The sequence below is a fragment of the Eulemur rufifrons genome, chromosome 10 (assembly GCF_041146395.1).
Source record: "Eulemur rufifrons isolate Redbay chromosome 10, OSU_ERuf_1, whole genome shotgun sequence".
Lineage (NCBI taxonomy): Eukaryota > Metazoa > Chordata > Mammalia > Primates > Lemuridae > Eulemur > Eulemur rufifrons.
In genome coordinates this window covers 36699315-36829026 of record NC_090992.1, presented here as the reverse complement: position 1 = coordinate 36829026, position 129712 = coordinate 36699315, and the positions used below count along the sequence as shown (strand labels likewise).

The 129712-nt window shown below is 58.5% G+C and overlaps 1 protein-coding gene across 2 annotated transcripts; it reads right to left on the bottom strand.

The window, feature by feature from the left end:
• Positions 1 to 30734: 30734 nt before the first annotated feature.
• On the bottom strand, positions 30735 to 108997 carry FBLN2 (fibulin 2). 2 transcript variants are annotated; one of them, XM_069484438.1, is made up of 18 exons: positions 108913 to 108997; positions 84146 to 85474; positions 60015 to 60126; positions 58808 to 58937; positions 55051 to 55231; positions 51286 to 51495; positions 50582 to 50695; positions 49849 to 49950; positions 47796 to 47936; positions 43577 to 43711; positions 41787 to 41924; positions 39919 to 40062; positions 39666 to 39794; positions 39046 to 39171; positions 37876 to 37992; positions 37260 to 37388; positions 32455 to 32578; positions 30735 to 31565 (listed from the first exon to the last, which is right to left on the bottom strand). In XM_069484438.1, the coding sequence occupies exons 2-18, from the start codon at positions 85431 to 85433 to the stop codon at positions 31208 to 31210; spliced, it is 3678 nt and encodes a 1225-aa protein (XP_069340539.1). In that variant the 5' UTR covers positions 85434 to 85474; positions 108913 to 108997; the 3' UTR covers positions 30735 to 31207. The 2 variants fall into 2 exon arrangements, with proteins under 2 accessions (XP_069340539.1, XP_069340540.1); XM_069484439.1 differs by lacking the exon at positions 47796 to 47936.
• Positions 108998 to 129712: the final 20715 nt, after the last annotated feature.

Below are 129712 nucleotides of genomic sequence, written 5' to 3'. Positions count from 1 at the left end.
CCTGCACCGATCAGCCTTCTGATTCATCTGTCCTTTCTGTAAAGACAGAAGTGACTTCTCGTTCCACTGCAGGTGGCCAGGAGGACAGGAGAACTCAGGAGGTGCCCGGTGACGCAGAGGTGACATGGGAGTGCTTCCAGAGACCACCTCATCCCACAGAGGCTCAGAGAGGGTGTGAGACCTGGCCATTGTCACACAGCAAGCCTGTGCACCAAGGCTGTGGGAAGGGAGACAGAAACCAGAATCCTAGGTCCAGTACCGCCCTCCTGGAGGTCCTTGCAAAGTTCCAACTCTGCGTGGCGCCTCAGTTTTCCTCTCTGTAAAATGGCTGTGGACCGAGGCCAATGTATCACAAACTGTTTCTAGTGATTGAACTCCTATTTATTTTTCAAGCAAAATCATTGAAGGAAACTCCAAAACATAACAAAGGAAAAGAGATGTAAAGTGCAGTCATTTTCCTCCCAGTCCACCTACCATTGGTGCCAACAGACCCCAGAACTCGGGGCTCCATAAAAGATTGTCTGAACTTCAGGCATGAGCTGAACACTGAGACGCCAGCGGGGTTCTGGGTCGTCGGGAAGCCGAGCCTTTGCCTGGAGCTGAATTCTGACTGTGCCGAGTGCCCTCCCCTCCACGCCCTCCCACTGCCCCCAGAGCCCCCCTTGCAGGGATGGGGCCCTGCTGGAAGGGGGAGGAACGGGCCCACCCTGCCCTCCCCACGCAGGGGCTCCTTGCGCCTACTGGCTTAACCCTCCCAGAGCCCATCCTGTCCAGATTAAAGCTTGGAAGCCGCGGGAAGCCAAGCGCTGACTGGATGCAGGAGACTTCTGGTCAAGTCTTGTGTCTTTTACTAGCTCACAGGGTGACTTTGGCCAAGTCACTTTCCCTCTCTGGGTCTCAGTTTTCTCTACAGATACAATGACAGAGAATAGATAGGTCAGGACTATTTTAGTTGCAAAAGGGCATCCAACTCAAGCTGGCTTTAAAAAATAGAGGCATGGAATACACAGGCACCACGTAAACGAAAAACTCAGAGGTGGATTCGGATCCAGACAAGGCTGGATCCTGGCTCCAGAAGTCATCAGGGCCTGTCTCTTGCGTTCTCTCAGCTCCGCTGTCATCCCTGCCGCTTCCTGCTCAGGCAGGTTCCCCTGCGTGGCAAGATGCCCGCCGGTGGTTCCCGCCAGCTGTGTAGCTCCAGGTGCAGCAGAAGGCAAGAAGGATGCTCCCCGATGGCGCCAAGCGAAATCTCTGCATTGGCGCTAATTGGCCTGTCTTACATCACGTGACCATCCCTGGGCCCCAATCACTGTGCCCAGTCCGGGCATGTTCTTCTCCGATTGGCCAGGCCCGAGTCACATGCTTACCTCTGAAGCCTGGAGTGATAATCCACTCCCCTCCCCAAGCCACATGATCCCCAAAGGATAATAAAGAAATCTTCCCTAAGAAGGCGAAGTGGTGCTGGGCAGGCCAAATGCACAGATGGCCTAGCGAGAACCCAAGTCTTCAACTGTCTAAGCCATGGAACCCCATCCTCAAACTACAGCTCACTGAGGTCCCCAATACCTGATGGAGAAGAAAGTTCAAGTTGCTTTGGTTGAGAGAATTGGGTGGTCCCGGTCCCCATCCACACGCTGTCTTTCCTCTCTTCCACAGGAGTGATGTACCTCCCCCCGCCCTGGCCAGGCTGCAGGGGATTCCGGCGGGGACGTTGACGGCCCCGTTCACTCCCTGGATAGGATGCTCTGGACAGCCTCTGGGGCTAAGAATCAGGGTCTGTACCGCCAATGACAGCCTGAGTCAGGGACACTGCGCAGACCTGCACCTTCCTGCCAACGGAGCCCAAGGTCATCTCACCTACCCTCCCAGCCGACTGACAGCTACAGACCTCTTCAGCAAGCAGTCTCCCCACCCTCCTCCTGCCTCCGTGGGTGCAGGGCTCACTCTTCAGGCACTCACCCACTAGGTGTTATTGCTCATTTAGTCTTCACTCGAGCTCAACAGTGTGCTTTGTGAGAGCAGAAATGGTGCCTATTTTCATCACTGTCCCCAGCCTAGTACAAAAAGTCTCGATAAATATTAGACAGATGGGCAGATGGATGGGTGGGTGGATGGATGAGTGGATGGGTGGGCGGGTGGGTAGATGGATGAGTAGGTGGATGGATGGATGGGTGGGTGGTTGGGTGGATGGATGGATAGGTGGGTGGGTCAGTGGGTAGATAGATGGATGGGTGGGTGAGTGGATAGACAGATGGACAGTTGGGTAGACGGATGGATAGGTGGGTGGGTCAGTGGGTGGGTGGATGGGTGGGTGAGTGGATAGACAGATGGACAGTTGGGTAGACGGATGGATAGGTGGGTGGGTCAGTGGGTGGGTGGATGGGTGGATGGGTGAGTGGATAGACAGACAGACAGTTGGGTAGACGGATGGATAGGTGGGTGGGTCAGTGGGTGGGTGGATGGGTGGATGGGTGAGTGGATAGACAGATGGACAGTTGGGTGGATGGATGGATAGGTGGGTGGGTCAGTGGGTAGATAGATGGATGGGTGGGTGAGTGGATAGACAGATGGACAGTTGGGTGGATGGATGGATAGGTGGGTGGGTCAGTGGGTGGGTGGATGGGTGGATGGGTGGATGGATGGATAGATTGGTGGGTGAGTCATTGGGGGATGGACGGATGGATGGATGGAATATATATCTTCCAAGATAGCCCTTCTCTCCCCCCGAAACTAAGAATGGGAACAAATATTAACTCAGACAGATCTATTAACCTCCTTCCATATCAGACACATATACACAGGGGGTCCCAGCCCACAGACTTTCCCTTCTCCCCCTACCTTCAACCATTTCAGGGCAGCTCTGCACACATTGGGGGAGGTAATGACCAGGACCCGTGAGGCTGCCTCTCCAAGCTGAGTGACCCAACTCCTCCAATTGCTGCTCATGAAGTGAAGTCTCTCCTGCCTGGCTGTCCCCTCTGGGCTCACCCCAACCTACACCCGTCCTGTCCTGAGGGATCCCAGCTATAGCATTTCAGGGGTTCTGAAGAGTACAGAAGCAGAGGCGGCGATCACCTCCCTCCTTGTAGGCTCTATGCCTTAGGTAACATGGCCTGGAGACCACACAGGGACAGAGCAACTGACCACCACGAACCATAGCTTCTAATCCTGGCCATGTGCAGCTTGCATTTTGGACCCAAGTGCTGGAACTGACGTTTATCCCTAGTCAAATTCACATTGCATGAACCCCGCCAGTGTGACAAAACCATTTTGAGTCCTGAGTCCGGGCTTTGGGCCATCTGCACCTCAGCCCATTCTTGGAGCAGGTGCAGGCCAGACATGGTGGCATTTCCCCTGGGGAGGCCGTGGTGCAGGGGGACGTGGGAAAGGGGAGCGCAGCACAGTGTCATGCTGAGTGCCTGAGTCGGACCCTGACCCTTAGAAAAAAACCTGTTTTTTCTTTTTCCATCCCTTGCTTTTCCCCTCATCCTGGGTTTAGGGCTGCAGTCCCCTCCAGCCAGAAGCTCCCCCAAGACTCAGCCCAACTTGCCCCACGAGAATCACTGCCGAATGGACAGACACAAGTGTGTTGTGTGCCTCAAAGGTGACGACGCTGAGGCCCTTGGAGAAGACGGGCCTGGCCCCAGGTCTCCAGGCCATCAGGGGCCAGGTGAGTTCCAGCTCTGGTAACACATCCCACCACTTGCCAGGCTGGGCTGTGCACTGGTTAGACAAGGGGGCCAGACTTCTGGGGTGCAGTCCGCTCCATCCCCCACGAGCTGGGTGTCCTTGCACAGCGACCTCTCTGGGCTCCGCTTGCCCAGGCGTAAATGGGAACAGTCCCAGGCTCAGCCCCCACCGCACAGGTGCTACAAGGATTAAGCGAGGTGGTCCGTGTGCAGCGTAAAGAATGGCGCCCAGACCTGGAAATGGGCAACTGTGCATGTTTTCACTACCGTGCGGCGGACAGTGCCAGGCACAGCACACACGTCCGCGCCTGTCTTCCTCACGGCACGCTGGGAAGCGCCCCCACCTACAGCCGGGGAGACGGAGGCGCAGAGGGAAGCCCAGTGCGCTGCGCTCCCTGCCCCCGTGTGTTCTGCTGAACAAGACAGCAGGAGCGTCCGCCCTCGGGTCACTGCCCACCTGCTTCCAAGTTCACGGTTATTCTAGCTCTCATTTCCAGGCACCCATCTGGCCTTGGAGGAGCCCCAGGAATGGCACAGACGAGGGCCCTGCTTTTCCTGTCATGGAGAGACCAGCACTGACCTTCAGCCTCTCCCCACCGCTGCCTGGACCTTCCGCAAGCAAACAAATACGTTGAAAAGACAAATTCCCAAAGTGATCATGCCAGGGTGAAGACAAACAGGCAGTGAAGAGATGGGGACGGGGTGGGTACATTAAACTAGGGTAGGTGGCCAGGGAAAACCTCTCAGGACACACAATTTGAGTTGTGGAGAAAAAGGCAGATTGGGCTAGCCGAAGGAAGCGATCCCAGGCAGGGGAGACAGTGGTGCAAAGGCCCTGGGGCAGGCGTGTGTTTGGCATCTTTGAGGACCAGAGAGATGGCAGACGCACTAGTGCATAGAATAAACTGGACGAGGCAGAGAGCGGGAGGAGATGAGGCTGACGTTAAGGATCCCAGGAGCAAAGCCGTCTCCCCCGATGGTATCAGCTCTTCCCAAGCATGTGGGGTTATATTTGAAGGGGGAAACAAACGTAGCATGCACAGATCATTTCTGATTCCAGAACGTTTTGCATAAAAACGAACACACAGCTGCTAGGCACAGGAACTGGTATCAAGAATCAAACATTAAAAATGCACAGTTTGAACGGGCAATTTTGCTTCCAGACACTGATTGTAAGGAAGCAGCGTTGGATGGAGATGAAGATTCAGCTTCAAGGGTGGCTGGGGCATGCTGATCACGGCAGGGAAAACCTAGCAAACGCTAAGCGCCCAAGGAGGGCTGGCTGCAGGCATCCCGCCGTGGCAAGGCTCCGGGATGCTCTGTGGCCGTGTGAAATTTCGTTGCAGACCAACGCTTAACAGCTCAGGAAGGTGTGCGCCGAGCACTGTGAAAATGAAAAATAGCTGGCCCTTCTTTCTAAACATAAAGATGCACATACAGGCATAAAAAGAGATTAGAAATGCTAATGGTGCCTCTGTGCGTGGGAATTGCAGGCAGGTGTTCTTGTCCTCCTCTTGCTTATCTGGGTTTTTCCCAAAAAAGTTACTCCAAGTGCCCCGAGTTAAGTTAAAAGGAAAAGTTTAAAGAGATGCATGGCTTTGTGGTTCTGTGGCCCAGAGGGGTCCAGGACTGGTGGGTGCTGGGCAGTGGCTCTGGTCACTGGGACGGGTCAGGCTGCCACCCACATCCCTCTGGCGATGCCACACCCACACTCTTGTGGGTTTTGGGGGTGGGCCTACAGCACCCTGACGAGTGTGGAGCGGAGGAGTGGGGGCAGGACCAGGACCCCCACAGTCAGCATCCATGGGCGCAGTGTCTTCAGGTGCCAAGCCCTGTGTTGAAGATTGCCCCACACCTTCCAATCTGGGAGATATTGTTGTCCCCACTTGACATATGGGGAAACTGAGGCCCAGGGAAGGGTGCCAACCTACCCAAGGTCTCACAGCTAAGCAGCACCAAAACTGGGACCTGAACTCAAGGCAGCAGACTCCAGAAGACACGTGATTGGATGAGAGTGCCAACTTATGGCCAGGTTTCTACCTACCCACTCACCATTTCTCAGTTCCAACTCTCTGCCGGGCCCTGTGCAGGGAAGCTCTACATATGCCCTCACCACAGCTTCATGATGGGAAACTAGGCACAGAGAGGTTAAGCAATCTGCCTGAGGCCACTCAGCCTGTAAGTGGCAGAGTCTGGGGCCCTAACACCCCACTGCACACTCCAGCCTCCACAATGGGGGAAATCCACAGGGAGCTGGGAAGAGAGTCACCTTCTGCTCCTAAAGACTTGATGGGGAAACTGAGGCCCTTGTGGGTGGTTGCTGGGAGTTGATGAACTGCCACCCAGGTCATCACCCAGGCACTCTCCCTGCCTGACCCTCCCCAGAGTCTGAGGGCCTTGGGTGGGAAGCAATCGCAGGGCTGCACTGGAGGTGCCCTCAGCACCGTGGAGTTCCCCTGGAAGCCCAGAGAGTGGCAGTGACTTGTCCAAGGTCACACAGCACAACAACAGCAAGGCAGGGCCCACAGGCCTCCCCTCCCCGCCAGCACAATGGGCTGGGGTTAGGGGGTTGTCAAGGAGAAGGAAGGAGAGAGCTCGTGTCTTCCAGGCAGAGATTCCTCACGCCCGGCAATCACATCATCGGCCAGGACACCGCAGCCCCGGAGTCACCGTCCCCGTCCTTCATGACCTCATCTCTTGGCTGAGCGCCAGCACTGCGCCTGAAATCAATACCTCTTGGCAGCGCCCAAGGCCCCCTGCCTTCCTGCCTGCTCGCCGCAGGCGGCCCTGCCCAGCGCATCGACCGGCCTCCCACTGGCAGACAGCAGCGGGCTGAGCACCGGCACTTCAGGGAGCTCACGCCGTTCCCTCCCCAGTGGCTGGCCGCCGAGCTCACCAGGCAGGAGCAAGGGGCCTCGGTTCGAATCCACGTGCCTCCCCCGCTTCCCGCCCCATGGGGCAGCCCACGTGGCTCCGTGAGCCCCGGTCTCTAAGCGAGGGATGGATCCAACCTATCGGGTGGCCGTGGGGTCCCACCGTCACACACAGGGCCTGGCAGACGGCAGGAACTTGATAACCACTAAGCCCCTCCTCCCTCCAGTCCGGACGCTTAATAAAGTGCCTTCAAGGCCACTGTCACAGTAAACGGCAACCGTGCGAAGGAGGCAGGGTGGGGACGTGACTCCACTTGACAGATGGGGAGGTGGGGGTCGGGGAGGGGACTGTGGGAACGGGCTTTTCCCCGCAACTTCGGGGCTGCGCTCAGCGCCTGGGCTGCAGAGCCTCTCAGAGAACAGGTCACCCCGCCTGCGCCCCGCTCACAGGTGGGAAAACCACGGCCCGAGAGGTCACAGCAGTGCTGAAGGCCAGAGAGCGAGTTCAGGGCAGGGCTCAGGGGCCACACCCCAGGCCTGTGGGGACCGGCGGTCCTCGAGGCCTGAGACCTGGAGGAGGCTGGGACAGGCCGGTCCCTCCACTGCAGCTGCCCACGCGCTAGGCCCCTGGTCGTTGACAAGCATCTACCGCGTGCCCACCCAGTGCGAGTGCCCGCTCTCGATGCGCCCCCCGGGGCTGACTCCCCGTGTCATGCTTCGCCAGGGCGCCGTGGCTTCTCGAGGGCTTGGACGCATGTCGCTGCTTCCCAGGCCCCGCCAGCCTCCGGGCATCGGGATGGGGTGTCCTGAGAGGCGGGCGGGGGGCCCTGCCCCAGGCCCCAGGCACGTGGCAGAAGGGAAATGAGAGAGGCAGGCCATAGGCAGCGCTGGGGGCTGAGCAGGGCGGGGGCAGGCGCCCCGTCGACAGTGGGGTGAGCGGAGAGCACCGAGCCCCTGTGGGTGTAGGGGTTCCTGCGGGAATGCTGGTGTTGTGGCATTGTTTTAGGAAAAAAGCAACAAATCCAGACTTTTATATAAAATCTCCTCATTGAATCACTTAAAACACTGAATCTCAGACAAAGCCTACCTGCAGGCTGGAGAGGCCCTCCAGAGAGGGCCACGGTGAGCTGAGGGGCGCGGGTAGAGGGGGATGGGGGAACCCAGGGTGGGGTGGGGGTGTTTGGGCCTAAACCTGGAGCCTCAGTTCCCTGCTCTGTAAAATGGGCACATCAGCCTCAACCTGGCAGAGAGATCGTGCGCGTGCCTGTGGGGCTCCCCGCAGGGCCAGGCACACCGTGGGCTTTCTCAGGCCTCTGGGTGGGGAGGGTCCCCAAGTGGCCCACCCTGCCCTTAGCAGGCTGGCATCTGGGTGAGGAGGGCAGCACTCTGAGGCCGGTGACAGCCCCCGCCAGGTGCAGCCCCAGACTTGCAGCGGTGGCTGTGCGTTTGGGGCAATTCCTGGTGTCTTTGCTGACATTTTCCCTTTCTCTCCCCAACCCAGAAAGCAGGTAGGAAGGGCCAGGTGTGAAGGGACCACAGGGGGAACACGGGCGTGTTCTGGCTCAGACGGGGGAGCGAAAGGAGACCGTCCTCCCCTCGGGTCTCGTGCGTCTCACTCAGGGCACGTTCCGCACCGCGCGCCTCGCCAGCCACGCCGGGACAGCAGACAGGGCCAGCCCTTCAGGTAGCCTGGACTCAGCCGCCCACCCTGGGCCGTGTGGGGCCAGCCTGAGGCCAGGCTCGTGAGTCCCCCTGCCGGCACTGAGCAGGGTGGGGCCCCGTAGTGGGCACACACTGCACCCACACACGCCCCGCCACGCGCACACGCCCCGCCACACGCGCACGCCCCGCCACGCGCGCACGCCCCGCCACGCGCACACACCCCGCCACGCGCACACGCCCCGCCACGCAGACACGCCCCGCCACGCGCACACGCCCCGCCACGTGCGCACGCAAAGGCCGCATCCCAATCTCTGGAGTCTGGGAACATGTACCTTCCAGGGCAGAGGAGACCGTGCAGATGTGGTTAAATTAAGGATGCTGAGATGAGGAGATGACATCGGGCTACCCGGGTGGGCACGACGTCATCACGAGGGTCCTTACAAGAGGGAGGTGGGGGGTCGGACACTTGCAGAGCCCACGCGCTGGCTTTGCAGACAGAGCCAAGGATGGGGGCCGCCTCTAGACGCTGCCAAAGGTACGAAACGGATTCCAAAAAGGAACATGGTCCGGCGGACACCTTGATTTGGGCCCAGGACAACCCATTTTGGACTTCCGTTTTCCAGAACTGTTAAAATAATAAAAGTGTGTTGTTTCAACGTGCTACATTTGTGGTAATTTGTCACTGCAACAAGAGAAAAATGATACGGAAGCCATGGGAGAGGAGCAGCTGGGGCTGGGACCAGTGGGACCCCCGGCATCAGGGAGCGGTGGGCACGCTCCCAAGGACACTGCTCCACCCCCAAGGAAGGTCACAGTCCTAGCTTAGGTGCAGCTGTGGACACAGTGGTGGCCTCACCTCGCCCGTGGCGTGGTGGACATGCACACTGGCTAGGAGGAATTCCTCCCAGCCCTGGGGTTCCCTGACTCACCCAAGGTGGTCTGCAACATCCCACCTCCTCACCTCAACAACTGGTCCAGAAACCAGGACAGAGCCAGTCAGAGCTCTCCTGACCCCAGGACTGGCACAGAAATGGCCCAATCTGTATAAAGGCCAGAACCTCCGCAGACTCTGCTGGAAATCCTGTAGGTGAGGCCTGGAACCACTGCAGCCACTTTGTCATCCTGAGGGAGCTAAAAACCAGAGGAGGCAGGAGCCAGAGAATCACCAGCGAGAGCCGAGGCCTGAGCTGGAGCAGAGCCGTGGGGAAGGCAGAGGGGCCAGAACAAGGAAGACTCAGGAGAGAGGACAGGCGACCTGGAGCTCCATGGTGCCAGGGGAGGCAGGACAGCCTGTGGGGAAACTGAGCCTCCACCACCTAGCTCGTCTGCATTCTCCCCACAGCAGCCAGAGGCACCCTGTAAAGACCCAGGTCAGACCACCACGCTGCATTGCTCAGAACTTCCCGATGGGCTCCCCTGCCTCACCCCGGGTGAAAACCGAAGTCCTTACTGTGGCTTCACGGCCCTGCACCATCTGGCCCCACGGTCTCCCTGATCTCGCCTCCCACCGCCTTCCCCTTCGCCCAGTCTGTTCCTCCCTGGCCTCGCTCGGCAGTCAACACACGCCAGGCATGCGCCTGCCACGGAGCCTCCGCCCAGGCTGTGCCCTCTGCCCGCAATGCCCTCTCTCTGACGCTTGCTTGGCTCACTTCTTCCTCTTTTGCAAGTCTCTCCCCCGAACCGCCTTCCCAGTGAGCCCATGGCTGCCCAGCACCTCTAAAGCTACAACACCTGTCATCACCCCACCCCGTTTCCTGCCTGGATTTGCTCCCCGATGCTTAGCACAGACCATTATTGACCTATTTGTTTCATTAATTGGTTCTAGCTCCCCAAGGGCAGGGACTTTCTGTTCTCCCAGGGCCACAACCCAGTCTCACACAGAGCAGGCGCAAAACGCATACTCGCATCAGAACCCGAAGGAAGGTGGGAGTTGAACTCTGACCTTGATAACTCCCCTCCCCACCCACTCCCGCGCCCAGGGGCGCCCTTCACCTCCTGAGTCGCCTGCGCATGGAGCCAGACCTCTGGAGCCTGCGCAGCAACTTTGCCTTTAAAGAGCAGAAATTCCTGGGTGCCCCCTCCCGCCGCCCCAGCCCCGGCCTCCAGCGCACGCAGGCACGTGTACCAACAGGCCAGCACGCCAGATTCCGGGAGTGAGGGAGCAGCCCGCGGGCCCACCAAGGGGCACCGCCAGCCCCCACGCTGGGAGAGCCCCAAATCTGCTACCTGCTCAGGGCCCCACTCCCAGCACACACACCACAGGCACACGCACGCACACACACGTGTGCCACGCACACACACACAATGCGTTTGGAAATTCTAGAATCTTGGCACCTTAGAATTTTGAAAACTTATTTATTTCCATCTGGCCCACATTCTGTTCTTGAAAGCCTGGGACATGGCAAGTTTCCAGACCTTCAGATCTGCAAGTGTCAAAGCAGAGAGGCCCCATGGGATCACTCCACGGCAGGGTCAGCTGGTAGACCCCAGCACACCCTCCGCTCCTTCCCTGTTTCAGCTGGGCTTCCAGAATAAAGACTTCATTCCCATCCTCTCTTATATGTGGCTAAGCTCTGACCAATGGGATAAAAGCAAAAGCGGCCCGCATCAGCTTCCAGGAGGCTTTCTTAAAAGATATCTGATACCCACACTCGGCGCCTTTTTCTTCTTCCCTCTTACCTCTGTTCCACTGCTTAGAACTCAGATGTGACGGCTGGAACTCTGGCAGCCACCTTGGACCACAAGGACCAGATTTCCTCCTTGATTTGGTGGACCCAGGAGCTAGAAAGAAGCTGGTCCCCATGCCAGATCTATACCGCCTACCTCAAGGCTTAAATATGAGGCAGAAATTTCTCTCTTGTTTAAGCCATTGTTCTCTAAAGTTTTCATTTACAGTCCCACCCTCCCATTGCAAAGATGGGGCAAGTGAGGCCCAAGTCAGGCATCGACTCGTGTGAGGCTAGATGGTGAGTCAGAGCAGAGCCAGAGCAGAACCAGGCATCTGCCTTGACTTCTTGGGAGCCCCTGGGTTCGTTCCTTTGATTTCTGCTTTAATGGGTCACAAGATCCTCTTCCCGCAAGGTCACCCTGGCCAGCCCCATGCCTGGTTCCCACCCATGGTGGCCACAAGGCCCCTAGAGGCAGCCCTGGGTGAGGCATTGGGAGATCTGGGCTGTGCGTGAGCCTGGGTGAGCGCTTCCCCTGTCTGGGCCTCCTGTGTCCGTCGGCAGCCCGGCCACTTGCCTCCCCATCTCCCGCTCTTAGCTTCCCCTCAACCCAAGATCCCAGGGCTGTGATTCGCCCTTAAACCTCAGAACTAGGGGTCTCCAAGGGTCCCCCAGACCAAGCCCTGTCCCTTCCACAGCATCCCTAGCAAATGTCACCCAGGGGCTACTTGGGCATCTCAGGTGACAGGGAGAACAATTCCTCCCCGCAGTCCAGCCCAGGGCTGCTGAGTGCCAACGGGAAACCTGGGCCACCAGCCCCGGGTCCTGGCCCTACCCTCTGGGCTCACCCAGGGACAGCGAGCGGGACTCCCTGAGGCTCCTCTCCAAGCCCTCGGGCATCTGCAGCCCTGCCACTCTGAATCCTGCAGCCTGGGAAGAAGTTGGAGCAGGAGAGAGGAGGGAGGACAACGCAAACCACTGGGGTGTTTACCTCCGCGGATAGAGCAGCTACGGAGGCCCCCTCGGCTTCACTGGGCGTAGGCAGGGCCAGGAAAGGCCGGCCGCGTGCTGCAGAGCCGGCGCTATTCGCACGCCATCTGCTTTCTTTGCAGAACAGGGCTCTGCGCGTGCCCGAATATTAACTCCATCCCTACAGATAAGGAAACGGAGGTGGAGAGAAAGTAGCCCAGAGTGGCCCAGCTGAAACTTCAGATTCCACTCAGGTGTGGCCTCCTGTAGGGTCTGCGCTTTTTCTGGGCCCAACATGCCCCTTGAACCCCGACAGGCGCCAGTGTAGGGCCTGGGCACTGGCCCCCACTCCTCACCCACACCCACACTCAGGCGGGACAAGACTCCAACTCGCAGGAGAAATTCTGAATAAGGCAAAAGAAAGTTGTCCTGGCCCCTGTGCATGCCTTAAGTATTTAAATTCTTTTTCATAATTATCTCAAATAGTAATTACTGCAGGAGCAGATGCGCTTATCGCAGACAAGAAACCACCTGTCTTCCCATTTTTGTCAAAAGTGGAAGCACTGACATTATTCTTGCGATTCATTTCAATAGCTGTTTTCACTGTAAATACCACCTTAACCACAAGAAAAATACCCTGGGAGACGCTGGAGGTTTCGCAGGAATTATTCCAAGAGGGCCGAGGGTGTCTCACGAGGACACAGAGAGAAAGGAACACGAAACACTGCTTCCCCTCTAAGCCAAGGGGGAAAGTGCACCGGCTGAGAGGTTTTTGCTCCCACGGGAAGGGGTTCACGGGGTCCCCCCAAACCCCCTTCCTCCTCTCTGCATCCGACTCCCACCCCCACTGTCACCTCTACCCATTCCCCTTGGTGGCCCACCTGCCAGACACCTGGTTCACCCACAAGAACATCGAAATCAAGGGACTCCCTCCCAGGCCCCATTGGAAACGAGGGGACAGACTAAGAATTTCAGACTAGAAGGGACCAGATTTGAAGAATGCAGCTTTCCAGGCCTGTGGGGCTCTAGTGTCGCTCAGTGCAGCCCGGGGGCAGCTGGGGAAGGGAAACTCCAGGGGCTGCAGCCTGCAGAGCCGCCTGCCCTGGGAGGGGAGGCCCGTGACACGGCCGGATGAGGCAGGAGTCCCATACTCCAGTCCGGCGTCTGCCTTGGCCAGGAGGCCAACCCTCTCTGGGACTTGGCGTCCCCACCTGTCAAATGGCTGCAGTCTGGAGGGTCCCTCAGCCTCTCGTTCTTACAGAGCACATGGTGGGCTCACCCCTCCTCTTCAAAGCTTCAGACTCTCCTCCGAGCCCCCAAGTCATCATTAACTGTTATCACCGAGCACTCCCCACATGCCAGGCGCCACGCCCTTACCTGGCACCATCATGCGCTACGTCGGTTTCTTTGCACGAAACCCCCACACCACACAGAGGGGAACGGGACTGACTCAGAGAATGTGAGTGAGCTGCCCAAAGTCACACGGCTGATCAGCTGAGACTCACAGGCCCGCAAGCAGTGTCACTGAGCACTTCGTGTCCCCTAGAGATGAAACTGATTGTTCCCATTTCACAGATGTGGACACTGAGGCTCAGAGGCACACCTCGCCGGAAGCAACGGAGCCAGAATTTTAGCAGGAGCTGCTCCTGCTGGTTAGGAGTGGGGAGCTTGGGGGGAGAGAAGCAAGGGCCGGAGCGGAGCGGGGGAGGGGTCCTGTCTCCAGCCCCAGCGGCCTGAGAGCCCTTCCGCGCTCGGCCCCGCGCAACCTCGCCCTCCGGCCCAGCTGTGTTCTCTGCTGCCCCCGTGTGGTCACTGGGATTGACGCAGCCTTCCCAGCGGCGCAGCTTTGGGGGCCTGGGAGCCGGTTTGGGTGAGGAAGGGGTGCCTGCCCTGGGCGAAAGCAAGGAGCCCTGGGGCCCGGCACAGTCCTGCCCTGGAGTCTTGCTAACCCCACTCTAGACAGGCTGGTCGCCTTGTAAGCAGGCAGCTCCCTCCTCCCAGTCTCTGCCCTTGCAGGTCCCTCTGCCTGGGACACTTCCCCCAGTCTGTTCCAGCCCGACGACGCCCCGGCTGCTGCATTCTGCCCCCATCCCTGCTCTATTGTTCATCTTCATACTTGTCCCCAGCTAGCACCGCATTATCAATTTATTTATTTGTTGACCGTCCCTTTCCCCAGTAACAGAATCTCAGCTTCAGTGTCTGGCACACATTAGGTGCTCGACAAGGACTTTTGAACAAATGACGGTAGGAACATTCCCACCAAATAGCTATCCCAACTTGCTCACCACCGTTACTGGGCAGCTATGACTAAAATGAGGGGACTTCATCACGAGCTTGGGTCCTGTCTACCCAAGAGACCCAGTCCTGCCCACAGACCTGCTGGCCCCTCCCGCCCCAGGACAACGGTGGAGAGAATTAGGGGCAGCAGTTGGGAACCCCCTCCAGGCTGAGCCACTGCACCTCCTCACAGGACGGGGTCTCCAGGGGTTACTGTCCTTCTCAGGGACCATTGGAGGGTCTGGAGCTGAGCACAGGAGCCAGGGAGCTCAGAGAAGAACAAAGCAGAACTGGACATCCCCACCCTCGTTGCAAGCATAGACCTTTGGTGATGTGGTCTGACAGACACGGTCCTTCCCTCAACAAACATCTTCATGCTGTTCCACGCTGGTGCAGAGGGGTCTGCAGAAATGAACCAGCCTGGACATTGCTCACAGGAGAGACATATAGGCTTGGCCTCCTTCATCCTGCACACGTGTGTCCGATCATGTGACCTTGGGCAGCTCCCTTAGCCTCTCGGCTTCGGTCCCTCTTAGGTACAGTGTGGGTCAGCTGAGGATGGTCACAAAGCCCCCATCTCTTTGCTGTTGAGCCTGACCCCACTCTAAATGTGTGCGCTCTGAGCCTGCACCTGGCGTGCCTGCCCACCTGCCCTGGCTGCGCAGGGGGTGGCAGCCTCGGCAGGGAAGAAGAACGGATGGCTCAGGGGACAGCCAGGGGAATCGAGGCCTGCCCTCCCCCCCCCCCAGCACCCTTCAAGGATGGCCTGGCAGCGGTTGTCATCACTCTCTTCTGGCATCAGGGAGACGGCCTGACCCAGTCCCTCCCACACTGTGTGACAAAGCTGGGGAGACAGCTACTCACACTTATTGAACACCTACTGTGTGCCACACCCCATCAGCCCTTCCTGAGCGGTGTCTGTGCCCCATTTGACAGATTGGAATACTGGGGCTTGGAGAGTTCCCACCTCACCCACGCCGCCTCGCTGGTCCGTGTCTCCGAAGCCTTTGTCTTGGCCTGACACAGACTCACCTCTACCATCGCACCTGCTGGGGCCCCTCGCTTTCCTTTTCTTCCCAGAAAGAGAAAAGTCTGGGCCAAACATCTCCTGGGCGCTCCGAGTCATCTGCAGGGTATGCGCTGCTGTTTCTCAACTTCCTGCGTCTCTGCGCCTCCCACCCGAGCCTCCGCGTGTCCGGTGGGTGAGTCAAGGGGCGCACTGCAGGGAGCGGCAATTACCACCACCTCGGGTGCTGCACTGACCCAGTCGGTCCTCACCTGAACCCTGCGAGCCTGGTACTGTCATCAACCCCATCTCCCAGGTGAGGAGACCTAGGCACAGAGAAGTTAAGGGACGTACTTGCCTAGGGTCACACAGCTGGAAAGTGGCAGAGCTGGGCTTTGAAGCCAGGCCGTGTGGCTCCTCGCCGCCACGTGGTTCTAGAACTCAAGAGGGCAGGGGTCCTGACTCTGGCGCTGAGACGGGAGAGCAGCAGTGTTGCAGACACCGAGAGAGCGCGCTCTCAAGGGGACCTGCGCCCTCTGCCACCGTCTGGGCACCTGTGCCTGTCAGGGAAGTGGCCCTGGACGCCCTGAAGTCTCCAGCTCTCTCCAGGAAGCGGCTTCCCCTCGGAAGTGCGGGGGCAGGAGGCTCCCCGAGGACGGCCCCGGGGTTCGGGGTTCACCTGGCACACACCCCCCCCAGCCCAGGCCACTCCCACTGGCACTGCGGGAAGCCGAGGCGAAGCTTGGGGGGCCCCTCCCCCGCCGCAGGCCCACCGAGAGTGGGCGTGGGGGGCGTGGGGGGCCCGAGGGACGCGGCTGGGAGGCCCTCCGGGCCCGGCCGGTCACCCACATGTGGCGGGCGCGGGCCACGCGTGTCCCTACGCCGCGGCTGCGGCCCGGCCTTGGGCGCGGGCGGGTCTTTCCTGCGCGGGACGCCGGCGCGCAGGGGCGCCGGGGACAGGAAGAGGCGCCCAAGGCCCGGCGCGGGGCGGCTCAGGGACCGCCACCTGCGGGCGGGCGAGAGCGGAAGGTGGCGTCGAGGGGGACCGGCTCCCCGGCGGGCTGAGCTTCGCCCCCTGCCCGGGCCTGGGCCCTGGCGGCCGGTTCCACCCTCCGAGGGCCAGAGAGAAACCACGCCGCAGTCCCCCGGTCAGGGACGCTGCCCTGCAGCAGCTTGGTGGGCTCCTGCCTCGCCGGGCCCTGAGGGGGTCACCTGAGGCGGAGGGACGTCTCCGCCTGTCAGCACGCTGAGGGCTGAGCCCGCGTCCTGCCGGTGGGCACGGAGCAGGGAGGTGGGCTGACCGGGGAGTTTGTCAGAGCAGAGCTGTGTGTAGTGCAAAGGCCAGGCCCAGGGACGCAGAGAAGGCGGGGGTGGGGGGCGAGGACATGGCCCTGGTCCCTCTGCCCCTGACCCTCCACCCCTACCCTGGGAAGTTCTGCCCTTGCATCCTCTGCCTCACACACTAGTGAAGTAAACTGTAAGCTGGGGGCTGGGGACAGGGTGGCCAGAGCAGGGCCCCCAAGTCTTGGCCACCGGCCCCTCAACAAGCTCACACCCCTGTCCCAAAACAGGCGGGGGTGGGGAAGGTGTGGAGAGGCAGGCCCTGGATCTAACAAAGGGAGGTGGATGCTCCCTCTGCCCAAGCCGCCTGCCTCTGTTTCCATGGCAACTCCACTCCCAGGACAAAGCCAAGGCGCCGAATTACCCACATCATCTTAGCAGGCCCTGAGAAGGAAAGCCCAGGCCTCAGGGTACAAATGGGGAAACTGAGGCCTAGGGAGGAGCAGCGACTTGCTGCAAGTCCTCTGTAGACACCTAGGTTTCCCCCATCACAGCACCCATCACACCACAGAGTCTGTCTCTCAGGGACCTCCACACTGTCACCATACAGCTAAATATACAAAATGATACCCACAAGTGAACCTGCTTTGAAGAAATACATAAAACAGTAAGAAGACAGGGACTGAGAGGCGGTGGGGGACAAGGGCTATTGTGGGTGGAAGACCAGCTGCGACGGTCTCAGGGAAGATCGCTCTGAGGAGGTGACATTTGAGAAGAGGCCTGCATGCGGGGAGGGAAGGAACTTGATGAACACCTGGGAGGCAACACGTTCAGGCGAAGGAAACAGTGAGTGCAAAGGCCCTGAGGCAGGAACGTCCCGGGTGAGCTCGGACAGTAAGGAGCGCCACAGCGGGTGCGGCAGAGGAAGGGCAGGGACACGGTGGGAGAGGTGGGAGAGCAGATCCCGAGGGTCTTACAGGCCGTGGTAAGGAATTTAAATTTCTTCTGCTGTGACGGGAAACCGTGGGTGGGTGGCTTGAGAGCAGTCATTTATCCTAACCGCTCAGGCGGCTGCGAGGAGACAGGCTGTGACGACGGGGCTGTGGATCCAGGCGGAGGCAGAGGCCACCGAGGAGACAACTGCAGTGACGCGAGAGATGCTGGTGGCTGGCACCAGGCTGGCAGTAGCAGGACAGGGGAGGCGAGAGGCTCAGAGTGTTCTGAGGTTGTGTAGGACTCACCCATGGTCAGGAGGTGAGTGACAGGGAGGAGTCGGGCTATTCAGGTTTCTAACTGAGCAACTGGGTGACAAAAGGCGACATCTGCTGTGCATCCCTGATCCAACCGGGGCTCGCTCCTCCCGCCCCAGTCCTTCCTGCCCGACTCCTGGACTCAGAGTGCTGCCAGCGGACCCCCTAAGACCGCCTCTCCCCTCACTCCTGCTCACCTGAGCCCTGGCTCGCTCCTGAGCACCCCTGTTCAGGAGGAATAGCGTGCAAAGGACAGTCCAGCAAAGACCTGTGGACTGGCAAGGGGACCTCCCCAAAGGAAAGCAGGGGGCAAACTGCAGGTGGGCATATTCACGGAGGCCCTGTGGGTCCGAGGGGACTGAGACTCAGGATAATGCCCATTCACCATTGAGGAAACTGAGGCCCAGGGAGGCAGGAGTCACGTCCCAGGTGATGTCTCTCAGCAGGACAAAGTCCCCAGCAGGGTTCACTTTGGACCCGACTTGCAGGCTTGTGTCTCAGAATGCCCCTGCGCCTCCTGACCCCCCGCCCCGGTCCTCAGGCTCTGCCCGGCCCCTGCAGGCACAGCTCAGCAACCGGTGCCAGCCTGGAGACCGGCCCGGGGGTGGGAACATCAGGGCATAAATCCTGACCCACTGACAGTGCCCCAGAGCAGGCACAGAGGCCCTACTGTCCCCTTCCTGTCCCCACCCTTCCTGGCGTGTTTCACAAGGTCAGAGTAGCTGGGGCGGGGACAAGCACATAAACCTTGGCCCCAGCCAGGCCCGACCAGCCTTGAGCTTCCGACCTGATAAATGGACGGAGAGGATGGGCCCTGCCCTGCACTGACCTTTAGGGCCAGGACAGAGTGAGCCACAGAGGGCTGAGCCCCAGCGGGGGTATCCGGGGGCCTGTGTTGAATCCACAGCCAGGCCCTCTCGAGGAGCACGCAGAGGACCCTGAGAGACGCTTCAGGTGTGGGGGCCATGCCGCTCGCAGACAGGCCCGGCCAGGCCCCCAGCCCCAACTGCTGTCTCCACTGCCACCCCGCCCTGCTGCTGCTCCCCTCAGCCCTGACCCCACCTGGACAGTTGGACAAGTTCTGATTGCCACCTGAATGGCTGGAAAGGACCTGGCTTTTCTTTCAAGCAGCTCACGCACGGGTGAGGCGAGTGCACACAAATGTTTGTTTATCCATTCCACAAATATCTGTTGTTGCCTACCTCACGCTGTGTCTGGTGCTAGGTGCTGGGGACTCAGATGACGTTTATCTGCATATACTGAGAAGGGCACCCTGTAGGGGTCTGTGAAGGCACAGAGCAGGGAGGTGCTAACTCTGTGTGGGGCGGTCAGAGCTAAGCATTGCAAGATGCATAGGAGTTTGCCAGGCACTCCAAGCAAAAGGTGCAGATTGGGCAGAGGCAGGGAGGTGTGAAGGGGCTTGGAGGGAGCGAGGAAGGGCTGACAGCCAGGGTGGCCAGAGCACAGGGAGTGCACCGGGAGTGATGGGCCCTGAGGCTGGGGGGGGCAGGGGGCAGAATGCCAGACTGTGGAACTTGGACTTCATGCTGTGGGCAATAGGAGCCACGGTGGGATTTACACAAGGGAGAGACCCGAGCTGAATGCCTCCTTTGCTGGCTCAGCCCCAGGCATCTTCCTCTCACCTACTGACACAGCATACAAGGGTGCTGGGGCTCAAAAGACCAGGTGTCCTGTCCCGCCTCGATCCCCAACCCCTCATCAGCCATGGCTACATTCCCTGTGTGGCCTGGGCAAGATATTCAGCCCCTCTGGGCCTCAGTTTCTGCATCTGATCATGGAAAGGAGGATGAGTATGGTGAGGCAAGAAGGCTACACAGGTAGCCCACTTGTGTCCCTCAGAGGAGGCAAAGCAGAGCCACCCGGACCACCTGCCACCCTGGGATGGCTGGGCAAGGTCTCCTCTAAGGGCTACGATGTCCAGGCTGAGCATGGGGCTGCAGGCATCTGATAGACCCCGGGCACAGAAATCAGAACAGCACACACACGCACACACACACACACCCAGGACAGTGGCCGACCCTCCAGCTCAGATGCAGTGTACTGGGCTCCCCCCACGCTCACATCCACACGCCCCCCGAGATGCCAATACAGACACAAGCACCCGACGTCCTGCAGGCCTCAGGCACAGAGCAGCCCTGGTCCTGGTGTGTTCGGGACAGGCCCACTTTATACTCACTGCCCGGCCTAATTATTATTCATAGTAACGCCCCTGTCTCACTCAGGTGTCCAGATCCACACAATGAATTCCATGGCAGCCACCGCTGGACACTGGACACTCACTGTGGTCGCCTTTCCTCTCCAGAGGGGCTCTCGACCCTGTGTGCATGGAGCGTGCGTGCACACATGTGCATGTTCGTGTGTGCATGTGCACGTGTGTGTGACCATGTGCGTGTCTGTGTGCATGCACGTCTGTGTGTGTGCACGTTTGTGTGGGTGCGTTGCGTGTGTTTGTGCCAGAGTCGCCTTTGGCGGTCTGTAGGCTCTTACACGCCAATTAGGTTGAAATTATAGCGATCAAGACACTGAAAGAGGTCTGTGACACGGCGCCATGTGGGCTTCTTTCTTAACATCAATGTCACGGTCAGGTCTAGCACGGGCTGATCCCCGCGGCAACGTCAAAGTTCCGACGAGCGCGAACGACACTGGAGACACCTGAAATGTACAGTCCTGCGGTTCGTTGACTGCGCTCGTAATTACAGGAAACGCTGTCCTCCCGTTACAGGTTGTTGACACCCGAGATACGGCGTTTGCGCGTCCACGTCCACGCGCCCAGATCCCTTTCCAGCTCCCGGGAGCTGCCCCTTCCGGCCCTCTGGCCCCGCCGGCCCGCACTGCCCCTCGGTGGTCTGCGCCTGCGCGGCCACCCGCAGTGCCGCGTGCCACCGCCAGGTGTCGCTGCGCGCACGCCGTAGCCGGGAGGCGCCGCGGGAAGCCAGGCCTCGGTCCGCGCTGGGGCCGCACGCGCAGTCCCCTGCCGCGGCCTGCGGCTTTCCCGCGCGTGGAGCACCCCGACCCTGCGCTCGGTCCGCCTGCCGCCGCTCCGACGCCTCACTCCTCGGTGCCTTTGTGCAAGCGGGTTCCCTGCCTGGGACGTCTGCCCGCCCCGCTTCTCCACCTGGGTGATTCTCGCTGCACCCGCAAAGCCCACTGGAAGCAAACACCTCCTCCAGGAAGCCTTCCCTGATGCCGGCGTAGGAGCCCCTTTGAGTTTCCACAGCCCCCAGGAGCTCTCATCATTGCAGTGGTGCCCACACGGTGTGTCTGTTCCCGTGTCTGACTCCCCGCTGGACCTTCAGGAGACTGCCTAGGGTAGTGTGGTGACTTTTTTTGTTTTTTAAATAGACTTTTTTTTTTTTTTTTTTTTTTTTTGTTGAGACAGAGTCTCACTTTGTTGCCCAGGCTAGAGTGAGTGCCGTGGCGTCAGCTTAGCTCACAGCAACCTCAGACTCCTCGGCTTAAGCGATCCTACTGCCTCAGCCTCCCAAGTAGCTGGGACTACAGGCATGCGCCACTATGCCCGGCTAATTTTTTCTATATAGATTTTTAGTTGTCCATATAATGTCTTTCTATTTTTAGTAGAGACGGGGTCTCGCTCAGGCTGGTCTCGAACTCCTGACCTCGAGCAATCCACCCGCCTCGGCCTCCCAGAGTGCTAGGATTACAGGCGTGAGCCACCGCGCCCGGCCCTTTTTTTTTTTTTTAAGAGCAGTTTTAGTTCACAGCAAAACTGAGAGCAAAGTACAGAGTTCCCATACACCCCCTGCCCCGCACATGGACAGCCTCCCCCTCTATCAACACCCCCACAGAGTGGTACGTTTATTATCATCGATAAGCCTACATTGACACATCCTTGTCACCCAGAGTCCATAGTTTACTTTGGGGTCACTGTTGCTATTGTATATTCTACGGGTTTGGACAAATGTATAATGACATGTATCCACCATGGTAGGAGCATATAGAGTAGCGTCACTGCCCTAAAAATCCCCTGTGTTCTGCCTCCAGCCCCCAGGCCCCCAACCTCTGGCAACCACGATCTTTTTACTGTCCCCATAGTTATACTGTTTTCATAATGTCACATATTTGGAATCACACAGTATGTGGCCTTTTCAGATTGGCTTCTTTCACGTAGTAATATGCATTTAAGTTTCCTCCATGTCTTTTCATGCTTGATGACTCATTTTTTTTCTAGCACTAATATTCCGTCATCTGGATATACCACAGTTTTTCCATTCACCTACTGAAGGACATCATGCTTGCTTCCAAATTTTGACAATTATGAATAAAGCTGCTACAAATACCTGTGCACAGGTTTTTGTGTGGACATAGTTTTCAATTCATTTGGATAAATACCAAGGAGTGCAATTGCTGGTCCCAGTGTGTTTAGTTTTGTACGGAACTGCCAAGCTGTCTTCCAAAGTGGCTGCACCGTGTCACGTTCCCACCAGCAGTGAGTGAGTGTCTCTTGCCCCACACCCTCACCGTGTTCACTGTTGTCAGTGTTTTAGATTTTGGCCATAGAATGGACGTACAGTGGTATCTCGTTGTTTAGTTTGTATTTCCCTAATGATGTTGAGCATCTTTTCATACACTTATTTTCCACCTGTATATCATCTTTGGTGAGGTGTCTGCAGATATTTTGCCCCCTTTTTGATTGGGTTGTTTTCTCACTGTTGAGTTTTAAGGGTTCTTTGTATATTTTGGATAACAGTCCTTTATCAGATATATCTTTTGCAAGTATTTTCTCCCAGTCTGTGGCTTTTCTTCTCATTCTCCTGAGCAATGAGCTCAACTGAATCCCTGTGTGACCTTAGGCAAGTCACGTGCTCTCTCTGAGCCTCAGTTTCCACTTCTGTCATACAGGAAGAGAAGCCCTCGCTCCACGTTGTACTGGAATGAAACGAGATCTCAGGCACACAGAGCCCCCAAGCACAGAGCCTGAAATACAACATGTGGCAGCCAAGCCAACCAAAGCTGTTTGCCAGGAAGATTCCTGTGGGTGGGAATCCCTTTGTCCCAGGCATGGGACAGAGGTAGACACCATGGGGCCAGGGACTTACCTGCTGTCCAGGGGAGGGTTGGCCACTCTGTCAGTCAGGGCACCACCCAGGCCCAAGTTCCCTGGAGAAGCCCCCTCAGCATCCAATCCCCTCCCCACCTGGTCCCCCCAGACCTCCAGCCTCTGCTCCCCCTTTGCCCTTCTTTGCCGTGGGCAGGGCCTCTAATGCACCCTGAGAGGCCTGGCAGCCCTCCCTGCCGCTAGAAACGCCTTCCCCCATGCCCACCAAATCCACTGCCTGGGTTAGTTGCAGGCAGAGCGGCTGGGCTGGGCTGTGGCCACAAGGGGGCACTGTGGCCCCACAGATGTGCGGGAATTCCTCCACCGCGCTGGAGGCCGCCTCCCTCCCCCGGCCGGCAGAGCAGCAGGCGAGAGGAATGCCTGTCGCATAAAACCAGGGACTCTGGACCTGACAGAACTCCAGGGGCCCAGCCCATACCCAGGACCTCCTGGAGCCACTCTCACTCCTGTGACGGGCCGCTCGCTGCAGGCAGCCCGGCTGCCTGGCCCATCAGAGGACGGCTCTGCCTGGGAGAAAAGCTTTGCAATGTCCCGAATCTATTCTGCAGAAGCCACCGGGCCTATGGGGCCACCGGGACTACCAAATCTAAAGCTTTTAGGAGGATAGATTTACTTTGGGAAACCATAAGAAAGGGGAAGCTTGGGGTTTTCAGAAGAGCTCAAAACCTAAACGTTCATGTGAAATTTCTCAGTGTTCACATGTTGGCTCAAAACTTCTCTGAATATTGTGCGAGCCAAGCAGCGGACCCCTTGGGCCCGAGGCCCCCAGGACAGGGCGCTGGTTTACATGCCTCGCAGACACCCCGCCGGTGTGTTCCAGGAAGGGCGCTCATCGAGGGCGTGAGAGCCTGATAAAATGCCATCAAAACTGGGGTGCAGACACGCGGTGCGGCTGTTCACTCCCGGCTGCATGACCACGGCAGCCCTCAAACAGGCCGCCCCGGTGCAGCGGAGTCTGCAGCTCCGGTACCTGGGGCAGGCGTGGGGGCGCCCCCCGGGGGTCTGCAGCTGCACCCACAGACTAGACGTGCACGGCGACAGCAAGAAAAGCTTAAAACAGTGCTCAGTGCACAAGAATTAGGACAGCAAATAGCACCTATGGCACTATGCCACTAAAGCAATCTAAACATGTGCAATTAAAAATAATCGCAAGGATATGGGATCAGCCTAAGAGCCTATCAACCAAGGAGTAGATGAAGAAAATGTGGTATATACACACCGTGGAGTACTACTCAGCCGTGAATACTGTGTTTTGCAGCATCTTGGATGCTGGAGGCCGTTATGCTAAGTAACGTAACGTAGGAATGGAAAACAAAGCATCACGTGTTCTCACTTGCACGTGGAGCTAAGCTATGGGTGCCCAAGGACACACAGAGTGTACAGTGACACTGGAGACTGGCGGGGCGGGGCCGCGAGGGAAGCAAACCACCCGTCGGGGGCCGTGTGCGCTAGGAACCCAGACATCACTGCTATGCAATTCTCCTGTGCAGCCAAAAACCACCTGTACCCCTAAATCTACCAAGATATAAATACAAATGTAAGTGCACAGAAGAGTGCAGCGTGGCACGGGGGAAAGAGGAGTGGCCGCACGGTGGAGACCTGACCGGCACAGCCCCAGCCGGGCGGTCAAGGCCAGCGTCCCCAGCGCCACGTCGCGTCGCTAGGATGTGAGGAGGGCACTTGCTTCTGCGGTCTTCCTCCCCCGACCCGCAGTCCTGGCCTGGCCCCGAGAAAAGCGCCAGCCACACCGCAGCAGAGGGCCCTGCCACGCGCCTGGCCTGTCCTCAACACTGTCCAGTGGGCAAAGCAAGTGTGAGGAGCTGTCACAGCCCCGAGGAGCCGTGACTGACTATAATGTGGCGTCCTGGAGGAGGTCTGGGACAGAAAAGGGACCCTAGGTAAAGACTAAGGAGGGCTAAATGAAATACGGGCTCTAGTGAGTAATAGCGTATCGGTGTGGATATGGAAACCATGCCACATGCCTTCCGCCGCGGCAGGTGTGCACAGTGACGTGAGATGTTACCACGGAGGGCGCTGGCTTGGGCCTGCACAGAAACTCTCCTCACTATCTTTGCATCTTTTCTGTAAACTAAAAACTATTCTAAAATCAGAAGTTTCTTTTAAAAGACGCATATGCACCACACCACGCCGCCCGTTTCCTAAAGCTACGCTCACGACGGAGATCCACAAGGACGTCAGGACGGAGGCCTGGGGGAGCGGGGATGGGGACATTGCCACAGACCCCGGGGACCGTGGTGTGGATGGGGCCCGCCCTCGGACCCCAGTCCCCCAAACCGGCCTGACGGGAAGGCCAGCGGCCCCAGGAGCTCCCACGTGGCCTCTGCGTGCCCTGCTGGTGGAGCATCGGCACAGACCCAGGCCGCGGTGCCCAGAGAGGGCAGGTGGGCTGGCCCAGGGAGGCCCCACAGGCACCGGGAAGGCCTGGGCCGGGGAGGCCAGTGGGTGGTGACCTGCTGTCCTCCTCAGGGCCGGGACAGCAGAGTGCATGCAGAAGGGCCGATAGCGTGACAGGAACGTACATGCCACAGTCCTGGGTGAGGTGGGTCCAGCAGGCTTGTCCCTGAGATAAGGGAGAGAGGGCCCGGCATGGGATACTGCCGAGGGCCCTACCAGACGGGCCCAGCTATCCCCAGAGGGCTCTACTCCCCAGGGGCCTGCCCTCCCCCTGCAGCCAGAGGGACACAGAGCTGTCCCGTCCTCACTCCCCATCACTGAGCAGCGCCCGCTGTCCTGAGGGAGAGCCTGTCGGGGACCTGCCATGCCCCGTCTGACCTCACCCCTCCTCCTCCTCCTCCCTGAAATGACGCACTCACCCCTCGTCAACTCCCTCCAGACGCATCTGTCTCTGTCCCTGCCTCAGAAGCTCTGCACGTGCTGTTCCCTCGGCCTGGCATGCCCTTCCTGCCTCTTCCCTGCATTCTCTTGGACTTTTCCTGTTGCATTTGACAGGAAACTCTCCCTCAGGTCTTCAGCCTGCCGCTCAGCTCTGCCTGCCCGTCCTCCTCAGGGGACAGGTGCCTCTTCGTGGGCTGCCACGAGGCCCTCTGCCCCTCCCCCGTGGCCGCCGCCTGCCGGCTACAGCGCTGACCCCCGTGGTCCCTCTGCAGGTCGCTGCAACTTAGCAGCCAGCAGCCACGTCCACTGTCTTTGTTGTCATCGCTCCCTTATATTTTTCCAGTGCCTGCGTCAGCACCCCTGCCACGGCATCCCTTCCGCAGGGACATGTTCCCAGGTCACCGCTGGTGCCATCACTAGCAAGTGCACCGCCACCCCGTGCCAGGGAATATCTGCGCCCCAGCTACCGACGAGCTGCAATAAAAACGCTGGATACCAAAGGCTCAAATGACCATCCTTGGTTGGCGGTCCTCACATGTCACGTCTGGGAGGAGCTGATGCCACCCGGGACTCCGCAAGGAGAGGACACGAGGAAGCAACTCCATGTTTGGACGCCTCCTGCACTCAGCCCCGTGTGTGTCTTCCCTCGCCTGGTTCTGATTTGGATTCTTTTTCTACAATAAAATTGCAGCAGTAAGTACAGCACTTTGCTGAGTTCTGTGAGTCACTCTGGTGAATTACTGGGCTTGAATGTGGTCATGGGAACTCTGAACATGCAGCCAGCTGGTCTGCAGTGAGGGTGGGCCTGGAAGCCCCCACCCCTGTGGTGTTGCATGGCCACGCCCCGCCTGCCTCGTCTGCTGAACTCCCTGCCCTGGGCGTCAGAAGCGGGACTTGCTAGACCAGCCCTGACTCCCTGAGAGGTGGTCTGGGCAGAGCAAAGGTAAAAGGGTGGTAGATGAGGACTCTCTGATTCCTGGTGGCCAAGGAGGCGTTCACAGTGTGCAAAGGCAGCTGTGCTGCAATCAATTTTGGGAGGAAAAATTTACTGATGGCGTTTAGAAATGACGCATCCAAGTACTAAGGAGTTGGCTCACTGGAGTATCAGGAAATAAAAAGGGAAGTATCAAGTGCTTTGGTTACTGTCATCTGTAGTAGCTAAAGTGTAAGTGAAGGAGTGCTGAGGCGGATCCTGACGCCGGGCCAGCGTCTGGTCAGCGTGGACGACGGTCTCCAGCCTGGGCCCGAGCAGAGGCCTGTGCCGGGGGGACGCTGACGCTGGGCCGGGGAGGTCCTGGTTGGCCCAAGAGGGCTGCTGGCCTCAGAGCCTCCTCCAAAGGGAAAAGGTGTGCGGAGACTGACACGTGTCACAAGAGAAGACACAACAAAGGGGCAAGACCAAGAAGAAAGTCAAGGAACTCATCCAAGCAGGGGGGAAAATTTTAAGCAGTGGTTAAGAAATGTGATGAGTCTGGGCGGATGGCTCACTCCCATAGTCCCAACACTGTGGGAGGCTGAGGTGGCAGGTCATTGCTTGAGGCCAGGAGTCCGAGATCGGCCTGAGCAAGAGCGAGACCCCCGCCACTAAAAACAGGAAATATCAGCCGGGCATGACGGTGCGCGCCTGTAGTCCCAGCTACTCGGGAGGCTGAGGAAAGGGGATCGCTTGAGCATAGGAGTTTGAGGTTAGAGTGAGCTACGATGACGCCACTGCACTCTAGCCAGGGTGACAGAGCGAGACTCTGTCTCAAATAAAAGAAAAGAAAAAGAAAAAGAAACGCGCTGAATAAGGCAGACATTGACGGGCGGAGACAGGTGTTAACGCCATTAACGCAGCACTCTCGGGAGCTGCGGCCTGAAGGAGGCCCCGGCTGGCCCCAACACTGAAGGGCCCTCAACAAATCTGCTTTATTCATCCTAGTTTGCAGGATGTTCAAAAGCAGGAAGGCCTTAAATGACAATGAGAAATTTGACCTCCAATTGCCCAAGGCAAAGGTCTCACACTCTAATCAAGTGAAGGCCCAACCCCAGCGGGGGCCCAAAGCCATCTGTACCTGAGTGGGGACCGGAACGGGGCTGGGGAAGAGACTCTTGCGGGAATCCCTTCATGGCAGCCCGTGTGTGATTCCAAAACCTCTTGGTAAAGTCGCGATGGGGCCCCGGTCAGTTTGGAAGGATTTGGAAATGCAATGGCTGATGGAATTAAGGAGAGCATTTGGAGGAAAATTGGAATGTTTGAACAAACTCTTTGTGAAGTGTCTGCATCTCCTTGACCTGAGCACATTCCGGAGAGGGACGCTGCGTCCGGCTGGGGACCCAGCACGGCAAGACAGAGGCCCGTCCCTCCGCCCTCCAGGCAGCAGTGGCTGAGGCCCGGCACCGGGGGGCTTGTTTCTATTTTGGAGGGCGCGCCGTGCCCACCCAGGAACATTGCCAGCTCCTAGCCACAGAACCTGCTCAAAAGAAGGCCTGGAGTCCTCACGCACACTGGGCTTTCTGGTAAAATCCTGTCGGTGTCACCAGGAGTGAGCACTGGGATTTGGGACCAGAAAGTTTCCATGTGAGGGGCAATTGTTGGACTTTGATTGAAACCGCCCTTGTGACTGAAGGCCATAAAATAGTCCTGAAGCCTGAAACACACAGGCTGTTTGGGACGACGTCTGAGAAACACTCCAACGGGACGGCAGTGTCCACAGGCGTTTCCGGTGCGGGGGAAGGGGCTGGGGCAGGAACGGGCCACCTGGCGGATGCAGAGAGGTATTCAGTGCACACCCGGCGGGTAGGTTCCCCCAGGGCCAACTTTGGAGCCACCTGAGGAGCTGCCAGACCCTACTGTCGCTTGGGTGTGCCCTGCGGACGCTCTGATTGGCCAAGACAGGGTTGCTTGATTTACAGTGTCAGCTCCCCGCGTCTCCTGCCTGACGGGACCTGCCTCCCGGGGGCTTCGGGACATGCCGCAGCAGTTCCGACCTCTGGGAGACTAACGGTGCCAGGCTGGCAGGGTGCGATCCAGCTCCCACACACGGATGTCTGGGTGCACGGCCACACGTCCAGGCCACGAGGGCAGCGCGGCCTGAGGACAGGGGAGCTCTGCGTCTGCACCCTCCCGGGTTCTCCCGATGCCTCGTGGCCCTCGGATGATTTAGCTTCATCCTGGCAGACAATACAAGCGTGACTGGAAGTACAGTGCTTTCCGCCTCATTCAGGTGACTTAACAAATCTGACGGATGGGTTCCAGCTCAATCCGGGATAATACAAGGGGGATGGGCATAGTCACACCTAGTGGGTGCGGTGCGCACCGTCTGGGGATGGACACGCTTAAAGCTCTGACTTGGGTGGCGCAAGGGCAATATACGTAAGCTAAACATTTGTACCCCTGTAATATGCTGAAATTAAAAAAAATTTTAAAAAACTGATTATGGTCATAAGGGCCCCCAAATTTGTAGCCAGCTGGTCAGATGTGAGGGTGCTCCTGGGGATCCCCGAGCTCGAGTCTGGCCCCCAAGGTGAGGGTGGTCTTGTGGGGGCCATTCCCTCAAACTGGAGTTTGCAAGACCCCTTGCAGGCATGGAATTCCAGATCACCGAACCTTAGAGACTCTGAGGTCGGCAGGAAAACTGCTTTCCGGGAGCCTGCGTGGGAGTGTGCTGGGTGCCAGGCTGGTCATTTACAGGTGTTGCTCACTCATGGGCCCGACAGCCTGTGCAGGAAGAACTGCTGGCGTCCCTGCTCACAGGTGACACAAATGAGGCCCAGGATGGTGAAATCGCTTGCCCGAGGTCCCAGAGGGAGTAACTCACCGCTGAGGGAAGAACCTGTGACTGGGCAGGAGAGGAATGGCTGCTGCCACCCCAGTGCCACCTGTCCTGTCCCTTGTTGGTGTCCCTAAACTGCCCGTCCTTTCAAATGGAGTCCCCTGCATGCTGGCCCCTGCCAGGTAGGTGACTGCACAACAAAGTTCCTCGCTCTGGTTTTTCTGAAAACCAGAGAAACAGAAGGAACAGAGGCAGAGGGGCCAGTGACAAGGAAGTCCTGGCTCCTGCCTCACCCCCGTGGGGACAGAGGCCAGCAAGGAACAGGGGAAGGAAAGGCCCCACGCTGGCGGGCTTACTCATGGCAAGTGGCTTCCAGTGGCTCACACCTGTTCTTTAAAAAGCTTTAATTAGTCGCCACATCTTAAAATCAAAGGATTCTACATCAAAATGTAGTTTGGGAACTTTTTTGAAGCATGAGACCATCGGGCCATCCCGGACCCGCACCCAGAGGTGGCCGTTTCCGGAGCTGGGCGTGGCCGCTGCTCACACGGGACGCGAGCTCCCCACGTGCCCCAGGCCCACTCCGTCCTCGCCACCCTCGTGGTGAGAATGTGTTTTCCATCGCAGCCAGAGCTGGTGCGCCCACGTGCGTGCACACACGGACACTTGCCTGTGGCTTGGCGAGACAGTCCTCTACCGGGTGTGGAGCACCGGATACTGTCTACTCTAGTCCACGTCATTTTTAAAATGCTCGCTGTGTCGCACTACATTTAATTCAAGACCTGCAAGTCGCGGGCTGCTTGCTGAGAGAGCCCGGGGCAGTGGCAGGCGTGCACGCATGGGGTCCTCATAGCTGCGTCCAGACGCCGCTCGGGTCCTGGTGGGCCTGTCCCTTCCCCTCCCAGGGCCTCGGTTTGCCCTGTTCTCATACTCTCCTCCCCTGCCCAGCCTAAAGCCCCAGACGCCGACGCTGAACTCCCTGGAGAAGCCGAACTCTGGCATCCTTCACGTCGCCCGGGCCACTGCCTGACCTAATGTCTCCAGGCCTCAGTCACAGGGACCAGTCCTGGGGCTCCGGACACCATCCAAGTGACAAACTCGCAGCTGAGGTCCACGAGAGTGGAACAGGGAGGGAAGGAGGAGCGGGGAGGGAGGAAGAAGGCAGGAGAAGCACAAGAAAGGGTCCCAGGGCCAGCCTCTGTTTACCCTGGGACTCCCTCACCCCCAAGGGGAGCTCCGGGCGTGGGTGCTCGTCATTCGAGTGACCATCAAGAAAGGGTTGACAAAAAACTGACACGCTGGCCATGGTCAAACTCAGGACACTTTACAGAAGTACAGGGACCCAGAGGCACTTTACTTTTGTTACTTTATAACCCTTTTGTACTAGTTGATTTTTTTTTACAGTGTACATGTACTACTTTTATAATTAAAGAAAAAACTTAAAAAAATGATTCTTAAAAAAAGAATTAATCACAGTGGAACACGAAATGGAATGTCAGCTTTGGGGACAGGTCATCCAGGTGAGTCCAAAAGCCCCACCGTGGTGGCCGCCCTTGCGGTCTGCAGGCCGCCGTCCAGCCTGGGGCCCGTCCCCACGGCAGCCACAGCCCTGAGCTGCCCTCCACGCTCCCACTCAGCGCCTGTGTGCGGTCAGCCTCCCGCCACGAGGCGCCCTCCCGCAGGCGCAGGACAGGCCCCGAGCCCCAGAGGAATCAAGTCGGTAAAATTAAGTTAATTTACAAAGCTGTAGCAAGCACCACTGCCGTGACGGCCTGGCCCCGCGCGAGCCGGCTCCCAGGCACCTGCAGGGCAGCCCGCGGGCGCCTCACAGCGCGAAGGCGGTGAAGAAGATGTGCATCTTGGCCAGGAAGGTGGTGACGGAGCCCTGGCGCCAGAGCTTCATCTCCACGTCCAGGGCGAAGTCCCGGGGCTCCAGCACCGACCGCTGCAGGTAGACGACGCCCGTGTAGGCGTTGAGCCGGCGCGTGCCAAAGTAGCCCTCCTCGTTGCCCTTGACGATGGTCAGCGCGATGGTGTCCCCCGCGAAGGCGGGAGCCGGGCCGATGCGGAAGATGTGTGCGGGCACCAGGAGGCCCGTCTGGAAGTTGAGCTGGTAGTGCGTGATGCGAGCCGGGGAGTTCTGGCACTCCACGAAGTCGTGGCACGTGGTGCGCTCGCACTTCCTGCGGGGGACGGCGCTGGGTCACCCCGGCTCTCCCGCCCACCCCGGCCCGGCCTCGGTGGCAGGCTCGAGGGCCGGCTCTACCCTCCGCAGCCCGGCTGTCCCTGGGGCTGTTTCCTCACGTGGCAGGGGACGCGACTGGCGGCCGCAGGGTCTCACTGACGGGATGGGGCGCGGTTACGACACGCGGCACTCAGCACAGGCCGGGCTGGGTTTGCTGCTGCCTCCCTTCCCCCAGCGTACCTGGCGCCCTGCCTGCTGGAGGGCCACGCCTCGCCTGGTCCCCTCCCACACCCCTCCCGTGGTGCTGGACTGTGTGGCTGGTGGCAGAAGTGACGGTCTGTTGGCTGCAAGCTTAAGTGAGGTTAAGGGACTGTCACTCGCTCTCCTGGGGACCTGTGCCGGGAGATGGCACGTCACAGCAGCCTCGTGGACAGGCTCACGTGCTGAGGACCTGAGGCCTCCGGCCCAGAGCCCCGAGAGTGGGTGACAGATCCTGCAGCCCAGCCGGCAGCCTCGGGAGACCCTGAGCCAGAAACACCCAGCTCCTCGCTGCCCCCGACCCTCAGAAACCTCGTGAAATCATAACACAACACTTGCTGCGTTAAGGTGCTGAAGGCCGGGGGGTTTGTTACGTGGCACTAACAAGCGTGTGTGTGAAAGAGCGAGCGAGAGGGGCGGTACTTTCTGCGGGTCGTCTGCCCTTCCCTCTCTAGACTGAACTTTCTGCAAGGTGCTTTATCTGCTTTGGGTCAGCGGCCCCAGGGCGGTGGCCAGGGGCTGTGAGGAGAGGGCGCTGGTCAAGGCAGGGGCACCCACCACTCGGCCTCTCCCTGGGTGGCACGGGGTCGGTGCAGGGTCTCTGGCCATGGCCGGCTGGGGGCACTCACGTGTTGGAGACGCGGACGTAGTTTGCAGGACACTCCAAGCGCAGGCAGCGGAAGCCACCCTGGATGTTGTGGCAGGTCTCGGCCTCGGAACAGTTGTGGGTACCCAGTGCACACTCGTCCAGGTCTGAGGGGGACAGGAAGGGCGATGGAAGGGTCCCCCCCGCTGGGGGCCCAGCCTGCACTGGAGGCCTGGCCTCAGAGCAGCCTTCACGTCACCCCGAGCCACGCAGGCCCCACGTTGCCCGCTCTGCACCCAGCAGCTGGGCCTTGCTTTAAAACGTAGATCATCTTATGTCCTCTGATGGCTTCCCCTGCTCCCAGAAAAAAAACCCAAGCCCCTGCCCCGGACACCAAGGCCTACATTGCAGCGCCTCCCCGGCCCCTCCCGTTCCACACGGGCTGCGTCCTGCTGGACACCTCTGGGGCCCCCCAAAAACCTGACCCTTATTCTACCCCAAGGCCTTTTCACTGCTGTTGCCACTACTGGGACCTTCCCCACATCTGCCCACAGCTGGCTGCTTCTCATCTTTTAAGTTTCAGATCTCAACTCATCTCCTCCAGGATGGCCTCCCTGACCACCCCATGATCCTGCTCCTCCACTGTCCTCCATCCCCCTCCCCCCCATTTTCTCATCCTCATACTGCTTGTCACACTCTGAGACATACCTAGGCTATTTTGTATGGCCGTCCTGTCTTCCCCACCCGCTCCCCAGCCCGGGCTCCAGGAGGGCGGGGGTGCCTGTCTTTCTCACCGCCACGGGGTGCCGGCACCCAGCAGAGTGCCTCACAGAGCAGGCTCAACACATGCTGCCGGACGCAAGCGCAAGACCCATCCCTGATGCAGACTCGGGTGCACAGCTACAAATGGCCCCGTCAACAACAGGCATGCGCAGGATTCCCGCACGCACGCCAGAAACAGACATGTATGTGCAAACTCCAACAAGCACACGGGCTGAGTACACACACAAGCTCACGCACACCCGCACAGGTGCACACAAACACACAGACACACAGAGTGCCCACTGCGCAAAGAAGCCTGTGTACACACGTGGACGAGAGCTCAGAGAAGGAAGCACAGGGGTGCAAGTGTGTGTGTGTGTGAGACCCAGGCAACCTGTAGGACAAAAGATCAAATAAATGCGTTCTAGAGGCCCTTTCTTTGAGGATCTGCTGCTCAGCCCAAAGAGGGCAGCCTCGGGAGGCCAGGGGGACTGTCCTCCGGGGTGGGAAGCAGGGGGCCATTCGTGGGGGCAGCCCTGGAGGGCTTGAGTTTTGCCTGCATTCAGGGCTTGCTCCTCACTCAATCCTCACCCAGCCCTGTGCGGTGAGGGCCACTGGCCTCCGCAGACAGGGGAGGGAGCCGAGGCTCAGAGAGGGGCACAGCCTTGCTCAGGTCACACAGCGGTCAACGGGCAGCAAGTCAGGTTTGCCTGATGCCAAATCTAGGATCCAGCGATGATGCCATGCTGACTCCTAACGACATCATAATAGTCATGATGACAATGGCTGCGCTGCACCCAGAGTTTGCCCGCCCCCTATTTCCTTATGGTGCTTGAGGCACTCTGCACTCCACCAACCTCACGAGGCAGGTCCCGGTGTCCCCAGAATGCACAGATGTGCTCAGGGCCACACGGCAGCAGCAGGGCAGGGCCAGGGCTCAGCACCCCAGCCCGCCCTGGACTCTGGGCTGTTGGCCACCAGGCTCCCCTGCAGGGGTCAGCTCACCGTTCTCACCTCTCCAGGCCCCACTTTCCTCCTCTGTAAAGTGGGTAATGATCCCAGTCTCCCAGGGGGGTATCGAGGCGGGTGGGAGAAAATGCAGCGAAGGGGCTCGCAGGGCGGGCACAGGCTGGGAGCAGTCACTGTCCCGCTGATTGGCATTAACTGGATCCCGTGAAGAAGGCCTCCTGCTCCTGGGCCCACCTCCTGGGCCACCCACCATGATGCCCCCGGAGCTTGGCCATGGTGGGGCAGGAACGGGGCGGGAGCTTGCCTCTTGCTTCTGCCCTGGGCGGGCACTGATGGGGATACCCGGAGGGGAGGGGCAGGTTGTGCAGGCTCCCCGAGGACCCCGGGGCTTTGCCCACCGGGGCTGCCAGGCTCCTGGCACCTGGGGGCCCTCGACCCTGCGGCCGCTCCTAGAGGACACAGGCAGGCCCAGAGCTGCACCCGGCCGAGCCCCGTCAGAGACGGCAAGCGTCAGCCTCAACTAGACGGGCAGAAGTGGGAGCAAGGCAAAGAAATGCAGAGACAGCAAGGACGCAGGACGCAGCCCCCGAGAGCAGCCTCTGAGGCTGAGGTCGAGTCCGTGTAAAACAAGAGTCTTGCTCAAGGCCAGCACGCCCTGCTGACACGCGCGTGAGAAAGGCTCACACTGCCAAGCCGGATTCGAGATCATGTTCAGCGTGATCCACCTCAAGGGCTGTTTCACATGAGTGTGTGCGGAATACGCGTATGTTCGCACAAGGGAGCACGAGAGGGAAACCCGTGCGAACATGGACAGTAGTTGCCGCTCAGTTCCGTCACGTGGTCACATGTTCACTGGCCACCACCCACGTGCTGGGCGTCGCTCTAGGTGCCGGGGACATGGCCGCCTCCACGGAGCACACACTCCGGGGGAGACAGCTGACTACGTTCCTCCCCAGTTTTCTGTCCTTTTTCTTTCTTTACTGTTGAGGACTGGCAGGGGGCTCGTGGGGTGTCAGCCTGCACATTCTCTCCCCAGGGGGCCCCGTGTCCTGTGTGAGCCGACAGACCTCAGTATCTGGCCCGAGTCAGAACAGGACAAGGGGGCGCCAAGGGGGCCACCTCGGCATTAAGGTCGGCAGCCGCAGACGCAGGGACACAGAGTGACTTGGGAAGGGGACGAGACCAGGAGAGCCGGCAGCCCCACTGTGCCCTCATCCACCTCATGTCGGAAGACTCTTCTAGAAGGAGAGTCTGGAGAGGAAGACAGAGCACCAGGTGTGGGGGTGGGGGGCTCTGCCTCACCCGGCCTCCTGGGTGGGGCTGGCCACCCAGCAGGGCCTGGAGAGAGGGGTCTGTGCCTCAGGGTAGGCCACGGGGACAGAGGCAGCCACCCCTGGGAAGAGGGTGCAGAGGGAGGGGTGGGTGCGCGCCTGGCCGGGAGAGAGGCACCGGGGGCAGGTCCAGCCACGGGGGCCCGTGCAGAACCCAGGAAGCCGTCCCTGGTGGCCAGTGCAGGCACCTGTGGATGTCCAGGTGTCACCAGACCCCCCCCCAAGTACTTGGCGTGGCCAGAGAAGGGGACCAGGGAGAGACCATCCTGAATGTGGAAGGTTTTCACGCTCTGGAGTGCCTCCAAGAGCCCATGTCACTGCAGTGTCTGACAGGGCCTTCCCAGAAGTGGCCACACTTGTGTTCTGCCATCAGGGGGAACAGGGCCTCTGTCACACGCGAAAGCACGTTCTAGAAGCATAAAGCCATAAGTCCTGCCCAGCTGAGCATATGGCAAGTAAAATCCTCACCTTTTACAGAGGTCAGACCAATTCTTTTTTTAAATTAAGGAGCAGAGGGCTTTGCAGCCAGGGAGGCCCGGGCCGGCCTCTGTGAGCTTAACAGGCCTCCCCGCTGGTGATTTACAGGGTCTTGCTCAGGGCCTTGTCACTTCATTTATGACTATTTTCCACACCCACCTACCGTAAGGGCTCCTTTTGCACTGCAACTGAGTACACACCCAAGCAGTGGAACCTGCAGGCACAACATCTGACCCACCCCCGCCACGCCCCCACCTGCCCTGTGTGGGTTCCGTCCTGCCTGAACAAAAACCGGGGACACAGCCGCTGGCTGAGTCTACTAACTCGCTCTCAGGACCCACTTAGATCCACTGACAGGTAGCAAGCACCAGCCAGCACCATGCCGGTGTAACGCCGTGGCTCCCCTTCTGGGGCCAGCTCTGACCTCGGTCCCCCAGGAATACCAGGACCTGCCTTTGTAGTCCAAGAAGATGCCCAAGCCTCGGCCAGGCCCTGGTCACACCCCAAAGGCTGCAACCCAGCTTCGCCACCGGGGAGGATGCGGCCCCTGCAGCCAGGAGGAGCCCAGGTGGTCTGAGCTCTGCGGTGCTGCGGCTGATTCTCCCAGGGGATGCTGGTGCCCCTCCTGTGTCCTGCCCCCCAGCCTTGCCCTGGTGGCTCCAGAATTTAATGGTCGATGGTGCTGAATTTAGAAGCTGAACTCTCTAGCTTAGAAGGAAACTTAAATGTCACAGAACCTGTTCTCTATCCAGGGACACAGTCCCTGCTATTGCAAATTTTCAGGTGACTGCCCAGCCCTGTCGCATATGTCCCCAGTGGCAGGAGCCCCTCCCTGTGCAGCCCTCACTGGGAGAACGCCTTCTGCACCGGGGCTGGGAAATGCCTTCCTGTGCCCACCTCCCCTACTCCTGGGAGTCCCACTCTACCCTCTGGGACCACAGAGCTGCCTGCTCCCCTGTCCCCGCATGGCACTGCAGAGACTTGACAGTGACTGGGACCCCTGCGGCTGCCCTTCCCCAGCATCCTGACTGGGTAGGTCTCCTGCCTCCTTAGAACCACCCCACAGCATCCCCGTCCCACTCCATGGTCCAGAGCTGAGCCCAAGCCTGGAAGATTCTAAGCTGGATCAAGCAGCAGCAAGACTGTCACCTTCTTCATCCCAGGCACAGACCTCAGTTAATATGGCCACTGGTGGCACTGGCCATCCTGTGCTTATGCACTTGGCGTTGGAGCTCCGAGCACGTGCAAGCCGCGTGAGGTTTCCTGTGCCTGCTCAGAGCCTGCCCAGGCCTGGCGGAGCATTGCTCACCCTTGCAGGACCTCCCGTTGGCTGTCATGGTGTAGCCCTGCTCCGGGCACGCACACTGGTAGCTCCCTGGCACGTTGAGACAGCGGAAGGTGCAGAGGATGCCGGCGCCCTGCGCGCACTCATCGATGTCTGTCAGAGAGAGGTGCAGCCCCTGGTAAGCCCCACCCACCCGCAGGGCCCAGCCACGGACAGCCTGTCCCTGTCACAGCCACAGAGTTTGGGGGCCCGCTTTACAAATGAGGACAAGAGGGCTCAGAGAGTGGAAGACAGCTGTCCAAGGCCACACGGCAGAACAGGCCTCCCCCGCAGTGCCCGCTCCCCGCAGCTGCTCCATGACGGCTACTATCAGCTGAGGGCCAAGCAGTGCCAGTCGCGGGCCTGGGCACTCTCACGTAAGACGTTTAACTTAATGCTTCCATCAGAGAAGGCGCCTGAGGTCAGAGTGGGAGGCAATCTGCCCCAGGTCACACAGCCAAGAAATCGCAGGGCTGGGACTTGAACTCAGAGCTGATACTAACACCTCTGTGTCCTGTGTGTCCTCGGCCCTGGAGGGACTGTCTGGGAGCCTGCCACAAGGGGAAGGGGTGCCTCTCTGGAAGGGGCAGCGGACAGGTACCTGTGCAGGTGTGCCCGTCCTCAGCCAGCTGGTAGCCCTGGCGGCAGTAGCACTGGTAGGAGCCGTAGATGTTGGCACACTCCTGGCTGCAGCGCTGGGCCTCACACTCATTCACGTCTGCAGGGACACCGGCCAGCGGTCATGGCGGGATGCTCCCAGCCCACGAATGAGTGGGACAGAGTCTGCCTCTAGGAGTCCACCTGGACGCCTCCCGGCACAGCCAGGCCTGGCCACGCTCCCTTCCAGGCCGGGTAGTGAGAGGGGATGCATGGCCTCCCCAGGGGTCTTGGCAGACTTAGCTCACCCGGAGGAAAGTGCCTCTGGACAGGAGGGGCTGGGAACGGCAGTGCCAGGTACGGGGGGCCAAGACCTCTCGGCCCCTGGCTCAGCCTCGCCTTCTCACGGAGCAGCCTGGTGGCCTCAGTCCACACTCGTCCCCATGGGCCTGGCCCAACAACACCATAGCATGACAGCCCCCCTTCAGCCCCGGGTGCATCCCACACGGGTGAGTACACGGACCTCTGATGCCAGCCATGGGCTGGGTCCAGTCTACACAAGGGCTTGGTTTGACTCAGTGTGTTCTTTAAAAATTCAAACCCCTCCTGTGTAAAAACCAGCAGATTTTACATAAATCCAGATTTCTGGCTTCTGGAGAGTCAGGAAGGTCAGACCATCTTGGACCTGCATGCTTGGTGGCATCCTTCTGCGGACCCCTGTCTGTGGCCCCTGGGCTCTCCGGGTTGCCTTGAGCTCTCTCTCAAGTGTCACTCGCTTCTGTCCCCCGCCTGCAACCCAGGGCACTGTGACCATGACCAGGAGCAGACCCTGCTCCATCAGGGGCAGGGCCAGCCAGCGGGGCAGAGAGCTGGGCTGCCGTCCCTGCCTGTGAGAAGCCATCTGGGGTACAGATGACAGAGACCCAGCCCCTCCATGGCGGGGAGCCAGGCCCCAGGCCCCCGGGGGGTAATTCGAGGCAGGAAACAGCAGGACCAGTGCGGGCCAGGAGGGTCTGGCCACACGGAGGAGAGAGCGGCTGGCAGGGAGTGGGTGAAGGTGCGGGGTGGAGAGCCAGTGAGACTCCGGGTTTTCCCTGATGGTCTGCCCATGGTGGGTGCCGGGCTGTGTGGGGTCAGAGGCCAAGGTCAAGGCCAGAGGTCAGGGCCAGCATACCTTCGCAGTGCTTGCCATCGGCTGCCAGCCGGAAGCCGGAGGCGCAAGAACAGCGGTAGGAGCCGAGCGTGTTCTCACACGTGTGCTGGCACAGGCGGCCCGGGGAGGCCCAGCACTCGTTCACGTCTGCAGGGGGGGGGCAGACGGCAGGCACAGGGTGGGTGTCCCGGAAACCAGCTCCCTCCACCCCCAGGCACCACCCAGGGCCACAGACGGGGCTGGGTGGGAGAGGGACTCAGAGGAAGGACGGAGAGGCCGGACAGGGGAGGGGAGAAGCAAAGAGACTGGTGGCAGGGGGGTGAGAGGCAGAGACAGAGGACAAGGGACAGACAGACACCCTAAGAGGCAAGAGAGACGTGACAGAGACCAAGATCAAGGGAAGCAGGAAAGACCAAGCAAAGAGGAAGCAGAGCCGCAGGAGCAAGATGGCAAGGACGTAGCGCGAAGCTCGTAGTGGGCAGGAGGCCCCGCAGGAGGGGCCAGCTGGAAGGCTGGCCTGGAGGGCTCGGGCAGGTGGGCGCCGCGTAGGCACTGGATGCAGGGCGTGGGGAGGGAGACCGGCATGGAGGGCGCAGGCCCAGCCCGGTGCTCCTGAGGGGCCCGGCCGCAGCCCCGCTTACCGATGCAGGAGCGGCCAAAGGCATCCCGCTGGAAGCCGGCTTTGCAGTCGCAGCGGTAGGAGCCGGGAAGGTTGTGGCACACCTGGTTCTCACCGCAGCGGTGCACGCCCGTCTCACACTCGTTCACATCTGCAGGGGTGGGGGGTGAGCAGGGCACCCTGAGGCCTGGGTGCTCCTTCTGCACGGGCCTCCCACAGGCGAGGAACTCAGGCAGGCCACGGCTGGCCGGCGGGACAGAGACAGCTGGCCTTACCCACACACTTATCTCCGTCCTCACTGGCGTGGTAGCCGCGCCCGCAGATCAGTGGGTTCCTCTGGCACGTGTAGGAGCCCACCGTGTTGACACAGCTGAAGCCCGGCCGACACGGCTGGGACAGTGACGTGCACTCGTTGATGTCTGCAGAGGCGGGTGTGGGTGACGGCAAGCCCCGTGCACCGCCCTCCTCAGGCCCCAGCATCTGAGCCCTGGGCCACACCGGGACGTGGCCAATCCTGGTCCCAGCCCCGTCCTGGTCAGGGGTGTAAGGCCAGACTGTCCCACCCCTGTGTCCCACCCCTGTGTCCCCCCACCCAAGGGATCCAGATCCCAGAACCCAAGCAGCTGCCCAGCTGATTCCATGTTCTTGTCACATTCAGCCCTGATGGAGCAGCTAGAGGCAGAGGGGGCATCAAGGCCAGGTTTTAGGATAACTTACAAGTGCAAAACCTGCCTGCCCTGCCTAGCGTTCAGGGGCCTGCAGCCTGCCACCTCATGCCCAGCCCCCCTCACACCCTGCCCCACGGGCCTCCCAGGGCGTGACACCCAGGCACAGCCCCACCACAGTGCCTTTGCACATGCTGCCCCCTAATATCTTCAAGGCTGGCCTGCCTGCTTCCACAAGTGCCTGCCCCAATGTCACCTGCTCAGGGAGGCCCTCCCAGACCAGTGGAGGTAGAGGAGCCTTTCCTTTTTCACCTTGTACTTGTATTAGTATTTATCAAAGCACCTGTGAATGACTGCTACTTTTATAAACGTGTTTGCTTGTTTAGTCCGTCCCCATCTAAAATGTCTTGTTAAACCACTGCAGCCCCCCAACATCAAGAACCCTGAATCACTGAGGAGCTGAGTGAAGTGGGGCAGACCCCTCCCCACCTTGCCCTGCCCCTGCTGGGAAGGGGTGGTCCCAGGGCAGACCCCAGGGACTACAGGGCCCTAAGGGGTCCCCTGCATCCTGTGATGCTGGTGGGGTCCGAGTGAAGAGCTGTTAAAGGGGGTGCCTCGGGGTGGGCTCTAGCTCCCAGACAGGCCGGGGGCACCCCAAAAGTCTTGAGAAAGCCTTTGGACAAAGTCAAAGCCGCCCTCTGCACCGTAGTCCTCTCCCTGTAAAACGGGGACACCTATCCTGCGAGCCTCCACCCTCGTGCTGTCCACCCCAGCGGCTGGCTCCGTGCAGTTCCTGCCCTGCCACCTCCCCTGTGTCATGCACCCAAGGTGGAGTGTCACCTGGGTTACTCCTACTCCAGATGCGGTCTATCCAGGGCCCACTGGTGCCTGCCTCTGGGCAGGACGGGGTCAGCAGCCGCTGGGGAGGTGGGGCCTCCTGGCTTTCTGGCCGGCCCAGCGGCCTTTTCGGCGAGGGCTAGGGAGAACTCGGGATCTCAGACCCACTCGGGGACAACAACTAGGCTGGCATCTGTCAAACTGCAGCTCTCAAGCACAGCACAGAATCATTCTAGAAGGTCTCACTAGCACTCCGAAAATGGAAATTTTCAGTATCACATGCAAGTCTGTGCTCCCGTTGTCTCCAGATGTGTGTATCTGTACCAGGTCACAATGTAAAACACAGTTCTTACTGTTGCCTGGGTAAGATAAATTGATACATATTCATCCAGTCCAACCCCACAGATGGGTAAACTGAGGCCACAGGAGAAATAATTCAGCCAAGCTCAGACAGCTCTGGGTAGAGTGCAGCCACCATTCTGCAGGCGCCTCCTGGGTGGGCACTTGACAGGCGGGCGCACCGCGGCTGGGATCGACACAGCGGCAAACCAGCTGCCCCCTGTCTCTGAAGCCCTCGGAGCCCCCCACGACGCCTCCCGCAGAGCCCCAGACCAGGGGCACAGGCTGGCAGCCCCACTCACCCACGCAGTTGCCTTCAGGGTCCTGCAGGAAGCCCTCCATGCAGCGCTGCCGAGCTTGGCAGTAAAAGGAGCCCTTGGTGTTCTGGCAGGAGAAGCCCACCTGGCAGGTGTGTGTGCCCGTCGCACACTCGTCCACGTCTGCCACACGATGCCAGGTGTCAGGGGCTGGTGGGCAGGCAGGCCCCTGCCCCTCACACCCCACAGCCCTGCCCTCAGGCCGCCAAGACCTTGGTGGTCTCAAAGGTCTTCATCCCAGGAAGCGGGCGGAGCCACACTGCTGGCACGGCCCACACCCCGGCAGCAACCATGACAAAACCACACTGACTGGGCTTCCTCTTGGTCCCTGTTCTAAGCATTCTGAGACATACTTATTTACATAATCCTCACAGCCACGCTAGGAAGTGGATGCTGTGACTGGCCCCATCTTACAAATGTGGAAACTGAGGCACAGACAGGATTCCACAGCTAAGGAGTGTTGGGCTGGGACCAGAACCCAGGTGATCTGGCTGCCGAGCCTGATCTGTTAGCTGCTGCCCACGCTTGCCGGGGGCAGAGATAAATGAGGACAAGTGCTTAAATCCCTCAGGTAAGGCCAGGGGTCAACACCATTAGGGAGGTGGCACTGGGGGCAGGAAGGCTCCAATCTTTGAGACCTCTCTGTTTCTGGAACATGCCAAGACCCTTCCTCCCCAGGCCCAGTGGGCCTCCACACTTGCTGTTCCCTCTGCCTGGAACACCTTCCCAGAAGCTTCTTGTTAGTCACTTAGGTCTCAACTCTGACCTCACTTCCTCCGGGGGCCTCCTTGGACCCCCCACCCACAGGAGCACCCAACCCACAGCCATCTGCATCTGCCCGTTGGCATGTGTGTGCCCCATCCGCCACCACCAGGCCAGAGAAGGGGCCTAATACCCGCTCTGGGTGCCCGGTACCGAGAACCCTGCCGGGCACACAAAAGCAGCTCAGGAAGTATTTGTTGAAAAAGTTGAATAACAATTCTCCCTCTTCTTAGGCCAGAATTATCCAGGGAAAGGGACAGAGTGACCCTTCCGTGGCACTCCAACCCAATGCACAAACAGGGAGACCGAGCCACGGGAGGGGAATAACTGGCACCCAAACACCAGCAAGTGACAGCAAAGCTTGGGCAGACCCTGGTGTCCCCCTGCCCAGCCACGGAGTACCCCTCTTCTGTCCCAAACACCATCTGCGGAGTCTTCCCACCTGCTGTAAACCTCACTGATGGGAGTTTGCCGGAAGGGAGATGGCTCTGGGCTGACCAGAGCCTGGGCAGGACCACGCTAGGGTGGTGCAATGCTGGGGCAGGGCGTGGCCCTGGGTGGGGTGGGGCCAGGCTAGGGCGGGGCAATGCTGGGGCAGGGTGTAGCCCTGGGTGGGGTGGGGCCAGGCTAGGGTGGGGCAATGCTGGGGCAGGGCGTGGCCCTGGGTGGGGTGGGGCCAGGCTAGGGTGGGGCAATGCTGGGGCAGGGCGTGGCCCTGGGTGGGGTGGGGCCACGCTAGGGCGGGGCTCTGGGCGGGGCCCTGGGCGGGGTGGGGCCAGGCTAGGGTGGGGCAATGCTGGGGCAGGGCGTGGCCCTGGGTGGGGTGGGGCCACGCTAGGGCGGGGCTCTGGGCGGGGCCCTGGGCACGGTGGGGCCAGGCTAGGGTGGGTCTCTGGGCGGGGGCCAGGTGGGGTGGGGCCACGCTAGGGTGGGGCAATGCTGGGGCAGGGCGTGGCCCTGGGCGGGGTGGGGCCAGGCTAGGGCGGGGCCGGGCCTCCAGGGGCCCCTCTCACCTTCGCACTGGCCATCCTTGAGGGCATAGCCCGGCTCACAGGTGAGTGCCTTGTAGCAGTGGAAGGAGCCTAGAGTGTTCACGCAGTGCTCCGCCCGGCTGCACGTATGCAGGTCCGTCACACACTCGTTGATGTCTGCGGGGAGAGAGGCGGTCAGAGCCTGCGAGATGCTCTAGGGACAGCGGCTGAGTGCAGCCATGGGACCTCCAGCCACCAACAGGGGGGCGCCGCCCTGCCAACAAGGCGCTCACCATCCAGAGATGGGGCTGATGTCCCCTTATCCACATCCCTTCATTCAACAAAGATCTATGGAGCACCCGCTATGCACCAAGCACTGTTCTTGGGAGCGGGATACCCCAGTGAACAAGACAGACAGGAATCCCTGCTCCTGTGGTGCAGACCCGCAGGGGAGGAGGCATGACAGGCAGATACATAAACAAACGCAAGTGGGCCGTCACGGCTGCTGTGGATGAGACCGAGCAGGAGGAAGGAGAATGGCCCAGGGGCAGTGGCGTGTGTCCAATTTTAAAGTAGATTCTCAGAGAAGAGGACATTTGAGCAAGGCTGAAGAGGTGACAGAACGAGCCACGAAGATAGTCCAGGCCATGGGGACAGGGATTCGAGGGCCCTGAGAAGGAAGCCTGCCAGGCAGGCGCAAGGCCAGCTGGGAGGCAAGTGTGGCTACAGGGGAGAGAAAGGAGAAGAGAGTGAGCGGGAGGGACAGTGGGAGCCAAAAAGGGTTCTAAGCAGAGGAGGCACTGGTCTGACTTACTTTGAGCAGGGTGCCCTGGCGGGGGTGGGGAATACACTCTGGGGTGAGGATCCAGGCAGGAAATTTGGGGATGCAGACCACCATCCGTGGAGGTGGCGAGAAGCGGTCGTGTTCTGGAAGTATTGTGCAGGCAGAACCCGCAGATCCACTGATGGATGAGATGAAGGTGAGAGAGAAAGAGGAGCCGGAGCTTTCGGCCAAGCAGCCGGACAGGAGGCAGAGCCAGCAGCTGGGACGGGGCAGCGTGAAGGAGCAGGTCTGCAGGGAAGGCAGGGAGCTCTCCTGGCCATGTACGTTTTAGAGTCAAGAGGAGACACACCTCTGAGTTCACACAGGGGTCCGAGAGCAGCGGTCAAGGTGGCTGAGGACACCTGGGGGAGAGGGCACAGGAGACCCACTCCCGGGAAACTCCAGGGACAGGCAGCTGGGGAAGACAGAAGCCAGCAAAGGAGAGGGGGAAAGAGCAGCAGGGACGCTGGAGGAGAACCACGGATGTCACCAACCCCAAACCTGCCCAGGGCCAGGACTGAGAAGGTGTGGAGGAAAGAGCCAGTCCCGCCCCCGGTGCTCCCTCTGGCAGGGGAGGTTCATCCTTCCCCTGCTCATCCGTTCACTGCACGTACGCTGTGCCAGCCTCCTGCGGCCAAGTGGCCGTGCCAGCCCCAGTCCCAGCCCTCAAGGGCAGGACAGGCAGGTGGGAGGGGATGCTCAGGGCAGAGAACTATCCCCTCTGGTCCTGGACCATCAGATTTGCTTCTCGAGACCCGTGACATTTGAGCTGAACCTCCAAGGACAACCAGCGGTCTGGTGGAGAGGTGGGGGCAAGGCCATAGGGAAAGAAGCAAATGGCACACAGGCCAGGCAGACCTGGGTTTGGGCAGGGCTGGGGAGGAAGGAAGGGGAGAGCGCCGGGCCAGCGGCTCCCAAGGAAGGCTCGGCTGAGCAAGACAAAGATTTGGCATTTCCAGGCTGGATTAATAGAGGGAGACCGTTCCCAGGAGCCAGCAACGCCATGGCCCAGGAGCCTCCCACATCCTGGAGGAATAGCGGGAACGGGTGCAGCAGCCAGCACTGACTGAGGCTCGCTAGGGTCGGGCAGTGTTTAGGGCACCATCCTGCTGTGCAGGGAAGGACAGCCCCATTTCACAGGTGAGGAAATAGGCGTCCCAGAGCGATGTGACTGAACCAAAGTCAAACAGGTGCCCTCCCCACCGTCCAAGCACCGCTACAGCCTACTGCCAGGCGGGCCTCAGTCGGGGGCTTCCCTCCCATCTTCCTGCAGCCGGCACACCTGGGCACTCTTCTCTGCGCCTAAGCTGGTCCTCAAAGTGCAGGGCACAAAAGGCAAACGGCAGAGCACAGGAGTCCCCGGCAGAGGTCAGTACCTCCAGTGACAGGGAGCTCACCATCTCTGCAGGTGGCCTCCACGCAACACGCCTGTGGAATCACAATACCAACATCGAAAGACTAGCAAGTTCTTTACGTGGACTAAGGCACTGAGTCTCCACAATGACCCTTTGAGGCGGGTGCCGTCATCTCATCTGCAGACGAGGAAGCTGAAGCTCGGGGAGTTCAGCTGACTCGTTTAAGGTGTTATGACGAGACAGCGAAGAGCCAGGAGTCCATCCTAGCACAGGCCTGGCCTGCCGGGCCACCTGCCTGGGTCCATAGACACGCACGGAGCAGACACACACACCAGATGTTTGCAGGGGCTAACGGATGATGAAATGGACGCGTGAGCAGGCGGAGCGGGAGGCTGAAGAGGAGGCCCCGGTGAGTGCGCGTGGGATGAGTAAGGGGGGGTGGGTGCAGGAGTCCTTACGTGAGCACATAAACTTTGCGGAATGGAATGTGCCCTTGCTCTTTCGTCCCTACAACCCGCTTTCCAGCTGCCTGAGGACCCCTTTCAGCACGAGGTTTTCACTCCAGGCACCCAGGGAGCCTACACACTCAGGCACGGCGAGAGGGAAGGGCGTTCTGGGAGGGGTCTCGCGGGCCTGGCGGGATCCGCCTTCCCAGACACACACACACACACACACACACACACACACAGACCCGCCCCGGTCGGGAAGAGCTGCCCAGTCCCTGGCAAGCAGGCTCAGAGGCTCATGCTGTGCCCACGGCCGCAGGCCCGGGCAAACATGTCCGCAGCGGCCACTCAGCCCAGCACCACAGGCCCATCTGCCCAGCAGCGGAGGGTGAGGAAGGGGACATGTCCATCCCGGACATGGTCCCCAAGCACAGAGAAGACAGATGGGGCCCTGGTCACGTGCCCTGAATGCGCTCTGTACTGTCCCTACCTCCACGCCTTGTTCGAGCTGGCCTTCCACCCAGTGTGCCCTTCCTGGCTTCCCAGCCCTGTCTGTCCTTGGAGATGAGTGCAACGCCACCTTCTCCAGAAAGTGCATCCAAAGGCCACCAGCTGGGATGTCCTCTCTCTCTGCCTGTGTCTCTCTGTCGCAGCATTTACCACAGTCTGCCGCAAGTCCCTGCTACTCTGAGTCTCTCTCCACCGGGGACCTTGAGAGGGCGGAGGCCAGGACTCCTGTCTCCTCCGTGAGAACATCAGATGCTCCAGACACGTGACTGCGCCTAGTCCACCCTCCTGGTGCCCGCAGAGCACTCCTGGAGCCCCAGCCCCTGGCCCACACGGGCACTGAGAGACAGGAGGGGAGGATATGACCAGGCACTGGCCCGGGCCACGTGCAGGCCAGGGCGCTGGGTACAAGCCCTTGCCTCGTCCTCCAGCCCTGCAGTTACAGGGGCAGAAACAGGCTCAGCGAGGAGAGCCCCACAGCGCAGGGTCACACAACAAATGAATGTCAAGTGCGGGGCAAGGCGTGTCCGTTTGTCTCTGGAGGTGACTCTGGATGCATCTAAAGACAATCTAAGCGGCTGAGCTGACATGCTCAGCGTGCCCCAGGCTCTGTGTGCACTGTTCACACACCCCCTAACCCGCAAAGGAGGATCAACAGCCTCCTTGTTACAGACGAGGAAACCATGGCTAGGCTCCCGGGGGTGGTGGGGGGGGTCCTGCTGGGAGTCCAGCGGAACGGGGTGTCCTGCTGGGAGTTGGGGGGGGTTCCTGCTGGGAGTCCAGGCCTCCTGCCTCCAGACCCCCCCACACATCACCCTGCTGCCAGCACATCTGACCTCCTTGTTTTCCTATGGCCCAGGAGGGGTCAGTGACCCACCAGGGCACACGTTCTGAGCTTCCTGACTCACAAGCACGTCCCCAGGGAAAGCAGCTTCCCAGTGGAGGTGGCAGACAAGTGGGACAGGACACGAGGACAGGAGGGCATGACAAGGAGCACGGGGGTGCCAGCTGTGCTGAGCGCTCACATGCAAAGGGCAGGCCCTTTAGCATGTGGCCGCAGTGTGGCAGGCTTGGCGTGGAGCAGAGCAGAGAGCCGTGACGGTGGGCAGCAGGCGGGGGCTCTGGCTTACCCACGCACTTCCTGTGTGCGTTGAGGATAAAGCCCTCGGCACAGAGCACTGTGTGGTTGACACAGTAGAAGGATCCCAGGGTGTTCACACAGAACTGTCGCCGGCTACAATCGTGAGCACCCATTAGGCACTCGTCTCGGTCTAGTGGCAGCCGAGGAAGGAAAAACAGAAGGGCCATTAGAGGGACGTGGCCTGCCACAGAGCATCCAGTGAGGGGGACGCCGAGACCCCGAGAGAGGCAGGGCCTGCCCGGGGCCTCCCAGCCCGTCTGTGGGACAGCGGGACCTTGGGCCCAAGTCTCAGTGTGCAGAGCCGGGTCCCACTGCCCCGGCAGGCCAGGTGGGGAGGTGAGACTCAGAGAGGGTGCGCAGCCTGCTCACGGTCACACAGCAGGGTGGGGCCGGAGGCCGTCTTCCCCGCACACTGTACGTGCCCACGTCCACAGGCAGCCAAGGGAAACACCCCGATGGAGGCGGTACAAACTCAGGTGTTCAGGGGGCCAGGCCAGGAACGTAAACCGGAAAAGGGCCAAGGGGGGCTCTAAGGGCACTGCAGGGCCTGTGCTCTGTCCAAAGGGGGATAGTGGCGTGGGCCCCTCATAGGCAGTTTTACAAGTTTTAAGAGAAACGCAAAATCTGGAAATGTTTTTAAAATTCTTTAGCTTGTCATGGTTGGTAACTCATTTGATTACTTTATACACAGCGGGGCCCGGCAAGATTCCTCCGCAGAGCAGGCTGCCCCTCCGAACGCCGTGTGCAGCCTCTGGCCTGGACCCCACGGCGGTCACTGCCGGGGGCCCTCCGGGGGAGGGCAGGAGGCCCAGAGAGGCAGAGGCGCCTCACGGGCCTGGGCTCGAAAGCGTCCTGATCCAGGAAAGGTTCGCGCCTCTCGTCTTCAGGGCCCAGGAGATGGGGCGGAGGGAAAACAGAGGACGCAAGCCCTGAGACCGGCCGCCACTGAGAGCGAGGCCTGCGGCTCCCGAGCTGTGCTCTCTGGGCCCCGCCCACATCCACACGGTCTCAGGTGGGCTGGACAGGGGACTTCAGCTTCTGGGAGGGATGTGGGCACTCTCCCAGACAGACTTGCCTCTGCTACCCCCAGACAGCCACCCGGTCTCACTTCCTGAACTTGACCTTTAACTGACGCGTTTGCTAGACTCCCTGAACGCTGTCTGTACTGCCTCCAGGTACGAGGGGGCGGAGTCCAGAGGGGTTTGCTCTTCAGACGACATTCCCTGTGGGAGCCGACCCCATGGGTGTGGGATCGATGTCCCCATTCTGCCGCAGGGCAGTCCTGCCCACAGGGCCCGCTGCCGTACGACCCGGGCGGAGGCAGGGCTGCAGGCACGAGGGACGAGCTCTGAGTGGACGGCGGAGGCGGCTCATCATCACCAGCGTCCACTCCCCCTGCCTGGTTTTCATGACAGACCCAGCCAAGGTGCCTGTCCAGCCTCCCTCCCGCTGCCCACTGGGGACACTCCTGGGTGCTGCCCTTGAAACAGTCAGGCACCACTTCCCTCTTCGCGTCTCTCCACTTAGGGCTGGAACGTGGACCAGCAGCCGCAAGCCAGCTTCGGCCACAGTGACCACGACACGCACCCCAAGGGCAGGGTGAGTCGAGGTGGTCCGCGGACCAGCAGCATCAACACCACCGGGGACCTCGTCTCAGGCCCCACCCCAGACCCACTGGATCAGGAGCTCTGGGGATCCAGCGGGACTCCCTGCTGTAACCAGGCCTCCAGGTGGCCTCGGATGCCCGCTCAGGTTTGAGAACCGCTGCTCCAGGACACGGCAGAGCAACCAGACGGAAGGCGCCGGGGCCCCTGGACCTTCCGCAGCAGCTCCGTGGGCCGCCCTGGAGCACACATGCACACGGCACGGCGACCTGGGACGGAGCAACGTCTCAGCCGCTCTGTGGGGCCTTCCTCACAGCGGCCGAATCTGCTCCCTCAGGAACTCAGCAAGCGCCGGGTCCTAGCCAGCACCCCGCCGGGGCGGCCCTCATCACAGGCCAACTCCAGTTGGCACAGGCAGGACAGCCCCCAAGTACTCACCTTCGCAGGACACACCGTCCGCCATGATGGCGTAGCCAGGAAAGCAGGAGCAGGCGGCCGAGCCCCCAATGACGCTGCACACCTGCTTGCAGGGCCCGTTGTCTGGAGGAAACCACACACCAGTCAGGGACCCCAGGTCGTGGCCTCAGCCCTCGCCGGCTCGTGCCCCCAGCTCCGACCTAGGGGTCAGACGCCCGGAGGCGAGGAAGCCCACTCCTGCGCCTTCCACAGCTTCGGCCAGCGTGGCGGCTCCAAGGCCAGCTGGTGGCGGGGACGATGTTCTGGGCCTGCTTCCGCCACTACTCAGAACCAAACTCGTCCCTCAAGTGACAGTAACAACAGTGGGCATGGGACGGAGCAGGAGGAAGAGAAAGAAGGCAGGGAGGCAGGAAAAGAGAAAGACAATGGGACGAGGGGAGAAGAATGAGGAAAAGAACTTTCCAGGCATTGCTGAACGAAGCCTCCATGACTGCTCAGCAAACAAGGATTTGATTATCTCGATTTGACAGGAACAGAGGCAAAAAGCAGCTAACTGGCTCGCCTGGGGACACACACAGCCCCAACCCGCTTCCTCAGCTACGTCCTCGGCTCCTCACTCAACCTCAGGCAGGCGAGCCCCCCAACCCCCAAAGCAGAAGCACCCCGTTCGGCAGGGGCCATCCTGCCCCTCCCTGCGCTGCAGAGCTCAGCCCCTGCCTGGGGCCCTGTCCGGGGACACCACCCCTCTGCTTACCTTTGCAGGTGTTGGGCTGCGGCAGTGGCAGCGGGATGGTGTTGGGGGCCACTTGGGCAAATTCTGACCTCAGTTCAGGCTCCCGTGTGGCCTCCGGCTGTGAGGGGTCACGGTCTGTCATGGGCAGAGCAGACGGGAGGGGGAGGCCTCATAGCTTCAGCCAGGCCTCAGGCACTAACAGGCACCAGCCCTTCTCACACCATTCCATCCCCCACCTCATTTAACAGGAGAGGAAACTGAGGCTCCCGTGCAGATACACCTCGGGCAAGATCAACCTCCGCTACTCAGGGCAGAGAGAGTGGAGGGAAAGGAGCCAGGAAGGAGAGGGGAAAGAGGAGAAGCATGTCTAGACTGAAAGCAAATCAATCCCTGGACAGCTGGCTGGGCAAAAGCCCTTCTGGACCACCACTGGCCCAGCACTGGGGACACAGCCAGGGTTTGGAGAGAGCCTCTGTGGCCTGAGCCCACCCCTGAGCTCAAATCTATGGCGGGGCACTGGGGCCCAGTCCCTGCAGATGTAGCTACGGGAGGGAAGCCTATCTGCCCAGCTTCACAAATCCCCAAAGCCAGCGGCCTCTGGCTCCTGCAGGTTCCAACGGGTGGTGTGGCAGGAGGTGACAGACCCCACGGTACACACCCAAGGAATGCCATGCTGCATGGGCAAGATCAGCCTTGCCCAGAGCCCCTGCCATCAGGGCGCTTACCTGGGCGGCAGGTGCGGCCATCATCCTGCAGCGAGAAGCCAGGAAAGCAGGCACAACGGTAAGAGCCCACGGTGTTGATGCAGAGGTGCTGGCACAGCTCCCCCGGGAGGAGCAGGCACTCATCCTGGTCATCGCCTGGCAGGCTGTTGGGCAGCTCGGCCTCCGTGCCCAGCGAAAGGGCCTCTCGGGCTGCCACCTCTGCCTCTGAAACTACGGCAGGGGTTAGCACTCAAGACGGCCGACGGGGCCCAAGTGTGTGGCTGAGACCACAGGCTTTGGGAAACCAGTACAGGTCCTCATGAGGACCCCTGTGCACCCAGGAGAGAGAAAAAATAGCTGGATGGCTGGATGGCTGGACGGATGGACGGATAGATGGGTGGATGGGTGGATGGATTCATGGATGGATGGACGGATGGATGGGCAGATGGGTGGATGAATGGACAGATGGATGGGTGGATGGGTGGATGGGTGGATGGATGGACGGATGGACGGATGGATGGGTGGATGGATGGACGGATGGGTGGACAGATGGGTGGACAGATGGTAGGTGGATCAGAGGGTGAGAAGATGGATAGACAAACAGATGAATGGACAGACTGACAAGTGGCTAGATGGATGGGCAGATGAATGGATGGATGGATGGGTGAATGAATGAATAGTCTTCCAGCACTAAGAGTCAACCCACCAGAGCTGGGTCCAAGTCTTCCTCACTGAGTCCCCTGCAATAGGACAGGGACAGGCCCACAAGGAAGCTCTTGCTAAAGTGTGAAACTGGATTCAGACCCCTGACCTCAGTGACATCAGGGAGGACCTTCGCTAGCAACAGGAAGGGCCCCAAACCTGGGTTCCATCTGATGAGATCTGAACGCCAGCCTGGGTCCCTGGCTGGGTGGCCTTGGACAGCACTAGGTCTCTCTGTGCCTCCAGATTCTGGGATAAACTCGCCTCCCAGGGCTGCAGCGGGGAGCAGGTGAGAGTGGGAGAGAAGGCTCCTGAGGCTGAGCCGCCTTGGGAAGCTCTCTGTACAGCAGGATGGGAAAAGCACACAACCAGGATTTCAGGGGGAGGCCACAGTCCCCCAAGCTCCGTGCCAGCCCAGGGCCTCCGCTCTTCCCACCAAACCCAGGCAGCTGAGCCCCCTGAGAGAGCAGCTGCATGAAGTCACGTCTGAGGAACGTGTTTCATATGGAGGGTGTTTACACTAAGCTGCAGCACAATCAGCCCTGGCTGGCGCCTGCAGGCAGGGCAGTGATGGCCAGCAGTCTGGCCCGACAGAGACACAGCACTGCCGGTGGGCAGCGGACGGAGTTGGGCCCAGGGCCACGCTAAGCACGCTGCAGGCTGGGCAGCAACTCCAGGGCTCAGGCTCGGCTTACCCTCCTCAGTGCATTCCTCACAGGAGCGGGGACATGTATCTCAGGCTCTGGACCCTGCCCGTCCTCCTACCCTTTGACCCCTGAAGCCAGACTTTCTCCTAAATCCTACCTTGAACCAGACTCTTCTGGGTACTAACCTGGCCTTCACACTAGTACTCAGCCAGCCCCCTTAGGCCAACCTCAGCAAGCAGCACTTCCTTGGGCTGGACTTGGCCACTGTACCACACTGGGGTGGTGAGGCTGGTCGGCCCATCTGTCTTGGTTAATCTGCCCTTGCCTGGTCCAACCTCCACACACGCACCCCTGCCCCGCCCTGAGGTGAGATCCAGGTACCTGCTCCCCCATCTGTACCCCACAGGGTGTGAGCTCCTCCCCTACGGGTTCCTCGGCCCATAGCCTGTGGACAGGTGAGATTCCTGCCATCTTGCATTAAAGTGACAGAGACCTGGGTTGACTCGAGCCAAGGCTGACTAGGTCTGGGTCAAACTCAGGGCAGCAGGAAGCCCAGGGCAGAAATGGGAGGCATCAGAGTCCAGGTGTCCAGTCCTGGCTGTGCCGAAGAGCTGGTGGGTGCCTGGGGTAAGGTCCTGCCCTCTCTGGGCTTCGGCTCACTCCTCCAACCTGCTAAACGTGGCTGAGTGCTCTGCCAGGCACTGCCGTAGCCCTTGGCAAGCATCACGCCGTTCATCCTCACACTGAACGTGGTGAGGAGTACGACCTCCTTTGACAGATGCAACAGTGATGGCTCAGAGAAGGGCTGTGATGTCCCCCTGGTAAGTGGAGGAGCTGGGCTTCCAACCAGGTCTGCCTGACTCCAGAGGCCATGAGTTTAACCTTAATTCTAGGACTGCCTCTGGCTTTAACTCCCATTCCACGAAGGGCCCAGGACAGACCCACAGGGGCCCAGATGGTCCACAGGAACAGAGAGAAAAACTGGGCTGGTGGTTCTGGAACCCTCCTGAGCATCTTGCCCCAGCCAGTCAAGGCGGAACGTGTGGACACCCACAAAGGTAGCCTGCCAGGGCATTCACTGCACGAGCCCAGGGCTGCCGAGGCCCATCTGCACAAAGGACACTTACTGGCTCACTGGGATGCCCTTGTCGGGCTCCTGCAGGCTCACTGGGCACAGAGAAGGCTGATGGCCACAGGCCCAGAAGATAGTCCTGGCCAAGGGGATAGGCACTAGACATGGCAGCTGGAACAGTGGCCACAGTACAAGAAGGGAAGAAGAGGGAGGAGACACCAGGGACGCTAAGGGCTGGAAGCTCCAGAATGTGGCCCAAGCTGACTCAGACTCCGGGTTCCGCACTGACACCAAAGGCTCAGTGGGGCTCCAGTTCCCCCCCACACTGCCTATGGCTGCTCAGGGACAGGCTCTGGGCAGTGGCACAGAGAGGCCACAGCCTGGTCAGCCCTGGAAGGGCTCAGGGTCTGGCGGTGAAGGGGTAGCCACCAAGCAAACCCATCATTCACTGAATTATTCAGTCATCTGTTAGTGACTCTTCTGGGCCAGGCACAAGGAAGACAGAGATAAAAAGACAGTTCCGCCTAAAGGGGATCTTCAGGCAATTAGAGGAAATGCTTATTAATGCGATCTCTGCACATGGTTAGACTGCACCCTGGGGAAACAAGAATGGCACAGGTGAGAGGGATGGAGGATGGACGGACAGAAGGAAGGGTGAGTGAGTGGATGAGTGAAAAGCTTGCTGGCTGGGCTTGTGAGTGAATACATGAGCAGATGGAAAGATGAAGGATGGATGGATGGATGAGTGAACAGGTGAATGAGAGGGTAGGTGGGTGGGTGGGTGGATGGATGGATGGATAGATGGATAAATGGATGGACGAGTGAGTGAATGGGTGGATCAGTGGGTAGGTAGGTAGGTGGATGGATGGATGGATGGATGGGTAGGTGGACGATGGATGGATAAATGGATAAACAGATGAATGGATGGATGGATGAGTGAATAGGTAGATGAGTGGGTAGGTAGGTGGATGGATGGAAGGATAGATGGATGGATGGATGGATGGACAGATGATAGATGGATGGGGATGAATGAATGAGTGGCTAGATGAATGGATGGAGAGAGAAAAGAGGACTGAAGGTAGGCAGTGGGTGAAATGGATGGATGGGTGGATAAAAAGCAGATGGGGAAGAAGATGCCTGGATGTGTGGGTGGACAGTGGAGGGCTGATGGGCAGCAGTTGGTGGTCACGTGGGCGGAGTGGATGGTACATAGGAAACTGAATGAGATCACCATCTTGTAAATAATGGGGCAGAGACCACAGAACACTGTTCCTCAAGCCACAGATGACGACAGGGTCCTCACAGAAGGCCAGAGGTCACCCAGCCTTGGCGCCATATGCCCAGCCAGGGAGGGGCAGCACCCACCTCTCCGTGGTGCAGCTTCGGGCTCCGGAGGCCGGCGGACCTCAGGCACAATGAGGGGCTCCTCGCCCTCACAGCAGGAGAGCATGACATGGTTGCAGGGGTAGCCCAGGTTGGGGTTGGACTCGCACGACTGGCCCTCAGCCCGCACGCGGAGGCCCAGGCCACAGCAGTCACAGCATTGCTGGAAAGAGAGACACGGCCATCACCGCCCACCCTCTGGCCCCTCAGAGCCTGTGCGACTCAGGCAGGGTCCCCAGGGCACAGCCTGGGGCCAGGCTCAGGGAAGGGGCTGATAAATGGGGATAAGTTAACCATTATCTTGTTCCTTTTGCCAGCGTCTGTGCTCTCCTGGGGCAGAGGGGTTGTCTGCCTCCATTTCCCAGGTCTGGCACAGGGTAGGGTCAACGTAAGTTTTTTTAAATAAATAATAAATAAATGGCCTTCTGGGGAAGAAACTATAAATTAACCCCCAGCCACACCCATTTCCCCCTCATCTTTACTGCAGACCCCAATTGGAAAAGACAGCATTTCCCAGGGGCCCTTGCAATTAGAGATAGATCCGCTAGGTGGAGCTCTCAGGAGAGCTTTTAACTGGAGCTGACGCTACTTGGAAGTACACCCTTTCTGCTCTCCCCCCTCCTCCTTGGAGTATGTAGGTAATGACTGGAGCTTTGGCAGCCATCTTGGGGCATGAACAGACCCTGAAGATGGAAGCTACAAGCGAAAGATGATTAAACAGAAGAATGGAAGCCTGGGTCTTGGAAGATGTAAATCTATCCATCCCAGACTGCATATCTGCAAAAATAAATTTTGTGTAATTATTTTAAAATACGGTGGTAGACTGGTTGCAATAATGGCCCCAATTATTCACTCTTCTCTGTGTTCACTACCTTTGCAACCATATTGCGGTTGATACTGACCGACTTGATATCGCGGCTGCCCCTATTAAGACAGCGAGTGCATTTCCAACCTCTTAGCTGTGCCTCGTGACTCGTTTTGGCCAATAGAATGAGAGACACAGCAGCGTGCCAGTTTTTAGCCTGGGCCTTAAAAGGCCTTGAATGCTTCCATTTCGTTTCTTGGAGCCCTGCACAGCCACTAACTGAACAAGCCCATGCTCACTGCCAGGGCCGAGAGACTGCAGGGAGCAGACACGAGTCATCCCACACGATGCTATCCTAGACGGTCCAGCCCCAGTGGAGCCATCGGCTGACAGCGGCCACGTAAGCCCAGCCAGGGTCAGTTGAGCATGGCCCACGTCAGAAGTGCTCACTCAGCTGACCACAGATTCATGCGCTAAGCCAGAAGTAAGCCACCAAGTTTCAGATGCCGTTACTGAGCAACAGCTGACTGACTCTCTAGGTTTGCATCTCTCGACGCTCAACACTTCCACTTGTTGAAGGCCACCACATACTTTAAAAATACTTAGTTTGTATGATCTCTGACCCTCACAGCCACCCATAAGACGTGGACTATTATTCCTCCTTACAGACGGAGAAGCTGAGGCTCAAAAAAGAGACCTGGCCAGGGTCAAACAGTAAGGAAGACAGGGGACTCTAAACTGGCCTGTCAACAAGGTCCCCTCACCAATACCAGCTGTTTTTAGGAAAAATTGACCTTAACATGACAAAAATTGAGGTCAAAATTCTCCCCCAAATGCTGCCACCACGCAGAGGTCTCTGTCACCATCACCCGGGCTTGACAGGTGGGCTTCCTCAACTCCTTCCCCCCCCTGCAGTCGGGATGAGCCCCTTCTGCGACGGCTGCTGAGACTGTGCTGCCCTCGTTTGCCCGCAGCCTGCACAGCCGCACAGCTCTCGACCCAGACTGCCCGCCCTCCTCCTCCTGTTCAGTGCGGCACCGGACCTCCCAGAAAGACCACCCTTCCCAGTCTGCCTGCGGCCAGGCGCGGCTGCCACACTCAGCTCTAGCCAGTGAGGCCTAGGCAGAAGCACAGTCGTCCCTGAAGAAGGGCCAGGGTCACAGCGGCATCATTCACAAAAGCCAGCGAAAGGAATCCAGCGCCCACGACGGACGAATGGATAAATGGGGTCTATCCACACAACGGAATGTTATTCAGCCTTAAAAAGAAAGGAAATTCTGACACACGCTACAACATGGAAGAACCTTGAGGACATTTTGCTAAGCACAAAAGGGCAAATACTGTACAGATCCATTTAAATGAGGTCCCTAAAGAAGTCACACTCATGAAGACAGAAAGTAGGATGGCAGTCAGCAGGGCCAGGGGCAGGAGGGAGTGATGGGGACACAGTCCAGTCTGGGAAGCTGCGTAAGCCCCGAGGCGGGCGGTGGAGACGGCTGTGCAACAGTGTGAATGCGCTAGCGCCGCGGAATGACACACCTGAAAATGGTTAAGACCATCAATTCTATATCCTGTGTATTTTGCCAGGATCAAAAATAATTTACAAGAAGGGAAGCTCTCCTGTGCCCTCCTCCTGCCCCTGCCCGGGACTTGAGTGGCCGTCTGGGACCACAAGGCAGCAGCTCAGGAGGGCAGAGCCACAGACAGCTGCCACCTGCACGACCAAGGGGCCGCTCCTGCCTCTTCCTCGGGCTTGCCCACCTCCAGCGCACGAGAGAAAACCAACGCTCTAGGGTGTTCTCCGTGACTTGCAGCCAAACTTGCAGCCCAGAGGCCAGCGTGAGCTCTAGCACTCCATCTGTCTTCCGTAAGTCCCACCCCGCCCGGCCCCGTGGACCCTCCACTCAGAGACCGGAGTTCTCAGAGTAACATTTACGGTCCTCCATGTTCCAGCCAAGGGCTCCGGGCGGCCTGTGCCCACTGCTGCCAGGCCTGCTGGGCCACACTCCCCACTCCCACACATTTCTGCCTCTGTGCCTTAGCTGTCACTGCCCGCTCTGCTCAGAACATCCTCCTCTCTGCCCCAGTGCTGCCAGGTGAGGTCCCACCCTGTCCCGGGCCCACTGCCCACACAGGAAAACCAGGCTCAACGACCGGTCCCCGCGACTACTGGGGGGTGATGTCCCTTCAGAACTCTCCCTGGCGTCTGCCTCACTCTGAATCAAACCTCCCGCCGAGGGACGGGCTTTGCCCACCACCTCTCTGGCCTCAGCTCCGGCTGCTCCAGCCCCGCTGCTGGCTCCACCCCAGGCACGTGCGCCAAGCAGGAGCTTCTCTAAGGGCCTTTGCGCTCGCTGTCCCCCTGCTGGAAGGCGTTCCCACAGACCCTCCCACAGACCCTCCCGCAGACCCTCCCACAGACCCTCCCACAGACCCTCCCACAGACCCTCCCACAGATGTCACAGGGCTCACCCCCCCAGGGCTTTGCACAAAAGTCCCCTTCTCGGGAGGCCATCCCCAGCCCCTGTCAGCAGAGACGCCAGCACTCCTGGACACGCTCCCCCCTCCTCTCTAGCATCCCCCAGCAGCAGGGTCAGCTGCCACCGTGTCGCACACTGACTGCTGTCCTGATCGCCTGGCTCCCTGACTGGAAAGGAAGGTCGTCTGTGTTGCTCACTGCTGCAGCTCTGATGCCTGTAACGGGGCCCAGGGCACACGCTGGAGCTCAAAAAAATGCTCCGTGAATTCATCAGTCAGTATAATAATTGATATGACTCCTGTGTAGATGAAGAGTCCCCCGACACCCCCCGCCAGGTGTGAGTGTCAGTCCCCACGAGGAGCCCCGCAGGGGAGCCCAGCCCTTCAGGGCTCAGGGACCTTCAGGCCCAGGCCAGCCTGCCTCCCCGGCCCGTGAACACCGCAGGTGGGGCTTGCCTTGTACAGGGAGACGCTGCAGGTGTCATTGTCCTCGGCCCCACAGGCCTCGCCCTCCTTGGCCCCCAGGACGCCAGCCACGCAGCTCTTCTCCTTCAGGTAGGAGACGCAGCAGTGCCTCTGGGCTGTCCTGCAACAGAGGGAGCACCTCAGCCCCCAGCCCCGCCCGGCCTCCCAGCGGGGAAGCCCCGCCCGGGGTCCTCAGCCGGCGGAGGCCGGTGCGGGGCCACAGCTGGCACAAGCCCTGCCGAGTCACGTGGGTTTCGTTTCTTGGCTTAACCAAGAAGACTCAGGCCTGGGTCCCGCCGGACTGTGAGGACGAGGGGCTGGCTTCGGAGCTCCCCACCTGGGCTGAGGATAGGGACCCCCAATCCCAGAAGGGCTGGGAGGTCTGCCTGGAGGAGGGCAGCCTGCAGAGCCCTGGGCACCGCCTGCCGATCTCCACGGGGCCACCCCAGGGCAGAGGTGGCTGCTGGGGCGGCAGCACAGAGGGCAGAGCCAGGACAGGAAGGTCAGGGGCGTGCGGAGCAGGGTCCAGCCCCACATGAGGAGGGCGCGTCCCAGCAAGGACTACCCAGTGACAGAACTGCTGGCCGTGAAGTGGTGAGCCGGGACTGCTCAGCCAGAGCCCCAGGGCTCGGGACGGTGCGTGCTCTGACTCCTGAGTAGCCCCAACTGGTGGGACGGCAGAAGGGAAGGGAAAGGGACATGGTTAGAATATAGATTTTTCCAAAGGGGGCAGCATGGGGTGGACATTAGAAAACATGGGGTCTAATCCTAGCCATGCTGCCAGTGAGCTGTGTGGCTGTGGGTGAGTCACACCACCTCTCTGAACCGCATGCTCCTAGTCTGGAAAAATGAGGAGGCTGCATAAGATGGTGTCCCTGGAAAAAAGGGGGAGTGAACAGCTGACCGAGATCGCTCCTGCGCCTCGCAAAGGGGGGGATGGGAATGAATAATGCCTTCGCTGCGAACACCGGCATCAGAAGAAACGACAAGCGCAGGCGACAGAGGAGGAGAGTGAGAGGCCAGCCTTTTGGAGGCCAGTCTTGGACTCCAGACGGCCCGCAGCAGCCACATCCAGTCACCTGGCAGCAGCTGAAGCACATGCTCACCCTGCGAGAGCAGGGCGGAGGTCCGAGGCAAGCAGCATCTGGAGAAGGCGCGTGCGTGGGCAGCCCTGCCGGCTCCAGGGCGCCCGCCCTACCTGCACACGTCGCCCTCAGCGCCGCTCTCGGGGATCTCCAGGCACTCGTCATTGTCAATGGCCCACTGCTGTCCCGCTGCACAGCACGTCTCGATCAGGTCCTTGGTGGAGCCTGGGGATGGCAACGCGAGGCACAGTCACCACCCAGAGGAGGCGTGTGGTTCCAAGGAGTCCAGGGTCACCAAGCAGATGACACCGGTGCCTGTCCAGAACCGCCTCACTGGGCAGGTAAACCTACCCAGCCCTGGTGCTGTGCATGTTGGCTGCTCACAGCTTCTTTGGAGAACTGCCCGGGAGGCTGAGCACCCTCACCACGGGGCCTGGGGCTGGGGCGAGCACAGCCAGTAACGGACCAGCATGGGGCTGCCCACCCAGCCGCAGTCTCAGAGGGGACAGCCCTGTGGGGGCCGTTCCCACTGCAGAGTGCCCACGGGATCAGCCCGTGCGAGGACCACAGCTCTGGCTCTCAGCCCTCACTCCTCAGTTTCTCCCGAGAGTCGCCCCAAATGAACCAGCACATGCACCCTGGCTCTGGCACTGCTTCCCAGACGCCAAGGCAGGACACGGGGCAAGAAAGCAGCAAGAGAAATCCACAACCATCCGGAAAAGCTAATGGAAGAAAGTCAGCGTTGACTACACAGCTGAGCCCTGAACAGCAGGGCTGTCCCACCTCTGCCACCCGGACGGCAGGACCAGCCCTCCTCGGCCTCCTCGGCCTCCTCAGCCTCCTCAACACAGAGACCCCGAGGACAAAGACCTCTATCGATGATCTACCTCCACTTGATGAATCCTAAATAAATTTCCTCTTCCTTATGATTTTCTTGTTAACATTCTCTTTTCTCTAGCCTTACTTTAGTGCAAGAATACAGTCTGTGATACATATGACATATAAAATATGTGTTAGCCAACTGCTCCTGTGATCCGCAAGGCTTCTCGTCAACAGCAGAGTATTAGCAGTGAAATCACAATGCAGAACAGCAGAAGTCGCATGTGGACTACACGGGTGCTCAGAGAGCACCTGTATTTGTGAGCGGGAAGGGTGGGCAGAGTCGCATCTAGCGGAGAACTTCTTAAAACTCAGAGGCACAGAATCTAGGTTAAGGAAAGTGATGAGTCTGACTACTTCAAAATTCAAATTTTCTGTATAACAAAGAACTCAACGGTCAAACATAATAGACTGCTGAAAGATTAGGAGGCATTGCTGGAATGTCTAAAATGGACAAGGAATTGCCATCTATAAAATATAACAAACTCTTGAAAAGTAAAAACAATAAAAAAGAACTCCAGGGTAAAATGTCTATTAAACCGGAAAAATGCGAAAGAGTGAAAACGCCATGCACAGCTGGGCACCCTTGTGCCCAGGGGCGGGAGCAAAGCCGGTGCGGCCAGCACGGAGGGACGCGGCCAGCACGGAGGGACGCGGCCAGCACGGAGGGACACGGCCCACTTACACAGCTAAGCACGTGCACCGCTCAGGACCCAGAGTTCTCCCCCGGTGCATACGCCAGGGAAGCCCCCGCCCTGGCCAGCAACACGCCCAGTGCAGGGGTGCCCACGTCAGGGTTACAGGTGGAAGGGGGTCGGGGGCAGCCTCGGTGTCCATCCCTGGGGGAGTGCATGAGGAAAACTGGGGGCCATCCCACATGGAGGACTCCAAATATCAGAAACAAAAGACTAGATGTACACACAGCAACACGAGCGGGACACACGGACACACAGCAACATGGGGCCAGACATGTGGACACACAGCGACTTAGAACTGGACACAGGGACATACAGCAACACAGAGGAACACGGAACACAGCATGGGGGGGAGGAACCTTTGTACAAATTTAAAATGCTGCACACAAAATAACAATACATATTTTGCAAGAACACATGAAAACAAAAAACCCAACACAGATTAGACAGATGAGAACTGTGGATGATGGGTGGGGTGTTAGGCAGGAAGGGAGTAAGAGGATAAAAGGGAATCAAATACATACATAAAAAAGAGAGGGCCTTGCAAAGAGGGTAACAGAGCTTCACCAGGAAATGAGGAGTATAGTTAGCCCAGCATTTGCCCCTGAGGTCTGAAAAGGACATTCCTAAGCGAAGCTCTTGCAGGACGCACCTGCCAAGGGCCAGCAGGAGTGGAATGAACACCTCTGAGCCTGCCGGCCCAGGTGCACATCTCAGCGTTACCACTGACAGCCGCTTCTCCTCCCGGAACACTCCGTGTCCTTCTCCGCCTGAGGACCGACTGGCTGCACAGGTGCTGAAGCCCAGGGGACCTCTGAACGTCCTTGAGCAATTCACGTAACCTGGGCGGGCTGAGGAACGGCGCCCCGAGCAATGTTGCCGGCTAAGCGTCATCAGCTCCGGCTGGGCGGGCACAAGTCACTAGCCTCCACCCGCCTCCGTAACAGGGAAAATAAGCTTCGACAACAGCCTGCCACTGTTCTGCTCTGAGCAAATGAAGACAGTTCTTGAAAACCAGTGTCCACCAGAAACAAGCAGCAAACAGCAGCCTCAAAGGGGAAACATCAGACACACCCCCCACGAAGACTTTAATAGGACAAAAATGCCCACCGACGATGCTACCGTTCAGCATTGTCTTAGCATACTAGCAAATGCAATAAAATAAGAAAAAAGAGCAAGAGAAATAATAGAAAGAAAGTCATTATTTGCAGATGTTATAGTTTCATCTTCCTAGAAAATCCAAGGAAATCAAAACTAAGTCTTACAATTAATACTTATTAACAATTATAATAATATGATGGTCAAAAACAAAGTCAACATACTTAAATCAGTGGCTTCCCTATACACCAGTAACAACTCAACAGGGAAGTTAGTAGAAAAAAAATCCCATTCAAAAGAGAAACAAATCTAGAAACTACAGTAGCCATGCTTGATCTGCACGAAGACGAAAATGCAACTGCCTGGCAGACGAACAGTCTACTGTATTCGAAATACACACAGCCTGTCGGGATGGGAGACTCGATACAATAAAGATATCAATCCTCCTCAACTTAGTCGACAACTTCAATGCAATCTCAATCAAAGCAAAGACATAATTGTCACAGAATTTGCCAAGCTGATTCTAAAATTCACCCAAAAAAAGAAATGCTTCAGAACACCCAAGAAAATTTCTAAAGAGAAGAATGAAGAAGGTAGGCCTTTCTCTGATAGTATCAAAACATACTTTAAAGTTCTAATGATCGAAACTAAGAAACAAGGACATCAATGAGACAGAACTCTGTTCCCCATGGGAATTCAGTGCACGACTCAGGATGCATTCGAACTTAGCAGGGAAAGGATCTAATATATGACGTTGGGACCCACCTCACCATACACAAAGATAAATTCCAAATCTATAAAGGCAGTATTAGAAGAAACCCTAAGAAAACAGTTTTAAGATAAAGAGAGCCTTCTTGAGAAATAAAATCGACAAATGAAAATGAAAACCTTAATACAACAGACTACACGAAAGCACAAAGTATCTGTACGGCAAAAGACAGCACCCCAACCCGCCCGTTCCTCTCTCGTCTCCTCTCTCACTCCAAACCTCCTCACGGCAGTCGGTGCTGCCTGAGACCCTCCAGCTCATGAGCTTCCTTTTCCAGCTGTTTTCTCCTTTGCAACGTCAGCTCAAGGCGGTGGGCTCTTCCCTACCTTGTTCACGGCCATATCCTCCCAGCCCCGGCATGGAGAGGGTGTTCAATGAGCATTTGCTGAATGAATCTATGAAACCCTGTGCATCCGGGGACTGCCATGCCAGAGGGCAGGACCAGCGCTCAGCACCTCAGTGTGACACAGCACAGGTACACCCGGCCCAGGGCTTGGGTGTGGGGTGCCAGGCGGAGCCCTCCCTCCTCCTCCTCCTCCTCCCCAGATCCCACAGTCAGGACTTGAATCTCTGTGGTCCCTGAGGGTGACGCCACTGTTCAATGCTTCATCTCCTCTTGTTATACTCTGGGCATGTGGGAGTATCCCCTTACTTAAATACTTCCGGTGATGGGGAGCTCACTCCACCAAGGCAGTTTGTCCATTTCCTGCATAGTTCAGACTCACAGCATTCTTTCTTTTACAGGACTTTTCTTTCCTCCCTAAGCCTTTTCCAAGATTGCCTTGCAGAGCTTAGGAGACTGCAACAGATCTCTGGGTCTTAGCCAGACACGAGAGGGACGACCACTCAGGATAACAGAAACAGCTGAAACCTGCCGAGTGCTAATAGAGACCAAGGCACGGGTCCAGGCACTTGAGTGCTCACAGTTAAGAACTGTTACTCCTATTTTGCAGATAAGGTGGGGAATTAGAAGTCCCAAACCTCAACTTCCCCTCTTCCCTTCCCCCTGCAGGCCTCAGCCTCCCCATATGTGTCACACAGGAGACTTGAGGCAGCTGATCCTGAAGGTCCTCTCTGGGACTCTGACCACTGCCGGCCTGCGAGGTGGCTCTGCTTTCGTGCGGGCTGAATGGCACCCTCTTCCTGCCCCTCCTTGATCAGACGCCGGGTTTCGGCCTGCGCCTGGCAGGCGTCCCACCATTTCCCCCAGCCGTCCCCGCCCCGGCTTCCCTCCTTTTCAAACAAAGGTGCCCAGGGGCTCTGACCGTATGCTGGGAAGGGCCACCCACTTGCAGCAGGGGAAGACATGGGTACCGGGGCTAAGCATGGCATTGCCAGGTACAGTCCAAAACGTGGGAGGCACAGCCACACAGAGCCCGGCAAGATGAGCAGCCCTCGTCTCTGTGTGCAGAACCCGCCGGTCCCCAGCCCAATCCTCCAAGGCCCGGCCCAGAGGCCGTCTCCTGCGGGTCTGCTCCCTGCTCTCACAGGTCCCCCGGCCCGGCCTGTGTGTCTCTCTGCAGCTTTTTAAGGTCCTGAGCACCAGCCTTTCAGAGTGTCAGCCCCGGAGCCTCTTCTCATCCCCCCACACCTTGGCTGATGCCCCGTCTCCGAGCGTCCAATGCCACGTTCACCTGGTCCCCACCCCAGTTCCATGCACGTGAAGGAACCACCGCAGCCAAAAGCTGTTCAGCTCCTGATTTTCCCCAAGCCCCCCCCCACCCAGGTCTTCCCGGTGCCCACAAAGGGCCCCACCGTGGTCAGGACCCTCCCAGGCCAATCCTCCCACGCCCCGCCTCCCTCCTCCAATCCATCCCCCACGAGGCCACCTCCACAGTGCTTCCCAGTCCCCCCATCTTTTCCCCCCTCTGCCACCACCCCTCAGCCTCCCTGTTCCCCCTCCTGTCCTCCTCCAACCCATCACCCAGATGGCACCAGAATGATTGTTCACAAAAGTCAGTCAGATTGGGCAGGGGACCACTCCTGCACCTAGTGGTCTCCACTGTCCTTACACAGCCCTACATGGTGTGGCCCTGCTGACCTCCCCACCTGTCTCCTTTCTCTGACCTGGGCTCTCTCTCTCTACCCACTGAACTCCTCAGGCTCATTCCTGCCCCAGGGCCTTTGCACTTGCTATGCTGCCTGCCTGCAACCCCCCCTTCCTCTGTGCCCCACCCCATCCCCACTCTGTATAGGGCTGGCTGCTTCCCTTTCAGGGGGGGCCTCACCTCCTCAGAGAGGGTCTCCCTGACCTGTGCATCTAAACTAACCTCCACCCAGCCCTCATCACATCACCCTACTCAGTCTCCCTCACAGTGCCCTGGCCTTCCTCAGCCCTGAGCACAGACCCCACTGGAAAGCCCACAGAATAAAGTTCCTCTCGCTGGTGTGACAATCTGGGGCCTTCACTGCACAGCCCAGACTCACCTCCCAGCCGCACACACCTTTGCAGCCACACCTTGGCACACGCTGTTCCACGTTGGGAATTCCCTTCCTCTACCTTGTCCAGTTGGCAAGTCCAACTACCGTCCTTAACAAGCCAATCCAAATGCAACTCTCTGCTCTCTGTCCACCGGGCCCCACCAGCACCCGCCTCCACCCAGGTAGGATCAGCAACTCCTTCCTCTGGCCTCATTCACATACTTCTCCCTGTCGGGGGGCAGGCTTGTCCCAACCCCCAGATTGGGAGGGTCTCACGGGCCAAGAGTCAGCCTGAGTCATCTCAGGGCCCAGGGGCTAGCACGCGGCCCGGCACTGATCCTGTACTTAATAAACTCAGGGGCTGGATGGAGTATTCCAGGCCCTTGGTATCTCTCATCTCATTTAAAGCTCATATCAACAGCCTGACTTCAGTGTGATTTTCTCCCTGTCCCAAATATGTGAAACGAGCTTCTGAGAGTTTAAGATACGCAGCCCAAGGGCACAGGCCTAGGAAAATGACAAGGAAGAATGCAAACCCTCACCCGCCACCTCCGCGCTTGCCGCCTCTGTGGAGCAGTTTCCACCACACAGGTCGAGGCAAGCACAGGTGTCATCACCACCACTGGGAGCCCAGGCGTGCAGCCAGGCACCACCCACCAGTGGGGGACGTGGGTAAGGCACCCATCTCCTGAGCCTCTGCTTCCTCCCCTGTAAAATGGGCAAGCAACCTCTCCCCACCTGCGTTTCACAAGGTGAGGGTGTGAGAAGATTCGGTACCTGGCAAACAACTGGTGCTCAGTAAACACGACCTCCTTGTCCCCTGGCACAGACGTCTGGGTGACTGCTTTCTGAATTAATTAACAAACAAAGGGACAAACACACGGAAAGACAGGACAACATCCCTGCAGCAGCAGAAACTGGTGCCGCCTCCGGCCACGCCCACCCCGCATTTTCTGCTTTCCTCTGGGTTTTTGAAAATTCCCACTTTCCATCCACCTTGCTGCTTTGCCTAAGCTCTGGCCAAGAAGGCATGTGGCCTCCTCATCTGCCAGTTCTCAGAAGTACGTGGAGAGAGAGCTCCGGGTGACCTCGCATTGCGACAGCCAGCCCTCACCTGGGAGGCGCTCTCTGGCCTCCCGGGATTGAGAGTGACGTGGCCTGGAAACATCCATCCGGCTCCTAGACGCGCTGCCACAGTCGGCTTCACACTGTCAGGGCCTGACAGCAGGGACAGCGTGACCCTCGTCCACAGGAGCCCGGCCTCTCCCACCTCTGGGCAGCAGCGGGGAGCAGGCCACTTTGGGAAGCCACGCGCTCGCTGTCATCTGGTCAAGCGGGAGACGCGCTCCCTCCCCAGGGGTCTGCAGGTGTCCGTGGAGAGGAGAAAGGGCCCGCACCCGCCGCCCCGCCGCCACGCGCAACGGCACGCACGCATCCCGCGGCACGGGACGGGGAAGGAGTCACAGGGGAATGCTGCCGGCCTCCTAAGTGGACGTCAAACTGGAAACCAGCGAGGCAAGACTGCCTAGGTGGATGAGCTCGAAAGAAAGGAAGGAACTGGTGATGTCAGGACGGCGGGAGCCGTGGAGCTGGGGGGCAGGGCGGCCCCGGTTTCTGTCCCGCCGCCCACTTGGACGCTTCTGAACTGGTCACACAAGCCCCGCACACGCTCGCACTCCCAGATATCACAACGCAACAAAAACAGTACTGGAAAAGGCAGCCTGATCAGAGAATTCTAAGACGAAAGACTAAAAGAGTCTTTTAAAAACAGGACCCAGCCCCGTGAAACAAGCAGACGCACAAGGACAAATTATCACATGATTCCACCCAGATGAGGTCCCCGGAGTAGTCAGTTCATAGAGACAGAGAGTGGGGTGGTCACCAGGGACTGGGGGCGAGGGAATCGGGTCAGTGTCTGCTGGGGACAGAGTTTCAGTGGAGAAAGATGAGAAGGTTCCAGGGAGGGATGGCGGCACAACATGAATGTGCTCGATGCCACCGAACGGCACAACTGAAAATGGGAAATTTCATGTTATATACTAGAAACAAAATAATGCATTGCAGTGTAAAAAGCACTGTGACCAGATCTCCCCTTCTAGGAAGCTAATCTGATGAGAGAGTGTCACAGATGTGTGCCGCAGCCATGTCTGTGACAGCAATAATCCCACCCACGGGCAGCGATTAAATGGCTGTCACACCCGCTCAACCTCACGTGGGTGTTAAAAACAGATCTGCGTGCACTCACATGAAACAATTTCTGCACGTACTGGAAAGAATATCTTTTTAAATGGTCAGCGCTGAATAGTATCTAGAATAAGCTACCACTTGTCTTTTTAAAGGCATGTGTGGACATGCATGGAGTATTTCTGGAAGGAGACCCAAGAAACTGGCAACAGTGGCTGCCTTGGGGAGGGACCCGGCCCTGGGGAGGGAGGAAGAAACTGACATGTCATTGTTTACCCCTTTTGCATTTTGCGTTTGTTTCTGACCATATACAGGTATTACCCATTCAAGAAAGGTTCTGTTATAAAAAGATTATGAGATTCCGGTGACTCTAACCTCCTTTGATCACAGGACAATGGATGCCCGGAAAAATCCAGCCCAGAGGTCATGACCCCTCTAGACAGTCCCCTTTCCCTGACATTAAAGCCCTAAAGAATTCTGGCTTTGGAAATGCTGCGGAGAAACCTCTATACCTGGCAGGAGGGTGAGGACAACGGGGCCATCTCCGCCAAGCCCCTGTTTGGACAGGATGTTTGTGGGGCCTGAGCAAACAGCCCAGAGAACCTGTGGTCCCGCCAGCCTTGGTGCCTCCCCGGGGCAGTGGGGGAGGGCCCTGGGAAGGCGCCCTGAGTCTTTTTATGAGGACTGGAAAGTGGACCAGCAGGAAGGGTTCCTGAGCCTGGCTGTGTCTTCCAGCCCCAGGATCACAGGAATGGCAGGAGCCGCTGAGCCCACCCAATTCAGCCCCTGAGAGAACCTTTCCCCCACTACCCCAGGCAGGGCAGCCTCCACTACCCCAGCCAGCACCCTCAGCACCCGGATCTACGTCCCACCCACCCCCAAGCTGGCACCTCCCCCACATGCTCACCACCCGAGCCTGGCCCCAAGGAGGTGCACAGCCATGCCTGCTGACCGGCTGGCGCTGCCCGCTGGGCCCTAACCTGCACCCATGGCATCTTCCCTCTGGCTCTGGGAGGGTCCTGTCCCCACCTCCATTTTACAGACAGCAGAGAAAGGAGGCACAGCCTGCCCCAGACCACATGCCTGGTCAGAGGCAGTTACAAGGCTCTAACTCACGCTGTGAGCTCGAGTGCAGGCTCCCGAGCAGAGCTTCCAAGGAAGGAAAGAAGGAAGGAGACGACAGTGGGGCAGGGGGCATTTAAATCCCTCGCTTTGCATCAGTTCTTCCACGGAAAGCGGGGCCCTCCCTGTCATTCCTCCAGCCCTTTCCCAAGCCCTCTCTCATGGTGGGCTCTCAGCTGCACCCCACCCTGCACAGGGCCTTGAGCTGGGGGGCCTGGGCTCTGAGGTCACCCTGCCTCCCCTGCTGAGTGCCACCTGGAACCCAGCCTGACTGTTCAGCTCTACCAGGCTGATGCCCAGCCCCCAGGTGAGAGCTGTTTCCTGGGCCCAGGCAAGGGGCTAGCACTCCCCCTCCTACCAGAGCCGCAGAGCCAGGATCACTATGGTAACAGCCACCATCCAGCTGGGAAAACCAAGGCCCGGAGAAGCAGTGATGTGGCCAAGGTCATGCACAGGTCTAAACAGCAGGCTCCTTTTGTGAGGGGACCCCCACTCCCTGGGACAGGAGTCAGGAGCGCCCAAGTTGCAGGTCTCCTGAGCCCAGGATCGGTGCCACTCGGGGTCCGAGTGCAGAGAGCAGCGTACCGCAGCCCAGGTGAGCACAGGTAGACCCAAGGGAGCCTGTGCCCCGCCCCGCCCCACCCCAGTCCCCGTCAGGCCCAGGCAACAGACATTCTAGGCAGTGGTCCCATGACCACATTATGTGAACGCAGCCCCAGACACCCAAGGAGGGTGGGTTTCACGTAGCCCTTGGGCATTCCACCCACCTACCTGGGGCCTACGAGTTTTCCAAAGGTTTCCAAAAATGTTTGATCCCTGGCCCTGGGGGAAAAATATAATGGCTCCAAAATCCAAAAATACAACCACTGAAAAGAAATGGAAAAATGTTCACTTAAAGGTCTATAAATTTTATAGGATAGCAGCCTGTCAACGGTGCTCAGCTCCCTCTGAAACGAAAGTCAACTGAGCGTCACAAATGCTGGCAATGCTGGAGGCACAGCAAGAGGGGGTACGCTGGTTTAAAACTGGGGTGCTCCCAAGGTTAAGAGAGGAAGAACGCACGTTTGCCAGTCCTAATGGTGGGCCGTGACGGGACTTTCGAGCGTTGCCCCACTCGATTCTCCCAACAACCCTGCAGGCGAGGGATAATCTCACCTTCCTCATAAAGGTGAGGACCCCGCCCGAACCGGAGCTGGAATGCAGCTCTGCTTGTCCCCAAAGCCCAGGCCGTTACGTATCTGAAACAGACTTGAAAATATCTCCGTACGTTCGACATCACAGTCTGAGTGTGCAGGTCAACTTCAGCCCACACCCGGTTAACACGCGCAGGACTCCAATGAGGATCCCACGCTCCAGCGGTGGCTGCTAAATGCAATTTGAATTTCGCCTTCCTATCTGTGATGACTGCAAAAACCACCACAGTTCCTTGCAGCTCCCCGAACTGAGAGGGGGCATCCCTCCCTCCACCTCGGGAGCCTGGGCTGGCCTCGGGACTGCACTGCCTGGACAACAGGGCACCGCGCACGTGGAACCCAGAGAGGCCGCGCAGCTTTGCTCGCTCTCCCAGGACACAGTCAAGACACCACGTGAGCAAACCTGAGCTAGCCTGAGGAAGGGTGAGAGACCCAGCGTTTTGACTGGTATTGTGTTGGATGTGTAGCTTCATTTGGAAAGAACTAACATCTTAATGTTAAGTTTCCAACCCATGAGCATGATATATAGCCCCATTTATTTAGGTCATTTTTACTTTTTGGTTTTTGGCAACGTTTTGTAATTTTTAGGGTAAAGGTCTTACATATCTTTAATTAGATCTATTCCTAGCTATTTGATGTTTTTGATACTATTGCAGATTGTATTGATTTTAACACTGTTTTGTGTGGAGCACAGACAACCATGCCAGTGGAGGCCATCCAAGACCAGCCAGCCCCGAGCTGAGCCCCCAGCTGACCCCGCCCCCCACACAGGCAAGCCCAGCTGACATCAGCCACACCTGGCCTGGCAGAGCCCGACAACCCACAGAATCATGAGCTAAATAAATGGTTGCAAAAGTGAACTAATATGAGCCACAAATAATTAGCAAACAAATCTGCCAATATTTACAAATTGAGAGCTGTCACATAAAATTCCGGACCCCAGGCTTCTTTTAGAAAATTCAAAGTTGTGGGTCACGCTGGGCCCCCACAGCCCCAGGGCAACAACGGGAGCTGGGCAGCGGCACCCCCTGGGTTCAAGGCACTGGGTTTGGTCCCCAAAGCCCCCACCAGCCCAGGGGCTCCTCCCTCCAAGCTGTTTCACCTGCAGGCACCTGGGTTCGCTTCCCTGCCCTGTGCATTCCAGAGGTGGCTCGTCACACTCTCTGGAGTCACAGCAGGCACCCCATCCCGGGGGAGGGTCTCCCCCTTTCTGTTCCCACTGAATCCCTGCCCCCAGCAAATCCTGGTGCAGAGCATGTAGTCCATAAACGTGTCAGGAATGGTGAGCAGGGCAGGCAAGCAGGTATGGCTGGAAGCCAAGACTGCTTCTCTGTCCCTCTCAGGTCCTGGGGCCCTCTGTGCCTAGGCAGGCCTGCTCCTTGCTGCCAGATTTTCCTTTCAGCACCTCCCACCCTCTGGCGTACGGATCCCGGAGAATCCCAGCTTCCCAACACCGTGCCGGGGAGGAAGCCGGGGGCTGGGGCCAGGTACAGAACTCAGGCCTGCCAGCCCTGCCCTGGGCCTGGCTTCGCCCCTCCAGGGCCAGGGATCCAGAGCAGCCCGGAAGCCCCGCTCTGCCCGCAACAGGGAGATACCCCGCCTCAGGCCAGGCAGCCAGGCACGCTCAGGGAGGCGGAAGTGCCTGGTGCACAGGGCCAAGTCAGTGGTTGGCAAACATCTGTTCCATTGACTTCCAGGACCTTGGATCAGGCACTTAACGTCGTGGGCCTCAGTCACCTCGTCTATAAAATAGGCATAATAATGGAACCATCCCCCCCATAGGGGTGCCATGAGGCTCGATGGACCCATACACATCCAGGGATGAACACAGTGCCTGGCACATAATAAGTGCTCCTGACACAGGTAACCCTGTGAGGGTGATGGAGAAGAGGGCCCCAGCATGTGGGCTCAGTGGCAATGCACCCCGCACTCGTCCCTGGGATGCCAGCCTCACTGACGGGCTGTGCCCCTGGAGGAGAGGCCGGGCGTTCGCTGACACAGTTGGCAGGGGCTGAAACGAGAGCGTGGCCTGGGGAGGAACAGCCAGCAAGGAACACTCCGTGCACATCTGGAGGCCGCTGGAGCGACAAACGGGGGCGGGGAGCAGGAGAGCAGCCGCTGAAGGCCCCCACCCAACCTCACCAGGCCCGGCCCCTTTGCTCCTTCACCAGAGGGGACAGCTTCTGGCCACCAGAAGAGACACACATCTGTTCACTTAAACAAAAACACACGTCCACCCCCGCATGGTGCCCCCCAGAGTGCAGTGACCCTTTGGCAGGGGAAAGAAGAGAACACATGGCCCCGAGTGACTGCTTTGTGCTGGCTGTCATTATCCCACCTACTCCCCTCAGCAATCCTAAGGTTACTCCCCTCTTCTGACAGATGTAAACACTGAGGCTCAGAGAGGGTGATTCACTTGCCTGAGGTCACACAGCCAGGGGCAGCAGTGGCTGGAATTCACTCTCTGAGAGCCAAGGCAGGCTCACCTTCAGTGCAACTCCAGCCCCAAGCCCACCTTCCCAGAGTAGAGACCCAAGAGTGGATAAAGGGGCAGAGGTCCCAGCAGAGTCCCAGCCCACGAAATTCTGACCTCAACCAGAACCTCTGCTCAAAGACCCAGACGCCACCGGACCCAGAGGCCCCACAAGCCCGGCCTGGCCTAGGGGAGGTACCAGTAGGCGGAGGGCGCCGACGCTGCCCACGGGGAGCCTGCAGCACAGACCCCGAGTTTCAATTCTCTCAGGCACCCCGGACTCCGGAAGGCTCAGGGCTCAGAAGGCCAAGGACGCCCAGGAATGGTTCAGCCTCAGGAGAGCTGCATCTGCGGCCTGGGCCTCGGTGTGTGAACCGGATACGCCCCAGAGCTCAGACGCCATCTCCCAGCAGGGCCCCCAGGGCTGGATTCACGACACCCAGGACACTAGCAGTGGGTGGAGCCCCACTATGTGACAGACCCCAATACTCAGTGCCTGACATAGGCTTTCTTCCAACTCAGCGTGCAGATCTCAGAAGGAGCTGTCAGTAAACTCCTTTTACAGATGAGAAAACCAAGGCCCAGGGCAGTTAAGCAATTTGTCTAAGGTCACACAGCTAGTGAGGGGCACGCCAGCCTCCAACCTGGGAAGCTTTGTACCAGGAGCCAACTGGGAAATCCAGAGACGTCTCATGCATCCACAAGTCTGGGTTCAGAGCTGGGCCCAACGCTTACATGCTCAGGGCCAAGGCCAGGCACGGGCCCCTTGTGGGAAGGCACTCGTGGCCACTCAGACCCAAACAGCCACCGCTGACCTGGCAATACAATTCCTCACTAACTGCATTCGGGTCCCTTGGTCCAGCAGGCATAAGCGAGTCAGATCAAGGCGCCCGCTTTACTGCTAAGGCCCTCAGCAGCGGGGTTGTCACACAGCACCCTTCAGGACTTTCATTCCGCCTACCACCACAATGGTCTTCCAAAAGGGGGCCTTCACAAATGGCTAGAAGGCAAATGGTCTCCGAAGCGGACCAAACTCCTGCCACAAGCTCTGATTTTATTAACCTCTCAGCCCTCTGGCGCATACACCCCCATGCCCATTTTCCACATGCGCCCAGGGGGCTCCAGCCCCCCTTCAGTGGTCACCTGTGACAACTCCCCTCCGTCCACGTTCAGGGAGACAGATACTCATCGCCTCCTGGGGGGAAAGTTCTCCCTTCCTTAATCATCTCACCAACTTCTCATCGGCACCTGATGGGGAAGGATGTGAACTGGGACCCGTGGATAAAAGAGAGCCCACGGGACCAGACACCCGAGATGCCATTGCGGGATGTGTTCAAACTGTATCCAGACAGGAGCTGCCCCACCCCAGTTCTCGCAGTTGACTCGGGGTACAAGTAAGGCTGTTACTAATTTCCTCTTCTAAACCACTCTAAGGAGGCAGAAATAATTGCCCCAGGACCCATTAATAGCACCACGTAGATCACCAGGGGAGGGCAGGAAAGTCTACACCTGGTGTTTGCTGGTCACATCCGGCCCAGACAGATACACCATTATCTCAGGGGCCCAGGGATCTTTCCGGAAGAGGCAACCCAAAGAAAAGGGAAGGATGGAAGGATGGAAGGACGGATGGATGGATGGATGGCCCAACAGGCAGTTCAGCCACAAATAAATGTCCATACGGCACCTCCCACGGGAAAGTCAGCGGCAAGGTTCCCTTTGGCTGGGGCTCACTTGCCGGCTCTGTGCCCGTTGGGTCACGGGGCCAGCCTTGGATCCCCAGGGCCAACCTGACCACGAGTTCTTGCTGGAACCAATGGAATTAATTAGCAATTGCACACCCGAGTGGGGCCAAAGCCCTTGCTGGAAGTCAGTCCTTGAGGGACGAGGCCCGGCCTGCCACCCAGCCTGGACACGCTACTGCAAAAGGCTCTCTTGGAAACAGTGCCTGCGCCGCTCACAGTACCACCTGCACTGTTAAACATATCCTTACAACGGACAGGTGGCCCACAGGACGTCCCTCTTTCATACCAGGCTGGCTAAACACCTTACATGCTGGTGACTCTGCAAACATTCTCATGCTCTGAAGCCTAGATTGTAAGAAGAATCTAAAGCTCACCTTAACCAGGGACACGCCTATGCTCAAATGGCCACAGGCTGTGGATGCAACACACAGCTCAGCGGATCAGGAGGGAGCACAGGCCTTTGCAAGACCTGCCCCAGCAGATCCCAAGGAGACATCAGATATCTGTAAAACCAGAAACAGGGCTAATAAATGTAAAACCATACCCCAAACAGCATCAGAAATATGGAGGCTAGGGCTGCCCATGGGCTACAACTGCTTTCCAGCGAGGACAGCCACCTGGGAAGGGCACCGCCACCTGGCTGGACTCCCACAACACGCCTCCGACACATCGTCCCCACCCAGATGACGTGGGCAACTCCACCCCTGTGACGAGACCCAGAGCCTGGGCCCTGACGGTGTCCAGGAAGACAGGACAACTGATGAGTAACAGACCGTGCAGGACTTGGCTGCAGGACTCAAAACCTGCCTTTCTGAGCGCGCTGATGACGACCTTTGGAGCGGCATTGTGCTGAACTCATGCTTTGCTTCCTCACAATTCCTGGGCTTACCTGCTGTTCGCAACACATCCATCGCTGCCAGGCCACCGCCGCCACCGCTATCCTCTCTGGCAGGTTAAGGTGTGTGTTCACCCAAACCTCACGGGGCCCCAACTAACCCAGCCATTCCCTGTCCGACCACACCTCCCCACTGAGCTGGACTGAAGCTGGTGTCCCCTCAGGGTGGAGCCGTTTCGACTTTCACCGGGACAGTCACTCTCTCACCACCAGCCCTCACCTACCACGCTCTTCTCCACGCCTTCGTTTCTCCCCTCCGCGGAACACACCCTCCTTCCCCCACCAAACCGCTTCCCCCAACCACCGCCAGTCCAGCGATTGCCAGCCCGCCCTCCGCCTCCCGGGTCCACCCACACAGGCAGTGTCTCCACCAAACGGGCCAAGGCCGGAGCCCGGGCCGTGAGACACAGCGCTAGGCCCGCCGTGTGCCCTCCTCTGGCCTCCGGCCCAGTCTGCCAGCCTGACCCCACCCCCGTGATGCACCCGCTTCCCCACGCTTCTCTGCGCCTGGACACCCCACCGCCATCCCATCCAAATCATTCCTCACCCAGTGGCTCTGGGGTGGCCTTTGAGACCATCCTGGTTCTATGATGTCCCGGCACCAATAGCTTCTGCTGTGGCCCACGCACGCATCCAACCACGCCGTGTGGAACCATATGGACAGATAAACCAGCGATGGGCTAAAGTTCCTGGCTTCACAGCCAAAAATCCAACTGAGCACTACTCCCTGAGGACATCCGCCTTTGGTTCTCACTGTGGGGCTACGTCTGGAGGCCTCACCTCGTGCACCTTCCACTTCCCTGACCCCCTGCCCAACTGCGCTGCACCGCTGGCTCCCTGGCCCACCTGTTCAGTCATTTCCCCCTGGCCGGAGCCCCCCTTTTCTCCCTTGGGCGGCCACATGCCCACGGGTGAGGTGAGCCATCCTCGGGCCCACATCTTGGGATAGGGATCATTACTGTCACTAGCAGGAACCAGCATGGGTGCCACCACCCTGACACCGTGACACGCAGACCAGCCAGAACCTCTCGGCCACTCTTGCTGGACGTGTGGACCTGCTCCAGCACGGCCTCAGCCTAATGCAGCAATCCCAGGAATTTCTGACCCAAGTGGTATGAGGTAATCACCCTGCACTAGATTACCTTTCGGCCTGGGAGGGAGGAGTCTGTGCCGGCTCAGAAACAACCTGCTGCACATATGCAAGTCACTCCGGCCAGATACAAAATCTAAGAGCCATGGCCAAACAGGGACACGCCTTTCACAACCTTGCCTAAGTCTATACTGACCTCCCCACACCAACTCCAGGCGAAAGGTTTGATCTGTTTACCTGCGTAGACCCCACCAGCTGGGGACAATGGCTCTGAATCGGCTTTTAGACCATTGTTTGTCTCCTCATTGGGGGATACATTATCCTAACAAGAAAACATCATCCTAACATTAACAAAATGCCGCCTGAGATGTCTACAGAGATTCACTTCTGTGATCTTCAAGGTGTCAGCTGTGTAAGTCCTACAAAACCGACACCATCGCAAGATGGAAAGTGTTAAAGTTTATGGCAAATGTGCTGCCTTGCCCTCCACTCTGTGCTTGGCTACCTAACTTCGATGACACGTTCCCACTGTCTTTCCTCTGCATGAGGCCAGACAGCTCTAGCCCCAAACCCACCCCTGGCCTTGCGCACAGCAGGATTCCAACTTAACACCACCGCCTGGGGCAAACAGGTTTTGCACTGGCTTGTTTCCAATTTTGCCCCTGCTTTAAACTCCCCAGTCGCTCTCCTGCTCCCCTGCCCTTCCCAGCCTCGGCCCCCGTAAGAGCAAGTGCATGAGAGACCACATGGAGCAGAGCTGAGCCACCCTGGCTGAGGCCACCCTCCACCAGCCAGCCCCAGCTGAGCCGCCAGCTGACAGACACATGCTCAAGCCTGGCTGGCATCAGCCATACCTGGCCCAGGTCAGCGGGACTGCCCAGCTCACCTGTGCACCTGGGAGCAACAATAAATGTTTATCGTATGTGCTACAGTTGTTTGCCACTTGCATTATTCCGGCAATAGATAATTTAAACCGTGACCGGTGTGTGCCCCGGAGGAAAGACTGGCATCGGTTTGGTGAGGGTGGCAGAAAGACCACCCCACAGCCCCCACAGCAGTGCTGGCAGAAGAGTGACCAGCGCGACCTGCTACAGAGCCCTTGGCCAAGGCAGGTGAAGAGCAAGGCACATGTGTGGACTGAAACCACCAAGAGATCTGTTTGCCACCTCTCAGACTGGCCAAGGTCGGAACCTTTCGTAGCTTAGTTTCCTCCTGAGCACGTCTCACCCTTCCACACACGCCCGGTTTCACGCGTTCGTGTTATCGGCTGTGTGCTCCCCTCCAGACGGGCAGCTCCACGACGGAAAGGGATCTGGTCTGTTTTGCCCCTGCTGTCTCTCCAGCCCCGCAACAGTGAGGTAGGCACTCAGTAAATACTGGCTGCATGAATAAAGTGGGGAAGGAGGCATCCTCGTGCACCCCGGGTGTGAGTAACATCTGCACACCCTCCAAGGTATGCAGGGTAGAACAACACCTACCGGGGTTATGGAAATACATTCCGTAGCTTCTTAAAGCTGAGCACACGCCAGCACTTCTCAACAGAAGCGCATTCGCACCGGAACCAAAAGACCGGTACGAGACAGTTCACAGCCCTGCACTGCAAACAGCCCCAGCGCCTCCAACTGGAGAATGAACAACCAGTTTGCTAGGGCTGGTCAGGGTGTTTCATGCTCTGAGTGCTGGCTGTATGGTGTGCTCACTGTGGAAATGTCTTATTGACGTGTAGGCTTCTGAGGGGTTCCACTGGCTGTGCTCCAGTGAACAGTTTACAAAGAAAAAAAGCAGAGATGCACATACACACTGAGCCCGTGATTCCGCACCAGGCACAGCATAGTCACAGCAGCACCGCTTTTTAACAGCAAAAGAACCTGAACATCCACCAACAAAGCGACTGGTAAATAAAAGACGGGCTCACTCCTGTAACCCCAGCACCTTGGGAGGCTGAGGCGGGAGGATCACTTGAAGCCAAGAGTTCAAGACCAGTCTGGGCAACATAGTGGGACCTCGTTTCTAATTAATTAATACACAAATAAATAAAATAAAAGTTGGGATGTGCATACAGTGGAGCATAGCTGCCAAACACAGTGAGGGAACTCCCCAGGTAGCAACAGGAAAAACCTCCAGGATACGCCATTAATTGAAATAAGCCCAGAATGGGATGGCGCGCACCTTACGTTAGCACTTGTGAAAAGCGAGCACACACCTACATGCTCGCGGTTGCGCCGACCCACTGACCAGGGTTCTCAAGTGTGGTCTGGCCCCAGCGGGTTCTCGAGACCCTCTCAGAGAGTCATGCGGTCAAATTATTTTCATGACAACACTAAGACGCGGGTTGCCCTCTTCACCCTCTCTCTCCCAGAGTGCAGCGCACAGCGTGCAGTGGAGTTTTCCAGAGACTACATGACACCGTGATGGCGCCTAACGGAATGGGCGCTTGGGTGTTACAGAATTTTCTAAAGCAATCTCATAAAAACATGCTCAGTCACCATGGAAATGCAAATCAAAACCACTGTGCAATACTACATCATGCCCACTACGATGCTTACGTAGGTGTTGGCAAGGATGTAGAGAAATGGGAACCCTTGTGCATTTCTGGTAGAAACGTAAATGGCACTGTCACTTCGGAAAACATTCTGGTAGTTTCTCTAACAGTTAAAAACAGAGTTACTGTACGACCCAGCAACTCCACTCCGAGGTAAACGAGGGCTGTCCGGAAAGTATCCAACCGTTGTTAATATAATGAGAACAGTTACATGGCTGGGTACTTTCCGGACAGCCCTCGTATTCCAAGATAAAAATGAAAACATAAGTCCACACAAAAAATTGTGCCAATAAATATTTATAGCACCATTATTCATAACAGCTAAAAGTTAGAAACACAAGGTCCATCAATAAATGCATAGATAAAAATAGTGCCCTGTCTCCCTACAATGGGATATGACTCAGCCATGAGAAGGACGAACTGCCCACCACACGGGACACCACTGTACTAAGTAAAAGAGTCACAAACAAAGAGCACATACTGCAGGGTTCCTGGCTACTCCGGGGACGGGGACGTCCAGAATATGCAAATCTGTAGAGACAAAAGGCAGATTAGTGGTTGCTGGAGAACAAGGGAATGGAAAGTGACTGTCCCCCCCGCGCCATGGGGTCCAGGGCTGTGCTCATGGATCCCTCGGGCCCCACATGGGTTTAAAAAGCCCACAGGCCAACCCCGGAGAGGACAGTCTGCAGCAATCCTCCAGGGAACAGCGTGAGTCGAGGCGGGTCATACTCTGGGGCTCACTGGAGCCACATCCTGGTGATTCTGGGGGACCATGGAGACCCATGGACACTGGAATGGCCCAGCGCTGGCTGCGGGTGAGAGGGGAGACCTGCTCTTGTGTTCTCCTCCCTGCACCTGCAGGGAGGACCTCAAATCACAAATCCTATCCTGCCACCTCTGCCTTACAGCTTCAGGGGTTCCCCACTGCCCTTGGGACAAAGGTACAAATCTTCATCCTGAGGATACACATGTCACCCTGGGTCTGGCCCCTGCCCCCTCCCCAGCCTCCTTTCACACCAGCCACAGGGCTTCCTTTCAATCTAGTTCCATTCCCTCTGGCAGCAGGGCCTTTGCACATGCTGTTCTCCCCACCTGGAGCACTCCCTTCTCACCACTCCCCACCCACCACCTCATCCTCCACACTGCAGCTCAAGCATCACTTCCTCCAGGAAGCCTTCCCTGATCCCCAGGAGTCAGGTACTCCCCCCCCCCCCCCCCGACAGGCTTACAGAGCGCTGCCCCGTTCCTCAGCCCACATCACCTCTCGGAACTCCACACCTGCGTGACTACCGGGTTCTCTATCCTCCCTCTAAACCCTAAGCTCCCCACGGGCAGGACCGTGCTGGGCTTTGCTCCACGCACACGCTGGGCACTCAAACACCACTGTCCGGGGACGAAGAGGTGAAGAATGTGAGAGAAATCTGGCTCCAGCGCTCTGTCCCTGCGTCCACGGCACGTGGCCTGAGCTCTCTGAAGCTCACTTTCCACTCCCGTAAACTGATACGGGCTGTTGTGGGGATCACAGGGCTTAATGACACAGTGCTTACAACAGTGACTGGCACCTGTCACAGTGCTACATGGTGGCTGCAATTGACAGAAACAGTCATTTGAATTTTAAAGAGTTGCTCTGTTGACAGCATTCAGAGACCACTGCCCTGCAGAGCTGGCTACGTGAGGCCCCGAGGAAGGGGCCCTTTCCTGCCATAAATTCCTGGGGCCCACAGAGGTTGCACTCAGGCCTCCCCCAAGTCAGGGTTCCAGCTCCTTCCAGCTGCTCCTGGAACCTCCGACCTCCTGAGGGCCACCTCGCCCCAGGGTTCCCTCCGCTGTGGGCCCTCATTGTGCCAGCCCTGCGGGAGCAGCGCCCTTACAAAGTCCCCTGAGTGACAACAGACGTCAGACCCCTTCTCTCCAGCCCTGGGAGCTGAGCTGGGCATGTGGCTTCCATTAGGCCACATCTGGACATGCTCAGAGGCAGGGAAGGCCCAGCCGAAGCAGCCTGGATCCCTGGCACAGCTCCGGCTCCAAGACAGGACCCCCACCCCAGCCAGGCCTGGGGCCATGGCTGGAAACCTCCTTCTCCAGGCCCCAGGGCTGCCATGGCAACATGGCTGGGGGGTCGTTCCTGGCCCCACTGCCTGCCTCTTCTCAGGCCCCGGGGGCTGAGCAAGGCTAACCTGCCTCCCCAGCTTCTCCCCACAAGGGCCCCTCCATCACCCGATCCCCCCAGCCCTCCCAACAGCAGCCCGGGGCTCTGAGGCCCAAAACCCACTTCCCCCAGGATGCTCAGTCAGGCTCCCCTCTCCCCCGCACCCCTCCACGTGCAGCACACGGCTGTGACCGGGGTGGGGAGACCCTGCATGTGGGTATCTATGTGATGCCCTCCTCCCCCATCAGCCCCCAGAAGGGGAGCGGGGTGCCTGCCTTGCTCACTGGCACGACCCCTGGCACAGAGATTGCTCCCCAAATACCTCCCAAGGAAAGGGGTGAATAACAATCGCTAATGCTTTTAACTGCTCAGCAAGCACTCAGCTGTGTGTGGCACATTTGACACGAATTAGCTCATTCAATCCCCAGGAGGCAGGGACTTCTCTGCTGCTTACAGATGGAAAAACCGAGGCAGGAAACCTTAAGCCACTTGCCTAAGTTACCTGGCTGTGGAGCCAGAGCTCGTGAATTGGAGGGTGCAGGGCGGACCCTGGGTGGGCAGAAGGTGGAGAGCGGGTAGGGATATTTACCTGGCCAGGCCCGAGCTCCTGGGCCCATTTAGTCCACCTCTCCCGGCTCCTCACGCCTCCACTCCCTGCACACCCTCCACGCCCGCTAACCCTAGTGTCTGGACCTTTGCACATGCTGGGCCCCCTGCCGGGACAGCCCTCCCACAGGACACAGGGCGGCCCCCAGCAGCCCTCACCACAGGCCACACCCTAAAATCCATCTGAGAAAGCTGCGGGCAGGAAAAAAAAACTGGGGCTCCCGAGAACAAAGCCTTCCCAGGATTCCAAGGCCCAGAACCGCAGAGGCCTCTGGCAGCAAGAGGCGGGGCGAGGGCAGGGCTGTGCCTATTTTGGAAACCCCAGAGGCTGCGGCCTGAACGCACGCAGCACGCACCACGCACCACGCTCCGGCCAGGCTGCAAGCCCTCCCGGGCACACGTGCACTTCGTTACACGCACACCCACACATGCTCCTTGCTTCCCTGTCCCAGGCGGTCACCTCCCACCTGTGACCTGGAGCCACCAGCCACACCTCTCAGACCACACTTGGCTTAGAATAGGGAGATGGAGCCCACCATCCAGATTGTGGGGAGGATCAAGTCGCAGAAGCAGGAGCCTGGCACCTTGGAGGCGCTCGGAGAGGGCGAGTTCTGCGCCCCGCCCGCCGTGAGCAGGCTGGAAGCAGAGTCGTCCGGGGTGGCAGCCCGTGGGCCTGCAGAAGCCCAGCACAGTCTCACCCTCGCTGCACGTGCACAGGCTTTGTGCATAGCCCATGCCCAGCAAGTGCGGTGAACGCGCTCGACAAATGGGAAGACAGGGTCTCAGTGGCTAAGAGCCTTGCCTGAGGCCACACAGCTATGGACAGCAGGCTGGGTCGATGGGAACACTGCAGAAACCCCAGAGCTCCTCATGCCCCTTCCTCCAGGCAGCCTTCCCAAATATCACACAGGCATCTCTCCCTCATACCACCCAGCCTGTGGACCAGGCCTACACGGATCCACCCTGTGTTCCCAGAGCCACCAGGGCTTGTTCACAGATGACACCTAATGAAGGCTGTAGAGCAAATGATATGACACTGAACAAGACGCAGGCTCCCAGCTGTGGGGAAAGATCTCTAGAAATCAGACAACTCCCCAGTGCACCCTCAAAAAGGAGGCAGGGAGAACGTAGAGCTGGGGGCAGGGCAGGAGGAGGGAGGTGAGACAAGACACATAGATTAGGGGAAGGCTTCCTGGAGGAGGTGCTGTCTGAGCTGGCCAGGAACAATGTGAACAAATGCTTAGAACAGAGGGGAGACAGTGTGGGGTGCTCAGAGGACGGAAGGGGAACTAGGGTGAAGAGGGATGACTGAGAAAAGGGGTGGCCGGGAAACCCCCACTAATTCACTCATTCATTTAGCTAATATTTATTGAGCACCAACTGTGTGCAGGCCCTGCTGGAAGCCCTTGGGCTCAGCAGAGAATATGACAGACGTGGTCCCTCCCCCCCCCCACTTCACAGCACCAACGTTCCACTCGGGGAGAAAGCAACAAGCGAGTTCACACGGAGTTATGGACTGTAATGTCAGGTGTGCTCAGAGAAGTTACAGCAGGGGGAGAGGAAAGGGGGTAGGCAGGGAAGACCTCCTCGGGGAGGTGACCCGAGCAGAGAGCTGAAGCAGGGAGCGGGCCGCGTGGATGGCTGGAAGAGCACTTCAGGAAGCAAGAGTGGCAAGTGTAAAGGGCCTGGGGCAGGAAGGTGCTTGGCCAGGACCACTGGGGCTTCGCAGAGTGGGTGATAGGGAGGGCAACAGGAGGTCATGGGGGCAGGCTGTGCGGGCCTGTGGCCACTGTGAAGGCTCTGGCTTCTCCTCTGAGTGAGGTGGGAACCACAGCAGGGTGCAGAGTGGAAGAGAGACGAGGGCCAACTTGTATATTAACAGGATCCCTGGCAAAGAGGGGTGGGAGGGGCGGTACCAGGCTCTCACAAGGAGCCCCCTCAAGCGACCGCATCCCCTCTGCTGCCACCTCAGGGACCCCAAACACAGCCGTGGCCAGAGGCTGTCAGGGAGGATGTGAGCAGGTAGCTGCACCAGGGCCGGAAAGCTCCGAATTGCCTGCCAGGGCCCCCGTGGGCCCTGCCGGACTGCAACGGCCCCTGGCAGGAGCCCTCCTCAGGGAGCCCCGACTCTGAGGAGGTACTGGGCCCTCAGCCACAACCACAGCCCTACCACTGGCGCAGCACCTTCTATAACAGGAAGCCCACCCTCCCCCTCCACCCCCACGAGGTGGGCCTGGGAGAAGGTGCTCAGAACCTGCTTCCCCGAGCACCTGGGCAACGTCTCCTGCCCCAGGTAGCTATGCAGAGACCTGGGACAGCGACCAGACCCCCGAGGCTGCCCTTCCAAGGCCAAGAGCCCTGGAGAAACCAGGAAAGGTCTTACCTTCAGCACTGCCTCTGGGGACAGAATGGACAGAGTTGGGGTCTGTGTCCTCCTCTGCCCAGGACCTGGGCAGAATCTGCGGCTGCTTGGGTACCTCCTGGGTGGCTGGGACCCGGGCTGCATCACGCGGTGGTGTGGACAGGATGGTGTGGGTGCTGGGCTTCACCGGGCCCCCGGGAGAGCTCGGTGTGGCCTGCGTCAGGACGGGACCGGCCGTGCCTGACCCTGGCGTGGGCGTGGCTCCCTCCTGCCCAGCACTGCCAGGCACGGCCTGGACATCTGGGATGAGGTTCTCTTCAGGCCCCGCCCTGGCTTCTGCCCTCTCCTCCTGGACGGGGAAATGGGGTCCAGCTGGGCCTGTAGTGGGCAGCCCGTCCAGCCCCTTGGGGCCTCCTGCTGCCAGTGGCTCAGTGACGGTCATTTCCTCCCTCTCCTCCTCCTCCTCCTCCTCCTCCTCTTCCTCCTCGTTGTCCTCGGTCACTCTTCTAGATTTGGTCTGCACAGGGGCTGGAGGACCCAGGGCAGCGGCCGCCGTGGGCCTGGGGAGGGCGGCTGGCCAGGGGGTCGCCTGGATAATGGACAGCGGCTGACTCCCGCCTCCCAGAGCAGCCGGGGGGCCCCCTGCGCCCCCCTGGACCTCGCCTTCACCCCCTAGGGCCGCTGCCGCTTCTGCCTCAGCCACCTCCTGGTCATAGCTGTAGGGGTCTTCATAGTGTCGCTCGGGGTCACCCTCCTCAGCATCTGAGAAGTTCCCATGGCAACCGGGGAGCTGGTAGCAGATGAGTTCCCCACCGGCGTCAGGGCAGTGGCAGGCCCGGCATGGCGGCAGGTGGGCGGTGTGGCCAGCAGCATACTTACGGCCGTTGTGGACACAGCCCACCTGGCCACACTGCGGGCAGCTGTCGGCCGCCACCACGGCCTCAATGCAGTTCGGTGGCAGCTCTGGGCACAGCATGAACTGGCAGCTGATCTTGCCGCCACCTGGGGGGCAGGAGCACTCGGTGCTGCCGAAGTCCACAAAGTAGGACTGGCCGGCAGGCACGCGGCCGCGCACAAAGCCGCCCTGCAGGCAGTCGTAGTACTGGTAGCCCTCGCAGGCGCAGCCCTGCTGCACGCACGTGGCGCAGCAGGCACCCGGCTCCAGCACCTCCTCGATGCAGTTCTCCAGCGGCGGGCACTGGACGCCCGTGCAGTCCCGCTGGGGGGCGGCCACACTCGCGCTGGGGCCCAGGGCCAGGGCCAGGCCCAGGGCCAGCCAGGCTCCTGCAGGCTCCCAGAGCAGCACCATGGTCCAGGCTAGCCCAGGACAGTCCCCTCTTCTGCGAGGCCCTGGGGGAATCAGAAAGGAAGGCTGTCAGCGCCAGGGGTCCACACCAGCACGCGCACAGGCAGGGAGGGCCCAACTCAGCCACCTCCCTCGTACGCGAGCACGCGTTCCCACGCACAGTCAGGCTTGCCCAGATGCACACGGGCTCTGACACACGTGAGATCACAGACAGGTGAGAGCACAGTCGCTCAGTGCCACAGGCGTTGGCCTGGAGTCGTTGACATGCCCCCCGTGCACGCACACACCACCACCCAGCCACGAGTCACGACCGCGGGCCAGCCCCAGCCTCAGACCCAGGGCTCAGCAATGCCCCCCTGAGACCCCTTCAGGCTGCAAGTCCAGCCCCAGGGGACACTCCCGCCCCGCTCCTCAGCAGCACCAGCAAATGCACCTAACATCTCGCCGTCCTTGACAGCCCCTCAGGTCCTGTCCATTCTCCCCCGAACAGTTCCCGGTTCCCGCTGCCCCTTCCCTCCATCTCTAGGCCCTGCCCGCTCTGCCTGACACCAACACACCACAGCCCCGTGGCTGCCCCCGCTTCCCACTGCAAGGAACACTCCGGATTCCCGACTGAGCCCGGCACTCAAGGCCCTGAAAGAGCCACCCTGACCCGACCTTCTCATGGGCCCTCGGCCCTGCAAGCTCCTGAGGCTCTCTTCTTCCCTGTCCTGTCATCCTGTATGAGCCACTCAAATGCCATCCTCATGCCAACCCTCTCTCCTGCCCCCACCTCCACCCCTGCCCAAGTCCCCCGTCTCCACAGCCCCAGGCAGTGTGCTTCCTGAAGTCACAGGCAAGGGCTCCTCCTCTACCGACCGCCAGCCACAGGGCAGTGCCAGAGTGACAGCCCCCGGGGCCCGGCATGGCCAGTTGACCAGCACCAACTGAGCAGTTCCTCCATGCCAGGTCCCTCTAGCAATGGGGGTTTATCCACCAACGAGACAGGCTCCTGGCCATCCTCCCAGCACTGACACTCGAGGGCAGGGAGGAGGTGGGTAAAACCCAAGAGGAAATCTGCAGGGAACTGACCGCCCGGCTGTCATACGTGCAATGAAGAAACAGAGGACGAAAGCAAGGAGATGGGAAAAGGATGTGATGGGGTGGGGAGAACCTATTTTAGCGAGGGTGGTCCAGGAGGGCTTCTCGGAAGAGGCAGCGTTTGAGCTGAGACTTGATGACCTGATCTGGAGGTGAAGCACGTCAGGCAGTGGGAACGGCAGGCAAAGGGCCTGAGGCTGGACTAGCAGGACGCAGGTGAGGAGCAGCAGAGGGCCAGCCCGGCTGAGCTGCACACCTGAGCACAAGGTGGCAACCGCAGACCAGCCCTGGCGCGCCTGGAAGCCCTGGAGCCTGGGATGACTTCATCGGACTCTCCAGCAAAGGACTCACCTGGCTGCTGCGTCAAGATGGGAGTGGCAAGAGGCAGTACGGGGATCTATTTTAAAGGTAGCATCAAGAGGATTTGCCCACGGGGCGCATGGGTGGGACAGAAGAGAGGAGTCCTGGAAGCAGGAGCCAAGGTTCTGCCTGAGTGCCTGGAGGGGACAGCTGCTGTGTCCCCAGGAGAGGAAACCTGCTGGTAGAGGATAAGGGGAGCCTGTGCCAGGGCCAGGCCCAGAGGGGACCATGAGGGCTGGCAGGCCCCTTCTCTCTTGTCTGAGGAGGGTGGAGGGCTCCGTCAAGCCACTGACATTAGAGGTCACCCTGGAACAATCTGGGCTTTCATCCCAATTAACAAAGTCAATGGTTAAGGGAGGGGCGTGCAAACTGCAAACACCTAGGGTCCACTCCCTCCAGTGCCTTTTAAGAAAGAAAATCTTTTGCTGGAGACCTAAACGGTGCCCCGCCCCCCCCCCCCATTTGCCCTTCTGTTCATCAAACACCCTGGCAGGAACAGAGGGGAAAGCGGGTCTGCGTTAGCTTCTCCCAAGAAGCTTCCTTCCCAGCTGGTCCAGCCGCACCACCCCATCCAGCAAGCCGGTCCCCTAGCTCTGCTAGCCGCCTGGCCCCCAGGGTGACCTGGCCCTTTGACCCCCCTCAACAGCACATTCTGTCCACACCACACCCAGGTGATTCCAAATCTTGGGCTTGCCCATCTCCCCCACCCCAGGCCCGGGGTAGGGATAAAGAACGACAGGCCCAGGCCTGACTCTGTGTTCTCATTTGCTGTGTACCCCCAGGCAAGTCACCCACCCTCTCTGAGCCTCAGACTCTGTATCCACAAGGTAAAGAGGTTCTTCCACACCTCAGGTCACGGTAGGGCCCACAGGCATTATCTGGCCCACAATTGCATTCTGCATTGCCCACACAGTGGTTTTTAGTTTTCAGTTGGTTACCAGCATTCACAAATTGGAAACGTTCAATGAAAATTCAGGTTTCCAACTTCTCTGTAAAACTGCTAAACTCCGGCCACCCTGAGATGTCACATGGGGCTTGGGGTTCTGTTTTCCCCACGGTCTGGGGCCCCCCTGTATGCAGCTCAGGCCCCCCTGGTGCAGTCTAAAGATTGTCCAGCCAGGAGGGGAAAGGGCCATCTGGGATGTGTCCAGAGGAGGTGGCCCAGGTGGGGGCGGAGGCCGGGACCCTTAGGGTGGCTCACCTGGATAAGACCTCCCTGTCCTCACATCTCCACAGCTGCTCCGGATGGGGTGTGTATGTGTGTCGGGGAAGGGGGCTAGAGGAGGTGGCAGAACTCAGTTCCACAGGGAGAAAGTTTCTTCAGTCTGGGATGGACCAGGCTGCGGGGAGGAAGGGGTGAGCTCCCTGTCCCTGGAGATAAGCAAGAAGAGTTGAGGAACACTCACATGAATGATAAATAAGAGGGCACAATCTCCGTGTTGCTGGGTCACAGATTCAAACATGCTCCTCCTGGAGGCTCCAACTGCGACTTCCCACAGCCCCACAGGAAGTAGCCTCCTTAGTGTCTGGCTTCTTCAGACAGCACCCTTACCCCACCAATTCGAGAGGAAGAGCCACTCGGGGAGGGCGTGGGGAAGGTAGCCTGACCTCCCTGTTGGGGGGAGCCCTAGCAGCCAGATCTTGGCCAGCAAACTAAGCCCCCGCGACAGGCTGCTCAGGGCCTGCGGCTGGATCACAAGGCTCTGGCCAACCCTCCAAGGCGGGGACTCACTGGGAACCAGCGAGGTGAGATGCAAAGTGAAGCCACCACGGGCTCTCCCCCGGGCCCCTTAGAAAGGCAAGCGTTAGAATAATATTATTATGGTGCCACTGGCCTTAGTGTCGCCGGGAGCAGCCACTCTAGAGGGAGGCACACACATGCTTAAGCACACATGCTCTGTGACCTGCAGTTCAGATGCCCAGCACACTACTCAGGGAGATCTGTACCAGGTCCACATGGCCCATGGTGGTCACCAGGCCACTGACTGGGCTAGGAAGGGTGGGCAGGTGGCGGCCACAGTGCCAGTTACTGTCGAGCTGCCCGTCCCAGATACGCAGCCTGCCCTTCTCCACCTGGCTGCATCCGGACTCCCACGCCCTCCAGCCTCCTGTGGGTCTGACCAGTGGGAGCCGCTGACAGGGAGAGAGAAATTCAGGGTTCATTCCCTCCTGGCAGCGGCCTGGGGACAAGTCCCCCTCCCCAACAGCCACAGCCCCTCCCCCCGGGCCATGGCCCTCCCACCCCTGCTGGCGCGGTGGTAAGGGCTCCCCACCAGTGCCACTCCCTGAGAGCGGCCCCAGCCGGGAGGTTCCCTGACCCTGCCCACACCTACCCCCATCTTCATTAAACAGTCCTCAGGGAACAACGTGAGGGACCCTCACAGGCACACCCCGTGGAGGACCCCAGCACTGGGAGCCAACGAGTCAGTGTACCCTCAAAATGGAACGCCCGGTGGAAAAGGCCGGAAGCCGATAAGACATACAGCCGATGCCGGCCGTGTGCAGCGCAAATGCACGCACCCGAGGCAAGAGACACATGTGGCAAGACACGGGCCACTGAGCAGGTGCCCACCGGACAGAAGGCGTGTCTGCCCGGAGGCGGAAGGGCACGGAGGGGAGCAAAAGGGAAAGGGAATAAGTGAATCAGTAAAATAAAAGCGGGACTCTGCAGAGACCAAGATAATAGTGTGTTATGAGGTGAGGACTGTAATTAACTCAACTCTTGGCTCCTGAGGTCTTGCTGAAAAAAGCAAAAAGAATCCTCAGTGCCGACCGGCCCCTCCACACGCGAGAACCCAGCGGCCCCGCCCCCACCGGAAGTCCGGGGGCGGGGCATGGCTGCCTGGCCAATCACGAGGCTCATTGTCCTCCTCGTTGCCATTGGCTTAGGGATGAGCATGTGACCAAGCCTAACCAACGAGAGGCAGGCCGGGGCCGCTCCGCCGGGAGGCTGGCGGAAGGGAGGCCAAGGTCTCCGAGAGCCCTGGGCCACCAGGTGAGACGCCTGACTGCCCCGCCCTCCACTCCTTCCTGCCAAGGCCAGTGTGTGAAGCTGCTCCGAGGCCCCTATCAGCCCAGAGCCCGGGTGATAACACCAACGGCCCCAGCTGACACCACATGGGGCAGAAAAAAGGCCCTGCCAAGCCTAGCCTCAGTTCCAGAGCACAGTACACGGCCACTACTGTTTGCACCACCAGTGCTGGGGTGGGTGGTTATGCAGCAATAGGTAGCAGAACCACGGGAACCTAAAGTCGGCACTTCAACGCAGAAGAATCTAGAGGTGGGACATTCTCCAGGACGAATGGCCCGGCCGATTAAGCACTAGGAAATGGGAGTGGGAGGAAACGGCTCTCCATGAAGAGGCCCAAGACAGACCCACCTAACGCGTGTGGGATCCTTGACCGACCCTGGTGTGAGCAGACCAGCGGAGACAGACGGCTGGGGACGCGAGAGCAACTCTGAGGATGGGCTGAGTGTCAGACGCCATCAAGAACAGCACGGTGGCTCACGCCTGTAATCCTAGCACTCTGGGAGGCCGAGCCAGGAGGATCGCTTATGCTCAGGAGTTCGAGACCAGCCTGAGCAAGAGCAAGACTCCAGTCTCTGCTAAAAATAGGAAAAATCTGCCAGGCAACTAAAAATAGAAAAAAATTGCCAGGCAACTAAAAATAGAAAAAATTAGCCAGGCATGGTGGCACATGCTGTAGTCCCAGCTACCTGGGAGGCTGAGGCAAAAGGATCACTTTAGCCCAGAAGTTTGAGGTTACAGTAAGGTACGACTCCACGGCACTCTACCTGAGATGACAGAGCAAGACTGTGTTCTGGGAGGGGGTGATGGTTGGCAAACGCTGACATTCTGAAAAAGATGAATGCTTCACAAATCATTGTGACTGTAATGTGCTCTTATGTATTTCAGCATGAAAAACGGTTACAAGCAATATGGGCAAATGTTAACAGGTGCTAAATTGAGGGGAAGTGTGGCTGGGGGCTCCTTTCGCCACCCTCTCCATTTTGGTTGGCCATTCTTCATAGGAAGAGGCACAAAGACAATGGGCATTTAGGTGAGAATGAAGGTCAAGCCACCATGAAGTGGCATTCAGCACAGAGCATTGGGGAGCTTGTCCAGCCCAGGGGGTGAGTCTTTGACACCCGAGTGAAGAAACGGGAGTGGGCTCAAGATAGGACTGGAGGCAAGTCAAGGTGATTCACCTGGGCTGTCACTCACAGCTTGGTCCCCTGCTGTGGGCATCAGGGTTACATTCTCAGGGCCGTAACTGGACATGGACAGGGCAGGAGGGAGGCGCACTCAGCCAGGGTCTCTTCCCAGGGAGCATGTGACCAGCTTAGTGTGCAGTGTGAGCCCCTGGAGACGTGCCCACTCCCCACAGGGCACAGGGCGGGGGGGGGGGCCTGGCAGGATGGGGGAGGGAGGTCTCTGGCCTATCAGAGCCAGAAGTGCCCCCGGTGTTGCTCGGACCACAGCCACCCTCCCTCGCCTGGCCACAAGCCTTTCACTGTGCCGTTCTCACCACTGCCCCACCTCCCACAAGACACAGACACACATCCCTACAGTAAGGTGACACCACCTCCCTTGGTAAAGTAACCTTCACGTTCATCCATAGCAGGGCCCAGATGGAAACTCTCTGGGCTGGCAAGGATGCAAGAAGGACAGGGCTGCCTGGGGCGGCATCTCCAGTGGTGCCCTTGTCAAACATGGGATCCTGCCATAGCGGAAGCATAGACCACATTATATGACATCAGATCAAGAAGAAAAGTTCTTCCCTCCTCCAGTCTCTGATCCTTCTTATTGCCAGATCTAGCAAATACAAATGCAGGACTTGCAGTTACACTGGCATTTCAGATAAATCATGAACAATTGTTTAGTACTTAAGTATGTCCTGTGCAATATTTGGGACATATTTATTTGTTGTTTATATGAAATTCCAATTTAACTGGGTAACCTATACTTGATCAGGCAACTCTAGACAATAAAAAAGTCCCAGGTTGGCCTAGTATGGGTTGAAAACTTTTAAAATATTTGCAGGGGATCTCTCTTTTAACGATAGGCAGCTATATCAAAACACTGGAACTCGCAAATGACTGGGGATGACAGCAGGGAAATAAACATACAAGATACTCATAGACATGCAGGCACCAAGACATGTGTCATCAGTACCACCTGGCCCAGCGCCTCCACCCAGATGGCTGCCCCCGGACCCCAAGTCCAACCAGAGGGCAGGCACAAACCAGCACTGTGTTTGTGGGGCCCACGTGGTACTTTTTAGATTAGCTGCCAAAATTATTAATTTATAATTGACTTAATATTATAACATTTAATATGAGAACATTTGCACTGATGCTGTGGGGCTGGGCAGCAGGGCTTCCCTGTTCTAACTGGGATCCACACTCACTTCCCCGCGGCATCTTGGGCTCACTCCGTCCTCTCTACCAGGCCTGGACTCTCCAAGACCCTGAGCTTCTCTTGTCCACACACAATGGAGAAGGCCCAGGTGAGGTGGGAGTTCCTGCTGCCCCCTGCCCCAGGGTCACCTCCCAAAAAGCCTGGTTTCCTGGGTTAGGACTTGCCTCTTCTATATTTGCTGGGCACTGGGAATGTTTGCCCCCTTCCAAGGAGACTACTCTTAGCCACGTGTTGTGTCAGCCTCAGAATCTTACCTGACACACAATGGTAGGAGGAACGAGTGAGTTGTACACTGTCTTAGATTGGGCTCCCCAGAAGCAGAGGCCACGGTGGGGATGCTTGTGCGCCCAGCTGGGGGAGGGCTCTCAGGAGAAAGGGAAGAGGGAAGCAGGCAGAGGAGGAGAGAGCCGGGCAAACCTTAGTCTCCACTGGAGCCCAGCACCAGCCTGACCCACAGGAGCCCTGCAGTGTGAGGGGCACCCCGGGGCTCACCCCACTCGTGGGCACATCAGTCACTGGCCAAAGACCATGGAGAGTTTCCTTCCAGGCATCTCAGGGGAGGTGACACCTGCCAGCCAAGGGCACGTGGCTGGAGAAGGCACAGGTGTGAGCCATCAGCAGCCAGCACCTGCAGCAGCTGGGGGACACGTGTACCTCCAGGTGAGAGAGGCCTAGACGGGGCACCAGCAGTGGCCACGGAGGCTCCAGCACACAAAGACATGCAGACACACCAAGCAAGAGCAGGTGAGACAGCCTGGTCCTAGAAACTGTCCAGAATCCTACCTTTAATTTATAATTTTGCCTGGGCTCACCCAAGGCCCAGAAAGGTAAGAAAGTAATTTATTAAAAATAACATGTGCACACCATGTTCACGGCAGCATAATTCACAACAGACATGAGGTGGAAGCAGCCCAAGTGCCCATCGATGGGCAGACGGATGGATAAGCAAAGGTGGTCTATCCGTACAATCAAATGGCATCGGCCCTAAAAAGAAGGAAATTATGATGCTACAGTATGGATGAACCTTGAGGACATTATCCCAAGTCATATAAGCGAGTCACAAAGGGACAGATACTGTATGATTCCACCTATATGAGAATTTACCATTGGTAAATTGTATGTTATGTGTATTTTACCAAAATAAAAAATAACAACCACATATGTGCACTGTGGAGCCAAAAATAAGTAATCAAAGAGCAGGGAGAAGAAAGAGAAGAAAGAACTACGCTGAAGACCTTACAGGAAGTAAGGGCTGCTCCTGAGACCTACCCTTAAGTAAGCTTCCTGGCAGCCATGGCCAAAAGGGAAATTAGAGGGTGACCTGGTGCTCCTTGTCTGATAAGAGGAAGTCATCTAGTTCACTGGGAAAAATAAACTTGTTCTTGGCACAAAACATGAGTAGGATTTTAGCTGTTGATCAGGTTCATACTTAACTATCATTTCCTTAGTGCTGACACAATGCCAAACACTGGACTGTGAGTTTCCAGAGATGTTTATTTTATTTAACCATGTTTATGAGGAAACTGAGGCCCAGACAGGGTAAATGATATGTCCAAGGTCACATAACTAGTAAAGGTGGCACAGGGATCTGAACCCAGGTCTCTGGCCAGAGAGTAGGACCAGAGTCCTTCAGTCTGTAGCTGTTCATTAAGCACCTGCTACCTGCCAGCTCATTACAGGTGCTGGGACGCGTTAGTGAACAAGACCAGCGCAAGTCCTATCCTCAAGCAGCCAACATTCCAGTGGAGGGAAGAGATAACAAACAAATAAATAAGATAATCTAGGCATTGTGACAGAGACTGGGCACTCCTTTGGCAAGAGTCGTCAGAGCAGGCCAAGGAGGTGACGTTGCAGCCAAGACCTGCTTGGTAAAAATGTGGTAGCCCCACAAAGATCTGGGGAATGGCATCCTGGGCAGCGCTAGCAGCGTGGGCAAAGGTCCTGAGGCAGGAAACAGCTTGAAAAGTCTTCCTGGCTGGCAAGCAGGAAACAAGAAAAGAGCCATAGGGGAAGTAAGCCGGGAGAGGAGGAGTGGTGGGGCAGGGGCGTGAACATCCAGGAAGGAGGGGAGACGAGGGGAGGGGAGATCAGTCAGCCGCCCGCACCTAGTGCCCAGGGACCTTGGCAAAGCATCGGGTACAGTTAGTAGACATTGTTCCAATAGTGTGGTGAGGCCACCACTAGCTCACAGCACACTGGGAATTCATTAGAGACTGTAGAGATTCCAGTCATATAAAGTACAAAACTGGGTAAAACCTAAACTACATCATCTAGGGACTGCAAACGCAGGAGGCAGAAGTAGAAAGGTGAGGCGGGGTGGGCGCCATCGGTCAAGCGGTGGGTACGTGGGGCAGGAAGATCGGAGGAGCCACGGGGCACTGCCGGGGCTGGCAGCGCGGACTCCGGCTCCCCAGGAGGTGGCTACCCGGGGGTTCGCTCCGCCACCGTGTGCTCACCTTTAGGTATTTTTTTGTATGTAGGCTTTTTCCCTATCAAAAAGACTTTTTAAAGAAAAGAAAAAAGAGCCATTGCGGTAGTCTAGAAAAACGGAGATAAAAGCCAGAGAGGGCGCTGGCAGGAGAAACGGAAAGGAGGAAGGGACGTGAAAGTTAGGGTTCCGGCATCACAGGCGAAGTGATCTGATCGCGTGTGGCTTCCATCTTGAAAGCCACACTTCCCTTCGTTCCCCTGTGGGCAAAGCCTTAACAAGCGGTGGCATCTGTCGGGAAAGGGCCAGGGGGCCAGGGAGGGGCTTGCGGTCCTTCCGCTGGGGCCTGAGGCTACAGGCACAGGAGGGGGTGCGAGAGCCCTGAGGACGAGGAGAGATGGGTCCAGAGCAAACCCGGATGCAAATGCCCACGAGACGAGCCAAGGGCCCCGGCTGGGACTTGGGGTGCTAGGAGCCCCGTGTCCATCACGTGCTCCCTGGCCACTGGGGCTTTCCTTCAATGGAGTGAGCTCACGAGAACACTGGGAAAAATAATCCTTCAAGTGGAACAGCCAGGTTGTCCCCTCCCTTCCCTCTCCTCCCTAAAAAAGGAGAAAAAGAAAGAAATGAATTAAAAGCTCCTTCAATTTGGGGTGAGAGCTGACCCTACATATATAATCACTCATCTTGTTACCAATATAAGCAGGTGAAAAATTACAAAGATTACTGTCAGTGACTTTTAATCAACCTTTAAGAAAAGAAAATGTTGCTTTTGGCACCGGAGGGAGCTGATATTTTCCTTCCCCACAAGTCACTACTCCGCTGGGAGGAAACACTGCAGGGCGGGAGCGAGGAGACATGGGCCTGCCCGCAGCCAAGGCTGAGCTCACCACCCTCCCCCGGCTCCGCACGCCCTCCACCCACCCCCGGCTCCCGCCCGTGAGGTCCCCAGGTATCCTCACGTGGCTGGCCCATGATCCTGCCCCCAGGGATTCGCATCCAACCACCTCTCACCCCTGCTCAAAATCCTGAATGGCTCCATGTCAGCCCTGGCCCCTTTGAGATTCCAAGAAAAGCTAAGGATAATCCATCCCCACCTCCACGAAAAGAAGGAAATTATGAGCACAGCTCTGTAGTGGTCTTTGGGTGGTTTCTGACCACCTAAAACACATTCACCCCTTTCCAAGAACACCCTGGGATTCATTCTGTGTGTGTGGCCCTCCCCACCCCACTGTCTCTCCAATCAGCACTTCCCATTCCCCTCGCAACAGTGCCTGACTCAGGGTGGACACCAGGCCAGTTAGAGCCCAGGAGACCCAATTCAAGTGAGATATTGGGCAAATGGCCTCTCTCTTTCCCACTGTATTAGACATAAGATGATTTAACATCAAGGGTCCCTGAAGCCATCTTATCATCACGGGGAGACTGTCTGAGGCTGGAGCCAACTCATAAAACTCACAAAGGCCAAGAGATGGAAGAAAGAGAAAAAAGGTCATAGTGATAGCTGCTGGGCACCTGGATACAGCCATGCCTGAAACTAACAAAACGCTTAACTTTGCAATGACATGAACCCATTTTGCTTTAGCTAACTTGGACCAGGATTTCTGTCACTTGCAACCAAGAGCCTTAAGAGACACACGGGCAGACCTAAAACTGTTGTGTTAGGGGTCTCAGTCTCCCCAGAGCTCACTCGTGGACCCCGGCTGAAGATCTGTGGCCCAAGGATAAAGTGAAGACTCCCACAGGTGGCACTCAAAGCCCTTCACCATTTAGTCCCCGCTATTTTTCCTAACTCAGCTTCCTCTGCTTCCCTCCACACAACCAATTCCTGCTAAACTGGAAGACTTTCTCTGGTTCCCAACCCCGTGTCTTTGCTCTTGTCATTACCCCAACCCGGGATGCCCTGGCTCCCGCAACTCTCCCGAAACTCTGCACAGCCAAATTCCATCCCCTACTTCAAGGCCAAACCCAAGGGTGGGCAAGTAGGCAGACAGATGAATGGGCAGGTGAATGAAGGGTGGGTGGGTGGGTGGACGGATAAGGTGAATGGGTGGATAGGTAGGTGGAGGATGGATGGGCAGGCGGGTGGGCAGGTGAATGGACAGATGAGGAAGGTACATGGATGGATGGATGGATGATCGAATGGGTAGAAGGGTGGGTGAGTGGATGAGTGGGTGGATGTGTGGACAGGTGGGCTAGATTAGTTAATCTACATGGCCCCAGCACAGGTCTGGCACAGAGCATGGGATGGGTTATGAGTGTGAGTGTCACGAACACTCACCCCAGGAAGGTCCTTCAGAGATGGAGAAGGCTTCCCTGAGGTCACCTGGCAAGTCACTGGCTAAGCTGGGAGCTTCACACTGTAACAACCAAGGTACGTGTCCCTCTTCGCACGAAGCACTTTTAACTCCCGTGTCCTCCTTTAGCCTCACAAAGGCCTGAGATCCTAGACCGGGGAGTGGGTGCAGGCAACGGACAGGCTAAGAGACCAAGATGGAGAGGCACAGAGACTGACAGAGACAAGGATAGATAACCACTCGGGAGAGAATGAGAGCAAGACAGAGACAGAGAGACAGAGATGAAGAGAAGCACAGACGGGAAGCCAAGCAGACAGACAGACAGACATGCAGGCAGGCGGCGATGGAGACAGGCAAGCAAGGCCGCCCACAGCATCTGGAAGGAGGCAGCAGCCAGGGGAGGGGGCGGCCCAGCCTCTCCAGGACTGTCTCCGGCCTTTGCCGTGCCCAATTTATTTGCACGGCCCTGAAATGGAGGAATTTCCCGGGGTTGCCAGTGAGGCGGCCCAGTCTGGGTATAACCGCCAGGCCCCAAAGCCTTGGAGCCTCCCCCAAAGCAATCAGCCACCACTGTCGAAGCAAGCAGGGACAGGAGACAGGACCGTGCTCTGGACTCCAGAAATCGGAGCTCAAATTTGAACCCAGCTCTCCCCATAGGTCGCTGGGCAACGCAGAGCATGTGACCCTCTGAGTGGCAATGCTGTCGTCTGCAAAATGGGCCTAACCACAGCAGCCCCATAGCAACACTGGGAGGACTCAGGAGATGACAGAAAGACCTTAGCACTGTTCCTGGCAAACTGCAGTCACTCGATAAATGTTTCATATGAAAAAAAATTACTGGCTCCAGCTACCCTAAACCTCTCCCAGCTCCTCATATCTGCCCATTCCTTTGCGAAGGCTGTTCCCTCTGCCAGGCATACCTTTCTTCCCCTTAGCAAACTCCTATTCATCCCCTAAAGACCCAGCTCAATATCCCCTCCTCTGGGAAACCCTTCCTCAGAGCTCACCACTACCTCTCTGTGGCCTCCTTCACTCTGCGTTTGGAGTCCCCGGATCTTCAGGGCTTCCAGACAAGGAAGGTGGAAAAATGAGAGGTTTAGAGCAAATCCTCAGGGACTAACAGACTCTGCCCACATGCACACCACTTGGGTAAGTGGGGCTGGGCTGGAGGTCAGGACCCCGCAGCCCCCCACCCCCGCCTTCTCTACGGCTCCGTATTTAACACAAACCACCCCAGACAGTGAGTGGCTGCGGTTCCTCCCACAAGAACACCCTGACCTTCCATCCGGATGAGCCTACCATGGGAGACAGCGACAGGAAAAGAAATGTGCTGGCGGTTCACGGAGGGCAGACCAGAGATGCCTGGGGACCTCTGCCCTCTCCTCCTGCTAAGAGCACCCGAATATTCCTCTGGGGAACTCCGCTCTCCCGCCCCCAGGCTAGGCTGACTGCTGGATGGCCAATGAGCGGTCTCCAACCATCTGCAGGGACTGGTCAGGAACAGCTGCCTGGCCCAGGCACATGGGCCGGTGCTGAAGCCCCTGGAGAAGGGGCTCCCTTGCTCCAGGGCTTCTGAGCTCCAGGGTGTGGGCCTGGGCTGCTGGGGCGGAGCCGCTGGGGAATGCTGCGGCAGGGAGAACAGGAGGGAGAGATGGAAACACAGTCCCGACCGTACCTTTAGGCCCCTAGATGCAGCCACGCCTGAAGCTAGACCCTGTACTTTTTTGCTTAAATTGTCCTTTCTATCACCTGCAACCAAAATAACCCTGGCATTGTGACAATAAGGAAAGAATAACAACCTCCTTACGTTCGTTGCTGACTTGACCTCAGGAATGAATTTCTGCAGTTACTGAGCTTTGTCCTTGCCGTGGACCCCTCTTGGGGTGGCAGCTGCTTCGCTCAATCCCCATTCTCAGGGAACAGTTCAAGACATACCCCAGGAGCCACAGCAATGTCATGATCACATGAGCCGCCCAAGCACAGCTGACTGGCCCCAGGCAGACGCTCTGCCCGAGCCGGGCTGGTCGAGCTCTCCCTAGGGTCTTGCACAGCCCGTCTGCAGTGGGAGCAGCAGCGAGCGCCGAGGCCTCCAAGCCAAGGGCAGACACATTTCCTGCCGTGTGGTGGATGTCGTTTCGAAAGAACTAACCAGGCTCACAGAGAAAGGCAGAGACAAAAGAAAGATGGGGCATGAAGGAGTCCTGGCGGCTGTGGCTTTACCCACGGCCAGCGGGTCACCAGTCCTCCCCTCAGACACAGAGGAGCCCGTGTGAAGGAGGCTGTGCTTCCAGCAGTGGACGGCCCACTCCAAAGCCAGGAGCCGGGAAGTGACTGGGGGACCGAGCCCAGGTCGTGGTGGGCTACTAAGCAATACGCTGAGGCCCACCCAGCCCCGTGGGAACCCCTGAGGTCTGGAGCCGAGGAGGGTCACTCCTCCCACCCCATGCACAGGAAGCCACAGCCATCCTGAGGGGGTGAACCTGGGCCAGGCATGTCCTGCTCTGGGGTCACCGTGGGGTGATTCGGGGCGGGCAGCTGGCGTTCCAGCCTCTCCATCCTCAGCACTTCGTTAGACTGGTCTGTTAGAGTCTGAACATCTGTGTCCCCCAAATTCATATGTTGAGGCCCTAACCCCAGTGGAATGGTGTCAGGAGGTAGGGCCACCTAGTAAGAGGTTTAGATGAGGCCATGAGGGTGGGGCCCGTGATGGGATTAGCGTCCTTATCAGAAGAAGAGAGACCAGAGCTCCCTCTCCCTCCACCATGGGAGGACACAGCAAGAGGGGCCATGTGAAAGCCAGAAGCAGCCTTCACCAGGAACCAAACCTGGGGCACCCCGATCCTGGGGACTTCAGCCTCCAGAACTGTGAGCAATAAATGTCTTATTGTTCAAGCTCCCCACTCTGCAGCACATTGTTGTGGGGTTTTTTTTTTTGTTTGTTTGTTTGTTTGTTTTTGAGACAGTCTCCCTCTGTTGCCTGGGCTACAGTGAGTGCCGTGGCGTCAGCCTAGCTCACAGCAACCTCAAACTCCTGGGCTCAAGCGATCCTCCTGCTTCAGCCGGGACTACAGGCACGCGCCACCATGCCCGGCTAATTTTGTCTCTTTTTAGTAGAGACGGGGTATCGCTCTTGCTCAGGCTGGTCTCGAACTCCCAAGCTCAGGAGATCCACTGCCTCGGCCTCCCAGTGTGCCAGGACTACAGGCGTGAGCCACCGCGCCCGGCCTGCAGTGCCTTGTTACAGCAGCCAGAGCCGACTAAGACAGTCTCAGGGCACAGAGCTGAGGGTGCAGAGAGTAACTCCAGCAGCTGCGTGAGAACAGGGCCCAGCTACTACCTGAGAACCAGGGGCTGCATCGGGGGGAGACATCCCTGCTGGATGGCTGCAGCCTCCTCTCACGGCCCACCCCAGCACAAAATGTGCCAGGGAGGCCCTGGGAGGTGCGAGGCGTGTGCTGGCCAGCCAGAGGGGCTTGAGATGGCCATGCGTGGCGACATGGATTTCAGGGACAGGTGGCAAGGATCAGTGGTCCTTGGTGAGGAACTGTCCCCCTACCGATTCTCTCTGAACCAATCAGGCTATCAGAGAACGTCTCTGTGCAGCACAGGTGTGCCTCAACATCTCTCGGACACCTGCCAGTTGTCCTTTTTAACAAAGAGAAGGCAAGACTCACTCGGGCCCAAGGCGGAGGCAGGGGTCAGGAGTAGCTAGGGTTTCAAGTGTGCCCTGTGAGTGCCACACTTATCTGATGGGTACTGCTGATGGAGGGCAAGTGGTCCCCATTTCTAGCTGCAGTTGTGATAAAGGTTTCCTTTTACAGTAAGTCTAAGCAAAACAGAGGAGGGTTTTCTTTTAAATAATCTGCTGTAAAGGCAGACGAGGTAGGAGGAAAGCGCCAAAATGTGGCGGGGAAGCTCATCTCACCACATCAGAAAAGGAAGCCCACACACGCTGGCTCTTTCCCCAAGAAAGGACACAGGTCTCCGGTAGGGGACTGCTCCTGTCGGCCTGCGATCAGACAACAGCCAACAGCCACCAGGGCCCCTGGGATGCCATGGGTCAGACGAAGCGGTGGAACTAATCTGCCTCCAAGGCTATGCAGGGGAAGAGATAAGGGACACTGAGTTGCTCGCCAGCACCAAAACATGAGGACGGCTGTGTTCTCTGCTCCGATGGACTAGGGAAGAAACCACGGTGACTAGTGCAGGTCTTCAGGGAGAGTGAGAGAGGGCGAGTGTGTGTGTGTGTGTGTGTGTGTGTATCGGGGGCCAGCGAGGGTGTGACGTGCTTGCGCCTCCTAGAGGTCAGCATGCATCAAGACTGCCCCCCAGATTCCCTGACCCTCGGGGTCCCAGCCCAGCCTCCTCCCGGGCCCCACTCTCCCCCCCCACCCCTGGCATGTCCCCCAGGGACATGCTCTCCCCTCACCACCCTGCCTGGCTCCCCACAGCCCTCAGGGCCACCAGCCAGTCCACAGGCCACAGACCTGCAGAGGCCAGGAGGTGCGTTCAGGGGTCCCGAGAGTTCTCTACTGCAATTTTTTTGTTTTGATGTTGTGTTTTCAAAGCTCACTCGGGACTAAGGGCAGGCCAGGATAGGGGTCCCAGGCTACAGTGGGAAGAGCTCTGGGAGGCTTGCCAAGCGCTGGTGTGCCCTGACCACAGGCCCAGGGGCCGGCCCCAGCACAGACAATGGCTTCGCAGTGACCAGAAGAGAAAAAAGTGACAGGCGAGATGGGCCACCACACCCACAGATCCAGCGGGCGCTAGCTCAGCGCGGCCTGCCTGGGCTTCACCCCAGCCCCGGGGCACTGCGCGGCCGGCCGGCAGGGGAAGCCGCGCTGCCCACACCCCGGCGGGGCCCCCAGCACCCCAGAGCCCTCCTCCCATTCCAGCCGTTCCTGGGTCCCGCGTGTCAGCAGCGCCAGGAGGGCTGTCCCTGGTTCACAGAGGAGCCAGCTGCAGCCGGCTAGGTGAGAGGCCTGGGGCCGGCGGGGTCTGCTGAGGCCGGCACGGCGGGGGCGGGTGGGCGGCGCCACTTCCTCCGCAGCCACCTACAATACAGCCCCTCTCAGAAAAGCCGGGCTCCCCACCCCAGGAAGGAAATAACCTTTCCCAAACCAGCCTTTCTTTGCGGCAATCTCCATATATGAGAAGAGAGAGACGCATTTTTGCATCGTTTCCAAATTCCAGTAACTGTGAGGACAATGGTGCGAAGTGACGCACAGCCTGGCCTCCGAGGGGCCTCGGGAAAGGACGCGCCCACAGGAGGTGAATCAGCGGTGTGGGCGTGGCCCTGGGGCCCCAAACCCGGGCTCGCCAGGGCAGGACCTGCAGGTGGACACAGCTGGCTCTGGTCCCAGTCCTTCCTCCTCACTCGCCCTGTGACTGCAGGCAGGCACGCCCCTCCCTGAGCCTCAGTTTCCCTGCCCTGTCACCCTCACAGACCTCTCGCCCCTCTAGGTGCACCCCCACAGCAGGGCTGCAGAGGGACCCTCCAGTCTCACAGACCCTCCTCTGCTCAGAGCGCCCCGAGGCTGCCCATTGCCCGACTCGGACCACAGTTAAAGGTGCTCGGTTTCCAGCGTCCAGTCTACCACCCTGGCCTTACTTCTCACCGCTCCTCTAACCCCCCAATCTGAAAGAAGACAGGCTTTCTCCTGTCCCCATGTATCCCTCCCCCCTTCACCTTCGCATCACAGTGCTGGCATTGCCTCCTCCAGGAAGCCCTCCCTGACCACCCAGGTTTAACTGGATGCCTCCCTGGCTCCCACAGCTTCTGAATTCTCTGGCAGGACAGCACTGACCAAAGCACGTCAGAACTGCCCGTGTACACATGTCTGGAGCCCTCAGGATGGCCTTAGGAGGGACCCTGTGTTCTGCCCCTGTGTGCACCCAGAGGCTAGTGCCAGTATGTGGTATGAGGGAGAGAACCCAAGGCCCTGGGCACACTCCCAGGCGTGGGATTTCAGGGACGGGTTGGCAGGGAGCTGCTAACCCAGGAACCCCAACTCCAGCAAGCCCCTGGCTGCTCCCGCACAGCACCCAGTCGGGATTCCTAACGCTCCTGGACTGAAGCCACAAACCCACCACCCCTACAGCCCCATAGGGCCCAGCTGGCAGCCCCCAAATCTGCCCCTGCTGGGGTACAGACTTGGTCCTGGTCCATCAGAAGGGCAGCCCTCTGCAGCCCCAGAGTCCAGAGGGAGCCCTGGGCGACAGAACTGCCTGAGGCCACATAGCCACCTGTCCCACCCACCCTCGGGCCTCTGGGGAAGGGCAATGGATGACAGAGGGCTGCTAAGGGCTAGCAGTGATGCTCGGTGTTCGTGTCCTCCATCGAGCGGGACCCTCGGCCTCACCCTGGCCCCCGTCTTTCTCTCACTCCACTTCCAGTCCATCAAGAAACCCTGGCAGCCCCACCTTCAAAATAAGTCCAAATCTGACCACTTCTGACCTCCAGCGCTGCCGACACCCTGATCTGAACACCAGCTTCTGTCACCCGGCTGCAGCTTTGGGATGCCTGCTGCCCCCTCCAGCCCGATCCCCTAGAGGGGCCCCCCCAAACCAGAATCCTCCAGCAGCCCCTCGTCACACCCGTGCCTAGCCCCGGCCCCCTTTCCTGGCTACGCTGCTCCTCCGCCCCCTCAAGCATGGGGTCCTGTCTTCCAGCTGTGCTCAGTCACTTGTCCCTGCTGTGCCCTGTCTTAACGTCCCCGCCCTCAGCAATGCCCAGGGCTGGGTCCCTGCCTCTATGGACCCTCTACCTGAAACAGTCCAAACTGCAGTCCCCGTCCTGCGGCAGCCTCGCCCGCCCTCCTCAAGCCGGGGTCAGCACAGGACGTTTCCGTGTGCATCGGCCTCGCTCCCGCCTGCATCTCCCACCCGGAGCGAGCTCTGTGGGGTTGAGGACGCTGACGCGGTCACTGCTTTACCCCCAGCACTCGGAACAGCGTCCAGCACTCAGTGGATACTCAATAAACACCTGCTGAACGAAGGAAGATGCTCTCATTCCCTTTCCAACAGCACCAAGAGCCAGGGATTATGACAGCCACTTTACAGAGGAGGAAACTGAGGCTCAGAGGGGTGACTCACTGGCCCCAAGGGAGTGTGAACAGCAGAGCTGAGACGTGAACCTTGTAGCATGCCAAAGGGGGCTCCCTGCACCTGGCTGCTCCCTGACCCCCAGGGCCTGGACCTGTCACTAAATTCCACGCCAGCGGAGCACGCAGAGAAAGCAGGTTCCAGACAGAACGTTAAATGCGGTGATGCCCACCCCAGGAAGAGCCCGCAGTCAAGCCACCAGAAGGAAACACCCACAGGAAAAGAGGTGAAGGAAAAGGGGGAGAGAGTCTTTTGTCCATTGGCCAAACTTTGCAAAAAGTGACTGTGGTACCATGTAATTTTAATCACAGTGGAAACTTTCATATGCCACGCCAGGAAGAAGGCTGCTCAAACACAAGGGCAGTTAACTCAGGGTATTTTAAAACCATCTTAAACACTTTCACTTAAAACTCACAAATGAACACTCACCCACCAACCGCTTTTTAATTTCACGTCACATGAACAGGCAATACAGTGACACGGCTCAAAACCCAGAGGCTGTAACAAGCACACAGTAGGACATCTTACCTCCCCTTGTACCCCCATCCCCTCGACCCCAGGTGACCACAGGTGACCCCTGAAACTACCTCCTGGTTTGTTTATGCACATATGAGAAATGTGAATTTATATTTATTTTGCACACGAGATAGCACACTTTGTGCATTCAGCACCTTGTTTTCTCCTCTTTACAGACCTTGAAGATCTTTCCGCAGAGAGCGTCCTCGCTTTTCACAGCTGCATCATCGTCCCCTGTAAGGACATGAGCCAGCGGGCCTCGAGCCAGCGTACATCGCCCTGGATCTCAGGGTCCGCCAACAGGTTGGTCTCCCCCCCTGTCTGCAGCTTCTCAAGGTGAAGCTGCCCCAGCACGGGGCTGGCAGAGGAGCGGCTCTAATGCACCGTGAGCGGCAGCCGGGCTCTGCCAACAGCCCCCTCAGAGGCACGAAGCCTCCATCTCGCAGTTAGCAAGGGCGTCCTAGAATGGAAGTCAGACCTCACTGCTCCCTGGCCCAAAACTTCAGTAGCTCTCAAACTCCCTGCCCCGCCCCTGACCCCAGTCTCCCCTCCCTCACCAGCTCCAGCCTCCTCCCTTTTTCTGTCCCTTACACACCAAGCAGGTCCCACCCCAGGCCCTTTGCACTAGCGGTACCCCCGCCACTCCCAGCTCAGCTCATAAATCCTCGCCTCCCTGGCCCCCTGGATGTTGCTGCCTGGCTGGCTTACACACAACTTCATCCATTCACTTGCTGTCCGCCTCACCCCACCTCGCCCCCTCCAACTAGAAAATAAGCTTAGTGGGAGCAACGCCAGTGTCTGGGCACATCCTGAGCATGGGTTGCTCGGACCCTGCTCAGCCCAGGAGGGGCAAACGGCTCCCACCTCAGCGCAGGACAGCCAAGCCTCCAGCAGCAGCTCATACCTGACACCAGGTGGCTGTGACGGCCCTCGCGCCTGCCACGGCACAGCACCCAGAATCCTGTCCCAGGCTGGAACTGCACCCCAGGGAAAGGCCTCGATCGGGCCTCGATCGAGGGGTGGCCCTCAGAGTTCAGGAAGCCAGAGAGGTGGCCACACCTGCTGCATGGAACTTCTAGAACTCCATGCCCACCTGCCCAGCACAGGACCCACTTTACAGAAGGGGAGACTGAGGCCCAGAGAAAGGAGGAAGAAGCCCAGGGGCACACAGCGGCCAGCAACAGACCAGCCCTGGCCCCGGCCCTCTGTGCCACCTTGCGCAGTCAGGCCCAGTACCTTCCTCCCTGGCAGAAGGAAAACAAGAAAAGCTATGCTCTGCCTCCCCAGGAGACGCAAGGAAGAGGCCAGGGCTGCCCTCAGCCCCCAGCCCCGTGTGCCGTTCACAGTCCTGGTCTCCATTCACCCAGGCAACAAACTTCCAGGGGCCCACGCGTCACAGGGGCGTTCAGTTTACACGAATTCAGCCACGTACGGACAGACAAAAGAGCACCAGTCACAGGGACTGGGACCCAGAACAGCGCAGCAACTGCCCACCCCACGCCACCCACCCAGCAGCCCAGCCCAGGCTGGGGGTGGGAACCGGCTATGCCTGGCCTGATGCGATGTGGTGCCCTGGTTCCCTCTCCGTGTGGCACCTCACGGCCAAGGCCACCATGGGTGCAGGGGAAAGGCTCACGCCCCGCAGCCCCTGAATGCAAAGCAAACATTGCATCTAGTGTCTAAAAGGACAATGGTCCTGAGGCCTCTGGGACTCACCTGGAGACTCAGTGGTCTCCACCTGGCGGTCACGGGGTCCCAGTGACCGTGGCCATCGAGACTCAGGCAGGAACCCTGCCCTGGGTTTCCCCACAGACAAAAAGGATCCTTAAAGGTAGGCCCCGCCCAATCTTCACTTTGGGCCCTGACTTCAGCTCCACCCTGACCCCTGCGGAGAACAGCTGGCTTACCTCAGTCATGCCCCAGCATTTATTATACACCTACTGTGTGTCAGGTGTGGGCTGGTGAAGGAAGTCCTACCTCTGGTGGCTCAGTGAGTGGGGAGGAGCTTTGCTTTCTGAGAAAATCCCAGCCGAACCCCAGCCCCCCAGCCCCCCAGCCATCCCGCTCGAGACTCCCTTTCCCCAGCTGTCAGCAGGGCCAGGGCTCCCGCCTGGCAGGATGGGTGACAGGATCTGGAAGACAAGGCCTGACTGGGAGTATGCTGTCTGGCATGAACGGGGACGCCAGGCCACCGTCCCCCACCGCCCAGCAGAAAGTGCCTGTCACCACCAGCAAGCTGTCCTGTGGTCCAGGCCCCTGGGCACTCCTCACCGCTCCAACGACTAAGGCCTTGAATGGTCGGACGCATGCCCAAGGCTTCCGCAGCCACGAGTGCCACCCTTGGGGCGGGCGACGCGGCAGACACAGCCCGATTTGCGCGGCAGACGCGGGCAGCACAGCGACCCCTGCAGGCCGGGCAGGAACACGACGAGCAAGGGGGCAGCAGGCGGCAGCGCCGGCGGACCCTGATCTGCCAGAACTCGCACTTTTTCAAGAGAAGACGGAAATCCGGACTTTTATGTGAAAACTGCCAATTTGTAAATGCTGGCAGCTAATTAATTTTTTAAAATAATAACAACATGGTAAGAGCCAAACAAAACACGCGGGGCTAGCCACAGCGGGGCTGGCAGGCTTGTGCCTCCGGAACAAGATTCTTTGACTTCATCCCCTGCCCACGCCCCCACCGCACAGCTCTGATGCCTGAGGGCAGGGCAGGAGGTCACGGGAGCACGGGGGCAACCGATCCCTGTCCCTCCCTTCTCCCTGGCGGGGAACCTTCACCCACTCTGCACACGGGGAGGGCGGGGCCCAGCCATGCAGCCACAGACATGCATCGCATGGGCTCCCACTCGGCGCCAGGGCCCAGGGAACACTCCCAGCCGCCACCCGATTCCTACGGAGTCCCTCAGGGAGGGCCAGAGGGGCCTTCTTGGGGGGGGGGGGCGGGGGGGGGCAGACACAAGCACCGAAACCATCCACTTTCCTTTTTCTCTTTTTGGCCTGTCACGGCGACACCTGCTGGCTCAGACCAGCTTTGGATGGGCGGAAGTGGCCATCACAAAGCTGAGATGGGGTGAGATCTTACTGTGACAGCCAAGAATGGAGGGAGAGCACCCCTATATCCCCTACATGGGAGACTGGGCAGGGGAGGGAGAGAGGATGCAGGGGGTGGAGAGGAGTCAGGGGCCCTGCTGAGGCTGAGCCCTGCCTGTGCTCCCCACAGCCACCCCAGCCCCACCGCCAGGGGAGGTCAGGGGAGGTCAGGGAGCCCCCGCCACGACAATCCCTGCCTGCGTCCCGCCACCCTCCCCGCAAGCGTCCCGCCACCCTCCCCGCAAGCGCCCCTAGGGTAGAAGAGGGCTGCCTGTGGAGGCGGGGGGTGGCAGGGGCACCGGGGCTGTGAAGCTGCAGGCGCCTGTGACGCTGTCTGCGAGACTCACCGGGTGTGCCGCACTCCCAGAGTGGGACTGTTTGTGACTCTAGGTATGTGAGGGACACATGCGTGACACATAATGGAGGTATGGGTGCGACGGACACCTCTGTGTGGCAGACGTGTGTGCCTGTGTCAGAGGGACACGTGTTTAACAGAGACACAACTGTTCGTTAGGGAGGCGTGCACATCTGGGGGAAGCCGTGTGCAAGGCATGCAGGTATGAAGCATGTGTGTGCAACAGGGACGTGTGAGACGGCCGAGTGGGAAGAACCCCAGCCACAGAAAGTGCGGACCGGGCAGGGGAGGACCGGGCAGGGGAGGACGGGGTGACCCCAGGGGAGGGTGCACGGGTGCGGTGTGCAGGAACTTCTGAGTGAGTGCGTGTGTGGTGCTGTGACTCTGGGGGGCCACGGCAGGGGTGCTGCCAGATCTAGAAGCCCTACTCTTCCCGCTCTGGAGGTGGTGACCCGGCCTCTGGACTGGAGGGGCGGTGGGACCCTGGGGCGGTGGCAGTGGGACAAGAGGAATGGCCAGCGGGACTTGGACCTGGGGGGCTTGGGAAACCCAGTGGAGGAACTGGGGTGGGGGGACCCGCCCGGAACCCCCAGCCCCCACCCCGCGCCGGCCTCAGTGCCCGCATCTGTACAATGGGGCGCGGCGCTCCGAGGACTGTCCCGGCGCTGGGACCTGGAGAGCGAGACCCGGGCGGGCGGAGGCGCGGGCAGCCCGCGGGGCCGGCAGAGCGTCCGACGCCCCGAGCCGTGCGTGGCGTGGGGCGCACGGGCGGGGGGCCGCGGGCCCGGGGACGCGCACCCGGGCGGGAGGGGTCCGCGTGCACTCACCGCGCTGCGCTCCGCCCGGCGTGCGTCCGTCCGTCCGTCCGCCCTCGGTCTGCGCGTCGACAGCCGGGCGCCCCCGGCTGTGTGCGGCGCGGGGCGGGGCGGAGGCGCGGAGGGGCGGGCGGGCCGGCCCCGGCCCCCTCCCCTGGCTCCGCCTGCGCCTCCGGGGCGGGGTCTCGGCCGCCCGCCGGGAGGGGGCCGGGAGGGGACCGAGCGGGGCGCCTCTGGCTTGTGGTCCAGATGGGCAGACCCCGGCGGAGAGCCCTCCCCCCGCGCCCCTCTTCCCCCACCCAGCCTAAACTCAGCTCCAGATCTGGCACTGCTGCCCACCGGCTTGGGGGCTCTGGCCCGGCCGTCTCAGCCCGCCTGAGCCTCCGTGTCCCCAGTGGAAGGTGGACCCCGCAACCTTGGGCGCGTTATGAGGGCCTGAGGTGCCTGGGTACAAAACTACCAAGAGGCAGGCCTGTCAGAGGCCAGGCCCGGCCTTGCCCCCCCGCCCCAAACACTTCCTACCCTGGGGGCTCCCAGAACGCCCAGCCTGCTTGCACAGCCACTGCTAATGCAGGCCGGGACGCTGGCACAGGGACCCCAAGCCCACGTGCCCTCCCCAGCAGCACCTTAGGGTCCCAAAGGCTAGCCAGGCCTGAGCAGAAGCAGGCTCTGGGAATTCTGTCCTTCCGTCTCTGTCTGTCTGTCTGTCTTTGCCTCTCCAACTGAGTCTCTGTCTCTGTCTCTCTCTTTTTTATTGTAGTAAAAGTCACCATTTTAACCATTTTAAAATGTACATACGATTCAATGGCATTTTGAACATCCACAGTTTTCTTGTGTTGTCTTAGTCACTGCATCTTTCCCTGTCTCTCTGTCACTGTGACTGGATCTCTGTTTCTCTCAGCGTCTCATTCAGACGGTCCCTGTCCCTCTGTCTCTCACTCTTCCCCCAACCTGTCTCTCCCTGTCTGGGTCTCGTTCTGTGTCTCCATCGCTGTTGTTCGTTTGTTTGTTTGTTTGTTTTGAGACAAGATCTCACTTTGTTACCCAGATTAGAGTGCAGGGACATCACAGCTCACTGCAACCTCCAACTCCTGGACTCAGTCCTCCTGCCTCAGCCTCCCAGAGTGCTAGGATTACAGGCGTCAGCCATCGCTGCGCCCAGCTTCCATCTGTTTAATGTCAGTCTTTCGCTCTGTCTCAGTGTTTGTCTCTCTTGGTCTCTGCATCTCCCTCTGACTCTCTCGCGGTCTCTGTGTCTCTCTCAGTCCTGGGGCCACACTGTCTAGGATCTGAGGCTCAGAACGACCTCCCATCCCTGTCCAGAGACACATGGCCCAGCAGTCACCTCATCTCTGGGCAGAAGCCATGGGCCCAGAGTGCGCCCTACCCCTACTCCACGACAGGGATGAGGCAGCCAAGAGCAAAGGCACAGAGAAGGAAAGCCACCTGCCCGAGGTCACACAGCTGGGAGGAAGTGAATCCAGGAATGGCCCATTGGCTCAGATGGGGCTGCCCGCAGAGGAGCCAGCAGGGCCTGAAGGGGCCAAAGCCTGGACTGAGAACCTGGGCCCAGCCTGCCCCAGCTTCTGTCCACCCCTGGGCAGGCCCCTTCACTTTCTGGGCCCTCTTCCCTGTTGGAGCTTGTCCTGCCTCAAGGCCTTTGCGCTTGCTGTTCCCTCTACCTAGAATGCTTTTCCCCCAGACCCTCATGGCTGACTCATCTTTGCATTGAGATGTAGCTGAAACGCCACAACCCCAGAGAAGCCCTCCCAGAGACCCCGGTAGAGATAGCAACTGCCATTCTCTACGCTGTTACTGTGCTGCATTCTTCTTCAGAGTACTTAGCATTGGCTGACTTTTTAAATTCGTTTATGAATGACTATAGGTAGGATAATCTGGTCGTTAAGAATTTCACCGCACACCAGCTGTGTGACCTTGGGCAAGTTACTTCACCTCTCTGGGCCTTGATTTCCTCACCTGCAAAATGAACATAATGATATCAAGGCCTTCCTCATGGGGTTGCCGGGAAGATCAAATAAACCGAAATGAACCAGAGCAAAAGTACAGGTGCTCCTCGATTCTTGATTATGTCCCCATAAGCCCATTGTAAGTTGAAAATATCGTAAATTGAAAATGCAGGTCAGGTGCAATGGATCATGCCTGTAATCCTAGCACTCTGGGAGGCTGAGGCAGGAGGATCGCTTAAGCCCAGGAGTTTGAGGTTGCTGTGAGCTGTGATGACGCCACTGCACTCTGGCCTGGGAGATAGAGCAAAACGCTGTCTAAAAAAAAAAGAAAGTGCATTTAACACACCAACCTATCAGTCTACCTTAAACGTGCTCAGAACACTCACATTAGCCTACAGTTGGGCAAAATCATCTAACGCAAAGCCTATTTTATAATACAGTGTTGGATGTCCCTCATAATTCATTGAATATTGTACTGACAGTGAAAAACAGAATGGTCGGTGGGTACTTGAAGTACGGTTTCTGTTGAATGTGTACAATCTCACACCATCAAAGTCTGAAAGATCCTAAACTGACCCATTGTAAGTCAGGGACTGTCCATACTTTGAATGGGACTGGGCCCAAGGGAGTGCTCAGTAAATGTCTGATGAGGGGGTAGGTGACAGATTGAATCTAAGGAGGGAGGTGGCCTGGGGCGGTGGGAGGTGTCGTCCCTCCCTCCTACAGGTCCCAGGCGGAGGAGCAGGAGCTCGTGAGCCGGTTTCAGGCTCACCGTGCAGCCCCAGGAGCCCAGGGTCTGGCCAGCTTTCCACAAGATAAAGTGGAGACACTTCTCCTGGCCTCTGTTATCTGAGCCGGAGATGCGGCCAAGGCAGCCGTCCCCTCGGACCCCTGCCAGGGCTGTTATCACAGACAGAGCACGCATCACCCACCAGGAATTTGGGGCCCAGCGCCTGGCCGAGATATGATTGGAGGAAGTTTCTGGCCGATAAGGCCTAGACAGAAATGATCACAGTGGGCAGCGGAGTTATTTACATCAGCGGCAATCTCACCAGCCCCCCGGGCACCGAGGCGCCACGGCCGCGTGTGCAGGGTCACCTGCACCACCTGGCCAGCCCAGATGGGATGAGAAGGCTCACTGGGCTTTCTGGGTCTGCATCCTCACTGGGTGGCCTTGGGGAGGTCACTGTGCCTCTCTGAGCCTCAGTCCCAGCATGCAAAAAATGAGAAAAGCAATAATAATAACCCCATACAACTCTACAGGTTTAGGCCCGTGGGCTCTGGGACCCATTGGCTTTGGTTTAAATCCACATCCTCCCTGTATGACCTCCAGCAGGTGGCTTCCGCCCTCTGCCTCACTATCCTCACCTATAAAATAGTTCCTGCCTCATAGGGTTGTTTTGAAGTTAAGATGCTTAGAGCAGTGTCTGGAATGTGATAGGCCCTCAGTCAAATGTTGGTGTTCATTGCAAACAACCTAAACTGACTTGAGCTGTTTGGAGGAGAAAAGGGATTTGCGATCACAATGTCTCTGGAAACCAAGCTTGGAGGGAAAAGGGCGTCAGGGTCCAAAATCTCGCGGCACGGCCTGGGTGCAGGCAACGTGGGGGCTGCCACTCCTGAGCAGGCGGGTCTGGCACCCCCCACAGGACTTCTCCTGCTGTGACTCCGCCTTCCCCGAGCAGTGGGCTCTGCGCTGGGCCATCTCTCTTGCCTCCCGTTCATCATCTGGTGTGGCCACAACGCGGGCCATGTCTGCTGTCTGCCCCCAGCTGCAGAGGAGACGAGGGAAGTCGGTGTCAGAGCCACCAACGCTGTCCGGGGGCAGAATTCCGCAAACAGAGGGAAGGTGTTCACAGAGGACGGGCAGCGACTTTCAGATGCAGGCCCACCCCACCCAGGGGCGGCCCCACCCTGCCATCCTGCTGCTCAACAAAGACCCGGGGCAGCACCGCCCCAGACCCGAGCTTTCGAACGAGGCATGTCAAACCTGGCAGTGCACTGGAATCGCCTGGAGAATTTCTTTTTTGTTTTAAAATACCACTGTCTAGACTGTGCTCCAGAACAATTAAATCTGAGTCTCCAGAGGGTGGAGTCGGGCATCCGTATCTTTTGCAATCCGGGTGGGTTGTACCGGGCTGCCAGCTTGGGAGGTTTCCCTCTGGCCTTTGTCTTCCAGCTTTGTCCCTCCCCAGCGGGTGAGGGGTCTGAGAGAACAGTCCCCGATGCCTCCCCTGCCCCTTCTAGGCCACAGGCCAGTCAGGGCCTGGAATTCCCTGCTCAGATGGCCCTGAGCCACTGGGCCTGCCAGGTCTCCTCCCGAGTGTGCTGCACCACCGTCTTCACGGCCCAGGCCCAGGGTGGCCCGGGGAAGCTGCTGGCAGATGCTGTGGACACAGCTGGACACGTGGACACACAGTCACTCCTCGGGGCCAAGTTCGGGCCCTCCCTGGTCTGGACCCCGGCACCTCTCCGGCCCTCCACCCACTGCCAGCCCTGTCCTTGCATCCCAGGACCCTCCTCCTCGCCCAAGGAGAAGCTGATTTGTTAACTTACACCAGGAACTTCCTCACCTCTCTGCCTTTCCATCCCACCGTGAATGCTGTTCCGCCCACCCCAATCCTCTCTACCTGTGGGAACAACTGCTAATCGGCCCCCACCATACATGTAAGAAACACAACTGTAGAAGTTTCAGACGGACACGCAGCTGCCTGGCTGAGGACTCCATTCTCAGCCTCCCTGGCAGCCAGGTAGGGTCGTGAAAGTGTTGGACCATGGAGTGGGAGAAGAAGTGTCGTGGCCAGCCTGTGGCTCGTGGCCTTAAAGGGAAAACTGAGCCTTCCCCTTCCTGCTGGCTGGAGGCAGCCACCTTATGTTACCAAGTGGACATCATGCTGCCGTGGAAAGAGTCCCTGGGCATCGTGGAGCCACCATGCCTGGCCTGGCCCTTCGCATGGAAATTTGCTAAGCCCTGGGTCTCTCTGTGACACCACCCCTGCGCTTCACCTCAGACCCAAATGCTCCACTAGGCAGGCACAGGGACATCGTGCGCTCCCCTCGCCCACAGAAGCCTGCGGTTTGAAACCCTCCAAGAAGACCTGTGCAGTTTGCATCTGTGGTTTCTGCCCGTGCGTGTCCCCTGCTCCTGCTGCCAGCCCCGAGTCTCCTCTGCAGAGCCCTCTTGTCTCCATTCTGGGTCTCTGTGGTTCATCTGGGTGGAGCTGATCCTCCCCTTCGTGTGTGGGCACCCGGCCCCGTGTGGCCCACTGGAGCGTGCCCTCCCCGGCCACAGTGGTTGGCTCAGGGCGTGTGACTTAGGTGAGGGGCTTCTGTATTCAAGGCGGACTATGCTACCCTGGAGTCAGGGCGTGGGGAGCGCAGCCGTGGGTGTGAGCCCACAGCTCGGAGGCCACCTCCTAGGGGAGCCTGCTGAGAAGGAAGCCAGGTCAGAGGAAGGCAGGGCGGAGAGGAGGAGCAGGAGAGAGGGCGGCTTTCTGCCGGCACCACATGTAGGCACCTGATCCCAGCTCCGCCGGAGCCATCCCGCCCTGGACCCTCCAGCCGCATGGGCCAGTACGTGTCCTGTGGGGCTTCAGCCAATCTGAGTCGGGGTTTCTCTGCACCCACGATTTCTTGTACCCAAATTCTATTACTTAAGAGCCTCGGCTAATAGAATTTGTTTCACTGAGGCGAGATTGCCCACCAAGTCCAGCGTCTGCACTTTCCAGGCCCCTTTGGACACCAGGGTTGGCCCCTGGAGATCCATTTTTTATGATGTCCAGACTCTCTTCAGGGGTGGTTTGCCCTAAATAAAGGGGACAACAGTTGGAATGAAAAATAAACTCATATCTGTTAACAATATACTGTGTGCCAAGCATTTAGGCCAGGTGCGGTGGCTCACACCTGTACTCCCAGCACTCTGGAAGGCCGAGGTGGAAGGATCACTTGAGGCCAGGAGTCCAAGACTAACCTGAGCAACATAGTGAGACCCAGTCTCTACAAAAAATAGAAACATTAGCCGGGCACGGTGGCGCATGAATGTAGTGTCAGCTACTCAGGACACTGAGGCAGGAGGATCGCTTGAGCCCAGGAGTTTCAGGTTGCGGAGAGCTATGATGATGCCATTGCCCCCATGCCTAGGCAACAAAGTGAGACCCTATCTCAAAAAACCAAAACAAAAAAACAATATACTGCATGCCAAGCATCTTCATATAATAGGTACATTACATGCGTTAATTCATTTAATCCTCTGTGCAATTTTAGAGGTGCTATTAATAGATATTATTACCCCCCTTTTACAGACAAAGAAACTGAGGCTCAGTGGCATAGCTAGGGCCCCACCCAGAGCAGTTCAACTCCAGAGTCAGCACTGATTTCCCTGCCCTTCCAGGGGAAGGAGTGGAACACTGTAGTGAGGTGGTGAGTTCCCCGTCACCCAACAGGGACTGGATGACCACGTGGCAGAGTGGCTGGAGAGGCCAGTGCATGGAATGGGGTGTATGGAGAGAGGAGGTGAGGGGAACCATTACACTTTTTCTTCCACTCCGGGATTTCTTTACACTTTCCCAAGCTGCCTGCTTATTCCAGGAAAGCTGACTGGCTTCATGTCTCCCGGCTGGGAATGGTCAGCCCCTACCTCCAGTGGCCCGGCTCACGCGTGACTCACCCTGGCCTAGCCCTCCTCCTGGTGTGATGAAATTTCTGGCACTACTTAGAAGCTCTGGTCACCCTGGAAGAGACTTGGGCCAGGTCTCCTGCTGGGGGCAGGGCGAGGGGACAGGACGCTGAGCTCAGAGTCTAGGACCCCCGCAGTGCGCTGGAAAAGTAGGCTGAGCCCCCAGAGAGGGAAGGGACTTGCCAAGGTCACGTGGTGAAACAGCAAAGGCAGCTCAGAGACTGGAGGCCTGGTCCCAGCAAGTCTCTTGCCTACTCTAAGCCTCAGTTACCCCATCTGTGAAACAGAAGAGACTGGCTGTGATTTTAATAAATAAGTTAGAAAATATATATAACGAAACATTCAACACTGGCGAGATGCTGTCTTCCCAAGAACATCTCTTCCAGCCACATTTATTTCATACATACGTGTGCGTGTGTGTGTGTGTGCCTGCCCACAACTTCTAATGAACATGTTTTTCTGCCACGTTTCTTTCATGTGACATATTGTGGCCATTTTTCTACATCAATAACACACATCTAAGGAATCCCTCTTGACAGCTGTCAGATATTCCACTGTATGCTCTGGCCACAGTTTATTTATCTGACCCTTCATTGATCATTTTTACTTTTCTTATTATAAAATGTGATTTGATGAATGTTCTTGCATCAATATTTCTGGGCACTTGTTCATTTGCAAGAAGTTACAAGAGCGAAGGGCATGTAAACTTTAAAGGCTTTCACACTATATCTTGCCCAAAGGAACTCAGAAAATGGTCCCTTTTCCTCCCCCCACGCGAGTGAGCTGCTTCCTCCGCACGTGTCCCCCCCACTGAGGACGGTCAGCTCCCTGGTTCTCAGTCTGTCTGTTAGGTGAAGACGGGACCTCATCGTTTGCAGCTGACTGTCTTTCTTAAATGTTTACTGGTCATTTGCATTTCTTGTGAGAGCTGCATTTAATATTCTTCATTCATTTTCACTATTGAAGTGTTCGTCTTTATCTTAATAATTCCTAAGAATTCTTCGTGTAATAAGAGTGTTGACCTTTTTCCTGCCAAGTACATGCTGCAGACTGCTCTGTTTAACTTTGCATATCACTTTTTTATAGAGAGAGTTTTTTAAATTTGATGTAGACAGACCTACCAGTATTTTTCCCGGTGGTCTATAGTTTGGAGAAGGTGACGACTATAGAGAGGCGTCTTCCTCTAAGATAGAAGCTAGCTATATTCTATTCCAGTTTCTTCTTTCATTCATCCATCCATTCATTGTTCAGTGGGCAACTCTGGGTGTTGAGAGAAAAGTCTTCCTCACACAGAGAGGCGACTCCCGTCTCAGGTTCCAGCCCTGCCCTGTGGTCCTCTAGGCCTGCCTGCTCCTCCTCAGCCAGGCCTCATGGCTGCTCTTAGACGGGCTGAGCCACTCCAGCTCCTCCAGTTCTCTGGGCAGATTCAGCCAGTCCCTCTCCCAGGGCTCACCGGGGGCTGAGCACAGGACCCCAGGGTGGTCTGCACAGCCTGTAGAGGAGTGTCACCTTCCACATTCCAGCCTTTAGACCTTAGGTAATGTGACCCAAGCTGGCAGTACTTATTCGGGGTGACTGTACTGAAGTGCTGACATATACTTACTTGAGTCCCTCAGCCCCCAGCTGAACGTGCTGAGCTGCTTAGCTCCTTGCAGGCTGCCCGTCCGCCCTGGGCATCTGCGCGGAGTCGCCCTCTGGTCTCTTTCCAGCCCGTCAGCTTCCCCCTAAAGCCGACTTTGGCGTCTTCTTCCTCCAGGCCTCCTCACCGAGGCCCTGCTAAGGCAGCAGGCGGGAGACCCACAGCGTCTGCACCACACTGGCCAGCTGGCCAAGCCTCCGGAAGCAGAGAAGTCCCCGGCGAGGTGTGCCTTGCTCCTTCAACTCCGTCTGCCCAGGCCCGGCCTCCCGCCATGCTCGGGATGTGGGCCCAGTCTCGGCTCCACAGCCCTGATCTCCACTCACCCTGACCCCCGGTGGAACATGGCCTCAGCATCCATCCAGACATGCGTCCACCCGTCCACCCACGCAAGGACGGCGGAACACGAGGTTACGGGCACAGATCCTGCAGCCAGGCTGCCTGGGTTTGAATCCCAGCTCTGCCACCTACTGGCCATGGGGCCTGGGGAATGTTGCCTCTCTCTGTCTCAGGGTCCCCAACTGAACCGAGTGAGTGGAGGTATGGAAAGTGCTTAGGAAGTGGCTCGCACCCAGTAAGCGCTCAGTAAGTGTTAGCTAATGCTGCTCGCTCAACAAATCTTTCCCGGGCACCCATTCTGCCACAGGCACCGTGCATCCCACCAGGGCCCTGCAGTGAGCCGTGCCGACTCGCCCCTGCCCACGTGGAGCTCACACTCCAGTGGGAGACAGATGCAAACCCAGCGGCCTCACACACAGTGAGAAGCGCCTTGCAGAGGCGGTGCGGGGGGTGGCGTGGGGCGCAGTGAGCCAGAGCCAGGCTGCCTGGCCGCGTGCTAACTCACGCTAGCTCTCTGGGCCTCCTTGCCTCCCCCGCAGCACCCACCTCCTCCTGGGGCAGTGACACGGAAGCTGAGGAGTGCTTTGAAGGGAGAGTTGTGGGAAGAGAAGAGGTGGCGCCCGGGGCCTCACAGGGAGCCCTGGTGGCCAGGAAGGAGCTTGGTGTCTCTGGGGGAGGCTGGGGCAAGGGTTGGGGTTGCAGAGACACGGTTCAGACTAGGCTGGCGGCATTGGAGAGATGTTAAGGAGAGAGACTATGCAGACTGGTGTGGTGCTGGGAGCCAGGGAGAGGGAGAGGCAGGATGACCCCCTCTTTCTGGAGGGGTCACTGAAGAGGTGGGAAAGGGTAACAGTCTGGACTTTCTGCTGCAAGTCACAGTACACTCGACTCAAACAGGCTTAAGCCAAAAAGGAAACTGCTGATGTCAGCACTGAAAGAGTAGCGTGCAGGCTTCAAGCACAGCTTGATCCAGGCGCTCAAATATGCCACCAGGAGCAAATTTCTTCCCCCCTTGTCCCTCAGCTCTGGTCCCCTCTGCTCCATTTCTCACCAAGGCCACACCTGGCAACCAAAGTCGCCCAGCAGCCAGCCCATAACCCGTCAGGCCCAGCCGAGATGGAGCACTAGGCCACTGGTCTTAAGGTTCTCTCTCCGTGGCTGGAGGGGCTCAAGTCAGGTGCCCAGGCCTGAATCGGTCACTGCAGCCGGGGCATGGGCTGTGCTGACTGGCTCCACCCAGCCCCTATGCACTCGCCGAAGCCTGAGGGTGCGGGATGAATCTCTCCGTGGAAACTGAGGGCTGCGACAGACGCCAGGGAGGGACCCACGAATGGCCGACAGCGCGGGTAGATTTGCAGCCTTGGGTTTCAGGCCGATTTCTTCTACACTAGGTTCAGACACTGTCAGATATTTATTTAGCACACATTTTTAAAGTCTGTTCTCTGTGGAATCTTCAACAGGCACAGGGGACTTCATCAACCTCCTCCATGATTGGCTCCCAGCCACGGAAACCCCCGCGATCCAGCCAATCAGAGCCCAGAGATACCTGGATCTCACATGAGGTCGTTGGCTCGCACCAGGCTGGGTACCAGAGCCAGGCGCGCACCGCCGGGGGGAAGCATTGTGGGTCTGATGGAAAAGCAAGTCGCTTGCGGTTGGTGACTAATAATAAAACAAGCAGGTTACACCCATTGCAAAAATGTTAACCAGCAGGAGAGAATGCGACATGAGCCCAGGGGCTGATTCGGGTTATATGAAAAGGCCAGAAGGGGGTCCTGTGAGAAGCAGAGGCTTGCCAACCCAGAATTCCTCTCCCGAGCCCCTCCCCAGTCGCACTGCCTCTCCAGGTTTCCTTAAAGTGTTACACCTCTGTACGCGCCCCTAATCTGTCTAGTTGGGCTGTTCTTGAGCTTGATGTAAGGAGATGGTCTTCAAGTGCACCTCGCTGCAGTGGTGAGATGGGCGCATCCACATCCGTGCGGGCAGCGTCCTTCGTTCCTTTTCAGTGTTGTATAGTATTCCGCCGCCTGGTTACACACTAAATGATTCTCTTGTCTATGGACATTTAGTTCGTTTCCTATTTTTGTTTCTGTTCTTGTTTTTCCTATTAGAAACAGTGATGCTGTAACTATCCTTGTGCTTGTCTCCCTGTGACATTAGTACATGTCCTTTAGGGCGAGTGTCCAGGAGACAGAGCGCTGGGCCACGGGGCACGCACATGTTCAAGGTCACAGCTCGTGCAAACTGTTGTTTCAGCGTGTGTGCACCCACGTGTGCTTGCACTAGCTGCACCCACACTCCACCTCGCCAACGCTTGTTTGCCCACGTGGTAGGCGTGAAATGGCATCTCGGTGGTTTTAGTTTACAGGTCGCAGGATGAGCACCTTGCCGTGTTTGCCAGCCATCCGCATTTCCTCTTTTGTGAAGTTTCTGCTCATGGCTTTTGTCCCTGAAAACACTGCTGACTTCTTTGCAATCACTGATTTCGAAAGCACAATCTGGCCATGTGACTCCCTGTTTTTTAGCCCTTCCGTGGGTCCCTGTGGGCCTCGGAGGAAAGCCCAAGCCTGGCGGCCTGGCCAGCAAGGCCCTGCAGTGGTTTGGCTCCAGTCTGTATCTCCAGTCTCTCTCTGTCTTTTTTTTTTTTTATATTGCCCCACCCCTTCTGTGTCTCCATTCTCGATAGGACCCATGCCCTGCCTCTTTCTTCTCACATTCTTTCCTCCCCTCCCATCCTACAGAGCTTCCTCCACTTGCTTGCCCATGTTCCGATCTCTGCAACCTCCCAGCTCCTACTTGCGCTGTATCACCTTCCGCTTCCCCAGTGGCCCCACGTTCTGACCTGGCTGCTTCTTAGCCTCGGGTGTCAACTAAAATGTCACCTCCTCCAGGGAGCCCTCCGGGCTTCTGCCCACCCCCAGGCTGTGCAGTGACAACACCTGTGAGCACCTGTCTCAGGGCACTGCTCCTGTGCCAGAAGTGTCAGTGGGTTCATCAGGCTTTGCCACTGGATAGCAAAGGCTGTCCCTGAGGGCCAAGACCATGACGCTTTTGTTTACACTTATATCCCTGGTATCCGAGCATGGAGCCAGCTCTCCAAAACTCTTCGTGGGGCCACAGTGGTTTACACCTGTACTCCCAGCATTTTTGGAAGGCCAAGGTGGGAGGATAACTTGTCGTCAGGAGTTTGAGTCCAGCCTGGGCAACACAGTGAGACCCTGTGTCTACTAAAAAAAATTAGTCAGGCCTGGTGGCACACACCTGTAGTCCCAGCTACTCGGGAGGCTGAGGCAGGAGGATCGCTTGAGCCCAGGAGTTGGAGGTTGCAGTGAGCTGTGATGACACCACGGCACTCCAGCCTGGGCAACAGAGGGAGACCCTGTTGCTAAGAGGAAAGAAAAAGAAAAGAAACCTCTCCATGGAAGGGCAGGAAGGAAGGAGGGAGACGTGGGTGGGGGTAGAAGGAGAGTGGCTGCACCAACAAGAACTCTGGGGGGTACCCAGGGACCCCTAGGAGCCCGCCTTAGGGTGGAGGCAGGGAGAGCACTGGGTTGGGAGTCAGGGAGCTCGACCCTTGTTCTGCCTCTGCTGCTAACAAACTGAGCTCTCTGGACAAGTCCCTTGTCCTCTCTGCCTCAGTTTCCCTTCTAACGGAGGGTAACCCCTGGCCTCCTTTGCATCACAGACAGTGCCCCTAGATGGCCCGCCTGAGGTCTGACCCACAATGCCAGGCCCAGGGAGCAGGCAGACCCCAGGCCAGACAAAGGGGCCTTGTTCCCCCAGCTCTCTGGCGGAACCTTCCCCCCACGGCTTGGTTCCAGCTGAACAAAACCATATGCCAACGTGTGGGAGGAGGGGGCAGGTGGGCGGGGAGCATCCCCACACCCTTCTCCGTGTCCGAGCCCCCGCCCAGACTGCCAGATGCTGGGGACTATGAGGAGGGCTCCTCTCCGCCCCACCCCACCCCCACAGTGCCAGGCCCGCAGCTGGGTCTCCCGTGGGGCTGAGGGAGCCCGTCCATGCAAGTCTCCCGCAAGGCTCACACCACCCAGCCAGGCGGGCGTTGCTGCCAGGCCCACTTTACAGGTGAGAGAAGAGGGAGTCCTGGAGGCGGCGGCCACAAGCCCCTGGGCTCAGCCAGGAGGGCAGAGGCAGCCCGAGCCCTCTCAGTGGCTGCCCCAGGTTCCCTGCCCGGGCCACACGCCCTCCAAAGCTCCCAACAGCTGCCAACCCCCACTTTGACCTTGCCTGGAGAAGACGGGGTGCAGTGCACGCCCTTCAGCAAGTCAGAGAGTGGGCTGGGACAGGTGTCGTCGGGCCTGCTGGACCACTTCAGCTCAGGGGCAGCTCCCAAGCCCACTCCCCCTTCACACCCCAGTCATCTGCTGAGGGTCCCCCAGGGCTCCCTGCACCCGCCTGCATCCCAGGACCCCCTCCTGGCCCCCACAGGTCGTGTGGTGTGGAGCAAAGGACTCCCCTCCCTACCCCTTCCTGTCCCCATCCCTGACGAGTGGCACGATGCAGAGAGGAGAGGACAAGTGGCAGTGTGAGGAAACTGAGGCTCCACCCACTGGATTGTGGAAGGGGGAAGAAATAGAGAAATAACAACTGTGGGCAAGGAAATGAAGCGACCGGAATGCTCATCTGCCGCGGCAGGGGTTCCAGAGGGCCAACTGTCGTAGAAAACAGTTTGTTAGAATGGACCAAGGTGGAGTCTGCACTCCCCACGACCCAGAGACCCCGCTGGGTTTCTGCTCAGAGAAGGACAGCAGGAGTCCTCTGGGCGGAGATTCAGGCAAGGAGAACCCCAAACTGGCAACCTCTGAAATGGCCGCCGAGCGCGGGGGCGGGCAAGCACGTCGCGGCGCAGTCACACGCCAGAGCACGGCCAAGTGCAGCTGTGCAGAGCAACAGGCGCGCAGCTCACACGCTCGGCCTTGAGCCAGTGAAGTCAGACGCAAAGGGGTACATGTGTGTGAGCCCACTTTTAACACAGTCCTAGAACAGGCGAAACTAATCGCTGCTGTTAGAAGTTAAGAGCAGATCCCCTTGGGGTGGCTGTGCCTGGAAGGGGACAACACAAAGGGGACTTTGGGGGGCTGGGTTCTGTTTCTGGATCTGGGCGCCGGTTACACGACTGGGTTCGATTTGTGAAAGGCTGACACGCACACACTGTGGTACAGGCAGGACTGGTTGGTAAAGGCAGGGCCGGGGTACATCGCTGCCCCGGTCTACGTTGTCATTGGTCTCTAAAGGGACGGCTACAGTGGCCCAGCGGATACAACGTCCTGCCCATCGTCCTTCGGCTGTTGCCAGAAGTCACCTGCAGCCTCGGGTCGGCCCCTCACACACTGATGATTTCTCCTCTGTCCCTCTGGCCGCAAGAGCTCACCTCGCCCTGTGCACAGGGGAGCCCAGCACGCCGGGCAGCTAGTGACTAAGGAGGGGCGGGCGGGGCCGGGGGACAAGCGTCCTGGCCCCTTGCTGGGGCGATTCTGAAGTGTCCCTTTGGGTCCCCCCCGTGGCCCCAGCGGTAATGTTCATGGACACGCCTCTGCTGGCTTCCTCCTTTCCCTGCCTCATACCCCCACTGTGCTCTCTGGGCCCACTACCCAGATGCACTACAGCACTTGCACCCACATCCTTGCCCCAGGTCTTGTTTTGTTTCCTAAATGTTAGGACAAGAGGGAATGATTGAGGGATTGTCCCTATCTGGCAATCGGGAGGCTGGATGCCCGTCCCAGCTCTAATCAGAACACACTACGTGGCCATGGGCACGTTGCCAGCCTGGCCTGAGCCTCGGCAGGAGAACAGGGTATTGAAGGAGACTTCTCCTTTCACAGAATTAGTGGCCGAGACTCAAGGCTCGGGACAAAGAAGCAACCTGGAGCCCATATTCTAAAGAGAGCCAGAAGCAAATGGGGACCAGCCCCAGCCTGCAGCCCCAGCCATCAGCCCCAGATCCTCACCCCAGCCCCACCCGTGTAAACACGCAGACGTCCCGGGAGAGAGAGGAGCTTGGCAGCCGCCTGGGGTGTGAACTGTTCCTTATGGGGCAGGAGCTGAACTCTGCCCCCCCCCAACAAAAAGCCAAAGTTAAAGCCCCTCCTGAAGCCAACCCTCTGGGAGATTGAGTGGATCTTCAAGGCCGATTGGCAGGAGTGGCATCTCACGCAGGGCCAGCAGCTGTGTGTCCTAGAGGAGGGCAAAGGGGGCAGCAGGCCTGTCCACAGCCCTTGGGCTGGTCCCGTGAGTTTCTACAAGTTAAATGTGGCCGCAATAGAGGGCCTGGCATAGGCTGTCTCGCTGGTTCCCTACCCTGGAGGGCCGCCGGCCCATGGGAGACCACAGCAGCAGGGGACCCTGCAGGAGACAGGAGTGAGCTGGTGGGATGGGGTCCAGCTGGAGCCAAATGCCGCCCACGTCGGGACCCTCTGCAGAGGGCCCCCCCCCAGTAGCACTCCTGGAAGGGTCACAAAGGCGCTGGTGGGGGCGGAAGCCACACCAACAGCATTGCTGGCGCTGCCGGCCAATCAGTGAAGCCAAGGAATCCACAGAGACCCACAGAGACTGGCCAGCAGCGTCAGACTCTGGCCTCCTCCCTGCAATCTCTGGCCCCAGAAAAAGACAGGCCACACCCTCCCCACCCTGGTCCCTGCTGCCACAGCTGCATCCAGACCTAGGGGCAGGGGAGTGGAGGAGGGTAGCAGTTGACAGTGGCCTGAGCACTCTGGGATCTCCCAGAGATAATTAGGGGACACCAGGGCACACAGAGCCTGGGGGACAGTACAGATGGAAGGAAAAGAAAAATCTTTCCCCTTTGTTCTCCCAGAGAGTTCAGGTTGCCTGCTAAACTGGTGGCTTAAATTGGGAAGCCATGGGGCATGGTGGACGCATGGGAGGGGATTTGGGGATTTATGGGGAGGGGGAGTTAGGCTGTGGCCCAACCACAGAAGCCCCCTCACCAATCCACCAGCCAGACTAAGGGGGCAGGGTCTACACCGCCCTGCATGACTTTGCCAATGGCCACCATCCTTTCAGCCTCAACATCGTTAAGCACCCCCGGGGTCTCCCAAGCCCAAGCCCACCCAGGGCCCAGGAAGCTCTGTCCCCAGCCCCAGCCGGGCTCTCAGTCTTGGGTCTGGGTCCAGCTTAGACGGCTCAGCTGGTGATCATGGCCAGGGCGGGGCAGGGGGTGATTGAGCAACAGAAGGTCCTGAGTGTGAGAAAGGAAAGCACAGGGCAGCCTCACCCAGAGACACGGATGCAGAAATGCTGAACAAGTGTGGACAAACCAAACCCGGCCCGCTCTGAGGAGCTAACGCATCACATGCAGGCAGGATTTCCCCGGGAAGGCCGGTTCGGCTTCGCCCCAGGAGAGCACGGCCTTTGCTTCCCCACAGTAGCAAATTAAAGAAGAAACAATCATGTGATAATCATGTGATCATCTCAATAGATGCAGGAAAAAAATGTGTTTATTAAAGGCCATCTCGTCACAAATGGGGAGGGGAAAGAAGAGCCAGGCGGGCGCGCCAGCGTCATTCCAATACGCTTGTGACCAAGTGCCACCCAGCACCTCTCGTGCCAGACCCCTCACACGGAAATGGCAGAGGTTCCCCCCTTCCTCTCAGGGAACCAAACGTGCCTGTCTGGCCGCACTGAGTCCTCACTCATCTTGTTTCAGCCCCTGAGGGCTGGGACCGAGGCAGAGGGGACCCGGCACCACCACGCCAGCATCCTGAGCCTGCCCCTCCCTTCCTCACGAGAACATCTGCCACTGAAAAACAACATTGTGGAAAAATACACATAGAACTTACCAGCGTAGCTATTGTTAAGTGTATACAGTGGCATTAGGCGCATTCACACTGTGGTGTAACCATCACCACCGTCCCTCTCCAGAAGTTTCCCATCCTCCCAAACCGAAACTCTGTCCCCACCAAGCACCGACTGCCCGTTCTCTGCGCCCGAGCGCCCGGCGCCCACCGCCCGCTTTCTGCCCCGGGAGTCTGCTGCACTGGCGATCTCTTGCGTGGAGCCACGTGGTGTTCGCCCTACTGAGTGTACTTGGCATCGTGTCTCCAAGGTGCATTTGTGTGGCGGCGTGTGGCAGGATTCCCTCTTTTTGAAGACCGAGTAATATTGCGTTGTGCGGCTGGGCAGGTCTCCTTTAGCCCTTGCCCTGGCCGTGGCCACGTGCGCTGCTCCCACTCTCTGGCTGGTGCCAGTGGTGCCGCTGCGAGCGGAGGGGGACACGTCTGCTCCAGTCCCTCGCAGTTCTCTTGGGTGCATGCAACTTCGCTCTTTCCTGCACAGAGAAAAGGCCTCCAACCGCAGGGTCGCTGGCCCCCCGCGGGCTCAGACGGGGACTGGGGAGATTGGCAGGAATGGGACCTGCTTTCGGAAGAGGAGGGGCGAGGGGAGGGGCGTTTGCTGGCATTATCCACACGTGTGACCTCAGCACAACCTCACAACAACCCAGGTCTGGGCCACAAATGCATTTTGTTTGCCCAGAATATTTTAAAAATCAGGACAGTTCAAGAATCTGTATTTCTGGCTTCTCTTGCAAAGCCACGCGGTGGCCCCGTTAGCCAGGGCCCGGGCTCTGCGGCTCTGCAGCCCCTGTCCCTCCTGTGGCTCCCTGATGCCGAGCCGGAGCCAGATACTGACCGCCTCTTGGACTCATTCTCCCTCCCTTCCCAGCCCCTGGGAGCAATGGTGTTAGGGGCGGGGGACGGTCATCTTCCCATTTTACAGCTGAGGAAAGGAAGGCCGAGAGCATAAGTGGGTGCAGTCAGCACGTGAACCCAGGACTCTCAGGTGACAAGCAGACTCTGAATGCAAATTTGACTAAGTGGGGGGCTGGGCGCTCAGGGAGGAACATGGCGGCTCATCTACACACCCTCCCCTCATCCCAAACTGCTCTCCAATCTACACCCCCTCCCTCCTTCCTGGCCACAGGAAGGGTCTTTTGGAAGCAGGCCTCTGCCCGCGTTATTCCCCTACCTAGAAGCCTTCCTCGGCCCCCGCTGCCTTCAGGTCCCCCCTGCATCAGCCTGGCCTTCCAGGCCCCCTGGGGAGCAGGCCCAGCTGGCCCACCCCCACCTCGCCTCCCACACATCTGCCCCTCCAGCCAGACCACACCAGTCACACCTCTGAGCCTCTGCAGATACTGTTCCCTCTGCCTCAATGCCCTGTCCTCACACTTTCTCTTGGTAGACTCCTGCTCACGCTCCAGAACCTAGGTCAGGCATTGCTCCCTGCCAGGGCCTCCTCTGTTGCACGTATTGCTATTGTCCCTCTCCTGTTAGACTGAGGTGTCCAAGGGCAGGGACCATGTCTGGGTCAGGTCTGAGACCCCATGTCCAGTTAGGGCCTGGCACAAGGTGTGACAAAATGAATAACAGAGGGAGGGAGTGAGGGAGAGAGGGAGGGGTAGAAGGATGGATGGATGGGTGGATGGATGGATGGGTGGGTGGATGGGTGAATGGGTGGGTGGGTGGATGGGTGGGTGGATGGATGGGTGGATGGGTGGGTGGATGGGTGGATGGATGGGTGGGTGGATGGATGGGTAGGTGGATGGATGGGTGGGTGGATGCGTGGATGGGTGGATGGGTGGGTGGATGGGTGGATGGATGGGTGGTTGGATGGGTGGTTGGATGGATGGGTGGGTGGATGGGTGGATGGATGGTTGGGTGGATGGGTGGGTGGATGGGTGGATGGGTGGATGGGTGGGTGGGTGGATGGATGGGTGGATGGGTGGGTGGGTGGGTGGGTGGGTGGATGGGTGGCGGAAGAGGGATGGAAGGAAAAAGGGATGGCGGGATGGAAGGAAGGAAAGATGGATGGATAGAGGAAGGAGGGGAGGGACCAAGGAGGAGGAGAATTCTGGGTGGATGCAGGGATGGAGGGAGGGAGAGGTGGGTGAAGGGGGTGGGGTGGGAGGGCTCTCCTCTCCCCAGTGTGTGGCGAGGCCCTGGGGGAGAGGACAAGGTCTTCATCTGACCGGTGGGTCCCCTCAGCACCTACTCAGGGGCAGGTGCCCAGCAGGAGCTGTGAAACTGACAGACGCAGGGATGCGGTGGGAGTGAGGTTCAGGGCAGGGCTCGGGGCCAGCGGGGCAGTGGAGGGAGCAGGCTGAGCGACGGTGGCAGCCGGCACTGGAGCTGTGCAGGGGCAGGACTGGATGGGTGACCGGAGCCCCCGGGGAGAAGGGGGGGTCACAGGGCTGCAGTGGGGAGCTGGGGCTGCACGTGCTGAGCACGAGGACTGCCCGCCCGAGGCAATGTCGGGGCAGCTTTGGGGCTCGGGACAGTGCTGGAGCCAGGCTGGGGGTTCCCAACAGAGAGAGTAAAGTAATATGAGGGGCTGAGGACACGTCCAGATCTTGATGAAAAAAGCAAGAGGCTGAGGCAGGACCTAGGGGATAGGAGAGTGCAGCCAGCCAGGAAGGAAGCGGAGACAGAGCTACGGAGGGTGGAGAGGGTGGGGCGCCCAGGAGGAGCCCAGGCCACGGGCTACAGAGAAGCATGCAGTCAGGGTTTGTCCCTTCCCTTAGGCCTCCTCTTCCGTCCTGTCCTGCTCTTGGGTCAGATAAATGATTGCAGAGAAAGGATGAAGGAGGTGGGGTGTGGGCAGAACTGTCGCCATTTGCAGCACCAGGGCAGCAGGGCTGTCAACCAGGCAGAAGTGGCCAAGGGTCATGTTAATGGAGATATGATGTGCAGAAATTGGGAGTGCTGGGTGGTTCCTGGCAGGCTCTGCCCTGCCCTGTCTTGGCCCCACCTGGAGCCTGGCCGCCCCCAGCCTCTGTCTTGGCTCTCTCCCACGCCCACTTCAGCTGCGCCCTCAGCACGCCCTCCCCAGCCCGCAGAGCCACCTTCTGCGCGGACCTCCGTTTCTCAGACCCGGTTCCGGCTCTCTGCGTGGTTACTCAGGGCGCTCCCTTTTCAAGAGCCCTGTTCTCTCTCTGACAAAGTTATTTTCAGTAATGATCACAAAATGAAAACATTTTATGGATGAACTGGAATGTGCACTTACCAAGCAAAAGTATTTCACTCCGAGTTTGCATTTGTTTCACTGCTTTACATTTTAAACCTACATAAAATCTCCACGTGGGCACACAGAAAGACTGGAGTAGCTCAACTTCTGCCTTCTGTCTTCCTAAGCCCCGCGCAGGCACTGATGATTCCAAAGCCATCGCCTAAAGGCACGAGTCGGTGGCACTGCAGGGAACTGGAGACACAAACTGCACCTCAAACTGCTCCAGTGATTTCGAACCAGCACGAACAGACTCTCCAAACATCCGCTGGTCATCGAACCCGCGCGTGTCAGGGCTGACTGCGCGTCACTGCGAGCTCTGCAGGTAAGTTCTGTGCTCCTTACAGCATCGGTCGTCAAATATGCTAATTCGAAGCATGCATTCACGTTGGGAAAGCTTGCCAGTATCCACAGCACTCGTTTCACGGGAAGGAGTATTTGTCGAGTCTGCGGAGCGCGGTGTTGGCAGAAAGCAGCCTGGCTTTTGTCGCACCCACTCCCATCTCAAATCATGTACAGCCGATGCGCGCTCATTGGCTGTCCTGGGACCGACTGTCCCCACCTCCCGCCTTAGTCTGCCAGGGCCGTGGCCCCTTATTAGGTATGAGGAAGGGTCCCACCTGCTGCCCCAGACTGGCCCTCTGACTACCACACAGGTCCTGTGGCTGGAAACTTAGTCCCACTTGCCCAACCCCCCTGGGCGCACCAAACCGTCTGGGTCCTCACCCTGACTGTGTCCCCCCCCCGCGCAACCATCAGGGTCCCGGTCTGAGTAGCGACAGGTCAGCCCGAGGGTGAGGTCTCTGAGGATGAGGACGTTTCTGGCACTGCCCTATCACCCCAGTAGGACACTTGTCAGGGTCTCTCTCACTGTCCCAGCCCACATGGCCGTGAGCCCACCCGCCGCAGAGACGTGTCCAGTGGCCAAGTCTCCCCGGCGGGGACGCCATGCCCGGCAGGCAGCGCGGCCCAGCCCGTGCCTGCTCTCCAGACCGCTGACCCTAATCCCGCGTGCAGACAGGGCCAGCCCGAATCCCTCCCTCTCACAAAAGGTCTTTGTTCTGCTGTCCCTCCGCCGTGGCCCCCGTCCGCCAGGGAGGAAGGAAGTTTCCTGCCGGGCGCCCGCCACCTCCAGGCAGTGTGCCAGCCTGTCTCCCT

Coding starts and splice junctions, on each gene's coding strand:
- FBLN2 (XM_069484438.1), bottom strand. CDS start 85,433: ATGGTGCTGCTCTGGGAGCCTGCAGGAGCCTGGCTGGCCCTGGGCCTG. Junction 39,172..39,665: donor CTTTGGCCGCTCCTGCATCG/GTAAGCGGGGCT, acceptor CCCCCCCTGCAG/ACGTGAACGAGTGCTGGGCC. Junction 32,579..37,259: donor CAACGGGAGGTCCTGCAAGG/GTGAGCAATGCT, acceptor TGTCCCCCTCAG/ACCTGGACGAGTGTGCACTG.